Consider the following 140,527-nt stretch of genomic DNA (forward strand, 5'->3'; position numbering starts at 1 on the left):
CGCTTCTCCCTGTAGATTCACTGCTGTGTTCACAGAGAGTTGGACTCTGTAACAGCCTCCCCACCCCAAGACCCACCGCCAGGCCCCCAATTTCTCTCTCTCTCTCTCTCTCTCTCTCTCTACTCTACTCGCCATGGGCCTCAGCAATCCAAATGGGCTGACTACAGTGTAGATATTACCACATTGCTTCTCTGCTTAAAATCATTCCTTTGCAGCGTGAGGGTGACAAGCATTCTCTATGAAGTCAGAAAGGCCTGAGATTGTGTCTGGCCTGAATCACCATAGTCACTGAACCCTTCTGTTAAATGCACAAGCAAGAATATTGACCTTACAGGGTTGAGCAAAGGTTCTATGGAATAATACAGACAAAACACGAACACATAGCTTGGCACATGGTAAGCACCATATAAGTACTACATCATCATCATCATCACGTGTTTTATGGTTTCCCAGAGATAGTGCCTAATGAGCTAAGTTGAATGAAGAACCTGCAGAACCAAGAAGGGTAGAGGAGAGGGTCTTAGTCCATAGGCGCTGCTGTAATAAATACTGTAGAGACCCAGTGGCTTAAGCAACATTTATATCCCACAGTTCTGGAGGCTAGAAGTTTAAGAGCAAGGTGCCAGAAGATCTGGGTGATTGGTGCTCTTAGGGGGCTTCCTTGAGGCAATGGCATGTCCTTGTCAGGTGAAGGGGCCGGGCTCGCTGTAGCTGGCTCCTGGCTAAGATGGTGGAGCTGAGTCTCGGGTCAGGGCCAGAGTGCGGTCTGCGAGTGGAGTCAGAACTCAAACTACAGCTGGGATCAGTCCTCAGCCTGTGGCCAGCGCCCAGGATCACACTGGGGCCACCGTTGAGACTCAGCTTGAGGACAAGAGACAGATTTCTTGACGTGAAGTTTAAAGATTTCTGTGAGTATAACCAGTGGCTGAAGCTTGTGGGCCCCGGACTGTAACCATGCTATGGATGTGCTGAGGGCAGAAACATCGTTTCTCTTCATGAGAAATGCACCTTCCAGCCCACATGCAACATTAATGCAGACATTTCTAAAACAAGAGAACCAACATTCGTGATTTATCTTTCAAGCAGCACATCTGCCATAACCATCTGCCATATGATGCTCAAAAAGACCCTCCCCAGGCATACCCCTGACCCTCCTGACTCCACACAGGCAGAAGAAAAGCAAAAGTGAGCCTCCCTTGAATGTTCCCAAAGACCCAGTATTCGGGTTCTCTGAACCCAATACCCCTTAGCTGGTAAGAACAGGCCCAAGCAAAGATGTTGTGTGTGTTTCTTGTGGCCATGGTATGTAGATGGGAAAGCATTCATCTGGAGGAGAGGGGGAATGGAACATGGGCTGTCAGCAAAGTGGAGCCATGGGTCCGGGAGTCAGACCGAGCCTGAGGAGGAGGTGTTGGAACAGGACACAGGATGGGGCCAGTGTCCATGCCTGGGGTTCACCGTCCTCTTCACAGGTGACAGGACCCGTGGACACAGCTCTGGAGGGAAGCCCGTCCCCTGTCCCTCAGAGTAAGGAACGCATTGGTGGTCCTCCCCAGTGTGTGGCTCCGATGCCATGTCCTCCCTCCAAGCTTTTCTCTGTGGAGACGGCAGTCCCGCCCACATTGAGCCTTCCTCTCTATCCTTCCTCCCAAGCCTTGATTTCCCAGCTCTCCATAGACTCAACTCTCCCTCCCCACCCCCAATTCTTTTACTGAGGTGGTTCCGGAAGACAAATTCTTCCACAGCATTCAAAAAATAACTTACAGAAATCATCTTCCTTTAATAAAATCCACATCGAACGATACAATTTTTATTGTGCATGACAGAATAAGGAAGGTCCCAGCTCTCGCAGAGAAATGAATCTCTCCCACTCCAGCGCACTCTGAGCACACCACCTCCGCGGGCTGCCGTCACACACTGATTGCAAAGTCTAACTCGGCATGTAATTGGGCCGCGCCGGCCACTCACTCTGCTCCACGGAGTGCTCAACACAGACTCCTTCGGCCCGGCTCAGAAATAGGAGGGCAGGAAGAGCAAACTCCTGCTGCTCCTTCATTTTTTTTCAAATAATTAAACAGTTAGTGGCTAAACTGCATTGTAATTGATTGCGAAATTGCTTTTTTAATGAGATTTAGACACTTGAAAATAGCTTTTTTTCCTTCAATATGCCCAAAGTGAACTTGGCCATTTGGACCACAAATCGTCTCCCTGGCCTTCTCCGAGGCACGGATACCTCAGAGGTTAACAGGGAGGAGGGCTCCGCGCTGCCTGGGAAAGAGGCAGCTGAAGCCAGCAGTTCGGCCCGTCCCCCAGGAGCTTCTTCAGAGCACCTGCGAGCCCTTCCCCGCTCCACCCAAGGTGCTGGATCGCCGGGTTCCTTAGATTATGCTGGCTGCCCCCCTATTTTCTTATTTTTTAATATATTTTTATTGATTTCACAGAGGAAAGGAGAGGGAGAGAGAGATAGAATCATCAAGGACTAGAGAGAATCATTGATCGGCTGCCTCCTGCACGCCCCCTACTGGGGATCAAGCCTGCAACCTGGGCATGTACTCTGACAGGGAATCAAACCGTGACCTCCTGGTTCATAGGTTGACGCTCAACCACTGAGCAACACTGGCCAGGCTGTCCCCCTGGTTTTCTGGTTTGGATACTGAAGGCTGCTGTGAGAAACCAGCTCAGCCCACCTGACCATGTGCCTGGCACTCAGAGGGAAAAATGATGCCCACCCCTCCTGAGTGTGCCTGGCACGGGGACCCACCCGGCTGGCAGGACCCAGTCAAGCCTCAAGCTCCCCATGGGAGGGAGGTTCTCCTGTTGGGTTGATGAAGACAGGGAGGCTGATGTGCCTCTCCAGACCTCCTCAAAGCCAGAGCAGGAACAATGGCTCCTAGTGGCTGCAGCGCCCCCTGTCTGTAGCTGGAGTTTCATTGGAACACGGCCATGTCCATTCATTTACCTGTGGCCCGTGGCCTGTGGCCGTGTGTGCACTACGACGGCAGCGCTGAGTAGTTGCAACAGAGACCATGTGGCCCATGAAGCATTAAATATATACCTCCTGGTCCCCAACAGAACAAGTCTGCTCTGGAGAATCGCCAAACAGCATCACCTGGCTTTAGCAGTTGTGCAGCCACAGCCAATGAGTGACTAACCTGGGATCTGGAAAGCCCACGCCCTTGTCTCCAGGTGGGGCTGACCCTGTGGTGCATCTGCCCTCCCTTTTGTGACAGGCACTGGCTGAGGCTGGGACCAGCTTGGAGCCTCACTTGCCTGGCTCCTTTTCCCCTTCTCTTGCCTCCCTCGGGAGAAGAATAGGAGTTCAAACTAAAAATGCAGCTTTTTTAAAGATAAGACTTCAGCTCCTTTTCTGAGGCTTCTGGTTTTCAAACAGGTGCCCAAATCCCAGGCTAAAACCCACAATCCTACCGAGGAGCTGATACAAAGGAGCAGGAAGTTAGTGGAGCTTTATAAGGCAAGGACCATTGTATGTATTTACCATCGAATCCCCGAGCTCAGCACAGGGCCTGGCAGACAGGGAGGGGCCGAGACTTGCATGAATGAATGAACCCCTGGCTCATCAATACTTCTCACACTTGATCAGAAGAGGATACTGGGGGCCCAAGAGGTGAAGTGGGTCCCCCCCACATCACACAGTGACACAACCCCTGGCATTGTGGCCTGGAGGTCAAGGCTGATTCTGGAATCAGTGAGGGCCTGTTTCTTCTGGCCTGCGGCGCAGACTTGAGAACATAAAGACACTAAGGCCGATGTCTATCATTAAACTCATTTTTTTAAAAATGAATACCAACTTGCATCTTACCTAAAGGAAACTGATCAAAGGCATGTATGTATTTCAAATGCAAAGTAGTTTTCATTCTGTAAAGTTTCTGAAATGAAGTGCCCTGAGGCACGTCTCCCAAATGAGGTTGGATTTACACCGAACCAAGAGGCAGGGGCTGGGAGACAGTCTCTTATTATGCGACCTCTGGCAAGCCGCTTCCTGGCCCGGGAGTTTATTCTGAGTTGTTACACAGGGGGTGGGATCAGATGCTCCCTGGAGTCTTTTCCTACTCAAAGAAAAACGCTATAATCAATTATATCCGGGCACTAGGCCAACATTTTCACATTCTCTCGGTAACCCATTCTGTAAGCGTGAGGGGGAGGCAAAGGCATTTCGGATTTACTCAGAAACACTGGGAAAGCTGGGACAATGGCCCTCCAGGCAGCCTCTGGATTTGGGTGTCTAGTCAGAGAGAGCTGGGGATCTGGGGAGACGGGCTGGGTGCAGCTGAGACCCACAGGCAACTGTAGACCAGAGCATCTCAGACACTTCTCAGGTGCAGGTGCCCAGGAGCTGCTATGGCCAGCCTATCACTTTGCAAAGATGCTGACCCCCACAGCATCTCTCTCCCTTCATCTTCAGAAAGTGATCATTATTGTGATTATGAGCCATTAACGTAATAATAACGAGCTTGAAATGGAGCGCTACAGGCGGCAGGGAGGGAAGCAACGACCAGTTCCTCACCCAGCAGGCAGCAGGCTAGGCTCTGAGTACACCCTCTCCCCTCCCAGAGCCACCTGGCCGAGAGGGGAGAGGATGCAGGCCGGAGCGGGGCTGCTGGGAATTTCCAAGCCGGAGCCCGTGCGCTGGGAAGGAAGTGTCGGACAGAACTTCTCCGGGGTTTGCTCTGAATAGTAATGAGTGGCACGCCAAAGTCAAGATTCGTATTTCTTATTTTTCAAAAGCCGCATTGATGGGAGCCAGCTCATAATACAAACAGTGGTGATTGCAATCACTTGCTGTTCCCATGGCAACAGACAAGATTAAAAGGGCAAACAACGGAGCTGGAACTCGCTTCAGATTAAACTCTCCCGATTTTAATTGCCAGGCAGCACGCTCAGACATGGAGTCCCAGGCTCGCTGTTTCACAGAATGCAAACCCCCTTCTCCATGACTGAGGGGGGCCCTCCAGGCTGACCACCCTGGCCCTCATGCCTCCAGTCCAGGGCATGAAACACAACAAGAAGTCATCAGGGAGCTTCTTGAACACCTCCAGAGATGGGGGGCTCATCCCACCACTGGCTGCATATAGGGGCCATCTTAGCAGCCAGTGGATGAAGCCACAAAGACGTGGGTTCGGGCGGCTGAAACAAGAATGAAGACAATGGTGGGTAATAGCATGGATTTTTTTATATTTTTTTTATTGATTTCAGAGAGAAAGAGAGAGGGAGAGAGTGATAGAAACATCAATGATGAGAGAGGATCATTGATTGGCTGCCTCCTGCACGTCCCACACTGGGGATGGAGCCTGCAACCCAGCATGTGCCCTTGACCTGAATCGAACCTGAGACCTTTCTGTCCACAGGCCGATGCTGTATCCACTGAGCCAAACCAGCAAGGGCAATAGCATAGATTTTAATCAAAGCCAACACACATGGCGACATGGTTCTCAATGTCCACCCTCACCTGCCGAGGAGCTGCACCAACAGCCAGTGAACCCAACAACTGCCACGCATCACACGCTGGGCTCGTCACGACCTCATCTGACCTTGACCGCTGCTGCAGCAAGCATTATTATTATTCCTACTTTGCAGATAAGGAGGCCGCAGCTTGGGGAAATGAAGGCCAAGGTCACACAGCTAGAGTAGCAGAATCAAGACTGAAACGCAGACCCATCTGACCCCAGAGCCTATGCTTTTGCCACCACTTCACCCCTGGAGGAAGGACTCAGCTGGATTTGGAGACAGTTGCCCGGCGGGGGCAGGCAGTGGTGAGAAAGTGTGGACTCAGAGACAGCTGGGCCTGCGGAAGTCACTGGGCCTGGCTGCACTGCACGCTGTTCTCTGAGCCCCAGGGGCCTCCGGAGGGAGGAAGGCCAGTCCTGGGGCTGGGGCTCAGCTCGCCTCTCTGGCTTGGGCCTCCTTGGCAGGTGGCATTGCTCCTGCTGCGTTCCTTGGGTGTTTGTCTGTGGCTTCCAGGGCTCCAGCTTTGCCTGGCTCCAGCCCCCTTCTCCCCCAGGCCCTGAGTTCTCCCCTCACATGCTGCCCCACATTTGATCAGCCTGATTCAAAGTTATCTCCACAGGCCCAGGGAGAAGGGGATCTTTAGGAAAAAAATACTGAAATAAAACAACAATGAATTCACAAAGAAAATGACAATTAAATAAGCCCCCTGCGATAGCTGCTGTTGAGTCACAGATGAACCGGTGACAGGGCTGTGGGGAGAAGTAAGGTGGGGATGGGCATGCCAGGGGGGCGGGCATGGAGGCCCAGCTTCGGGCAGAGCAGTCAGGGAAGCGCTGGCTTTCAGGTAAGAGCCCTGACGGAGACGAGGGAGGAGCCACGTGGATATCTGGGGGAATCAGAAGCGAAGTGAGTGCAAAGTTTCTGTGCGGGGAGCACACGAGGACCAACAAGACTCGTGAGGCCAGAGTGGACTGAACCCCGGGTAGAGATCCACGTGGCACCGTGTGCATGGAAGAGCAACAGGATCGCACTTGCCTTAAAGGGACCACTCCAGCTGCTGTGCTGAACAGACCATCAGGGCACAATGGTGGAAGCCGAGAAACCAATTATGGAGCACCCAGGGGGGGGAGCTAATGGCCGCATGGCCCTGGTGGTGGCAGAAAGACGCGGTGAGAACAGATTCTGAGTATCTTCTCAGGTAGAGGTGACAGATGTGCTGAGATGGGCCGTGGAGTGTGAGAGAAGTGGGGCATCAGAAGGCCCCAGAGTCCTGGCCCTGAGCGGCTGGAAAGATGCAGCGGCTGGTAACTGGGATAAGGAAGGGTGCAGGCGAACGTGGCGGGGGCAGGTAAGACACGAAATTGTGTTTTAGACACGTTCCGGTTGAAAGCTGCTGGATATCCCAGAGGAGATGCTGAAAAGGTGATTGGATACGGAGGTCTGGAGTTCAAGGGAGGGGTCCGGCTAGAGATGGGAATGTGTCAGTCATCAGCACATGCCTGCCACTCGAAGCCATGGAGACAGGATGAGATCGGATGAAAGACAGTGAAAGGCAAAACTTAAGGATATGAAAGGGAGCATCATGCAGACTCAGCAGCTCGGCAGCGAACATCATGTATGCACAAATGACAACACAAACACAAAATACTGATTTAGCCAAAATGATGTTGGGAAGATTTAAATTTGATTTAAGAGTGTTAAAGCTTAAGATTCATAGTGGGAAATATACGGAAAACGTATGAAACCTATAAATCCAGACTTAGTAGTGGGAGAGGTTCCTGGTTCAGAGAGACTGAAAATTGCCCTTAAAGAAAGCACCACCACCCTTCCCCCCACTTTTCCCCCCACCGCCCGCCCCCTCCTTCCAGGGAGTGGCGCTGTCCTGACCCTGTCTGGCTGGACTCCAGGAGGAAGGGCCAGACGGGTCTAAGTTGGTAAGTGGCCCATTTCTGGAATGGCAACTGTGCGCGCAGTGACCACTCACCAAATGGGACCGTCCACGTGGCTACTGACACCAACCCACGCCGGCATGCTGTGTGTGGTCAGTAGCCCATATCATCCTTGAGCATGTGGTTTACATAGCTCCACGCCGACATGCTGTGTGTGGTCAGTAGCCGGTATCATTCTTGAGCATGTGGTTTACATAGCTCCACGCCGACATGCTGTGTGTGGTCAGTAGCCGGTATCATTCTTGAGCATGTGGTTTACATAGCTCCACGCCGACATGCTGTGTGTGGTCAGTAGCCCGTATCATCCTTGAGCATGTGGTTTACATAGCTCAAGTGGAATGGATGTTGGAACATGTGTTTAAAGGGGTGCTTGCATCTTAAACATGCTACTCCCTCTGTTACGTGCGATCGCCAGGACACTGTTCCTGGGAGATGGGCCGCTTTTCCTGCGGCTCTGTGCTTTCCCACGGCCGCCGCGCTTCCGCCAGCAAACACGTCCGCAGAAGGCCCGCAGCCCAGCGCTGTCTGATCTAAAGCGCTACTAGGCACGGGGCCCTCACGGCGATGAAAGGATGATGTGTGGTTTCCGGGCTTATTATTTTAAGCCTCCTAGTGGGTGGAATTTGTCTCCATTGCAGACGCAGACCTGTGACCTGCGGATCCACACTGATAATGAGCAGGTGATAGCTCGGCGCCTCCGTTGCTGTTTTCCACCTTCCTGTGTCTCTCTATCTAGTTTGTGGTTTCTTTGGTAATGTTACTTTTTCTTGACTTGAAACCAGGATGGGTTTTGCTCCTCCAGGTAGATGGTAATGCCGCTGCTGAAGGTTGCAGGAGTGGGGAAAACACATGGGGGGAAAGATGCGCCATTAAAGCAAGACTGCGTCTGAAACTGCAAACTGAAAGCTAATCTTCATGGACCTTTTGAAAATGTATTATTTTGGGGTTTTTTTTATTGATTTTTTAGAGAGAGGGGAAGGGAGAGAGAGAAAAAAAAAATCCATGTGAGATGTGTAGCATCAATCAGCTGCCTCCTGCACACCCCTACCAAGGATCTAGCCCCCAACCCAGGCGTGTGCCCTGACTGGGAATTGAACCAGCAAACTTCCGGTGCATGGATGACACTCATCCACCTGAGCCACACCAGCCAGGGCTTGAGTGAATGTATTTTTTAATTGTCATTTGAAAAAAGAATAAAATTGTTTGGGATAACACAGTGCAAGGGGGGGGGAAGCAAGTTGGGCAGTATTATCCTCATTCTAATTGGATGCATTTCCCTGTTTGAGATTTACATACAGAATTATCTCCGTTTTAGTGGGAAGAAATTCTAAATGATGGATTGGATTGCTGTTATGGAATTTTACTTTCCTTTTGGCTGTAAGAGGAAGCCCCACAAAATGTGAAGTGGGAGATGCAGGCATAAAGTCACCCTTACTAGCAACTGGAGCTCTTCTGCTCAGAATGCAGTGGAATTTACTGAGAAATACCACGTTGTGGTTGTGCTTCTGTTTCTTTATTTCAAATGTTCTGGGCGGTGCCAAAGATAAGCTGGAATTAATTTTTCACAATATCGAAGGACTGCCTGGAATTGCAGCTGAAAGGTAGCGTCATCAGCTGGTCACCCCTAACTTACCAAAACCAATGGTGCTGGTACCTCTTCATCCGAGGAGCGTGGTCCTCCCTTTGGAACGTGATTGGCTCTGCTGATCCAGTTCTTGGCAGTGTGGGTCGGAATACGTACATGGACTCCCCAGAGAGTGTCATCTCTTGAAGAGTTTGAAAGTCAGGAATCGCATAGATAAGGGACAAAATATTCTATGGGACACAACTGAGAAATGGAAGGATAAGAATGAATATAAAAATATAGGAAGGATGAGCCCCAGCCGGTTTGGCTCAGTGAATAGAGCTTCAGCCACAACTGAAGGGTTCCAGGTTCAATTCCGGTCCTTCACGTACCTTGATTGGGGGTTCAATCCCCAGAGCCCGTCAGATAACATGCGGGAGGCAACCAATCGATATCTTTCTCTCTCTCTCTCTCTCTCTCTCTCTCTCTCTCTCTCTCTCTCTCACTAAATCAATTATTAAAAAATACAGGAAGAATGAGAGAAAACGGCAAAGATGTCAAGTGAACTGCAGCAGCCCGGTTATATAGTCTCTGGAGAAAGTGGAACCAGACAAGAAAGCCATCGGCATGAAGCTCTGGCCCACCCCTCTGCCCTGTGGGGCCCTGGATGTCTCTTACCCCCAAGAGCTGCAGCAGAAGTGGGAGCTGAGCTGTCTTGAGCTCAGTGACGTTTGTCTCCGTCTGAAACCTTTTCTTGTATTTCTGCAATCTTTTCCCCTAAGACCATGACCTTTACACAGACTACTGGACTGTATTAATTCTCTGTGGCTCCTTTAACTCTCTGAGCCTCCGTTTCCACATCCATGGGATGGGAGAATAATACTTGGTATTAGCAGGGTAACTGCTGATCCCCTACTAACGAGGCAAACTCATTGGCTGGAAGGTCCAGTGTGTTTGCATCTTTCACTGTGTTTATTGTAGTCATTGACTTCATTGTCCTAATGGATAGGAGCCTCCTTTCCTCGTCACATCTGAAAACTGGGATAATAATCATCCCCACTGTATGCTGTGAGGGGAGAGCAGCTGGCACTGCTTCTGGTAGGTCCCCTTCTTTCAAAGGAGTCATCCCTCTACTTATCAATTATCCTCTCTCTCTCTCTCTCTCTCTCTCTCTCTCTCTCTCTCTCACACTCACACACACACACACACACACACACACACACACACACACGTCTTCATCCCTCCCACTTTCCTGGCTACGAACAAGCACAGACTTGCTGCATCCCACAGAGACCGTCCATGGCCAGCCCCCCCCCCCCGCCCCCCACTGTCTTCCTTGGTGAGCTTCTCTCTCCCATGGCCCCTCCCTCACTGCGTGGCATTCTGTCTCCTGCCTGAAACTGAGCTACAGGTCCCTCAGATGTCACCAGTGGCCTTGTAGTCCTCATCCTCCCTCACCTCTCCCCACGTCTGACTTGGCATGAGGCCGCCTTCTCTTCCGGGCCGGGGCATTAGGCTGAGCTAGCTCCCCACTGGATTACAGACTCCAGGAAGGTCAGGAAACAACCTGCCTCCCCCTCACCTCCATATGCTCAGAGCCTGAGCACCTAGAACATAGTGGGCTTTTTAAAAAAGATGTTTTTATTGATTTTTTTAGAGAGAGAAGTAGGGAGAGGGTAGAGAGAGAGAGACAGAGACAGAGAGAGAGGGAGAGAAAGATCAATCAGCAAGCTTGCAACCTGGGCATGTGCCCTGACCCGGAATTGAACCAGCGACCTCTCGGTGCATGGGATGATGCTCAACCAACTAACCACACCAGCCAGGGCCATAGTGAGCGTCTAATAATGCCTCATACGGACAGAGAAACAAATGAGCCCATTAATCAATCCCCACAGCCCATGGCTTGCCTGCTGAAGTGCCACTCCAGGTCCCTCAGGTGCCTGAGATGCAGATGAGGCCCACCCCCCCATATCCCCACTTTCTGGTGAGGAGAGCGGGGTGATCACCGAGTAGGCAACTCTCTGAGATCCCCATTGAGACCTCGCCGCCCTGTTGGCCCTAAGTCCTTGCAGTGAATGACTCACTCATGTGGGCAAGAATCACAGGACCTGCTCCGCTCTGCCATAGACCCTCCTCACCCCAGGGGAGCAGCCTGCCCGCTCTGTTCCCTACCTAGCAGGAGGGCAGGGGCTTGAGTTCACCAGGAGAGGACCTCGGCCTTCTCAGCCAGGTCACAGCCACTAAAGAGTGATGGGAAAGCAGGTTTGGATGGAAGGATGGAGGTCAGCACCCAAAGGCCCCACCCCAGGGCAGAACTGGCGTTCAGACCCTACCAGCCAAGAAGGGAAGCCTCCTGGCCTGAGGTCAGAGGGAGTCAGGTATTTGCTAACTGGTTCCAACCAGCACAGAAGTGGGTTCCCGAAAGTTGCAGTAAGACAGCAAGTCTGGGCTCCGAATCACACCCTCTGCCTGCAGGGGCTGCGTCTGGTTCCATCCCGAATCACCCAAATGCAAGTCCATGGGACTGCGAGGGACCCAGGCCTCAGGGTCATCAGGGACGATGGCGCTCACATCATGCAAGGGAAGCGTCTTGCTCCTTGAACGTGACTTTGACCCTGCAAGTCGTGATCCTGGCCTTCGAGTGTTCTGAAGCGCCTGACCCCTGTGGCCCCTTGCGTTCTGTGAGCGCCATCGCCCACACAGGTGAGTCACCAACCCTAGCAGATCCTTTCTGCGACTGGACTCCAGTCCCGGAAGCAGGGTCACCTCTCCGTGTGCCCCCACATCGTCAAATAAAGCCTTGGCCTTGCTGACCGGGACACCTGTGCTCTTCAGGCCATGCCGACTGTTCTGAAAACTCCTCCAAAGACCCCAGAAGACGGCATCTGCTGGAAACAGCTCAGGCTTGTTCCTGACTCGTGTTGCAGCTTAATGAACAGTCCTCCGTGGGTCCACAGTCCTCTGTGCTGGGCTCTCCCATCGTCACACTTACAGCTTCAGTGACACTTAGGCATCACCAGCGGGCAGGTAGGAAGGTGACCACGCAGGGCTTTTAGGGGCCAAGCCCAGAAGTGGCACACATCACGGCACCCCCATTCTACCGGCCAGAGCTCAGGCATAGGAACCCCTCTACCTGCAAGGGGAGCTAGAGAGCAGGCGGCTGTGAGCCCAGGGGTAAAAGGAAACGGTTTGAGTGGCCATCCATCGTCTCTGTCACAAGGGTCCTTCCCCGTGGTCACAGCTTTTCTTAAGCTGCTCCTAACTCTCCCCAGAAATAACCAAGTTCAGGTACTCACCTGCGTCGTGGAGGCTCCTCACAAAGCGAAGAAAGCATTGAGGGGGCGCCTGAGAAACCCCGCCACTGATCCCCACTGGCCCACGGGCCCCATCCCACAGCTTCCCTGGGAAGCTGGCGTCTGCGCGCTGCCAGACCTGGTTCCCACCGAGGGCAGCTGTTCTTCAATTAACCACAACCAGGCATGGCGGGGAGGAGCATCTGGCGAGACAGCTGATGGCCTCCCTGAATCAGAGGGAGCCTCCTTGCGGCTGCTGCCCCACTGCCAAGCCTCCCCTCCCGGGCCAACGGTGCCTTCCATGCTCCTTCCTGCGCTCTAGACCCGGGGCATGTGCAGGCCCTGGAGACGCGGCCGCAGAGAAGACTGGGCGGCCCCGAGGGGGCAGCCAGAGGGGAGACCCTGGGAAGAGAGAGGCGTTTCTAAAGACAAATGCAGCACTGTCAGCGGGAGGAATACGAAGTTTTGAGATCGGTGTCACTTTTCTTGGTTCCAAGTCCCCAAAGGGGTCCTGGGCAGTAGCTGTGAAAGAACGGAGACTGGTGTTGGCTGTTTGTGATACTTATTACGAAAAAGGGACAGGCGAGAAGGTCGCACTGCTCACATCGGCACAAAACACGCAGCAGGCTCCCCGAGGCGGGTATCCCTCACCCCCACACCGGCAGCAGCTGAAGGAGGCTGTGAAAATCCACTCTCACCTGGAGCCTGGGGGACAGCGGGGGGGGGGGGGGGGGGGGGGGGGGGGTTCTGCCAGACACAGAGATACCAGCACTCAGGCTTCAAAAGCAAATATAGGCCTGGGACTGCAGGGGGGCGGGTGCGGGGGGGCGCGGTGGCATGTGTATGGAGGGGACTCGGGTGACGGCATGCACAGTGATCGTAATCCCCAGAGCAGCCGTGTACTGAGCATTCACATCCGCCTGTCTAAGGCTGGACACGCAGTAACTAATTTAACCCTCCCAGCCACCCAGCTAGGTAACTTCCATCATAACCTCCTCTGTGCAAGTGAGGAAGTACAGCTCAGAGAGGTTCAGTAACCTGCACAACATCACACAGCTGGTGGCCCGTGGTCAGACTGGATTAGGAATCCACGCCTGCCCCATTGCAGAGCCCTTGCTCTTAGCCTGTATTCCATGCTGACCTCTGACCCTGGGGATGGCACGTGCCTCAGAGATGATCGCTGAGGGACCCCAGGAAGCCTCCTGGCAAATGGGTAGCAGCCATTGTCAGCTTTAATGTGGCCAAAACTGATGGCAGCAGTGGCCCCGTGTGACATGCAATAGGATGGCCAAGGGGACCACTGAGGAATGGCCCCCTGAAAATCACTACAATGTCACCTTCGGCCAGTGACACCTAACAGCTGGGACACCTGCGGGCGGGGCTCTCAGAGGCGTGGCAGCTGGGCCAGAGCTCTGCTCTGGGGTCAGAGTTTATTCTGGCCCAAATCCCAGTTCTGCCGAGACCTCACCAGGTAACCTAGGACGAGTCACTTAACCTCCCCAGCCCTCGGATCCCTCAAAGAAAAAACTGGATGGGCACAGGGAGAGTGGGAAGTCCTCTTTAAAATTGTTGAAGAGATTGCATTGCCTGGGCAGGTGTAGGAGCCCAGCTTAACAGGAAGCCATAGCACCCTCACTTTGGTACTTAGAGGAAGGTTTTTATAGGGCATTGTACAGAGATGGGGCAGGGAGAGCAAAACCCTAATAGTGCCCTACCCCCGACGCCTGACAGCCTGGGGCCAGTGCCACCCCAGGAAAAGGGGAAGGATGTGGGCCCCAGACCCTGACACAAACTGTGGGCAGCAGATTAATGGGGCTCCACAGCTGTCCACATCCTGGTCCCTGGAATCTGTTCATGTGTTACCTTAGGTGGCAAATGGGACTGCGAGTGTGACCTTGGGATGGGGAGAAGGTCGTGGATTGCCGGGTGGGCCCGGTGTGAGCACATGGGTCCTCATGGGAGGGAGGCGGGAGAACTGGGGGCGGGGTGAGGTCGGGAGCAGAGGCTGGGGGATACGGAGCCCAGGCCAGGAAGGCAGCGGCCTCGGGAGCTGGAAGAGGTAAGGAACGGATTCTCCCCTGGAGCCTCCCGCCGGAGCACGGCCTGCCGGCACCTCCACTTTCGTCCCGAGAGACTCCTCTCAGGCTCTGACCTCCAGGACTGGGAGGCAGCCAACTGGTGTTTCAAGTCCCCACATGTGTGGTGATTTCCTCCAGCAGCCGCAGGAACGAATACGGCGAGAGCCAGTGCAGGCGGCTGTGGGTCCCCCAGAAAGAAAGTTGAGGGCCTGGCCAGTGGCTCAGTTGGTTGGAGCATCGTCCCATATACCAAAAGGTTGCAGGTTTGATCCCTAGTCGGGGCCTGTGCAGAAGGCAACCGATTGATGTTTCTCTCTCACATCAATGTTTCTCTGTCTGTCCCCCACTCCAGCCTTCCTCTCCCTCTAAAATAAATTTAAAAAAAGGAAGGAAGGAAGGAAGGAAGGAAGGAAGGAAGGAAGGAAGGAAGGAAGGAAGGAAGGAAGGAAGGAAGGAAGGAAGGAGGACGGCGGGAGGGGGGGGGGGAGGGAGGGAAAGAGAGGAAACTGAGGGAACAAAACCCCAGCCTGCCTTCCCGCCAGCCCCCAGTGTCCTGGTGGGGCTTCCCCTGGAGGAACTCAGCTAGAAGCCCAGAGGCCCACGGCTGTGTCCACTCAGACCGATGTCCAAGGCAGAGCGCAGGGAGAGGAGGTGGCGAGCAGATCTAAAGACAGTGGGGTGACCTGGAGAAGCTCCGTGTGGGCTCACAGATGGCAGAAGTCAGGGGGCTCATGTGCGTCGGGAGAAGGAGCAGGACACCTACATTCCCGCTGGAAAATGAGGCCCCCTCCCCTCCCCCTCAGAACAGACCCCGGAAGACAGACTCACACCTGGGGCACGGAGGGTGGAAATCCTTCCGGAGCTTCCTGGGAGAGGTGGCCAGTCTGCAGGGGTGACCACCCAGACGCCACCACCCCTGGTCCTGTCTTACCCACCAGTCCCAGCCCCGGCCACCAGCTCTCCTGCCCCGCCATTCAGGGTGAGTTTCTGCTGATGAGAGAGCCACCCAGGCCCCAGGCGCCGGGCTGGCCAGCCTGCCTAGCCTGGCCCTGGCCCGCTGACACTGCCCAGCCTCAGATGTGCACATCCTCAGGCCCCGCCCTCGGAAACCACGTTCCCTATAGCCTGGCACCAGCAAACGGGCAACTGTGCCATTTGGGGGGAAGTCCCCCTTCCTCGAGGCACTTTCCTGCCATCCACTGGGAAGTTGTAGTAACTGCACATGCCTATGACAATGAGCCGACGGGGGACCCTGGAATCGTGCCCTGCCCAGCACCCACAGCTGGCCGTGGCAGCCCGTAGCCTTGGACAGAGCCCTCAGCACGGCTGGCATGACGTGATGGCAGGTGCCTGTTTGCTTTGTCGTCTGTCTCCAGCCGCCACGGACACGATCCCTGATGCCCCCGGCAAAGACCGCCAGGAACACGCTCTGGATGCGCACACTGGGCTGGCGGCCTGCTGCCTGGAGAGCACGCGGGAGGAACGTCCTGTCGGATCACAGTTATAAGGAGCTCAGGAATGTGTAGAGGCCCCGGGCCAGAGCGGGATGGGGGTGCGTGTGCATGCCAGGCCAGCACTGCCACCAACCACGTGTGACGACGGAGCCCTTGGACCGTGGCGCGTCCGGACCGGGCTGGGCTGGAAGTGTGGGGCGCAGAACACAGAGCATTTCATGAATGATGCTTACATTGGTTACAGGACAAAACAATAACAGTGTTCGCCCTGTTGGTGTGAAGTTAACGCCACCTATTTCTTTGCATTTTTTAATGGGGCTATTGGAAGTTGTTCAGTTACCTTTGCAGTTGGGGTTATGTTTCCGTGGGACTGCGCTCCTCCGAACCCCTCCTGCCTGGGCCCCCATGGGAGGCGGGTCCTCGGATGTGGCTCAAGGTCACTGTGCCTGAGGTCACGGTGAGCTGGCCTCTGCCTGCTGGCTGACCCAGCACCTCTTGGAGGGAGAACTTATGTTTTATAGCATCAGCAGGTTTGACTTATTATTAGGATACAAGCAGATCTTCAAATTCCTCACTTCTCCTTCTTTCCTTCATCTCCCTCTTATCTCCCTCTTCTTCCTGGCCGCCTCTTCGTCCTTCCTCCTCTTTTCCCCCCTCCCTCTCTCCTTTCTGCACATCTCCCTCCTTCCGCTCTCACTGAGCTGCTGGCTTCCCTATCTCTCACCACCAGGGAAAAGGCTGCGGTCGCCTGCTCCCCAATTCTGCTGCCTCCATGTCCCACCTGGAGAGAGCGCCCTACCCCTGTCGCTGGGTGTCTCTCTCCCAACTCCCCAAGGAGCTGACAGGCCTGACCTGAGGTTGCTCATGTCCCGCCTCGTGCCCACCAGCTGTGCCAGAGCGTGGCTCTCTCCCTCTTGTCCTTCCTACGGGGCTGGGAGGCGAGACTCAGGGCAGCCCCAGCCTGCAGGCGAGGAGGCTTCCAAGCCAGGAGCCTCGTCAGAAATGTGGGAGAAGATCAGAGTGTGGGTGGAAGTTTAAAAAGAGGGGGGATGCTGGAATGCCACCCAAGGGCAGAGAAAAAAGTGGACGGAGCAGAAAGGAAAAGTTGAGATGGAAACAGAGCTGCAAATGGCGAGTGGGCTGGCCAACCCGCTGTAGGAGGCAACAGTCCGCCCATGGCTCGCGGCTGTGACCTTGGGCGTGTCTCTTCTTATCTCTGAGCCTCAGTGTCTCCACCTGCAATAAGGCGCTGGACTAGATGATTTCTAAGGGCCCTGGCATGTGGAAGAATGGATGCTTGTGGAAAAGAAATTTACTGCCGTAGCCGGTTTGGCTCAGTGGATAGAGCGCCGGCCGGCGGACTGAAAGGTCCCGGGTTCGATTCCGGTCAAGGGCACATGCCTGGGTTGTGGGCTCAATCCCCAGTGGGGGGCATGCAGGAGGCAGCTGATCAATGATTCTCTCTCATCGTTGATGTTTCTCTCTCCCTCCCCCTTCCTCTCTGAAATCAATAAAAATATTTTTTTTAAAGAAATTGACCGTTCGTCCCATCTTCCGGAGCCCCGGGCACAGATCAGGCGTCATCCAGCTGCTGGGACACAGCAGGGAACAAGACAGATGCAGTCCTCTGCCCTCCAGATCGCCGCCCTGGGCGCCGGCTGCCAGCCCCCTGACTGCGCGGAGACGAATGCTCCCGGCGCCGTCAGGGATGTTTTTATTGGCGGCAGGAGGAAAGGCGAGTCCTCTGTTCATCAGATCCTCCTCGCACTAATGAGAACACCGGAAGCAATGGAGCGATCGTAATGAGGCCGTGGACGCTGCATGCTGGGAACGACCATAAATAAGAAAGGGGCTCAACCTAGCCTCTCCTTTCAAGCCGGAGAGCGGGGCGGGAGGGGGGGAGGCTGAGCAGGGAGCCGCCCCTCCCTAATAGCAGGTGCTCCGCGGGGGGCAGGATGGCCCTCACTCGTGGTCCCACTCAATTAAGGTGAAATTCAAGGCTGGCCTCAGGGACGAAACTTGACAAGCCCGGGAAAAGCAAGCGTCCAGATGTCGCACCAAGAGGACCCAAACCCGGACTGCGGCTTGTCATTCCCGGCACCTGCCATGTGAGGCCAGGATCCCGCACCTTCCAGAGAGGGTCCATCCCTGGGGGGGGGGGGGGAGGCCAGGAAGGCCCAGGTGGCCCCCATAGCCAGCCCTCTCCCTCCCCCCACCCCACCTGCTGCCAGGACGCCATCGGGGCGATGGCCCTGCAGGGGTGAAAGCGATGCCCGCGATGCCCTGTATCGTTCGGCTCATCCCCACGGCTGCCGCTTACTGGGCAGCAGACGCCCAGGTGGAAGGATCCTGAGCTTTGGATCCAAGCCGTGTGTGTCAATTATGGGCTCGGCCACTCACAGCGGCGTGACCCTGGCCTTTCCACCTCCCCTACCCCACCCCCAGGTGACCCTCTGCCAGGTGGCACACACACTGCCCACCAAGAAGTGGGCAGGGAGCACTGAAAAGGGGGTGCCTCCCGCAGAGCCCGCACAGTTGAAGGTTGGCTAAGTGCACCTGACTGAGGCTGCCTGGCCATGCCTCGTGGAGGAGGAGCAGGTGTTTGCCAGGGCCTCAACCTCCGGATGCACACCAAACCCTTAGATGTCACTCTGGGGGAGCCCCTCCCACAGCCGGGAACTGAGGCCGTGCCCCAGAAGGGCAGGAAAATGCTGACTCTAGTCCCCGTTTTCAGCATCGGGGCCTGAATTCAAACCCTGCCCGTGCCCGTGTCCATCAGCCTCTCTCCGCTTTCCTTCCCTCCCTCCAGCCTGGAGGGGAGCTGATAGCCACGCAGAGGGGTGGCTGTGAAGAGCTGATCGAGGTGCAGGTGGGACTGGGGCTCAGCAAGGAATAGGGAGCCCTCAGGGGCTCGCTGGGTGGGGACCACTGCCACGCCCAGGCCTGAGGGGCCCAGGGAGGCACAGCTGCTCCAGGGACAGAGAGAGACGTGAAGCTGCCCAACAGCAGTGACCACGGGTCACACAGCACAGCCCTGCAGAGCCTCAGCCCAGCCTCCCCCCGCTGTGCCTCCTGGTGCCAAGCCCAAATGGAGCCGGAGGGCCAGGGAGCCCGGGCATCACATGTGGCACCTCTCAGAGGACATGTGGCACCCCTCGGGACAGAGCAGTTCAGACGGACCTGGGGACAAAGGGAGACCACCTGGCTGCTAGGCTCTATCATGGCCCCCAGGTGCCACAGCCTCGTCTCCAAAGCCTGGGCATAGGTTCCTCCATGGCGACAGAGACTTTGCGCATGTGATTACGTGAAGGGTCTGGGACGGGGTGAGATCCGGATCAGCCAGGGCCCGTGCCATCGCAGGGTGCTTACCACAGGGAGGGGGCGGGTCGCAGACTCTCAGAGGGGATGTGAAGACGGGAGGGACTGGAAGATGCGGTGCTGCTGGCTTTGAGGGTGGAGAAGGGCCACCAGCCGCGGCATGCTGGTGGCCTCGCGGCGCTGGGAAAGGGAAGGAAGCTGGTTGCCGCCTGGAGCCTCCAGGAGGGACACAGCCCTACTGACCCAAGCGAGGACTGCGACCTCCAGAGCTGTCAGAGGGTAAAGCTGTGCTGTGTTAAGCCACTAAGTTTGTGTGATTTGCTAAGACACCTGCACAGTTCCCAAGGGCATCCTTCTGCCACCCAGCCCCCTCTCTGATCATGAGGTCTGTGTAAGCCCCAGCCAGACAGAGGTCAGAAGGATGGCGCCTGCCTGGGAGCAAATGCCTTTGTTAACCGGTGACAATCCTCAAACAAAGGTTACAGACATGCTCTGAGTTGCTCCCTAATATTTTTCTCCTGTGTGTGTGTGTGTGTGTGTGAGTGCGTGAGTATGTGTGTGTGTGTGTATGTCTGTGAGTGTGTGTGAGTTTGTGTGTGAGTGTGTGTATGTGTGTGCATGAGTGTGTGTGTGAGTGTGTGTATTTGAGTGTGTGTGAGTGTGTGTGCATGAGTGTGTGTGTGTGTGTGTCTGTGTGTGTGTGTGTGTGTGTGAGTGTGTGTCTGTGTGTGTGAGTGTGAGTGAGTGTGTGTGTGTGTGTGTGTGTGTGTGAGTGTGAGTGTGTGTGAGTGAGTGTGTGTGAGTGTGAGTGAGTGTCTCTGTGTGTGTGAGTGAGTGTGTGTGTATGTGTGTGTGTGTGAGTGTCTGTGTGAGTGTGTCTGTGTGAGTGTGTCTGTGTGAGTGTGTGTGTGTCTGTGTGTGTGTGTGTGTGTGTGTGTGTGTGTAATACATATGCCCATGTAAGGCCTGTCTGGAGAGGCATCACAGTGTAGAGCTAATACCCACTCTGAGTGCCCAGCCCAGAAGCCTGGAAACCTGGATGCTCATCCTGGGTCCACCCCAGCTTTCGGATAGATTCAGGAAGTTACTAACCTTCTCTGAGCCTCAGTTCTCCCGTCTGTACGAGGGATGGGACGGAGGCCCTAGTCTACTGGCATTCTGATCCATGGTTCTAACCGCCTCCTCTCCTGTCCCCAGCCAGGCCGACCCTGTGGGAGTGGGTGGTCAGGGCTCATGGAGAGCCACCACATCCAGAGTCCAAAGCCCTTTCAGGGAGCTCCCACGGACCCCCAGCTCCCGGCCCAGGGACCACAGCCTGCCTATTCTCTGCTGCCCCCTGCTGGCACTCAAAAAACAAAGGCTCCCAGCCAGATCCCTTGGAAGTGGCTGAAAGGGACCCTCAGGAGATGCCCCTGCAACCTCCTGCAGCCACCTGCCCAGACCTGGCCAGCCAGGACCTCCTGGAGGCTGCTGTCAGGGCCCACAGGAGGCCAGTGCAGCGGCTGGATGGAGGCTGCCTGCTGTGGGCCCTGGTCAGCTCCCCCGACTCCTGCATCCGCCTCCCTGCACTAGGAAAATGGGGTGAAATGAGGGGAAGTGGGGAATGAAATGACATGGCTTCTAAAAAGCAGTTCTCTTGTCCCGTTCTCTGCCTTTGGGTAATGGTAGCGATGTGAGGTGTCCCTGTTCTCTCTCTCTCTCCCTCTCTCTCTCACGAATTTACACAAGAGAAGCACACTAGTAAGTACGAAGCGTGCTGGACAAGGCGGAAATGACCAGCGAGAAGTCTGCTGACCAGGCTCGGAGAGGGCTGCCTCCGGGAAGCGCAGAGCCATTGTGGTTAAGAGGCTGCGTACACGGGAGGCAGGTCAGAGGCCGGGTTTCTCCGTGTCCACCACACAGACAGACGGGCAAAAGTACACTTACAGTTGCGAGTACAGGCAATAGGAATGCTGGGCCAGTGAGGCTTGGGGGGAACTACCGGGAAAGTCATGAACCAAAATGTGGCCTGATGGCAATCCACTGGGTGGCGTGTGAGAAGGAATTCCTAGGGCTTTTTCAATAGAAATGTCCCTAACGACTGCACAGGTGACACGAGTACCTGAGGAGGCTTTGAAACATGCCCCTCATTTGCTTGGGCTCACAAATGCCCCAGGGCATCGGGAGCTGAGGCTTGCCCACAGGGTGTGTTGGGCAGGACCAAGCAGGGCCCAGGGACACATTCAGGCATCAGTCCTACTGCGGGACCACAGATGAAGGGAGATCCATGCTGTCCCCAGAAAAGGGGACTACTCAATAGAGGCCGGGAAGTCTGCAGGCCATAGTTCCTGGTCCTCAGATAATGCCCCTTGCCAGCCTCCTTATCTCTTTCCGAGCCCTGGTTGAGCCTCTGGTGGCTCAGACACCATCCAGGCCTCTCTCACAGGGCAGTTAGGAGCAGGGGGCAGTCCTCTGCTGCCCCCTACTGGCCACTCCAAGCAAAGGCCCCAGGACACTCCTCTTCTGTCCCCTTCCTGTGGCCGCCTCTAGAGCCGCCCCTGGTTCTCTCTCAATACACCTGGACACCCCATTAGACACCGAACCTGAATCAACCACAGATTAACCCTCTCTCCTCCCTGGTGGGAGGGCTTAAACCTCAAATCCCCTGGTCCTGCAAAAGCCGGGAGAAGAGAAAAATCAAAACACTCCCCAGTTCAAATATCTGCTGCTACTTCTGATGCCAAGAATATCCTCCATCTGTGTCAGGGGTCATGGACTCGGACCCACAGGAAAGCAAATGCAGTCACGGCGCCACCGGGCCCTGTGGGGAAACAGCCTCGCTGGCCGTTCCATGGAGATGCCGTTTATCGATTTTCAAAGCTGAGAGTCCGCCTTTGGACGCAGCACGGAAGGTTGAGGTCTGGTTACAGGCAGAGCACAGATGCTAACAGCCCGGAGGATGGAAACGCAAAGGTCCATCCGACTTTCAGTGGGAGGACGTGGGAAATGGGCAAAGGGTCCCAGGGGCTGCACCCTCCACCTATACAGGGGTGGGCAAAAGTACACTTACAGTTGCGAGTACAGGAAGCACAGCTAATTCTTGTCTTGTTATTTATTGATTATTGTATTACTAGTGGCCCGGTGCACGAAATTAGTGCACGGCAGGGGGGAGGTCCCTCAGCCCAGCCTGCACCCTCTCCAATCAGGGACCACTTGGGGGATGTCTGACTGCTGGTTTAAACCAGCAGTCAGACATCCCTCTCCCAATCTGGGTCTGCTGGCTCCTAACCACTCACCTGCCTGCCTGCCTGATCGCTCCTAACTGCCTCTGCCTGCCTGCCTGATTGTCCCTAATATCTCTGCCTGTCTGTCTGATCACCCCTAACCTCTCTGCCTGCCTGCCTGATCGCCCCTAACTGCCTCTGCCTGCCTGCCTGATCGCCCCTAACTGCCTCTGCCTGCCTGCCTGATCGCCCCTAACTGCCCTCCCCTGCCTGCCTGGTTGCCTCCAGCTGCCCTCCCCTGCTGGCCTGATCTCACCCCCAATGGCCCTCCCCTGCCGACCTGATCTCGCCCCCAACTGCCCTCCCCTGCTGGCATGATCACCCCTAACTGCCTCTGCCTCAGCCGCCACCACCATGGCTTTGTCCGGAAGGAAGTCGGACATCCGGAAGATGGCTGGTCGACCCGGTCTAATTAGCATATTACCCTTTTATTAGTATAGGTGTGTCTGTATTGCTGCCATGTGAAGGACTGTAAACCTACTTTTGCCCACCCTTGTACAGAATAGAGTCAATGGACTTCAATAGAGAGTTCTGGAGGAAGCCAGTACAATTACAAAAGTAACCAAGCAAAGAACCAAAAATATCACTATCCAGAACTGGGAGAAGGGGGAGGAAGGGGTGAGAAAGCATCAATGCATTGAATTCTCACTTTTCAGTGACCTGGGGTAAAAGCACGCGTGGAGAAAGTGTGGCTTAAACATTACTTGGAGATAGAGAAAACTGCCAAAGGAATAAAATCCAGAGTCAAACCGTTGGTTCTGGGCTTAGAAATAAGAAACTTCACTCTTATTCATAAACCCTTTTGGGGCTTTTATTTTTACCAGGGGTATGTACTGAATGGATTTTTAAATTATAATTTTAAACTGTAAAATGTGACACCAAAACATTGGCCAACGGAACCAGAAATGCCAGGCCATCTGCTGGCTGCCCAGTACCCGGCTGTGCGGTGGGCACAGGGGTCAGCGTGGTGGGGGGTGCTCTGGTGGGAGTCAGAATGGGAGACACCCCCCGCCCCAGGAGGCACCCCCCCGCCCTAGCCCAGCATCTGCCGGCAGCGCAGCCGCTCCTCCTCCCGCTTCTCCTCCAGGCGGCTCTCCAGCAGCCTCAGCTCCCTGCGCACCGCCTTGCGCATGGCCGGCTCCAGCTCCAGCACCTTCTCCAGGTCTGCCTTGGCCTCTGCCTCATTCCACACCTCGGTGTGAGCCCGGGCCCGCACGTAGTAGGCCTTCACGATGCCTGCAGGGACGATAGAACCGGACCTGCCACCCAGGCCCAGGGGCAGCCCCACCCATTGGCCCTTGCCAGCTTACAACACCCTTAACCTTGACCAGGATCCTTAACTTCTCTCTACCTAAGCCCATGTCTCTGGCTGTAAAATGGGGGTGATAATGACTCCCCACCTGTGTGCAGACCCTTCCAGGGCCTCATAACTAACTTTATACTCATAAATTTCCATCATGTTTCTTATAGAGGCTCCCCAAACTGTGCACGCTGCAGGCCCTACCCCTGCACCTATCCTGGACGGCTGTGACACGGATGAATGGCGTGACCAAGGCAGAGGACTGAGTGCCTGGCGCACAGTAAGTGTCTGATTTGTTCCTAGGAGTTCAGACACCATCGGCACATACGCGCGGTGGTGCTGACATGCCTGTGCGCCCAGCACTGTGTTCACGTCACCGTGTGCTCTCTATTGAGGGCCCCTTCCTAAAAGCCTGTCGACGCTCCACACAATCACACGCGTGGGAGCCGCTTGTGCATCTGTCCTGGTGCACATTCACGTGAGACACCTGTGCAATGAGCTCTGCTCACCCATGCCCTGTGGCAGGCGTGCAGGCGGGGACTGCTGGGTGGTGACTGAAGAGCGCACGGAGGTCTGCAGCCCCGGCCGGCCCGCCCGCCCCGCACCCACCTGGGTGGTGCCGCAGGATGTCGCTGGTGTGCTCCAGCACCTCGTAGTACTCCGCCCTCTTCAGGAGGCACTGGCAGTAGTTGAGGGTGAGGGTGTTGATCATCTTCTCCAGCTTCAGCCACGGCGCCTCCCAGGGCTTCTCCTGCCCGTGGAGACAGGGCTGCCGTGAGCTGAGGCTGCTGCGTGACACCCCTCCCCGTGGCCCTGGCCCGGACAGGCCTGCTCCCCCAGTCCCAGTGGCATGGCGGGCAGCCCCCACCTTGGTCTGCAGGTTCCTCAGGCAGACGATGGCTTCCTGGTACTTGGCGGAGGCCTCCTCGTGGCGGCCCAGCTTGAAGAGCCGGTTTCCTTCTCCGTGAAGGATGGGCACTGCCTGCATCCTCTCGGCGTTGCTCAGGTTCCAGGTCTCCCTCTGGTACTCGCTGGGGGCCTCCACCTGCCCGAGAGCTGCAGGTGAGCCCGGTGGGGCCCCAGGGCCTGTGCCCTGGCAGGTAGGGACCCAGCTCACTTGCTGAAGCCAGCTCTGCACTGGCTACAGGGAGTTCCAGAGAAACTGTGCTTTCTGATCTCACACACACACACACACACACACACACACACACACACACACACACAGGGGGAGGAAGCCACGGCCCAGGGCCCACCCTCGCCGGCCCTTCCGTGTCATCAGGCACAGGCACCTGCTGGTCAACAACTTCACTTCCGACGTCCAGAAGCTGCCATAACACTCCCGCCGCTAGAACGGGACTGTATTGCCATCTGCTGGGAACTGTGGCCATGAAGGTACAACCGTGCAATGCCTGCTGAGCACCTCAGAAGCGCTGCCCTGTGCAGGGTGCACGCCGCGCCACTGTTCACACAGGCCCCGTGGGACACGGGTCTCATCTGTCTTCACGAGGGTCCCCGGGCTGAGCCTCGGCCTTGGCCATAAGCCGAGACCTCCAGGCCGTGGCCCTCTCCCACCTCCATAACCTGGGCTGTCAGTCACTCGGGAGAATCCGGTCTGAACCCGCAACCCGCAGGGACTGGGATGAGGCTAGAATCTAAACTTTTGAAGACAAACCTGGAAGCTGAGAACCAATAGAAGGAAAATGTCTCCAAGTGAAAACGGATGACATTTTTAAAAATGGGTGCCAAACGGGCTTTTCCAAATCAGCTTTTCCCTGGAAAAGTCCAAGTACCTTTTGGGGGGAGGGGGAGAGTGTTCAAAGTCTCCTGCGGTTTATGAACCCTTTCTGGGTGATGACCAGGGACCAGTGGGGTGGGGGTCCCAGGATGCCCACGACCCCATTGCTGTCTGATGCTGGGACAGCCCTCCACCATCCCCCCCACACACACACATCACCTCTAGAGCCCCACCTGCAGCAGCTCAATCACGAAGAGCAGAGGCTGCGGCTCCTTCTGCAGCTCGTCCAGGTCCTCGTAGCCCAGCGTGTGGTAGGCAAACATGTTGGCCAGCCCGCACGTGTGCACGTGCCACTCGGTGGGGTCCTTGCCCTCCGCCATCTGCCGCAAGCTCCGGGACAGGATGGGGTAGACGCCCGTGTGCTGGGGGAGAGACGGCGGATGGCATCGGGCTGTCTGCTCAGCCGGGCCTCAAACAGCCCACTCCCAGCCCCGCAGCAGCATCCCACCACCCTCCTACCCCTGCCCCAACACCCCCCCCCCAATAGCTGCGGTACCTGCCAGCCAAAGCACCCCATCTATTAGCTCCTTCCTTTCTTAAAATGACTCGGCAAAGGAGGCACCACTAGAACCCCCTTTGCAGATGAGGAAACTGGAGCCAGAAAGACGAAGTGACCTGCTTAAGGTCGCACAGCTAGGAAAGGTCCGAGCCGGGGCCCAAACCCAGCTCCAGAGGCCACGCCGTGGCCACCATGCCGCGCTGCCTCTGGCCGGCCCTTGTCGTCACGCTCACGACGTTCTCTCCCGAGGAGGCCCTGAGCCCACCAAGCCTGGGACTCGGGGAGGGGAGTGAGGAGAGCAGCGGAGGGCTCTGGGTCCCAGAGGGCCGGGCTGGCTTCCTGGCTGAGCTCAGATTAGCAGTGAGCCCGGGTCACCCGCCGAGCGCCAGGCCCCCAGGTTGCACGTGTCCAGCAGTAGGGCTGTTGCAGGGTTCAGTGCGATAATGCGGATATAGGTCCGGCTCACCACAGCCTCGGCCAGCCCGGGGAGCTGGGATTGCCACCCCTGAGGTAGAACAAGCCTGGGAAAGCCAGCCTCTTGGCCTCAGCGGGGCCTGTGCCATGCTGGGCCTCAGCTGGCCCCCTGGCGCTGGAAAGCCCCTCAGGATGGTCTCTGAGAGCCCCGCTCCTCGGGCTGGGTCCTGACAAGGCCCCTGTCAGGCTCCCCATGGCAGCTCCAGTAAAGACACACTATTGGGAAGTCACCAGCATGAGGATGAAGGTCACCCCCTCCCTCCCCCGCCAGCCGGGATCAGCCCCGAACGCCCCGGGCTTCTCTGTGAGAGAGGTGACCCAATGGCGATGGCGTGTAAGCCTTTGGGATTAGAGCTGGACCGGGGCGGGGGGGCGGGGGGGGGTGGGGGAGAGGCCCAGGATCAGCTTCCTACAGGGAGGCGGCGCTCCAGGCCCCGACACTGCAGCCCCAGCTCACAGGCCCCTGCTTCCAGCAAGTCAACTGCAAGCTATGGGCCCCAAGGTCAGGTGGCAGGTTGGCCATGACCTCAAAGACCTTGTCCCTCTGGACACCTGCTGCCCAGGCACTGCCATGGGCCCCAAGGTCAGGTGGCAGGTTGGCCATGACCTCAAAGACCTTGTCCCTCTGGACACCTGCTGCCCAGGCACTGCCAGGGCCTGGTCAGCACAGTGGCTGTGGGATGCCACTGGGAGTGGCATAAAGTCTCAGAAAGGAAGATAAAGGCCAGAGAAGGGGCAGAACTCCAGAATCCCACCCCCACCCAGGCAGCACCTCAGAGGGAGGAAGGAGGGAGGGGGTCCCGGCTCTGTGCCCCGACTCTGCAGCCAGGGTCTCAGGAGACTCTCTGGAGCCAGACTCCAGCCCTTGGCACTCACTCAGCCCTGGGGCTTTGCCGGTGGCCTGGATTCCCCACGCCACCGCCCCTCTCTGGGGCTCAAGGACAGAGCCGGCTTCCGCCTGAGGGGCTGTATCCACCCTGGTGGTTGTGCACGGCATACTCCCAGCCTCATTCAGCTCCCACACTGGTAAGCTTCACCCCTCATCTGGTGAGGACTTTTGTAGATTAGTTGCCAACATTTAAACACTGAGAGTGTACACGCTGATGAAGCTGTCTGGCTTGTCTCAAAAACTCAGGCTATCCACTTCACCCTGTCCAGCGGGAGCTGGGGGCAGGTGACCTCCAGTCAGCAGGGCTCCTGGCTCCTCATGGGACTTTAGTTTGCAACCGCTGGCCTCATAAGACGGCACCGGCAAAAATTCCCACAGAGGCCAGCATCCTCCCTAAGGAGCGGGGGCCAGGGGAGAATGGGGAGGGATGTATTTCAGGGCAGAAGCTCCCAGAACCCCTCTGGTTTAGGGGAACGAGGGAGGGAGGGAGAGAGGAAGGGAGGGAGGGAGGGAGGGAGGGAGGGAGGGAGGGAGGGAGGGAGGGAGGGAGGGAGGCCCCTGGCCTGGAGAGACTGTCCAAGCAAAGGGCTCTGCAGGGGCTGACAAGCAGCAGCTGCTAGGGGAGAACAGGCCTCTTAAGGTCTTTGTCAAATAGGCATGTGTGCCCCACTGATGGCTTAGTCTTTCCAAAGCTGAAAGATGAGGTGAAGAGATAGCCCATAAAAGAGAGGGGCCAACCAAATGAAGCCTGCCAAGCCGTTTCACACTTCCTGGCCAGGATGCTGCCTCTCGTCCCACTTCTAGACCTGGTGAACTCCTATTCATCCTTCAAGGCCCAGCTCAATGTCACCTTTTTTTTTTTTTTTTAATATACTTTATTGATTTTTTACAGAGAGGAAGGGAGAGGGATAGAGAGTTAGAAACATCGATGAGAGAGAGACATCAATCAGCTGCCCTGCACACTCCCCACTGGGGATGTGCCCGCAACCAAGGTACATGCCCTTGACCAGAATCGAATCCGGGACCCCTGAGTCCGCAGGCCGACGCTCTATCCACTGAGCCACACCAGCCAGGGCTCAATGTCACCTTCTTAACGAAGTTCCCCGGAACCCCAAAGCAGCCAGCTGCCCCTCTCCTGCGGCCCTAAAGCACGCTGCCCTTGCTGAGTTGTGCCATGGCACTGGCTGCCTGCCCTGCGTGTGCTTAGGTGTCTGCTCCTCCTCCAGAATTCAAGTTCCTTGAAGGCCAGGGACTTGGCCTGCTGTATTCCTAACACCCACATCCCGCCAGCCAGCCACGACAGGGGCTTGTTCTAAATCCATCTCCGACTTCCCAGGGGCAGGGAGTGCTGTTTTAGCCCCACCCTCCGGAAACCCAGCAGCCCTGAAACACACAGAGTGGGTGGGTGGGCCCTGCAGAAATCAGCCCGGGGTCTGGGCCAGCCTGGCCTACTTACGATGGTGTCACACCAGAACTCAGCCACCTCGCGGACCCGCATGGACGTCAGCAGGAGCTCCCAGACCTCCAGCTTGAACATGTTCCCGATGATCAGGTGCATGGGCTGCCCCGCCTGCTTGCTGTCGTCGATCACCGTCCGCTCCTCGTCGCATTTCATGGTGCGGAAATGAAAGGTCACCTGGTCCCCGAGAGAGTGGACCCTGGTCTAGACACACCTCCCGAGGCCCAGCAGGAGCCACCCCTCTGTCACCGACTCTCAGGGCTGTCCTCCGGGTCAGCTCCCCAGCTCCAGTCAGATGCCTCAGACCGCCCCCCCCCCCCCCGCCCCAAGCATCCCCACCCGCCTGCACTCCCCCGGGATGAGGGACCCCCTCCCCCCTAAATGACCCCCGTCCCACTCTTGACAGCTCTGTGGGTCAGGATGTCCTTCCTTAAATCAGCCCCAGGTCTGAGGCCACACACACAGCCCACCACCCAGGGAAGCCCACCAGAGACTTGTGGCCAAAAACACCACGATCCCTGAGAGCCCCTCCTTCTCACTCAACATCTGGGGCTCCAGGAAATTCCCAAAGCCCGCCCCCCATCCCATGCTGTAGTTTAATTTGCAGAGTACCCAAAATGCCCAGTGAACAGACACCAGTTCAGATGCCTCAGGGTTGACAATCCCGGGAAGGGCCTGCCCGGCCATTGTTGGCAAAGCTGAAACCTGTCTGCAGTGCCGGGCGGCCAGCAGGATGCAGATGCTGCCCTGGGGTGGGGGATAGGGGGGTGGGGGGGACGGGCCCCACTCACTCGAGATCCGGTGATGAAGTTTGGGAGCTCCCCCAGACCCCCGTGCAGGATGGTCTTCTTGACCCCTTCCACGTTCAGGAGCAGAGCGGCGTCCATGGCTCCGGGAGCTGTCCAGCCCAGGCTGAGATAATCTCGCCAAGGGAAGGCGCTCAGGCTAAGAGGAGGATTTGTCCTGTGGAGGCGGGGGGGGGGGGGGGGGGGGGGGTGCGAATTAGAGGAGTGGGGCGGGGTAGTGCCCCATGGTGGCTCCAGGCTGCTCCTCCGGGCCACTCCCCGGCTAACCCAGCCTTCTGCCCCATCCATCCACTCCCCGGCTAACCCAGCCTTCTGCCCCATCCATCCATCCATCCACTGCTCCTCTCGGGGATGGGAGCCCCGGCCTGACAGACATTATTGCATCAGCTTTGGTTTTGTCCCACGTCAAGCAGAGGGGAAGTGGGCTGGAGCCTTCTTAAAGAAGACAGCGTTGAGGGAGCCGGCAGCAGCGAGGACTCGGGCCACCGAAGGAGAGAAGGAGAGACTGACCCAAAGCCCCTCGCCCTGCCTGGTCCCTGGCGTTGGCCCTGGTCTCAGATTCTTAGTCTCTTTGAACCCCAGGCCGGGCTGTGGACTGTGTGGCCTCTGCTTTCCCTCTTTCCCATTTCTCCCTCCTCTTCTCCCCAAACTCTGTCCGCCCACAAGAGGAGGTGAATTGTGGAGGGAGAGGGTTGGCAGGTTTCTAGTTTGGGAGAACCCTAAAACGGGGTATGAAAAGCAGAGCAGGCTTGGATAAATTGGAGGAGCCCGCCCCAACCCCATTCCAGCCTCTCCTACAATGTCTGGCTGGGGGCAGCGGGGCTCCCCCCTCCTTTATGGGTGGGAATCCGCAGAGCTTATTCAGAGTGTTAGGGATCCCCTTTCTGGGCTAAAGTGGAAAATCATGTAAAGAGTTGGTGTTTGGCGCCACCTTGTGGCAGATTCAAATTTTTTTACCTGGTCTTGCCAAGGTCCTGAGGGTGATGAGGATTCTTTCCCGGCACCACAAAGCCTTTCTCTCCTGGCCCCCTGGCTGACGTGTTTCCTGGAGATGGAACAGAACCCTGCCACGGGGAGAGATGGGGATGCCGGTGGAGCCAGACAGAGCCGCATGCAAAGGGCTGACCTTTGTCTCCTATCCCTAACTCCATTTTCCCAGCTGAAACGGGAAAAGCACTCTTTCCTGCCTCCCTCTCCTGGAAGTGGAGAGGCCTCCCTTGAGCCGTGAATGGAACCCCGAAATCCAGCACCCCTGAAAGTCTCCCATAGCGGCTGGCATAGAAGAAGCCCAGCCTGGGCCAACTGAGGCAGCAAGTCAGACCCCTCCAAGATTCCTCTCTCCTCCCCTGCCCCCGCCAGTGTTCAGACCCCCACTTCCGGAGGGTCCAGTTCCGGTCCTCTCTGGGGGCAGGGACTCAGGGTGGGGGGCAGAGATCCTTCTCTCCTGTCCCATCCTTTCTTGGCCACACAGCAACCTAGAGCTGCCTGCGTGCATCGGAGGTAAGATGAACTCTTAGATGAAACACTACAAAGGAAAATAAAAGCGATCACCATAAAGTCCAGGGAGGGAGGGAGGGAGGGAGGACACAGAGCAGGGGTGGGATCCTGGCGAGGTTCTGAGTGACAGTTACATGAGTGTTTGCTTTCTAAGTATTCATCATACTAAGCCTCATGGTTTAAGCATGTTTCTGTTCCTGATATAATTCACACGGGTAGGAAAGGCTCTAATCATGTCTCATACCGAAACCTCTCCCACTGTTTCAATGGCTTCCCTGTATAGAAGGGTCAAAGGGCACACGCTGGGGTTGCAGAGTTACCGAGAGGAGGTAGACTCACAGATTGGGCCCCTGGGTGGCAGGGGTGGGAGGTGGGGAGGGCCTGAGGGAAGGGGGTGTTACAACTGATGCCAGTGGTTTCGGTTTCACTGCTGAGAAGAATGAGGTGCTCAGGCCTCAGCCTCCAGACAGACCCCCAGCCACCCTGTGGCCCCCAAACTAACCTCCTAATGGACTTCATTCAAATGCAACTCCAATAACCCCACTGCCCTCTTCCAACCCAGCCAAGGCTCCCCTCTGCCTCCGGACAAATTCTAACTCCTTTCCTGCCAAGGAGCCCTGCGCTCCTGGCTCTCACCACCCAGGCCCCTGTCCTCCTCTCACTCAGCCTCTCTGGTCCTGGGTCCTGGCAGTCTCCGGCCTCCCAGCATCCGCTCATCCCCTCCCTTTGTCCCCTAACTCCTTAGCTACAGCACCCCATGTATGCCCAGGGCAGCCTGCTCTGACCGCAGCTCAGATGTGGTCCCTGCCCCTTTCCCTCCCCTCGCCACCCCTTGCACTCCCCCCACCCCTGTGGGATTTTGCAGTTTAATGTCTGCTGCTTCCTGCAGGCTGACAGTCCCCGAGGACAAGGAAACTGGTGGAAGCTTTGCTGTTGGACAAGAAGCCCCCAGAAAGCCTCAGCCTAACCCCCGATTGGTTTTCCTCTTTACAGGGAGGAGCAGGAGCCCTGCACCCCCACCCCTCCACCTCCATTGGGGGCCCGCTCACCTCAGCACATGCTCCACCCCACGGCCCTGCCCCTGGCTCCACCACTTCACGAAAAGGCAGAAGGAGAGAGCCTTCTCATTCAGAAGCAAATGTTTCTTCCTGCCTTTCTCATTGCCATGGAAACTGCTCTTCCTTCACTTCTCCGGCCAGTTATGGTCCTGGGGAAAGGGGGGGGGGGGGCGGAACGCCCCAGGCAGGGAGGGCATTCACTCATTCCTTCCTGAGGCTCCATGAGACCACGTAACCAAAGGCTAAGAACTCAGATGTCGAGTCAGACACCCGTGCTTCAAGTTTCAGCTCTGACTCTGTTCCGCCCTGAGCAAGACACTGCACCATCGGAATCTCAGTGTTGTCATCTGTAATTGGGAATACAAATCGTATCTACTGCACAGAGTTGCCGTGAGGATTAAGGCGGAATAAAGAAATGCGCTAGGGGCTGGACCGCTCTAAGCTGTTGTATCGATGAACATGAAGAGCCAGGCATTGGGCGCTACTGACAGGCAATTAGCAAGACGATCCCATTTGAGATCCTTGTGTCGAAGTGTTTCACTTTCACTAGTCTTTCCCACACTTTCAGCTTAGTTTTCCTAAAAATAACAACTCCTGCTTTTCCCCCCTCATGTTTCATTGGTAAAGGACATGAATTAAATTCCCTGATTACAATGACAAATACTAGTGGCATAAGCAGGCTTGGGAGCAAATACTTCTGAGGCCGGGAAACAACTCAACCAAGGAACAAGGCGAGTGGACGAACTGGAGCAGTGACCGTTGTAAAATCACTGTGGTGAGCTGTCACCAGCCTTTTCAACAGTGAAACAGGTAAAATGTCGAAGGACAGCACAATGGCAAGTATTGCTTCAGGAAAAGTTTGTTTCAGTTGCAGGTGTGTGTGTGAGCTACATACTGTTCCCCTTGAACATGATATTCCCTGTGCAAGAAGACACACACACACACTCAAACACACACATTCTTTGCTTGGTTTGACTCATTCTCTAGGTCTCAGCTTTAAATGACATATTTTTGTCATAATTTTGTTTGATTAACTGATTGTTGATAACTTGATTCATTAATGTCCATCACACCCCAAATACTAGATGTGAGGTCCATTAAGGTAAGGATGCATCTGTTTCATTGACTTCGTGGCTCTTTATATATATATACTAGAGGCCCGGTGCATGAAAATTCATGCACTGGAGGGGGGTCCCTCAGCCCCACCTGCCTCCTCTCACAGTCCGGGAGCCCTCAGGGGTGGGAGATGACCTGGTGGTCAGGAGAAGGTAACAACCCCATCACACTTCTGCTGCTGCTACTGCCGGCAACGCAAGCCCTGGCCGGCCCGGGTTACCTGAGCCTCGGCCAGCCCTGGGCGCTGGGCAGCTGCCATCCAAGGCTTGCCTGCACCTCAGACTGGCCATGGGCATCTGGGAGGCTGAGGGGACTGGGTGCCGCCATCTTGTGGCTGTGGGTGCCACCATCTTTGAGGGTGTGGCAGTCAATTAGCATATTCCCTCCTTATTGGCTGTTGGCACCACCATCTTTGAAACAGTGTGAGGGTCAATTAGCATATTCCTTCTTTATTAGATAGGACTAGTGGCCTGGTACACAGATTCGTGCACATTGAAAGGAAATTAATTAGAAGAAAGAGCTTTATAACGAAAGCTTATGTGTGAGTCAACATTTATTTTTCAATTGCCAGTGCATGTCATATGTACCTGCCGGTTGGTCGGTTGGACAGTCGGACAGATGGACAGTCGGTCACTTAGCCTTTTATATATAGAGATATTTTTTACTTTTTTAAAATTGATTTTTAGAGAGAGGAAGAGAGAGGGAGAAACATTGATATGAGAGCAGAACATTGATTGACTGCCTCCTGCACACCACCTGCCAGGAATCAAGCCCACAACCCGGGCATGTGCTCTGACCTGGAATCAAACCAGCAACCTTTCAGTGCCTAGGAAAACGCCCAACCGACTGAGCCACACCGGCCAGGGTGGTGGCTCATTTTTAGCACGGTGTTCAATTGCTCAAACACCAGTAGGTGTTTGGAAAGACACGCGCGAGGGGACATGGGGACGGAGGAGGGGATGGGAGAGACAGGGTGATGTTTGTTGGGGGTTGGTTTGAGGTGCCTGCAGTGCCCAGGAGTTGGTATCCAGGAGGTGGTGAGATACTCCTGTCTGGGAGAGGTGCAGGCTGAGAAGAGGCAGTGTGGTGTGGTGTGGTGGTGAGGCGCATGGACCCTGGCCCCCAACTGGCAGAGCTTGTATCCTGGTCCCTGCTACAGACTAACTGAGGGACATTGGGAACCAGACTAACCTCTCTCTGTACCAGAGTCTGCTCATCTGGTCACAGGCTGCCAGGAGGGCCAAATGGGCTCATAATAGAAAGTGCTTGGAACACAGGGACTTAGTGCACAGTAAGTGCCCCATAGGTGTTCATGGTTCTCACCATTCCATTGCGGGGCGGAGGGGGGGGGGGGGGGCGGAGCGGAGAATAACTGAGGCCAGAGAAGTGGGTGTGATCACCCAGAGATGAAGGTGAGGCTAAGGACAGACCTTCAGGGAGCCCACCAGCAAGAGAGTGGCCACAGGGGTGAGGAGTGGGAGGGAGACCCGGTGAAGATGGCGGCTAGGAACCCCAGGGGTGGAGTGGTCAGTGCGGCTTTGAGGTCCTCTTTAAAGGGAGGGAGGAAGGGAGGAAGGGGGCTTTCTAAATGCCGTCTTTTCTTCGCTGGTTTGAATGCTAAGGGCAGGGAGGGAGGCATTCAGCTGGAGTGGGGGAAGGGGTCAGGGAGCTGGGGTGGAGGCGGAGCGGAGGTGCACGCCCATCCGTCCCCTTTCCAGGACCGGTTTTGGGGGCAGAATGTGGATGGCGAGTAGAGGGAACACAGGAGCGCAGAGGGTCGGGAGGGAAGTTTGAAACAAAACCTCCCCGGGAACTCTTGGTGACAAAACCCCTGGACCCTCCCGGCGGAACGGGAAAGGAGCCCGGGAGCCCGGGACCCGCCCTCGCCCCGCCCGGTAAGACCAGCCAGAACCCTCGGTGGTTGGAGGAGGGGCCGGCTGCCCCGGGCCAGGCGTCCGGGAGGCGGCGCCCGGGGCCTGGGCGGGACCTGGCGGCACAAAGGGGCAGATTCCCGCGGCACCCAGCCCGCGGGGGTCCTGAGGATGAAAGGGGACGGCCCGGCAAATCTGAAAGCTAGACTCACGGCCGCGAGAGCAAAGAGCCAATAGGATCCCCGGCGCGACAGCGAGGCGGGGACGGGGCCAATCAGCTGTGAGGACGGGCGGGGGGCGGATCCGCGCCGAGTTTCAAATCGGCCGGGGTGGGCGAGGTGCATCTGTGCTGCGCATCTCGCAGGCGTGGGAGCTTTGGGGTGAGTGTAGGCCGGGGCGTAGTGGGGCTTCTGTTCAGAAGAGACCAGAGGCGATGGGGTGAGGGGGGTGTCTAGTAAGGACAGGTATGCATGTGGGGCATCTGGGGGTTGCAGGGTGGAAATCGGGGGCTCTGGCCAGGGTCTGGGTGGGAGCTCGCTGGGTCAGGGCGGGTTGTAGGAGGCGCTGATCGGTCGCTGGGCCCCTTGTTGAGGCTCAAGGAGGACCGCTCCCGACTCTGCCTCACTCCCCGCCTGAGGCTGGGATGAAAAAACAGCTGTTTTAGACAGAGAGACCGCAGGAAATGCTGACCAGCCTTGTTCAGCCTCTGCCCTCTTCTGGGCATCGCTGACCACACCCTCCCCTTCAGGAAGCATACTCCTCCCTCCCCGCACCCACGGTTGTTCCCAGCCTGGGCCATCCACCGCACCCCATGGGCCTCCAACCCATCGCTTCCCTTGTACCCAGGTCTCTGTGGAGCCTGGGAATGGGATGGAGGATGCCTTGCTGACCTGCCTTTTGACCTCTTCCCAGGGTCTGGTGAACAGAACAGACAGATGGCCTCTCGGTGGCCGGGCATGGGCACCTCCATGCGCAGGAGATCTCTCCAGGACCACCAGCAGCTGGAGGAGAGCGATGTGCTGCAGCCTGCAGCTGGCCATCTGGAGGCCTCCAGCGGAGCCCTGGGCTCCCTCTGCAGACAGTTCCAAAGAAGGCTGCCCCTGAGAGCAGTCAGCCTCAACCTGGGGGCGGGCCCCTCCTGGAAACGCCTGGAAACCCCAGAGCTAGAGCAGCAGGGCCTCCAGGCTGCAGCTCGCTCAGCTAAGAGCGCCTTGGGTGCCGTGTCCCAGGTAATGCTGGCCATGTCCAGGTCAACTGCTGCCCTCAGGAGCCCCCAAGAATATAGACTCCATGAGACAGGAGCCCCCAAGAATATAGACTCCATGAGACAGGAGCCCCCAAGAATACAGAATAGACTCCATGAAGACAAGGACTTTGGTTGGTTTGTTGCTGTGTTCCCAGCCTAGTAGGTGCTCAACAAATTGTTGAGTGAGTGAATGAAAACGGTGTCATGGAGGAAACATCCTCACTATTCAAGATAGTAGAGCTGTTTTGTGATGGAAATTGTAAGCCAGTGGCTAATGATGGGAGGACACCAAAAACAAGCTTAGTCAGTGAAGGCTTCCCAGATGAGGTGATACCATGGAATTCACCCAGGAAAGGGGAAGAATGAGGAGCCTATGACAGGTGAAGTAGTGTGAGTCCAGACCCAGAGCAGAGGGAGGTCAAAAGCTGAAGAGAGAGAGCAAGGTGGGGCAATGAAAGGGGGCTCAGTGTGCCAAGGGTGTTTGGGCACTCCCAAGAGAGACTGGTAGTCTTGGGAACCAGTGGGAAGAATTTATTTACAGCAGGGTGGGCACCAGGTCTAATTAGCATATTAGAGCCTGTTCTTGAGCTATTTGGGGAGTTAGAATGGGGTTAGAAGCAGATTCTCCCATGAGGGGGGAAGGGGCGGGGGCTGAGGGCTTGGCCTTGCAGAGGAGTGAACAGCCTCAGAGCTGCTCAGAAGGTAGATTTGGGAGCTTAGGGGGCAAGAGGAGCTGTGTGGGCAGGAAGATGTCACTTAAGTTGGGTGGGAGGTGCCTGTGGACCTTCCAAGTGGATGTGTCTTCAAACCTAGAGTTGGGGAGGCATGGAGGTGTCACCTAGAAAGGACAGGGGCCATGGGGGTGAAAAGACCTCCAAGGAGAGAACTGGGGGCAGGAGGGGCCTCTCCTTAGTATCTGACTGGGAATCTGAAGCTATGGAACAAGGAAGATGTTTTGGGGACCCTTTGTAGAGAGATCTCTGAGCCAAATGTTAGTCCTTGTCTAGAAGAACCCTATGATTGTTTCATGCCCAGGGATCGGGGATGAAACCAGGTAGCCTGCCCAAGGTCACAGAACTCACCTAAGGTAACGCGGGTCTTGCTCTAACGACTCTGGACTCCGGTTGGCCAAGGCAAAGACGGTCTAGTGAGGAGGAGCCTTCCCAGCCGTCCCCCAGCGGAGTGAAAGGCCCAAGAGTTAGGGCTTGGCCCTGTGGGTGATGAGCAGCTGTGGGAGGGCACTGAGCAGTCGAGTGTCATGATCAGAACTGCCCGTGAGGAGGATCTCTGTGCGTCAGTGTGGCGGGTGGAACAGAGTAAGACCAGGAGCAGGGGGACACATTATCTCACAGTGTCCTGGGGGTCAGGCTTTGATCTTGAGTCTCTGCTTCAGTCTGTGTTCGAAGGAGGGCTTGGTCTTAGGCACCTGGAGGCTCTGTGAGCCAGAGTGGTTCTGCTGAAGACCACTCATACCTGGGGCTCTGAGCTGGGTCCCTGCAGTGGCATCACCCATATCCCTCACCCCTGAGACAAAGCTGCTTGTGTGTGCAGGACAGCTGGTAGGTGGAGGGGTCGGAGGTATGGCTTGGAGACCAGGGTGGCCCTTAGCTTATCTGTGCTCACGCTTCCATGTACCCACCAGAGAATCCAGGAGTCCTGCCAAAGTGGCACCAAGTGGCTGGTGGAAACCCAGGTGAAGGCCAGGAGGAAGAAGAGAGAGACACCGAAGGGCAGTAGCCCCCCAGCTCGCAGCCTGAGCCAGAGGAGCACCCGGCTTTCTGGAACCGGCCCTGCCCGCTCAACTCTGGGCCCCTGGGGGTCGGAGCGTCACCGCCGCTCCTCCCAGATGGGCCCACGTGCCCACCCTCTGCGGAGGTCCAGGAGGGAGGCCGCCTTCCGGAGCCCCTACTCCTCTACAGAGCCCCTCTGCTCCCCCAGGTAAGTGGGAGAGTGCCTGGCCCCAAAAACACTTAACGGCCCCTCCGGGGGGCTCCCTGGAGCCAGGGGCACCCTGAGCTGAGTCACATCCGTGTTCTGGCCAGCTCTGCACCCCACTAGCCAGGGACCTGGGGAAGTCTTCAAGGCCTTAGTTCCCCATCTATAAAAGGAAGGGGAGAGCTTAGCTCTGCCGGTATGACACCCCCAAGCCTCCTAGTGAGCCTACAAGCCAGTTTTCAAACCACCTGGAGACAGACTCAAGCAGGAAGCCACAGGGCTCACCTTTCTGCAAGATCTGCCCTTGGCCTTGACCCCATGAGCCTTGATCCATCTGTTCTCTGCCCGCTGCTCCAAGTTGCTCTGATGTCACTTCCTGGGGTGATGACCAGCCCCCACTGACCCCAGGCTGCAGTGCTGGTTTGGGGGGCAGGAAGGAGGCTCCTGCCACAGGTTTCCAACTAGTCACTGGTGCCCATGGCTTTTCCTTCTGTTCAGTGAATCAGACAGTGACCTCGAGCCTGTGGGGGCAGGAATCCAGCGCCTCCGGAAGCTGTCCCAGGAGCTGGACGAGGTCATTTCGGCTGAAGAGAGGTAAGCTGGCATCCATCCTCCCAAGCAAAATGGCTGGCAAGGTCCCCCTTTTTAGGCAGGCCTCTGGTTCTGGCTCTGGCCACTGTATGACCCTGGCCAGTCCCTCCCCTTCTCAGCCTCAGGCTCTTCATCTGCAACATGAGAGGACATAAAAGACCTAGATTGGGGCGGTAGTTAAGGATGCACCCTGGAGATTTGTGGCTTTCTGGGCCTCAGGCCACCAGACGTGCCCATCACCTGGAACTTCCCCAGGCTCCTGAAGACCTGCCCTGCCTCCAACACTCCCCATGGCTCCCTTATGCCCTGCCCACCCATGGAACTGGGGGAAGCTGCGTGGCTGCTTTGAGTTCCTGGTCTGTCTGCTCAGGACCCCGTCCAGAGGGCAGAGCCCAGGTCTGGAGCTGCCCTAACTTGGGGCCATTTGTACATGGCCATGATGGGCTCCTAGGTGGCCTTGCGAGCTTTGACTAGATGCCGACTGTCCCAAGTTCCCACCATGTTGCTGGGTCTGGTCTTGTCTAGTCCAGGCTGGGAGGGCCCTCGGTGCCTGCCGCACCCAATGGCATGTCTCTCCTGCTTCCCCATCTCTAGCGCTGACATGACGGTTTCTCTCCTTCGAGACTGATGGAGTGCCCTCCAGGTCATGCCCTCCTCCTGAGCATCTTTCCTCCCAAGCATCTTTCCCAGCGTGCTCTCCTTCCTCCTCTCCTCCTCCTCCTCCATGAGCACGTGTGCAGATTTGGAGGCGCATTAAAGGACTGAGTCTCCTGGAGAAACCCACAGAGCTAACGCCCAGCAGAGTGGGAAGTGTGCCGTCTTCCTCCCAGCTGGGACCTGAGCTGCTGACCTCACTGACTCACCACCGTCCAGCTTCTCATTCTGGGGGTAGGCTCTGGTGTCCTCCCCGCCCCCCCCCCCGCCCTCCTGAGGCGCAATGAGGGGCAAGAAGAGAGCTCTTTCTTGCAGGAAGTGGGCCATACCTGACCCCCACACCCCTACACGTGGGATGCATGCCTCCGTACCCTTGAGTTCCTAGAGGAAGCCCCCAGGAGTTGGCAGTGCCCCTGGGCCACTGCTGACAAGGACCTGATAGGCAAAGGCCCGGGTGGGGGCTGGTCAGGGGCCTCTGCTCTCTCTGCTGGGACCACAGAGACCGCCTGCCACAGCTCAGGAGGTGACTCCTTGCAGACCCGGCTGCTGGGTGCACAGCTCCCGGGCCTGTCCCAAAAGAAGGGATGGGAGACGTATCCAGGCTCTGAGACCCGGGGCCTATGGGTCCCTATTTATGTCCTCAGCACCGGGCACCGTGGATAGCAGCGAGGAGTAGCACTGCTCAGCAATGTCTGCCCTTTGTAAATTATTTAAGAAATCTGCTTTGTCATTTTATTAGAAAGAAATCGGGGCATAACTTCCCTCCATAATGTTGCTTTTGCATAATAAAGACTGACAGATTGAGGGAGTCTCAGAGGGAAGGCTGGGGGTGGGAGGGGTTAGCCAGGAAACTTATATGCATATGTGCTTAGCCCTTGGACACAGACAATAGTGTGGTGAGGGCCTGGGGGGGGGGGGGGGGGCGGGGAGAAGGGGATGAATGGGGGAAAGTGGGGGGACATCTGTAATACTTTCAACAATAAAGATAATTTTTTGAAGGAATGAAGAGGAGAGTTCAGCAATATAACCATGTACAAAATATACCAAAAATAGTGGTTTTCTCGATGTACCAGCAGTATGTCTATGGAAAATAATGAAATAAAGATTTTCTTTCATCATTAAAAAAAAAAAGACTTTCTGTATTTGACATCTCCTCTGTTACCCCCCACCACATGCCACTCTGGTCTGTCCTGGGGCCAGGCTTTGTTCCCCACTTCCCTCCACCCCAAGACAGCCAGGCCCCTCCTCGGGGAGAGCAGGAGTAACAAGACAGGTTTCTCAGCTTCATTCAGAGCAAAGCACATTTTAAAGGCAAATAAGGTTTTTATTTAAGTGACAACGTTTGAGAGTTAAAAACCAGCTCACATCAAAATCAAGACCCGTTGTAAAAATCTTTGAACTCCATAATGCTGTTTTTGTCTTGTTAGAAATCTGATAGTTTACATGTACTTTTCTCACAGATTTTGTACAAGGCAGCCATGAGGGATAGAAACCTTTTTACCCACAGATCCACCCACCACGGACAATACTGAGAGGTACACACGTAAGAACAGTCAGACGGCGAACAAGACCAGACAGGCTGCCACCACCGAGTAAACAAATAGAAAGGAGGGTGGGGTCCGCGGGTGGGGGTCCCCATGAGCAAGCCACCCTCCTGTCCTGCCCCTCTTTGGTGTCACCTGCCAATCCTTGTCCCCACGAGAGAGAGGTCCAACTGGTATTTACCCAACCACCCTCTTGGTTTCTCAGCAAAGAGAGCAGGACCCAGGCCAGGCCTCGATGCTTGGACTTGACCCTAAGTATCGTTTTTAAGAAAGTTCCCCCAAGCCCAGAGGCAGCAGAAGGAGGGAGGTGACTTCTTGTGGCAGATTAGGTCCCCAGAGCACTGGGCACCCACACCCCTGGGGTTCGGCGGAAAAGTTGGTTGTTTAAGGCGGGGTCAATTTCGAGACTCCTTCGCAGCCCAGGCACCCCTCCCGGGCCGGCTGCACCTGGGCTGGGTGGGAGTGTCCCCCGCAGAGCCACGCTACAGCTGCACTCTGCCTGGGGCCCAGCTTTCATTGAAAAAAATGGGTGCCACGTTTTGTCTGCAGGACACTTCTGGGCATGGGTCTGGGTCCAGAGTGGTAAAAGGAGACCCAAGCAGCCCACACTCTAGTGATGTCTGAATACTGGGGTGCAAATATGTTTGTTTTCTCTGGCCCAGTGTCCAGGCAGGAGGGCCGCTCATCCAAATGCATGAGAAGTCCCCCTTTTTTTCATATTTTGTGAAGCTCAAGGGAGGAGTCGAGCTCTTTAGAAAAAAAACCATGATGCCACACGAGCAGGCCCTGGCTGTGGATGCACCCTGAACCCCCAACAGGGCGAAGAGACAGGCAGGCCTAAGCTGTGGATGCACTCTGAACCCCCAACAGGGCGAAAGGACTGGCAGGCCCAGGCTGTGGATGCACTCTGAACCCCCAACAGGGCGAAGAGACAGGCAGGCCTAAGCTGTGGATGCACTCTGAACCCCCAACAGGGCGAAGGGACTGGCAGGCCCAGGCTGTGGATGCACTCTGAACCCCCAACAGGGTGAAAGGACTGGCAGGCCCAGGCTGTGGATGCACTCTGAACCCCCAACAGGGCGAAGGGAATGGCAGGCCCAGGCTGTGGATGCACTCTGAACCCCCAACAGGGCGAAGGGACAGGCAGGCGGCAGGTGGGCCCCCCAGCAGGACAGCCCCCCAACTGGGAGGAACAAACATGCCACGGAGAAACAGGGAGCTTTGGTCAGGCAGGGAAGTCCGCTCCCCAGCTCCGGTGGAGCCGGCTCACGGGAGCTGGAAGGATTCTCCAGGAAACAGCCAATGGGGCCACGGGACTACTTGGGGAGGGGCAGCGGCCCCTCCGGAGAACAACACGACTTGGCTGTTTGTTTTTCTCCAACAAAACTGGACGAACAAAATGGAACAAACCACTAGCAGAGAAAGTGCTTATTGGTTACAGTTGCTGTGAAAAGCAGAACTGAAACCTACGATGTCGGAGACTGGTCACTAGACAGAACCACACAGTCACACCCACTAACGCTGGGCGAGCGCCTGCTCACAGCGCTCACTGTACACCCTCACATCCCAGGCGTGAGGCTTCGGAGCCCCAATCAGAGCCCCAGAAAGAAAGGGGGGCCTTCCCGCTAGGTCCCACATCCCAGCTCCCACCCCCAAAATCAGAATCCTGCTCACATGGACTCAAATTCCCCAGTGTCGGGCATGCCTGCTCCCTCGGGCTCAGGCCTGGGGTTCTCAGGAAAGGCAGAGGGAATCGGACGGGGGAGAAGTATCTCACGCTAACTTTTTTATCATTTGAGAGTAATACATCAGTGGCTTCTGCAAAGAGGAGATGGGGTTTCAGAGAATCAGAATAAGTCTGCCCAAGTTGAATTCAGGGATATTTTGGAAGGGAAGGGAAGGGGAGGGGAGGGGAGGGCAGGGGAAGGGAGGGGAGGGCAGGGGAAGGGAGGGGAGGGCAGGGGAGGGGAAGGGAGAGGAAAGGAGGGGAAGGGAGGGGAGGAGAGGGGAGGGGAGGATTAGGGTTGAGGTGGCTAAGCCACCTGAGCTGGTGCCTCATGGACGCTGAGAAAGATGTCCAGTGAAGGAGGAATGGGAACTGCCAGGAGGCAGGACCAGAGAGGAAGCCTGGGGCGATCGCCCGTTCCCAGCAGAGTCGCTCGGCGCTGCTGAAATGCAGGTGCTGGACTGAAAGCGCAGAGAGCTGGCAGACAGGCAGGCTGGGGTGGCCGGAGCGGGCAGACTGGAGAAGACACATTTCTAGTCGAGAGAGCAGGGTTAGGGGCTGGGATCCCTGACCCCTCCAGCCCAGTCGGGTGCCCCGTTTGCCAGTGGTGCCAGCCGCCCCCACCGGCAGCGGCCGGCCATCGGGGAGGACACTGGCCACATGGGAACTGCAAGAGGTAGACATTGAGCAGAAGCGACACTGAGCTGACACAGGTGCCTGCTGTGTATGCAGCTGTCTGGGCGCTGGGGCGGCCTGGCCCGTGACACAGGGAACTAGACCGCCTCAGTGTCAGCGCGAGGGGCTCAGAGCCTGGCCCGCGCTGCAGGAGACCCATGCCCAGGCCAGGGGCTCAGCAGCACGAGGGGCCCCAGGAGAGCTAAGCCCCGCCAACCTCAGGGGGATGATCCAGGAGGAAGTTATGGGCACCAAACCAAGCTGAGTGGCAAAGGGGAGGAAGGAGAATACAACAGTTTGAGCCAAAACTACATGGACCCCCAGAACTCTGGGATCTCAGCTCTACACCTTCCAGGAGCCAAAAGGGAGGAATCAGACTGGGCGGCACCGGAGAGGAGGAGCCAGATCCATCCGTGCCCTCTGGGCAGTGTCCCTGCTCCTGGGACAGGGGGTGTGGGCATCAGTACAAAACAGCCTCTCCGTGGAGCAGGGACCCCTTCCCCCAGCCCCGTCTTTGAAGTGGTCGGGCAGTAGCTGCTCCCTCCCGCCCTCACCGAGTCCCTCTCTCCGATTGTGGGGACAGCATAGATCCCTGAGCCCTCTGAGGAGCTCTGGGCCTGGAAAGCCTCGGAGTCAAAACTCGACCCCATTCGATCTCAGCTGGGGAGATCCCGCAATTACCTAAGGAAGGCAGGGCCCAGAGAGGGCAAGCAGCTGGCTCAAGGGCTCACAGCCAGCCCAGCTAGGCCAGAGCCCAAGGCCGCAGCCTCTCAGGGGACGGCACCAGGTGGGACTCCAGAAAGAGGAACCACTGCCCTCTGGGGCCACAGGAGGGTGCTGAAGATACTGCGGACACAAGGCGGGACTGGAACAGCTGCAGGACAGACCGGCAGCGCCAGACCCCGCCCCCCAGGGCTGGGGACAGACACCTGAACACAGCTTGGCCCAGGGGGCATCCTCTCTCTCCCAGAAAGTGGGCGCTTGGCCGTAGGAGAGCCAGGCCCAAGGTGGTGACTCAGGATGTCAGGCACCAATGCCACTCGCCTCTCCACGGGACAGCCAAGAGGCCGCGGATCCCTGGTCTGGGGGCTTCTCCCTTCGGGACCTGCCTCGCATGACCTTGGAAGCCGGGAGAACCCAAAAAAATGGTCGACTTGGTCAAACGCTCCAGCTCCGGGCAGGCCTGCACCCGGTTACACAGACATCAACCCGGATTTGGGCTTGAAGCCACAGGCACCGGGGAGGCAGCAGTGGCTGCACTGAGACGGAGGATCTCACCCCCTTGCGGCCTAGGGAGCCCCCCAAGGCCGGGTAGGGCCCCTCCCCGCTGTGGTCGGACACGACTGGACAGACACGGGAGGGAAAAAGCAGGAAAAGGCCGGCGTCGTCCGGGAGAAGGCGGCAGCTCCCGTCCCCGCAGGCAGCCAGGTAGGGGCCCCCTGCGCCGCGCACAGCCCACCCTCAGGGCACCGACTCGAACTTGGGGGGCCCGCGCGCCCAGCTGAGCGCGGACAGGGGCCGCTCGTGGTCCTTGTCGGACTCGGGCTGGCTCTGGGCGCGCTCGGGCTTGGGGTTGGCGGGCGGGTCGGGCTGCTGTACGGACATGGTCCTGCGCAGGTGGTTGCGCTTGCGGAGGAAGTCGGGCTGCGCGTGGAGGCCGAAGCTGCCCTTGCGCAGCACCATCCGCGCGCTGTTGTTCTTCTTGGGGCGCGCGCGGTGGCTGGTCTCCAGGGCGGCCAGGTGGGCAGCGTAGCCCTCGCTCAGGAACTGCGGAGGGGACAGGAGTCAGGCCAGCGGGGCAGGCAGGCGCCTGGTCCTGCCCCCACGCCCCAGCGTCACCCCTTCTCTCCCTCCCATGGAGCCTCCAGCTTCTCCGTGGAACCTGCGGGAAACTGGACGCTCTTACCATTCAAGGCTCCCGCCCCGCTTTGGGCAGCTGAGCCCTCACGTCTATCTGTACCTGTGGGCCTTCCGGATCCTCTGGATTCTTGATGGGGGCGGAACTCCCATCCTTGTCACTTTCACTAAAATCCCAAACTGTCAGCCTCTCCCACCACCCACCTTCTAGCCCAGGGAATTTAGTCATGTTCTGGCCCCGACAGCGGCCCTCTGGCCACTCCTCTCCGCTGTGTGCTCAGCTTGCTGCGCCAACAGCAGCAGCACCTCAGGCCCCACCCCCGACTACAGACCAGAATCCGCGTTCAAACAACATCCCCATGGGACCACGAGTTTGAGGTCAGCACTGCTCTAGGGATCCCCACTCAGGGGTCCCTCCACCTTCACACTCAACATGCCCCGAAAGAGCATTGCCTTCCCCTCAATCTGCTCCTCCACCTGCTTCCCCCCAAGCCGGAAACAGGATGCCCTCCTTGCCTTTCCCTTCCTTCGTCCCACACATCTGAACCGCCATTACCAAATCCAGTCCCTCTTCCTAAACGGGCCTCTCAGACCCTCCGACCTCTCTCCCCTTCCACTGCGCTGCCACCTCCTCCCACCCACCTGCCACCTGCCGCCTCTGAATTGCAAACACTCCGCAGACCCAGAGCCTGGCAAGGCACACAGGCCATGCACGCACTGCCTCCCCAGCCCCTCTCCCGCTCCCCCCACGTCACACTCGGCCACGCTGGCACTGGCCGTCCCCAGAATACACACGTTCTCTGTCACCTCCGACCTTTGCTTTTGCTGCTGCCCCTGTCACAAACGCTCCTCCAACCGCAGGCCCTTCTAGGGCAATGCCTCACCCTTCTGAAAGCCAGCCTTGCTCCGAGGCCAGGGTACCTGTCCTTGTCTGGGGCCCCACCATCTGTGCTCCCCCTTCATTTGTTATGGCTCCTGCCACACTGCACTGTCACTGTCTGCACATGTGTCCATCTCCCTACTGGGCTGGATGACATGACGCCCGATTCCACCGGGGACTCTCCCCTGCTCCCAACACAGGGCCTGTCTGTTTCAAGGCAGGGGTCCAGCAGTATTTGCTGAATGAATGAATGAGTGAATGAATGAGTGAGTGAGTGAGCAGATGAAGGAATGAGCAAATAAGGGAATAACCACCTACTCCCCCTTACTCTTTCCCTGGCCCCCACTCCTCAACCCCCAGCCCCAGCCCAGCCTCCACCCACCTGGCATTGGGTTTGGTACTTCTTGGTGGGCCGGCCCACAATGAAGATCTGGGAGGGCGGCAGGCCCAGCACGCTGTAGACGGAGATGTCCTTCGTGGAGCCATAGGCAGCGCTGATTTTGATGAAGCACTGAAACACAGAGCAGCTCATGGAGGGAGAGGGAGGCCCAGTCACTCCCCACCCCCGCTTCCCCCCATCCCCGCCAAAGGATTTCTGGATCTCCATCCCCCAGGAAATTCCTGCTGGGGGCCCTTCTCTATGCACCAATAGAATCCAAGTCATGGGTCTGCCTTGAAGTGGCCTCCCTTCTCTGCACCCACCCTACACCCCTGGCCCACACCGTCAGCTGAGCTGCACTATTCATAGGTCATGTGACAATGGGACAAAGAGCTCCTTTGGGGACAAGGAAGTTGAGGGCCAGGTTCCCAGGTTTCCATATCACAGAGCCAGTCTTGTCTGTCCTCCAACCCCATGCCATCCCCACCGCACCTGACTGGAGGCGCCATTTGGCCACTGCCTGGTGCTGGTTGGTCTGATGTCCTCCCCAGAAGCCTCATCCATCAGAGGATGGCCCAGCTCCTCCTCATTCCAGCATCACTTCCAGATCCTCGCCCACCCCACCGGGATGAAACCCCACCTGCTCTGAGGTGCTCACCATCTCGCGGCTCCTCACTTTGAGCCCCCCATTGACGTCATCTTCTCTCCCATTCACCCTCCCCCCAAGTTCACTGGGGACTTTTGGTCCCAGCTTTTCTTCCTCCTAAGTCCCACCATCACTGGGATGACTTCCTGTCCACACGGATGACCCCCCACCGCCTGAACCTCTCAGCGTCTTGCCTTCTCTAAGGTCAATGACCAGCACCTCCAAGACTGGACCGGGAACAGCCCCCTCTGAACTCTGAACCTTCGCCTTCCCACACTGACGCCCCCTTTCCTCGATGTCTCTGACAGCCTCTGGCCTTTGCCCACCTGCGTTCTCTGCACGCCTCTCCTGCCTCACCCCTCCTAACCCTGCCGGGGCTCCCCATGGCTTCCCTGGGTTCTCTCTCCTCCACCTTGCATTCTCCAGGCCCTCATCCTACAAATACACACACACACACACACTCAGACACACACACACACTCACACATACACACACACACACACACACATACACACACTCTCTCATACACACACACACACTTACACACACACTCACACATACACACTCACACACACACTCACACACACACACTCACACATATACACACACACACTCATACATACACACACACACACACTCACACACACATTCACACATATACACACACACACTCACACATACACACACACTCATACATACACACACACACACTCACATATACACATACACACACTCACACATACACACACACACACACATACACACACACACATACACACACACACACACACACACACACCCCTCAGCCTGGACTTTCTCCACATCCACCTTCTCCGTTTCTACATGCTGGCTGCCGAGAACTTCTGCAAAAACACAGAACCCACAGCCCTGGCCCTGCATATTCTTTCTGCTCCCCTCCCCAAAACCTGCCGATTTTTACTTCCCTCCCCAGTCCTGGGTGTCAAACCAGAGAGGGCTTCCCCAGCCCACTGGCCCTCTCCGCATTAGCTGGTTCCCCCAACCTGCCTTTAGCCCAAAGGAAGGAGCAGTTTCTTTGCCCCTCCCTGTCCCACCTCCTGACTCGCCCCAGCTCACTCCCCGCAGCCTCAGTCCAGTGAGTCCACACCCACCCACACCACTGCCCCTCTGAGCCGAGACCCGCCTTCTCTGCTCCCACCCCACTGCTCTGCCCCCCTGACCTTCTGAGGTGCCCCTTCTTCCCTCAGGTCAGCAGTGTCCAGCCTTCATCATAAGGACATTTGTCCTTCACAAGGACACTCCCTCCTTCTAGAAACCTTCTCCTGCCCGATCCCAGGAAGCTCCTCCCTCCTGCCTCCTCGCATCTGGCGCCCCTGGTTCCTCTGCTGCTCCTCTTGCTGCCCTTGGGGGCTCATCACAACCCCTCTCACCCCCGCCCATGGCTTCATTGGCCTGCTCAGCTGGGACTGACGTAGCGCGTGTCCAATGGCCATTCCAGCCTCAAGGCGTCCACAAATAAGTTCATCTTCCCCCAGCCTGGTCCCCTTGCATTTCATTCATTTGCTCATTCATTCCGCTAACATCTATTGCGTGCCTACCCTGTGTCATCATTGCCCCATTTGCTGGAGATAAATTGGTGACAAAGCAGCCACAACTGTGCCTTCATGGAGATTACAGTCGGGTCAGATGAGTAGCACCTGGATTTCTCCTGGTTCCTCAAGAGAGATATCTGAGAGCTCCTCTCTCCCTCCACGAAACCATCACTGGGTCCTGGCAATTCTACCTCCCGGCTTGCCCATGCCTTTCTCTCCATCCCATGGCTACCACTAGACTCTGGTCTACCTGTCTCTCGTTTGGGCAACAGCTTCCTGACATCCCTGCCTCTTGCTGCTCCCACTAATCCGTTCTCCACAGAGCTGCCAGAGGGATCTTTCTCCAGCCCAAATTAAGACACTGCCACTTTAAGCTCTTCCATGGCTTTAAGTTCTTCCATAGTTTCCCATTGCCCTCAGCAGAGAGTTCATGGTCTGGGCCTGGCTTCTAAGGTTTTCAACACCTTGGGCAAGTCGGTGAGCCTCACCTTCCTCATCTGTCACTGGGGATAACAATACCTACCTGGAAGGGCTGTGAAAGGACCCACTGAGATCCACTCGAATGACCTTTGCCAACTGGCCATCCAACGTGCACAATGGGAGGTGGTGGGTAAAGGGATGAGGGCCCACGGGGTTGAGGGAGGAGAGTCCTAGGGGCCGCATCCCTGCCCAGGCCGCAGCCCCACCCCAGCTGGCCGCTCACCTCCTGCACGAGGTTGCGGAGGAAGATGGCCTTCTGCCGCAGCGGGTCGTGCACCAGCCCGTCCGAGAAGAAGATCATGCCCTGTGGGAAGTTGTGCTGGGACAGCCAGGAAACCACCCGCTGCTTCTGCATGTCCGGCCGCCCCGTGATGTAGAGGATCATGTAGCCCAGGTCTTGCCAGTGCCTGGTGAGAGGGCATTGCAGCATCCAGCCCCGCCCCAGTCCACCCTCTGCCCAGGGGTCTGCCCGCCTGCTGCCTTCCTGAGAAGACAGAGGGGCTGCTCCAAGGAGCACTAAGGAAAACCAGGGGGATCCCCAGATCCATCCTCCTAGTTGAGCCCCTGAGTCCTGGACATCTCTCTCGGATGCTCCACACGCACCGCGTGCTCACAGCCACTGGTCCCCCGACTCCGGGCCCTCTGCCCATGTCCCTTCTTTGTGGTGCTGCCTATGTCACTCGAGTTTCTGGAACCAGAGATAAGCGCCTTGGATTCCTGCCCTTTCCCTTTGCCGCCCTCCTTCCTCCTCCAATCGGGGAGCGGCCTTTCATTCTACCAGGTCCTTACTGCGTTCTCCCACCGCAATCCACTTCTCAGCCTTAGCTCAGGCCCCAGGTCTGCCGGGGCCACTACAGGAGCGTCCTGGCGGGGCCCTTTGCTCCACGCCCCCCCACACGCTTCAATCTAACCTGGGCCTGCAACCTTGGGCAGGTTCATTAACCCTGTGAAATGGAGATAATATTAGCACCTACCACGCAGGTCATGCTAAGGATGAAATAAATGCATTAATCCCAAATATCCCTGGCCTGCTGTGCTTCATACAGGTGCTGCACTATTATGCCCTGTACTGTTTCCATGGTGATGTTTGTAAATCACAGATCTAACTTTGCCTAAAGCCATTCCTGGCTCCCCAGTGCCCTGAGGTCATGAGCCCTCTCCTCACTAGTGGCCTCCATGCTGTGCCCTTGAGCCTGGCCTCCCCCAGTCACACGGAGCTGCTTGGCTGCCCGGGACCAGCCTTGCACTCTCCCGCTGCACACCCTCCCCTAGCAGCCTCGGGGTCCATCTCCTGGTGTTCCCATCCTCCCAGCTTTCCAGGCCCCTCCTCCAGAAGCCTTCCCAGCGTCCCAGGCAGAATCAGCGTCCCTTCTCTGTGCTCACACAGCACAGGGGGACGAGCGCTCCGCTGCCTCGCATGGCATCCTGGCTGGGAGACGTCAGCTAAGCGCAGACCTGTTTGGGAGCTGCTGGGGCACTAGCCACCCACTGGCTACTACAGATGGGGGTTTCCAGACCTGGCAGGTGACCGAGGAGATTGGGGAGGTTTTGTAACAATGCACGGGCCCCGGTGTCACCCCCAGAGAGTCTGGTTACACTGGCATGGGATCCAGTGATCTGTGATGAGAAAAAGCAGCTTCTGATGGGCAGCAAGGTTTGGGGAGCACCGAGTGGCCCCAGAAGCCCGCGGGAAAAAGGGGAGATCACCAGAAGGATCCCCAGAGAGGAAGGACCAACCACAGCCTCCCTTTCCCAGCTGTGGGATAATGACTGGGCGGGCTTTGGAGGAGATGTTCATGGGAATAAACGGCACAGCCTTATACGGGGGATGACATTGAGCCCGTCCGTGACCTGTTCCCACAGGGCATCATGAGTCAGCCGTCCCCTAGGAGCCCCCGAGCCAGGATAGTATTCTCTCCCCAAAGCGGTCACTGCGACTGGGGTGAGGCCGGACCGTCACTATCCCAACACCAAGGACTCCCAGGACCCGGGACCCGTTCCACTCTTGGGGTTCTGATCACTTGGAGTCCTGGATCAGTGTCTCACACCCGTGACTTGATTCCCCACGGACCGTGAGACTCCTCCTCCTCGGATCTCTCCTCATCAGTGCCCAGCACAGGGCCTGGCTTAGGAAAGGGAGGCGGGGGTGGAGGGAGGCAGGGAGGGCGGCAGGAACGAAAGTGGTGCCTCTTTTGCTTTTCTATTGTCAACACCCTCTGCACCCCTCTCAGCAACGCAATGGCCTTGCCCTGTCCTAATCTGGTCTCCAAAATCAAACCCTGACCTTGTCCCTCTTGCCCCCCATATGCTCTCTGCTCTTCCCTGTCCTTGTCACCTTGTGTCCTCCTCTTGGCCTGTCTAAATCAGTCAATTTTCTTTCTTTCTTTGCCTTTTTTCATTTGATAATATTTGTACAATGGCATGGATTGAAAAACATATATACGTCCATCCTTTAGGGGCTATCTCAAATGCCACCTCTCCCAGGAAGCCTACTCTGCTTTCTCCAACCAGCTGGAATAGATCCCATCTCTCAACTAGCCCTGTGGTTAGCTAGTCTCGAAAGATGGCCCCTCAGTGAGCACTGGTTCCCAGCATTCACATGTATGTGGGCCCATCCCCTTGAATCTGGGCGCATCCTGCGACTAGCTTATAACCAACAGAATGCAGTGGGAAGGACTCTGTGCCTTCCAAGGCTGGGTCAGAAGAAGGCTTGCAGCTTCCACCTGGATCTGGGACCGAGGGGGAGCCAGCCACCCTGTGCACCATCTGAATAGCCTGAGGCCTCCCAGGCTAGCCGAGGGCAGCAGCCATGGGGAGACACAGAGCCCCCAGGCAAGGAGCAGCATATGCAGTCAGCAGCCAGCCCCCCTGAACATCCGGCCCAAGGGAGCCTTCAGATGCCCCCAGCCCAGACCACCTTCTGACTGAAATTGCTAGAGACACCCCACATGAGAACCTTGCAAAAGAACCCAGACAGTCCGAAGAACCATGAGACAGAATCATAATTATTATTTTAAGCAGCTAAGTTTGGAGCCATTTGTTACACAGCAGGAGATCATCAGAACACACGGATTTATCCTGATTGGGGTCAGAATGTGAGAGACCAGGCCTGATTCCCTGCAGAGAAGGCTCAGATAGAGTTAGAGTAAGCGGAGGAAGGAGGGCAGGGCAGGCAGGGGGATCTGGGGTCTAGGACACGGCAGGAAGTATCTCAGGGATGCAGGTAAATTAACACTGGAGCCTGGCCCGGAGGCCAGTGGGATTCCTGGAGGAAACCAGAAAAAGCTTATCTGTCTCCCCCAGGTCTGCTGGCTCCTGCCCACGGGGGACATGTCCCTTGCAGGGAAGTAGCACTCACCGGACAACATCCACTGCCCCCGGCCGGACCTTGGGGTCACTTCCCATGATGGACACACTGGCTGCAAAGGACCCGTCGATGCTGAATACCACGCACTCCATGCCACGGGGCAGCACCGTGAGGTAGCTCGTCGCACAGGTCTGGTCGCCCCTGAAAAGTACCACTGGTGCTCAGCCATGTGCCCAGGTCAGGGGTTAGCTGTGGGCCACAGGTCAGCGTGCCACTGGGTCAGAGCTCAGTCTGGGTCCAGAAAATCTGATGATGACCTCGTCCATTTTCTCTCTCCCCACAGGCAGGGATGAGGCCCAAAACAGAGTACCCCGAGGGCCCCATCTTCCGGAGAGGCTCGGCTGGAAGGGCCAGGGCAGTGGTGCAGCCACCATGGGAGTGTGTCCTGGGTCTCACCTGACCACCATCTTCACGGGGTACACGCCAACCCCCAGGCGCCGGGGCCTCGGCACGCTGTACGTGATCCGGCCGCTGCTGTTGGTGATCTCCGTGTCCAGGTGCACCCAGCGGCCCGAGGACGGCTCTGCCATCACCAGGATGTCCACCTGCAGGCAGCAAGGGGGCCAGGGAACACACTGAAACTGGGGTGCTGCAGGCTTGGCTTGGGGGCTCGGCCAGGGAGCTCTCTGCCAAAACAGGACTCCGAGGCTTGGGGTCCTGCCTGATGTTTCCTGGTTCCTGCCACCCTCTCTCTCTCCCCACTGCAGCCACGACTGGCCCCTCAGATGCACCAAGTTCACCCCTGCTTCCTGGCTTGCCCCCCGCCCCTGACCTCCCCAGGCAGGGTGTCTCCCAGCTCGGCCTCCTAAAGCCCTCAGCCCACATGCCATGGGGTACCATGAGGCACCTGGTGCGCGTGTGGGCAGTCAAGGAGGGGATGCCCAGCCTCTGTACCTTCTCTCCCGTCAGAGCCACCATGTCCAGGGGCCCGTACATGAACCGTCCCACCAGGACCTGGGGGCCGTCTTCGGCGGCGATCACGTCGTTGGCCCGGTGGTTGGCAGTGACGTTCTGCAAGGACAGAAACCAGCTCAGCCTCTGCATAAGGGGCTGCCGCTTGCCTTTCCATGGCATTGTCCTCAGGACTGGCTGGAGGGACATGGACCTGCCAAAGCATGCCTTCCTATTAGCCCCCGTTAGAGCTCCCAAGACACGTTCACATGAGAAAACAGACCCTGACACCCTAACGCTGTCCCCCGTGAGCGCTGGGGTCCCCGGAGGAGAGCATTATCTGCTCCCATTGTCCCCGCGGCCCCGAGGAACTGCCAGTCCTCACAGCCTGGCATCCTCCTGGGTTCCTAGGCTGGAAACGGCCAGTCCGCTCCCTTCGCTTCTTCCTTCCACCTCTCTGCTCACGTCCCACAGCCATTTACCATCTGTCTTCTCTTAGTGAGGATGGACAAGAGCAGAGAGAATCGTGTGCCTGACCAGCTCCTCCGCCGATCCACGCGCGGCCACTCTGGTGGCCTTCCCTTGCTGAATCCCCATGCCACCCCCGCCCCAGAGGATCTGGAGCCACCCCGGACATCGCATCATTTCATCTGCAGTCATCCCAGCGTCCCACCCTTCTTCCCTCCCGGTGTCAGCTCATTCTGCAGCTCATTGGCCAGCACCCCCTCTCTCAGCCTGGCTTCAACACCGCAGTCACTCAGTCCGGCAGCCCTTCCCCTACAGAACTGCCCCCCTGGCATCTCTCCCCCACACCGTGTTCTCTCTCACCTGGGCTCTGCTAATGGCATCTTAATGAAACTCCATGTTCAAAAACAGACCCCCCGCAGGTCCGCCAGCTTTACAAAGCACAAATCTGTTAGCCCCAGGGCCCCCGGGTGAAGTCCAAACCATGAGCTCAGCGTTAAAGCCCTGCCTGGGCAGCCGCTCAGCCCTCTTTCCTGCTCCCCTTCCGAGCCCCTCTGTCCTTTCAGGCTGGGCTCTGCAGTGGCCTCTAGGCCTTGGCTCACACTGGGCCCCCCACCCTACATGCCATCGCTGGCCTCCTGCCCCCGGAGTCCAGCACATCCACCATGACCTGACTCAATGTTGTCCCCACCCAGAAACACTGTTTGGACACCCCCAAAAGGCCTCTACCTCCTCTCAGTTCCCAGGGAATTTTAATTCAGTTCAACAAACATTGGTAGCCACCTCGTCTGCATCGGTCCCTCGGCTGGGCTTGGTGGACACAAAGAGGAACCAGACATTAACCCTGCCCTGGGGACACTCCATCAAGTGCGGGACCCAGGCCCCCTCACAGGAACACGGGACGGGGAAGAGTTGGTTCATGGGAACAAACACATGGAAAGATGCTCGACCTTCCTAGGTAGTCATCAAGGAAATGCAAATCAAACCACAATGAGATACCATTTCATACCCACTAGGATGACCAGAGTCCAAGTGACAGATAATAACAAGTGTTGGTGAGGATGTGGGGGACTCAGAACCCTCGTACACGGCTGGGGGGTATGTAAAAGGATGGTGCTGTTTTAGACAAGTTTTGCAGTTCCTCAAATTATTAAACTAGAGTTACCCTTTGATCCAGCAATTCCACTCCTAGGTATATGCCCAGGAGAAATGAAAACATCTGTTCGCATAAAAACCTGCACACAAATAGTTACAGCAACATTATTCATAGTGGACAAAGGGTAAAAAGTGATTCATGGATAAACAAAAATGTGGTATATCCATGCAATGGAATATTATTCAGCCATAAAAAGGAATGAAGTACTGATGCATGGATGAACCTTGAAAACATTATGCTAGGCGAAAGAAACCAGACACAAAAGACAATGTATTGTATTATTCTGTTTATGTGAAATGTCCAGAATGGGCAAATCTATAGAGACAGAAAGATCACTGATTGCTTAGGGCTGGGGGATGATGGCGAAAGGGTGTTTCTTTTTGAAATAATGAAATGTCAGGTTGCATACACCTGCAAATACACTAAAACCTATTGAATTTTAAGTGGGTGAATAATACCTGAGTTATAGCTCAATAAACATGTCAAAACAGAAGAGTCAATTCATGGAGCACTGATCACCTTCTACCTGTTAGGACTCCTTGTGGGGTCTATGTCTGGATCTTCCCACCAGACTGGAAGTGTCCCCCATAGCAGTGGCTGTGTCTGTAAAGCCCTATTCTCCACTCACTCCCTAGAAGAGGGCCAGGGACACAGTGGGCACTGATTGCTTACTGAGTGAATAAATGAATGTGTACAGCAAACTCCTATTTATATCTCAGTGTCCTTTAAGGGTGACTCTTCATGGAAGTTGTGCATGTCCTGCCCGGCAATTCTCCTTTCTATCTCCTTCCTACGCTTTGCCTCCCTCTGTCATGGCAAATCTCTCTCCAGACCATACTTGGCGAGTCAGACTGTGAGCCCCATGATCATGGACGGGGCTCTTTCCAATTCACATCTACATCTCTAGAGGCCCTGCATATAGCAGTTGCTCCATAGTTGGCATCTCATTATCCGCAGTGCCCTGGACCCCCATTCTTCGGGTTCCCCTGGATTCAGGCCACCTGGAACCAACTCTCCCATCTTGCATACACCCCCAAGCCCCACCCCACCCCCACTGCAGCACCCTGAGCTCATCTAAGCATAAAGCCCAGCATGTGTGAGCGCTCAGCTCTCAGGGGCAAATCAAAGGCCTTACCTGCCATGTGGATGCCCCAGCCCCCAGGGCAGCCCCACTTCTCTGAGGTCACATCCCAACCAGGGCGTGACTCCAACCAGCACATACCCGCAGCTTGACCTGGGTCCTCTTACGAAGCCACTTCTCTCGGGGGTTAGTGGGGCTCAGGGTGGCAGGATCCAAGCCATCGCTCTCCTTGATGGTCACACTCTCATAGCGCATCACCTGATAGATGCCAAGCAGGGCTCCAGGTCAGGCCATCTCGACCCCTCCTCCTCCTTCCCAGAGTGTCAGGGCCCGTCAGCTTGTGGCCAGAAGGCCCACCCCCAAGCCTCCTCACCTCCCAGCTTGGAACCCTCAGGAGGCTGGAGACCCCAGGACCCATGTCCCTGCCCTTCTGTCCTGACTGCTGGGACCAGAGCACAGGCCCACAAATGCTCTCTGGCCTGGGAGCAGCTTCTACCCTCCACACCCCAACTTAACAGCTAGCTGTGTCTGTACCCATTCTCTGCCTTCCCTCCTGTTAGGTAGGTGACCCTCACCTAAGGTGGCTGAAGCTCTGATCCCAGCCCTGATCCCAGCCCCTCCTGCCACTCAAGGCCATTGCTCCCGCAGCATTCCCTCTCAATCCTATAAGGGACTGATCGGTTCCTCTCCACTGAACCATTCTCCTTTGCATACAAGTATGCTATAACCGTGCTCACCTTAAAGAAAGAAAAAACACTCTCTCTAGGACCCCTGGTGTCTCTCCAATGATCATCACATTTCTGCTCTCCCTTTCTCTGAGCTCTGTCTCCCCTCCCTACCTGCCTCCTCCCTCTGCCCACTCCAATCAGGCTTCTGTCCCCATTGCTCCACTGAAGCCATTCTCACCAAAGCCCCGCCCATGACTTCCATTCTGCCCCACTCAGAGGTCCTCTCTCATCCATCCTCTCTTGCTCGGCAGTGATTCTTCCTCTCTTCCTCTTGGAGCTGTAGGACTCAACCTTGAACTTCTCTATCTATGGAAAGTCCCTCAGTATCTGTGGTGTTGTGATTTATCATAAGAAATATATATTTGTTTTTTCACCTCCATTTATGGCGCAGAGCTTCTAAAATCCTTGTAATTTCCCCAAGTGATGAGAGCAACAAAGGTGTCTTTTATGTTAGTGAGGTGGCTTGTGGGGGGGCTGGTTGCTAGGGAAACCAACCTCGTGAATAGAGGGTTTGAACTTTCAGTCCCAACCCCTCACCTCCAGAGAGGAGAGAGGGGCTGGAGGTTGGATCAGCAGCCAGTGGCCAATGATTTCATCAATCGAGCCTAGTCATAAAGCCTCCATAGCAACCTCCACAAATAGGGTTCGAAGAGCTCCTGGCTTGGTGAGCACGTGGAGGTTTGGGCAGAGCAGCATCCCAGGGGAGGCAGGGAAGCTCCCGCCACTTCCCCACACCTTGCCCTAGGCGTCTCTTCCATCTGCCTGCCCCTGAGTTATATCCTTTTATAATAAAATGCTGATCTAGTAAGGAAAATGTCTCTGAGTTCTGTGAGCCACTCTAGCAAATTACAGTCATCAGACCCAAGGAAGGGAAATGGGGACCTCTGATCAGTCCATCAGAAGCCCAGGTGGCAGCCTGGGCTTGCGATTGGCGTCTGAGTGTGGGCCGGGGGGGGGGGGGGGTGTCAGTCTTGTGGGACTGAACCGTTACCCTGTGGGATCTGAGCTATTTCCAGGTAGGCAGTGTCAGAACTGAGTTAAATTGTGAGGCACCCGGCTGGTGTTGGAGAATTGCTTGGTGCGGGGAAGAAGCCACACTTTGGAATTGGTGTCAAAGTCAGAGCATTGAACCTGTCACCCTGTCATTGGCTTTAAATGCCATCCCGGCTCTGATCATCCACATTTTTATCTCTAAGCCTGACATCTTCCCAAGCTCCAGACTCTCTACTCCCCTTCCTTCTCCACATCTGACAGGCATCTCACCCTCCCAGGCCCAGAGACAAGACTCAGTTTCCCCGCCCCCGCCCCTGCCCTGCTCCTCCCCAACCGTAAGGAATGGCACTCCTGTGAATGTTCACGTGGAACAGGACCCGTAGGCTCCCCTCTCCCTTACAGCTCCGACGTCAGCGGGGCCTGTCACCCCAGCTCAAACCCTCAGCGCCTCCACCACCAGCACCTCAGCCCAAGCTGCCCTCGTGAAGTTGGGCTCCTGTGTTTGCCTCATGAAGGGGCTCATGCTTTCTCCCCACAAACGGCAGCCTTCCTCTTAAAAACACAAGTCAGTTGAAATCTCCCCCTTGTTCAAAACTCTGCAATGGCTCCTGATTGGACCCTGCATAGCATCAAACTCCTGACCTTGGCCATCTAGGCTGTGTGTGACCGGGGCCCACCCCCTACCTCCCACCTCCTCCCCCAGGCTCTCCCCACCCACTGGCCTCTGTGCCACCGACAGACCAGGACACTGAGACCCGCCGAGAGCAGGCCTTTAGTACTCCGCTCTCCAAGTTGAAACGTGGGTCCATTCTCCCATGTAGTTTCTACTGAACTTTCTAGAAAGTGCCAGGCCATCAGCCAGGAGCCAGTGCTCCTTATGAAGCCCATGGTCTGACTGTCGCCCTCCCACCTGGCTGAGTGCTGCAGGGCCAGCTCTTCTCCAGACACCGAAGGGCAGGACCCTGCGGCGGCCCTGAGGGGCGGCGTACCTGTCTCAGGATGAAGGCCACCACGTCCGTGGACTCCCAGTAGCTGGCGTGGAAGAGGTGGGGCAGCGCCACAGTGGGGAAGGCGGTGAGGACCTCCGGGCAGTACAGGGCGTAGTCGATGCGCTTGGCACCCCACCACTTGGCCGTGACTGAGGGGCCGAGAGGGAGGTGAGGACAGAGCAGACTGCCTGGGCCTTGACCCAGGGGGCAGTGTGGGACCCCATGCACAGGCGCAGTAGTGGACGTCCCACTCGGGGCGCAAGTGTGAGGCCGGCAGCCAGCTCACAGTGAGCTCTGGGACGTGGCTTCTCTCCCCACCTCCCACCCTCCCCTCCTCTAGGACACGTGCTGCAGGCTGGTCCCCAGGAGTGGGGACCCACAGAGGCGTCCACGGTCCCACCCCCGGGGCTGCCGGTCAGCAGGGTTCCCAGTGGGGAAACGGAATGTTGGGATCAGGGCTCTGGCTGAGGTCAGAGCTCAGTGTGTGCCAGGAGGGATCCTGGCTCATTCCACAGTCAGGGTCAAAGTTCTCTCTGAGGTCAGAGTTCAGTGTGATTTCAGTTACCCCTCCTCCCTGGCCTCGGCAGCTCTGGCGGTGGACCAGCAGCCACCCAGAGGTAGGTCCCTCTCCCTTGAACACAGGGAGACCCCCCAGATGACCCTCACTCACTGCAGGAGGCGCCGACGGGTGCCAGGCTGTCTGAGGACTCGGAGCTCTCGCTGTGCGAGCTGCCCTGGCTCATCCTCCGCCCTGGGCACTGGGACCTCGGGGCCTGAGAGGGCGAGGCGGGGGCGTCCACCATCGGCGGGCTTCCCTGGGAGCTGCCCTCCAGGAAGAGGGAGCTGTGGGTGTGCAGGGCATCCGCTGGAGGGAGAACTTCACAGTCAGGGCCGAGGAGCGTCTCAAACAGAGCCCCATGCTGTGCCGGCCCCACGCACGTGGGAGGCAGGCGGTCAGCAGTGACCACCCCGGCCCTGCTCTCTCACCCCAGACAGGCAACCTGCACCTCTCACCCCCAGAACCTGGCTGGGACGCCTTCCCCATAATACATAGTTGGGTTTCATGCCCTCTAAGTTGTGGGCACAAGTCAGGGTCCCAACTATCACTCCTCCCCTAATAGAGCTGCCGAGGGCGCCCCTGGGAGAGGACCCTCAAACACCAGCTGAGGTCACGGGTGACCCATAACCATGTGCTCTTGTCAAACCTCTGCCCTGAGCTACAGGGGACTCTGGCTGAGCCCACAAGTGCATGGGCACTGCAGCCTGGAGCTGGGGGGCTCTCTGGGCTTGGGCATGCCCTGACCGAAGAGGGACGCATTGGAGGGTGGGGGAGGGGGGTTTTAGAGTCTCTTCTGTCGGTGGAAGCTCCTGACGAAGCGGGACTTTGGAAATTGAGTTTTCATCAAAACGGGTTTGGGGGTGGTTTACATCCTGAATGAGCCACAGACACAGCCTTCCCCCCACAATCTGGCCACACCTCTGAACAGGCTCCGGGGAGTGGAGCCAAAGCCTGCATCTCCAAGCCCCTGACTGTCCATTACAGGCCTCCCCTTGGCCTCACTGGCCTCCCCCAAACCCACCTGCCCTTGCTTCTGCTCGACCTAGAAGATCCCCCAACACCCACCCCCCAGCTCTTCTCCAGCGATCCAAAAGCCTTGGTCAAAAGCCTCCTGTGCGTGAAGCCTGCTGGGATGAGATATCTCCTGCTCTGCACCCCCGAGTGCAGGCTGGGCACTGGGCAACAGCACTCAGCTGGACCCCGGGACTTCCAATGAGGTCTGACAGCGCGAGCATTATGCTGGCCCCGGCCCAGGAGCTTAGCCAGCAAGCTTGTCAGGGAGCAGAGCTTGGGTCTCTGAGCCCCAAGCTGCCTCCTACAGAGCAGGCGCTCACACAGGTGGGCTGCTTGGAGAGCAGGTGGGTCAGCTGTTTGCCTGTCCTGTGCCCCTAGAGCACACAGCCCCTGCTCAGCTGCGTCTAGTCACTCCATCAGCTGACAGCTTGGAGAGGTGGGACCAGAGACGGGGACCCTGGAGGGCGCCTGGCGGGGCCCAGCCTCTGGCTCAGCACTTGCTCTCACCCCCCAGGAGCCTACCGAGGAGGAGGGACTGTCCATCGCCCAGCGGGAACCTCTGGTAGCGGGGCACGCTGACGGGCGGCACCAGGTGGAACTTGGGCTCCAGCAGCGGCTCAAGCCGTGAGGCGGAGGGGTCTGCGCAGTGGAAGAAGCTGTAGACCTGGCTGCAGGCTGGACGCACCTGGAGTCCTGGGAGCAACACAGGGGAGCCCCTTGCTGGTCCCTGCTCACTCGGGCCTAGAAGGCTTCCCTGAGCGCAGCTTTGCGTAGCCTGCTCCTCTGCTCACGAAATGCATGGCTCCCTGCTACCACCAGCCTCAAAGCCACACGTTCAGTTTGGCATCAAGGCCTTGCCCATCGGTCCCACCTGGGAGCCCTGCTGTAGGCACCCAGACTGCGCCACGGTGGCCATCGGAAACTCCCCCAGCAGGCCTGCTTTCTCTGTGCCTTGGCTCCAGCTGCCCTCCTCCCAGCAGGCCCTTCTCCCTCTGTCTCCGCTGGCCAAACCCCTTTCAGTTCTTCCAGCTTTCACTTAGCGGCTACCTGACCTATGAAGCCGACCCAGGCTCTTTTCCTCAGGATCAGCTGCCCCTTCCTCCAGCCACACTCAACTCCTAGCCTGGTGGTAGTCCTTGGTTTGCCAGAGCCACAGTACCCTTCTCTCACAGACCAGCAGGTGTCTCCACTGAGGCCTCCTTCTCCTCCTTGTGTCTCCCTGTCGCTCTTAGGTCAGGGGACTGGACTGACCACATCCAGGGAGCCTTAGGGTTCCTTAGTGACATCAGGGCAGCCATGGGGTTCCCCTCCCTCTCCCCACTTCATGCAGAGCCCCTCCCTTTTTCTCTGTTCTGTATTGTAGGGCGTCAGAGAGCTTTGGGACAAAAGAAGTTTGAGAAGCCCTGGTGGGTTCATCTCCAAGGTGCCTCCAGCCTCTTGCATCCTCAGAATCAAGGCTTAACCACCTGCATGTGTATTTCAGAGGAACGAGGACGGCATTCAAGGCTGTGGGCACTGCGTGAGCAAAGGCACCGAGGCGGGCCTGGCTGCAGTGGGCCTGCCTGGGCACTGGGGAAGGAGAGGGTGGGTGCAACAGGGTAAACAGTGATGGCTTCTCTTCCCATAGAGCATGACAACGGAACAACAGGCCCACAGGTCAGCCCGGGGCATGTGACAAGGACAGTGAAATCCACCAGAGGCTACCTCACCTTTGCTCCATCTGGGAAACCACCCCATTCTTCCTCCTCTCCCCTCCCCCTCCTTCTTCTCTTCTCTGTCCACCTACCCCAACTCTGTGACCCACCCTCCCCCTGCCCCCAGTTTGAGGCCCCGACACAGTGGGCTAGTGACACAAAGGCATCTCAGCCCCAGGCTGTGCCACACCCACCGTCCAGCGCGGGCAGCACCGTCCTCCGCATGGCCAGGACCAGGCCGAGGGGCGAGCCGAAGAGGAAGAAGTCAGACACGTCAAAGTCCAAGCGGCCCAGGCTGACCGCAGGGGGCTCGGCCTCATCCTTCAGCATGCTCGAGTGGATGCTGGGGAGCGGGGGAGACAGAGGCAGCGGGTTAGGGAAGGGCCATGGAAGTGAAGCATTCACTTGGGCAGCTTGAAGTCTGGGTACGGAGAGCCCCGCCCTCCATCTCTGGGGCAGGGCCCAGAACCAGAGTCCACTCGCTGGACGCCATCAACACAAGCTGGCAACCTCTCAGCATTGGCCACCAAGGCCTGGCCAACATTTGGCTAAGGCCGGGGTCATCGGCCCACTTTTTCCGTCAAGGGCCAGATGGTAAATATTTTAGACTTTGAGGGCCATATGGTCTCCATCACATCTACTTAACTCCACCGTGTGGCATGCAAGCAGCCGCGGATGACACCTCAACAAATCCGCATGGCCAAGGAAACTTGACCCACTGCCACTGGCCGAGAACCTGAGACCACTAAGCATCCCACGCGCTGGCAGGCCTGCCCCTCGTGCCGGTTCTGTGATGGCCACGCTGCGAGTCCCTGCCCCCGCTACCAGAGAAGCCCAGCTGGCCACTACGCAGACCAGCTGGGCGGTGTCGGTCCTGCCAGATTAGGGCTCTCGTTTGTAACGCATGTTCCAGGCAACCCGCAGACACAGATGCACACAGCTCGGTCTCCCCTCCCCGCCAGCCTGCCGAGGAGGCAGAGCTTAAAGAGAAAACGGCAAGACCCAGAATTCCAATCCCTCGCATCCCAGGCCCCCGTTGCCCCCAAAGAGTACGAGTTGATGTTTAGCCACAGGCCCAGAGCAGGCTGCCCCGGAAGGGCAGGAAAACGGGGGCCCTCCCTGACCTTCCAGCTGGCAGCCTTGAGTTGAAGACAATCCCGTGGGATTATGTGATGGACGAATCAATCGACTGAACGCAGATTCGTGGGACATACTCCAGTTGGAAGAGAGAGGGAATTTTAGGAATCACAGTTGGAACAGCGTGTGGGCGAGGGTCCTGCCTGCCACACGCCTTTGCCTCTGGTGGTGTGAGCATCTCCCCGTGAGGACGATGCCTGGTGTTTAACAAGACGTATTTCATGGACAGCGTGGTCCCTAACCACACGCCAACTACTTAATTGCCAAAGAAACAGCCATCTGTCCCTGCACCAGAGGGAAAAGCGGGCTGCGTCGGACCAGCTACGGAAAGCCTCCAGCTTCTTGTCACTCCCCAAATGTGGGGTTTTCTTAAAGGGTTTTTCAAGGATGAGCCGGAAATGTGGAGATTTTTACCTCGCAGCCCGGACTTGAAACATAACTGCTTTTCTTTTAAAGAATCGTCTGTCAGAGGGGCTTTAAATAGCCAGAGATTTAACTATGCAGAGCCTCTGGCCTAATAATCCCTCCTTCAGGAATCCACGCAAACAAAATAGCCCTAATATGCACATGAATGTTGATGCACGGAGGTCGTCACCAGGGCGCTATTTATAATTTTGAAGAATTGGAAAAAGCCAAAGCGTCCAGTGACTGGGATTAGGTAAATGTGTCCGTTTACTCAATAAAATATTGTTAAGACTATCTACCAAGTATTTTCATTATTTTTTTAAAAATATTTTTATTGATTTCAGAGAGAAAGGGAGAGAGAGCTAGAAACATCAATGATGAGAGAGAGACTATTGACTGGAATTGAACCCAGGACCTTCAATCCGCAGGCCGACACTCTATCCACTGAGCCAAACCAGGTAGGGCTCTACCAAGTATTTTTAATTATATGGGGGAAAGATCACACTATAACCGTGGTCGACAAACTGCGGCTCGCGAGCCACATGTGGCTCTTTGGCCCCTTGAGTGTGGCTCTTCCACAAAATACCACGGCCTGGGCGAGTCTCTTTTGAAGAAGTGGCGTTAGAAGAAGTTTAAGTTTAAACAATTTGGCTCTCAAAAGAAATTTCAATCGTTGTACTGTTGATATTTGGCTCTGTTGACTAATGAGTTTGCCGACCACTCCACTATAAGGGTAGGTGTATGTGTGTGTTTTTTAAAGTAAAGCCAATTGCAAGGCATGTAAAATATATAAATACTGAAAGAAAATAACACCAAAGCATTAGTGGCTCCCTCTCGGTGCTGAGGTGATCTGTTTTCCAAATGCTGAGCTGGCCTCCTGCTACTTGTCACTGGGGTAAGAAAGGAGGAGGGAGCGACGGAGGAGAGAACTGAGGAGAAAGAGAAGAGGCGTTCCTTCCGAGGTGGCTCTATGCTCAATGCCCACGTGTCTCCTGAGTAACCTGCAGACAGTTCAGTTAGCCGGTGTCGATGACCATGACCCTTCTAGAAGGTTCAAGGGCAGGCGGCTCCATGGAGGCCCTGGCACCGACGAGGAAAGGGTGCTGTGTCCTGGGGGCTGGGGAACCCGTGCCGAGCCCAGCTCTCGTCCCTGGCTGTGTGGTCCCAGGAACCTTCCTGACTGGCTTCGCCTGCACTGCCTCGTCGGAGAAACAATCAGAACACACGCCTGGAGTCGCTCACAAAACACACTCACAATATAACTGTTCTTTCACCAGATTCTTAAAACCGCCAGGAAAGGAGGCTGGGCAGCATGTGCCATGTTGCAGAAGATGAACCTGAGGCTCGGGGATGTGAGGCTGGCTGTCCCCTCCCTCTGAAAGTTGGGGTGGTGGAGCAGAGACAGAGTCCAGGGCCCAGGTCTTAGCCCAGAGCCCATGGGGAGCAGCCTTGGGCTCAGGCTTGTCTCCGGGCCCCCCAGGAAAGACCTGGGACATGTGACTGGTCCTAAGCCACCCCTAGGATGCTAAGCCAAGGTGCTCTCTGCCCTGGATGCTTTGCCGGAAGGAAGATGGGACACAGGGAATGGTTACCTTGATAGGAAGGCATGATGCTGGGTGATGGCCTCGCAGTCATAGGTGGAGGAATCGCTCTGTTTCCGTGGCAACGGCCTCTTGGGCTCCTCATCCTCCAACACGCTGGAGATGTCAATGCTGCTTTTGCTGAGCCGCTTGCTGCTGGCCAGACTGCACTCCTCCTCCACCCCGGGGTTGTCCTGTGGGACCAAGGAGTGGGCAGGAGGGCACTGCAGTCACGGGGGGTTTGGGGGTCCTGCCTCCTTCCCAGGCACAAGGAACCCCTTTCTCCTAGACGTGAGAGGCAGTGTGTCTTCCAAAAGAAGCGTGAAAGCCACCATACGGTAGTGGTGGGAGTCTAGTCACAGGGCTGTCCCCTGCCCCCAGAGGGATTGGCGATTTAGTGGGACTCGGGGCAGCTACCTGGGGGCCCGACCCCAAATTAGCCCCCCTGGGCCTCAGTTTCCTCCCCTGTGATAGTAATCTCTTGCTACTCCTGTAAGATTGCGATACAATATATACTTCGTGACCTGGATTTCACGGTGCATGTGTCAAGGGTTATCAGTACTGCCCTCAGAGAGGCCCCTGCTCCCCAGGACAGACCCCTCCACCATTCCCCCGCTCCGGCCCGCACCTGGGTGCTGCTGACGCTCCCCTTCCGGCTGCTGCTGCCAGGGCTGTCGCCCGAGGGCCCCGCACTGTAGCAGATGGCATCAAAGGCCAGGAGGCCCCCCACACAGTCCCCGATGAGACACACCTGCAGGAGGCACAATTGGGACTACAGGCCTGGCCACTGCTGACCCCTCACCCCCACGCATCCAGAGCACCCGGATAACAAGGAGCCTGTCCCAGGAGGCCTGAGAGAGCTGCAATAGGGGAAGGGGTGCTCATTCAGGGGCCAGGGTCAGCTGAGGACAGGACCAGGCTAGGGTGTGGGGTCAGACTGGGGCCAGGGTCAGCTGAGAACAGGACCAGACTAGGGTGCGGGGTCAGACTGGGGCCAGGGTCAGCTGAGGACAGGACCAGGCTAGGGTGCGGGGTCAGACTGGGGTCAGGGTCAGCTGAGGACAGGATCAGGCTAGGGTGAGGGGTCAGACTGGGGTCAGGGTCAGCTGAGGACAGGACCAGGCTGGGGTGCGGGGTCAGACTGGGGCCAGGGTCAGCTGAGGACAGAACCAGGCTAGGGTGAGGGGTCAGACTGGGGCCAGGGTCAGCTGAGGACAGGACCAGGCTAGGGTGCGGGGTCAGACTGGGGTCAGGGTCAGCTGAGGACAGGACCAGGCTAGGGTGTGGGGTCAGACTGGGGCCAGGGTCAGCTGAGAACAGGACAGACTAGGGTGAGGGGTCAGACTGGGGTCAGGGTCAGCTGAGGACAGGACCAGGCTGGGGTGCGGGGTCAGACTGGGGCCAGGGTCAGCTGAGGACAGAACCAGACTAGGGTGAGGGGTCAGACTGGGGTCAGGGTCAGCTGAGGACAGGACCAGGCTGGGGTGCGGGGTCAGACTGGGGCCAAGGTCAGCTGAGGACAGAACCAGGTTAGGGTGCGGGGTCAGACTGGGGCCAGGGTCAGCTGAGAACAGGACCAGACTAGGGTGCGGGGTCAGACTGGGGCCAGGGTCAGCTGAGGACAGGACCAGGCTAGGGTGCGGGGTCAGACTGGGGCCAGGGTCACCTGAGGACAGAACCAGACTAGGGTGAGGGGTCAGACTGGGGCCAGGGTCAGCTGAGGACAGGACCAGGCTGGGGTGCGGGGTCAGACTGGGGCCAAGGTCAGCTGAGGACAGAACCAGGTTAGGGTGCGGGGTCAGACTGGGGCCAGGGTCAGCCTGAGGCTAGGGATCAGGCATGGGCCAGGGGTCAGCATGGGCTCACAATCAGAATTCAGATGTTGGCCTCACTCTTCCTATCTGTAAAATGGGGTCAAACCCAAAGATCTTAAAAGCCTTCTTGGATCTCAGACACCATGGCTCCTGAGCAGCCTGGTCTAGATCCTTCGGGCAGATTCAAGCCTCTTTCCGCGTGGGGCCAAGGCAGGGAAGTGGGCGCAGCTGTCCTACCTGCCCACTGAAGCCGATGCCATCCGGGGACTTGAGGAACTCTGCGTAGACCTGGTTGGCTTGCTCGATGACGGTGGCAACCGCATCCTGGTACTGTGGGGAGGAGATGGCCAACAGGGGCAGCACGGCCAGAGGGACGTGGTCCTGGCTGTTGCTGAGACAGCCCTCATCGTGGCTGCAGGGATTCAGGCTGCGGACAGGGGGCCAAGGTAAGCCCAGCCGGGGTCAGGCAGGGGGCGGGTTAGGGGCTTCGGACTGGGCAGGAGAGAGCACGTGCTGACCAGGAACGGGGCCCTCCACTCCAGGCTCCCCTGTGCCCACCCCGTGCCAGCCCGTGATGTGGGCCCTGGAGTCTCCTGCGACGGCATCTCTCTCTCCTGCCCTGTTCTGCATGGCACCAAGGAACCCCCATCAGGAAAGAAGCCACAGTGTGGATCTGGGCGGGGACTATCATCCTGGCAGGCTTCCTAGAGCAGGTGGGGTTTGAACTAGGTCTCCCGGAAGGCTTTAGGGAAAGTCGAAAGGAAGAGAGAGGGTTGCCAGGCATGTGGCAGCTTGGGGTGGGCACCTAGCTGTGTGCTCGATAGTGTGTCCATGGTCCAGCTGCCTACCCCTTCCCCAACCCCACCCCACCTGTCCTGCCTCTGTCCCCTGGGGCAATGAGCCCAGCTGGCCAGGAGGGGCCACATGGGGAGGAATTGCCCAACGGCTACCCAGCCCCTGCCCTTCCCTCATGGCCTACGCTCAGGCTGCCTGAGGTTGAAACCGGGGACAGGTGACAGGGTTCAGGGACCCTGGGCAGGTGACAGAGACCTCAGGGTGTGCCAGTCCAGCCTAACAACCATCCCTCATCTCCAAAGAACACAAATGAGAGGAAACAGGCCTCGATGGCAGCCGGGGAGATTTTAATTAGCTGAGAAAGAGCTCTCTCCCAGCAGTGATTAGGGCTGATGGATGGCCTGGCAAGGCGCTGCCTGGGGGAGACGGACACTCCCTCCCGCCGTCCCCTCGCTATCCCCTCCAGTGGCCAGGCCATCCATCTTACCGGCCATCAGGCCTGGGCTGGGTCACCCAGCTCTGGGGGTCAGATATCCTGGGGGCGCGGGTTTTGGGGGAATCCTGAGACTGATTATGAATGAGCCCAATTAACTCCGGCTGCTGGAGTGTGAAGGGAACGGAGCCACGTCAACCCAGCTCCCCAATCCTGCCACAGAGCAGACGCGGCCGATTAATCTGTGGAAGAAGCAGATTCCAGGGCCCTCCCTAGGGCTGAGGCCTCCCGCCCTGTGGTTTCACAAGAATCACACCGGGATTGGGGCCCTTAGCCGGGCTGGGGAACTATGGACCCCATCGCCTGCCTTCCTTCCTTCCTTCCTTCCTTCCTTCCTTCCTTCCTTCCTTCCTTCCTTCCTTCCTTCCTTCCCACTCTGATTGAGATCGGCCCTGCCCTGTCCTGGAGCACAGATCAATCCATCAGACAGGTCTCTGCCCCCGCTGCAGGCACCAACTTCCCTTTCTCTCAGAGACCAGAGGAGTGAGGCCTGCACGCCCTGCACAGGTGCTCCCCACCCTCAGGACGCTGGGCACAGCCTCCTCCCCTCCCAGCACTGCTGAGCCCTGTCCGGGCCACACCTGAGGGAGCGGCTGGGACGCCCTGCCCACCCTCCCCGAGCCCGAGCCCCACGTGGCGAAGGGCTCCTCTCTGTGAGGCCTCGGGTTCTAGCAGAGTTGACATGAAAGGCAGCGAGGGCAGGAGAGAGGTGCCCGGCCTCCCTTTCATCCCTAACTGCTCGAAGTTCTCGGCTGCCGGCCCCAGTGTGCCGCGTGCTCTATCAGACCTGTGCTCTGCAGGCGCCAGGCCTCTGTGCCCGTGTTAGCTGTGTTCCTACAGGGCAGGGACCGGGGAAGCAGAGCCCTCCGGTCCTGGGGCGGTGGGCAGGACCTCCCACAGGTCCCCGGGTCCTGGGGGGCCCCTGGTCTCCCTGTTAATCCCCTCCCCCGCAGGGACCGGGGCAGGTTTGGATGAGGAGCCAGGCCTGGTAAGCTTGCTGCCTTATCCCCGCCATCCGGGTTCTCTGATGGCTTCAGAAACACTGCCCTCCCCCGCCCCCTGTGCACCAATGGGAGATGCTTTCTCCCCTGTGAGGACGGCGGTGTGAGTCACAGCACACCCCCACCGCGTGCTTTCCAAGTGCCCCACGCTGCTGCGCCAGGTGCTCCGCATAGGCTGGCACACAGACGCCTCAGAAAAACTCTGGGGGGTGGTTATTCCCCAGAGCAGGGGTCCTCAAACCTTTTAAACAGGGGGCCAGTTCACTGTCCCTCAGACCGTTGGAGGGCCGGACTATAGTTTTAAAAAAAAAAAACTACGAACAAATTCCTATGCACACTGCACATATCTTATTTTGAAGTAAAAAAACAAAACAGCAAAAACACCCGCATGTGGCCCGCAGGCGGTAGTTTGAGGACGCCTGCCCCAGAGTATCCCCATTGTACAGACGAGGAAACGAGCAGGGAGAAGCTAAATGCCTTCCCCCAGCTCACACAGCTGGAACTCAAATCCGGGCTGACCGAAGAGCCCGCGCCCTTAACCATGTTGTGCTACTCTCACTGCACACCCCAAAGTCAGCTCCTCCGGGCGCCGCCCTGGCCCTCCTCCTGAGGGTCCTCAGTGCCCTGTGCCACTTCCGTTAGAGCACACACCCCTCCTGGGCTCTAAGGACGTGGCCTGGGAGCGAGGCTGCCTGGGGCTGACTCCTGGCTCCATTCGCTGGGTGACCCGGGGGGAAGTTGCTTTGCTTAACCTCTCAGTGCCTCAACTTCCTTGCCTGGGCCCACGAGACCAGGGCCTGTGAGCACAGGAAGTGGATCTGAGCTGCCAGCACCGCCCGGTCCCGGCAGAGGAGGACGCGGTGCACAGTGCTCGTTGCTGGGAACTCTGCTGACCACCTCCCACGTGATGCTCATGGTCAGTCAGGACCTGGCATCCCAGAGAGGCCTGGGCAGGTATGCCCCTGCCCACCAGTACCCACATGGCGGGGGGCAGTCCCCCCACTTAACCCCACCACCACTACCACCAGCGCCAGCCAGTCCCAACAAGCAGAAAGGGACTCACTTGGAGATCAGCGAGATGGCCTCGGAGCAGATGGCAGGACAGGGGACAAACTTGATGAGGATGTGCCCCAGGGCCGCAGGGAAGTGGGCGCGTGTGACCTTCTCCAGCACAGAGCTGAAAGTGTGGATGTCGGCTGCTTTGCAGGAGGGGTCCCCCGAGCCCGTGTCCAGGACGTTCCCCCCGTGCAACACGAGCAGGAGGACTTGCGTCTTGCAGGAGCGCTGTGAGAAGACTTCCTGGAAGGGACATTGGTGGGGACAGAGAGAGGCAGCAGGAGGACGGGGTGGGGGAGGGGTAACACAATGAATCACACACACACACACACACACACACACACACGGGGGGGGGCGGCGGGGGGGCTGCAGCCGGAGAACCGGGCACTGTGCCCAGCCTGCCTCAGCTCCACGTCGGGGACTTCTCCAGCCCCCATATGATGAGGGGCACAGGCTGCCAGGAGGGTCGGAAGGATCCCAGGAGGCCCTGCTTGTTCATATGAGAGCCAGAAGCCCAGAGCAGGAGGGGAGGCTGCCCAGGGTCACACAGCAAGCCAGGTGAGCCGGATGGAAACCGGGCAGCCTGTGCACCAGGGCTCTGCCTAACGTCCTGAGCACACAGGTGGGCCCAGACAGCCTCGGAAACCCCGCCTACCTCACTGTCTTCATGGATCTCAATGCTTCCTTGGGCCGGGAACTTCTGTCTTCTCAAGGAGACCCGGTACAGCTCTCCTGCGGGGGAACAGAGCAGAGCTCAGCTGGCGGGAGGCGTGAGCCCACAGGCCGTGGAGCGATAGCGTCGGAGCTAGGGCGTCACCCTGGCCAGCCCTGGCCTCCGAACCAAACACAACGTGAAACCCTTTCTCCTCCTATAAAGCGGAAGCCCAGCAGGATGAGGCCGCGTCACGGTGCTGTCCCGGGGCCCAGCAGGGCCACCCTAGAAAGGAACCACAGTGCCCTGCTGTCTTTCCTTCACTGATAGCAACACCGTAAGGGTCGTCTGATGGCTTCAACTTCCTGTATTAGACGGAAAGGTGGGCCGAGCATCCTTCTGAAAACAACCACAGCCTGGCCGGCGTGGCTCAGTGGTTGAGCGATGACCTATGAACCAGGGGGTCATGATTCAATTCCCAGTCAGGGCACATGCCCGGGTTGTGAGCTCCATTCCCAGTGTGGGGCATTCAGGAGGCAGCCAATCAATGATTCTCTCTCATCATTGATATTTCTCTCTCTCCCTCTCTGAAATCAATTTAAAAAATATATATTTATATATACATATATATATATTTATAATTTTTTTAAATGGACCACAGTTGCTGAATTTTAAAAAACTGAATGTGTTTGAAGCTGTCAGAGGCCTGAATTATGGGAACCCCGTGCAGGGAACATGGCTCCTCAGAGAAACAAGGCCAGCATTGGGGCCACACTCACAGTCACTCTTCCCCTCGAGCTGTGGGGGGAGCCAGCGCTGCCAGAAATGTTGTCCTTGCTCCCCTCAGTTGCCTGGCTCAACGCCCCCACCTTCAGGAAGTGCTTCTTGGCATCCAGCTCTCCCTGATCTCTCTTTCCTCCAACACAGACTACACTCATGGGCCAAATCTGGCTCATTGCCGGTGTTTGTAAATAAAGTTTTATTGGAACACAGCCATGCCCATTCATCTGTGTATTATCTGTGGCTGCTTATGTGCCACAGAGACTTTACAGCCCGCAAAGCCTAAAATATTTACTGTCTGGCCCTTTAAAAGAAAGTTTGCTGACCCCTGATCTAATGCCTCAATATCACTGCTTTGGACTCTCAGGTGCAGAGAGACCTCAAAGACATCCAGCAGCCCCCTCACTGCCTACAATGATGCTGCCATCACGGGAAAGGGAGGAGTCCTTCCTTCCATCCAGCTGACCTCGCTCCCCTTGAGACGGATACTACCTTCTCTGTGTGGCTGAGCCTCGCAGCTGGACTGTGGACCACTTGTTTGCCTTCAATGACAGGGAGCTCATCTCTTAAAGCAGCCGGTTCTAGGCAAGGATGGCCCTTTCCTTCTTCTCACTTTACCCCCACGCCTGCCGAGAGCCTGCTGCACCCTCCCAGGAAGCACATTTGGGGAGGGTCCTTCAAAGGGGCTTTGCAGGCAACCCTGCGGCAGGTGGGCTGGTGTGAGTGGGAGCCCCGGCCAACGTGTGCCTGTGTCATCATCTCCTCAGCCACTACTGGCCCCGGGGGAGGGTGCATCTGCCAGGAATCCCCCATGAGAAGCTTTGCTCAGCAGGGAAGTGCATTTTTGAAATCATCTGTCCTCCCAGACACAACCCTGGTCTAAGGGTAACTGCTTTATGAGTTCGGAGCTGCTGCCCACACAGACAGGAAATCATTTTGTAAATGATGGAGGGCTTTGGCGTGGAGGAGGGAGAGGAAAAACTTGTTCTGAGGCCTGGCTCTGCCCAGCACTTCCTAAGGCTCCTTCCAGGGGCTGCGACTCTCCTGCCTTATTTCTAACATCCTATGCCTTGCCCTGGTCCTGGCCAGAGCACACATGAGCCCTGCTCTCGGGACAGCATCAAAATGAATGGCAGCAGTAGATGGCTCTGTTTGACTGAGGACGTACGTCCCAGGCACTGAGTGCTGTACAGGGATCATCTCATTAGTCCCCACACGTAACCTCTGGGTTTTGGTCCTCTTGTTATTACCCCATTTCACAGATGAGAAAACTGAGGCTCAGACAACCTAAGTCACTCGCCCTTGGCCACACAACTGAGAAGACTGAGCGAGCTGGCGCATGAACCCCAGCTAAGAGTGCCCCACACTCAACAGAGGACAATGCTTGACAAAGTGTTCCCTCATCCATCTGACATCCACGGCTTCCGGGGGAGGCGGACACGGAACTCCTCACTCTGCAGAAGAAATAGGAGCACAAATCCAGAAGCGACACCCCGGGGACGGAAGCCCAGTCTGCCATGGGGGACCAGTTCACCAGCAGGAGAGGAAGAGGCCAGGAGGGAAGCCGAGTGTGGCTTTGTGTGTGCAGCCTCGTGTGCTGCTGAAGGGCAGGTGGCCCGGGAGAAGCCAGGTGAGTCCGTGGGTGTGGAGCCTGGGAGGGCCCTGATCTGGGGCTGGGAAGGACCCGTTGGAAACCATGGACTTGGGAGCCAGAACACCTGAGTTCAAATCTTGGCTCTTACCAGCTGTGTTATCTGCATCTGGAATATGGGGATGATAATAGTAGTGACCTCCTAGAATGGTGATGAGGATCAGCGAGTTCATGTACAGAAAGGGCTTAGAATGGGAACTGGAACACAGTAAATGCCATGTAAGTGATTATTATTGTTATCATTATCATTACTATTATCATCCAGGGTGCATTGGGGGGCTTAGGACAGCTGATAAGATGGGGCCAACCCTGGCTGGTATGGCTCAGTTGGTTGAGCGTTGTCCCATGCACTGAGAGGTTGCTGGCTCAATTCCAGGTCAGGGCACATGCCCAGGTTTGGGCTCAATCCCCAGTAGGGGTGTGTAGGAGGCAGCTAATCCATGTTTCTCTCATCAGTGTTTTTTCTCTCCCCCCTCCCTCTCCCTTCCTCTCTCTCTAAAAGCAATAAAAGCATATTAAAAAAAAAAAAAAAAGATGGGGCCAGAGGCTGATAGGGACATTGCCGCCTCCGCACTCCCCTGCCTGTCCCCAGGTCCTCCCTGAGCCTTGGCAGGCTCCGGGCCTCGCTGGGCTGGGTGCCTACTTGCACCGGGGAGCCTGCGTGCAGTGTGATTACAGGATAAATACTGTGATTGCCACAAATGACCACAGCGAGGCTATAAATAAGTCGCAGGGAAGACATGAGGGTCCTGCCATCTCGCGGGCACCGTGCCCCCGTGAGGTGGGGGCTGCATCCTGCACCCTCACTGATTACACAGACGGGGGAGCACCCACATCCTTGATCGGCCTGGCTCACTGCTGCGAAGCCCAGCTCCTTTGGGGCCCACGCGATGTTCCGGGCATCAAATCGGTGGACAAGTGCTGTATCCCGGCCGCAAACTCTGCCGAGGCACTTCCTGGCTGGGTGGGGATGGGAGGCCGGCAGGTGGTCCCAGCCCATCAGATCTTGGCTCTGGCCCCTAGAGAGTCGACTGCCAGGACCAGAGAGGTACGTCCCCGTCTTCGCAGAAGCCTCGGCAGACAAGCAGGAAGGCCGCCCAGGGCCCCCAGCCTGTTCCTCGCCCACAAGGGCTCTCTCTGCTCTTCCAAGAACCAGACATCCCACCACCGTCACTGCGGCCAGTGGCTCTGACTCACCCACAAGACATCACTCCTTCCCTGCGCCTGCCCTTGCTTGCCCTGAGCCCTCCGCCTGGTAAGCCCTGCCTCCCTTTGCAGACCACGAAGTCTCACCTGTCCTCAGAACCCTGCTCAGCTGTCACCGCCTCCGGAAAGCCTTCTCCGCTCTCCCTCAGCAGAGGTGGTTGCCCAGGGCATGGGGAGCGGGGCCAGGCTCCTTGCTGTGAGGTCACCTGTCTATTTCCCCCTCAGCCCGTGGCCCCGAGACAGGGTGCAGCAGCTGCCAGGGCTCAGAGTGGCGTTTCTGTGAAAACTCATCACAAGGGAGGATCCAGGGCGCACACAGCCTGTGAGGCAGCTCTGGGCTGTCGAGCCCCAGGAGAAATTTGGTTCAGGGCAACATCGGCCACGGGGAAGATGTTTCTTAAAAGCCCCCAGGGAAACCGTACTGGGAGCCGCTGGGAATTCTGGAACAGCCCCGCCCGGGCTTGTGGTGCCGCATCTAAGGGCTTCCCCAGAGCCTCTGGTGACAAGATCCGCTGGCCGGGGTCCTGGGCGGTGGGAGCCACATGCCGGTGGTGGCCACGTCCTGTTCATGTCTGTCTGCTTGTTCCTACTCAGGCTGGTCCCTGCGTGCCCAGATATGGGCTGTGGGGGGGAGGGGGGAGGGGGGAGGGGCACAGCTGTTTTGTGACAACATTTTGTGACAGCTTTGAGGCGGGCCAGCTACCACCACGCTTGCTTCCAGCACCCCTGCCAGTCCTGGTGCCAGGACCGGTGGCCCACCCAGCTCACCACGGCTCCCCCTGCCAGCTAAGGAATAGAGGCTGTTTTTGCTTAATCACTACCTTGGAAAGGCACAAACAGTGATCATCCCTTCTAACTACTGATGTGCCATTACTGCTCCTGAGACAGCAGCCAAGGTCGTCACCCACGCACCCAGCACCCTAAGCACAGTCGCCCGGCTTGGCCCAGTCCCACTGTCTCCATTCTCTCCTGCCACCTGCGGCTGGGACCCGGGAGGGGTGGATGCTGGGGTGCCCCCTAGCTAAAACAGACCACTCCATTCACCCTCCATTCTGCCAGCCCCTGCAGCACCCCATTTCCATTAGTCACCCCTGGGGTCAACTGAGTGGAGCTGGGCCCAGCTTGGGACCGTGGGGCATGTCCTGAGATGCATGGACAAAGCACCTGAGCCTCTGTGGGCGCGTGGAAGCACAGGCCCTGGCCTAAACCATCTTGTGTTTGAACCCAATGGCTTTGCTCTCCTGCTCGGTGTGGGTGCAAGAGATATACACTGGGTGGCCAGATTATTATGATCTCTGAACGCATAATAATCTGGACACTCAGTGTATATCCTATATAATAAAAGGCTAATATGCAAATTGTCCCCTCAACCAGGAGTTTGACCAGCAGGCAGGCCAGCCAACCGCCCATGTCCCCTCCCTCTGGCCAGGCTGGCCGGACCCCACCCATGCACGAATTCATGCACCAGGCCTCAAATACAAACACACAAACACACACACACACACACACACACACACACACACACTGAGTGGCCAGATTATTATGTGTTCAGAGATCATAATAGTCTGGCCACTCAGAGTATATACCTGGGAAGACCTGGGAGGTGCAGAGCCTCGTGCAGCAGCAAGCAGGCGGCTCAGAGCCCCCAGGTAAGCCACATGGAGAGGGACACACACTGGAGGAGACAGGCCATGGAAAGAGTCGGGCGGTGGGAAGTGAATGCCCTAGTCAGAGGGTGACCTTGGACGCCCTCTCCACACCATGGCAGAACGAGGGGTGCCGAGTCAGGCAGTCAGAGATTCTGAGCCCAAGCCTGAGGACACGCTGCCCCGCGTGAGTTCAAGCCTCCGTGCCCAGCAGAATTCCCCCCTAGAACCCCGACAACACCGGCAGGTGCGATTGGTGAGTGGCTCTGAGGGACTATGAGGAAGGAAGAGGAACCAGGGAGCTGCAGGTGGCAAAGGTCACCTGGATTTCAAAGCGATTGATTCCAACTAGGGAGCTTGGTGTCGATTCCCGGACGAGTCCTGGTGCGAATTAAGAAACACGTGTTTGGGGGGCCCTTAGCAAAGGAAGGAGCAAGCTCTGATAGGTTCGCCTGCACCGTTCCTTGTCAACCCCACTTCCTTGCTTGCTGAGGAGGGTCACTGGCCTGGGAACTTAAGGGAACACCTAGGGCTTGGGGCATCTGGGGGGCGGGTGGGGGGGCGACAGGAGCAGAATGACAAACTGGAAGGGAGCGCGCAGCTCTCAGGACAGCTTGGAGTGTGGGTGAATGAATGGGGCCGGCACAGGAAGCCTCGACGCCAGGCCTCCCGGCTCTGCCTGCTGTGAATGGCACAGCACGAAGCGGGAAAAGAAGGGACCCTCCCCTGAGGATTCTTAAACCTTTAAAAACAGGGGAATCTTTTATCCCAGGAAATTTTCTTTAGGAGCCCAATCTGCAAAACAGATGGAAGTGGACCAGCTCTGGCGGAAGCAGGTTGGGGGGCCCAGAGCCTCACTTTCCTGCTCCACTCACCCCTGCCCCTCAGCGGCCCCTGGGGCTCCACAGAACACAACTAAAAAGCCACCACCTGTTCACCAGCCCAACTCCAGGCCGCCCTCCTCCACAGGGCCCCGCACCCCCACCCTGTGAAAAACAGCAAACTAGGTGGGAGGTGGTGGATGGGGCTGTGTTTTCGGAGGAAACACGCCAAATGTTCATAAATGGTTTTCTCTAAATGATAGGACAATGGGTGATATTTTTTAACGTCCTACTTCTCTCTATTTTCCAGTTTTTCTCCAGTGAGCCCATGTTTTTTTTAGTTTAAAATTATTCCTGAACGTTTCTATTGAATAGACAATACAAGCATGTGTCACATGGATGATAAGAACATTTTAAGCAAGCCACAGCCCCTCCTTTACTAAATGTAAACACTGCAAACAAAATAAAATGTCCTGCCCTCTCAGAGCTGACAGGCTAATGAGGGAATAGAACAAGGAAAAGAAATGCTTGTGCAAGGAACCAATAAACATGAAACACACTGAATGAATTACCATCCTGTGTCTGGGTTAAAAAAACAACTCGAGTCCTAGCTGGTGTGGCTCAGTGGATAGAGCATCGGCCTGCAGACTGAAGGGTCCCGGGTCCGATTCCAGTCAAGGGTACATGCCTGGGTTGTGGGCTGGATCCCCAGTAGGGAGTGTGCAGGAGGCAGCTAATCAATGGTTCTCTCTCATCATTGATGTTTCTATCTCTCCCTCCCCTCTCCTTTCCTCTCTGAAATCAATAAAAAATGTTAAAAAAAAAAAAAAAAAAAAAAAACCCTCAAGCCCTGGCTGGTGTGGCTCAGTTGGTTAGGCACTGAAAGGTTTCAGGCTTGATTCCTGGTCAGGGCGCATGCCTGGGTTGTGGGCTGGATCCCCAGTAGGGGGTGTGCAGGAGGCAGCCAATCAATGTTGGGCTCTCACGTGGATGTTTCTCTCTCTCTCTCTCTCTCTCTCTCTCTCTCTCTCTCTCTCTCTCTCCTCCTCTCCCTCCCTCCCTTTTCCTTCCTCTCTCTCTTAAAAAAAAACAAAAAAACTTGACATCACTTGCTGGTTTCTACTCTATTGATTATTGCCCAAATTTGTGTCAGGGCTGAAAATACCAAGATGAATCAGATACAGCAGTGACTTCAAGGATCTAGCAAGTGCCTGGGGGTCACATGATCAGGGTCAAGTCACATGACAAAGACCTAGATCACATAGTCACACCTGGCCACATGACCAAAGGCTGCAAACAGCCTGAGCCAGGATAATAGGACCTCCAGAGGTACCTCTGAGGCTGCATGCACTGGAGACTTTAGCTCACCATGAGGAGGGACATCCCTGCTGTGCCCTGCACCTCAGGCCACTTTGACAGCATGTCTGCAGACCAGTAACTGGGCAGGAAAGGGTGGGGGGGGGCCCGCCTGGAGGAGCGCAGGCTCTAGGGGACCTGGCGGCTGCCCGTAAATCTCTGCAGAGCCTTGCCTGGGTCCCAGGAGCACTGGGCAGAGCCAGGATGAAAGGGGGTGTGGCGGTCTCTGGAGAGTTCCAAGCTTCAACACAACCTAGGAATGTTTAACCGTTCAGGAATGGCCCGCGCCGGCCTGAAGAAGGAGGGAGTTCTCCGTCACCAGGTTACACAAGCAAGTTATGTAAGTGACCGCCTAGCAGGGATGCCAGGGCAGGAATTTCCAACCAGGCTTGGGGGCCTCGAGGCTGAGGCCCCTCCTCGGACTCCGTGACCCTTTCAGTGTCAGAACCCAATCCGGTCAGCCTGGCTTCACCTGGCTAATGAGGCCCAAACCCCAGAGGGCCAACTAGCCCCCCACAGAGACCCTAGCCCAGACCATGGCCTGACCCTTCCCAGGGTTTGAGTCCAGATCCTGCCTCTGGAACACCTGCTGGCCACCCCAAGTGAGCATGGGGATAGCTCCAGGGAGCAGCTCCTCTTGGAACCCAGTCCAGATCAGGAATGTCACCATCTCAAACCAGGCCCAGGGAAGCTTCCAGATATTCAATCACAGGAGAACCCCCTTAGCGTGCTGCAACGTGACACTAGGAGGGCATGGCGCCGACTCTCCTGTAATGAACGCGGTCCTCTTAAGATCTGTCCCGCGTGGCTAATCGTCATCCAGGGTCTCAGGCAATCTTCCCACTCATCCTGAGAAGTCAGGGTGCTCTCCCCATTTTACAGATGAGAACATGGAGGCTCAGAGAGGGTACGTGAATTATCTCTATATGCATGTGAAGGGATAGGGATTGGAACCAGGTCACTAGGCCAGGACTCCTTCATCCTCCTGCAGCGATGTCGCACAAAGATGAGGGATAGGAAAGCGGTGTTCTCGTCACTCATTCAAATGCCGCCACACCACAGCCTGCCCAGCAGAGTGGTCCCTGGAAGGAAGGACCCTGTCAGCCCCCGCCCCCCGCTGCCTCTGCTCCAACCCACACATTCCGTCTCACCCCGGCAATCCCCGCACAATGAATGTGGGTTCCAGGAAAAGGACTGGGGATGGCCCTTGAACCTACAAAAAGGTGCACTCAGCCTTAGACCTCGAAACCAGAGGAGCGCTCATTACTCCACAGCGCCTTTTCTCACCTCTCAGACTCGCAGTTGCCAACCCCCTGCTGCCCAGGGTGTGGGAGAGCAGCGCTCACTCATTGCTGGTGAAGGGAGAACCAGTCCCACCTCCGTGGGGGTCAATGTGCCGGTGTCGTTCAAAGTGCCCAATGCCCTTGGCCCACCAGGTCCAAGTCCATGTGCATCATGACACATGCACAACACTAACCATCGCCGACTATTTATGATATAGATGAAAGACAGAAAGCAGCCCCCTGTGCCCGCCACGTGGGGACTGGCGAAACAAATCACACTGAAATACGGCAAAGCCCCGCCTCTAAATGTGTTGAGATAATAAAATAATCCCAATGCATATGTATTATCTGAGGAAAGCAAGGTGCAGAGTGGGGTGCACTGGGTGCTCCCATCTGTGAGGGTTATATGTAAAAATATGGATCAATGAATATTTATGGAGATGTTCCTGCTTGCAGAGGATATTTCTGGAATGGTCTGTAGGAAACTCGTCATAACCTTTGCTTCCGGGAAGAGGAACTGGGTGAGCTGGGGGACGGGAGAAGGAGGCCTACTCGTCACCTTTTGTTCCTGTAGAATTTTATACCATGTGTGTTACCTACGCAAAAGGCAGATTAAAACTCAGAATTCTCTCAACGCGCGCCATAGCAGGGTGGTTTGCCCTGAGATGTTACTGTCTGCTTCCTCCCGGCTCTGGCCGCTCTGCCTCTGGGGAGGTTTGTGGCTGAGCTCCATGCGCTTTGTTTCCAAAAGTACCTTTGTTCCCAGAAAGAAAGGGTTTGAGGAAACAGATGCTCTCAGGCTGCAAGTCCCACCCCACCCCAGGCTGAGAGGAGGACAGAGACGAATGTGGGGTGCCCTCCCAACATGGGGTACCCTCACCACTCCAGGGGGATGGACAACAACTCCAGGGGGCCTGGCCCCCCTCGGCCCCAGGAGCTGCAGACCAGGACGAAGGGACTGGCAGGCTGGGGAGGGCGCACACCCTCACGCCCCCTCACCCCCCTACATGGCCCCTGCCGGGCGGGGAGACACCTGGGGCTTTGAGAGGCCCCTGGAATCACAGAGGGGGAGTTTCCCCAGCACAGCTGGATGGATATGCAGGGTGAACATTATAAATCGGTGTCTAGAAAAATGAAGGGAAAGCTTGTTCTTTCCTGTGTAAGTCTGTGGGCTGTGCCGGGTGGTCTCCATTTGCCCCCATCCCACCCTCCAGCTCCCAGCCCAGCCAGGGCCTGAGGCGGAGACTCTGGCTTTGGGCTGGGCGTGGCCAGGGGAAGGCGCCCAGAGGAGAACTGGGGAGTGAGGCTCCCTCCCTGCCAGGTCACCAGAGGCCGGTCCCTCTACTGAAATGGGGGCGAGGGGGTCCTCTTTGCTCTATTTTATTCCCAGAGGCTATCCAGGTGCTGGCACACTAAAGCTACTCATTTTCAAACAAATGAATAAATGAACAAATAATGTGTTTCCAGTTTGCACCCCTGTAGTGTCAGAAGCTGTACACACCCCAGCAGAGCACAGACACCACAGGGCAGACTCACACAGACACACAGGTATCTGTGTATAAATGAATGCACCAATGCATTGACGTACACGCAGTGCACACACGCCAATGCATGGGCACACAGGGCACACAGGTGCCTACACACTACAGCAGGCCATGCCAAGCACAGACATACGCACACACACACGCAAGAAAAGTGCTCCCAAGGCGGATGTCTGCCATCCTGAGCTCATTAAAGCTGGCTAAATATAGCTCGTCTGCAGCTGTGCTCAGCAAGCTGCCCACACAGGCCAGAAAAAGACACCAGTTACCAGGCAGAGGAGTGGGGAGGCCAGCTGTGGGCAAGGGGCTCTGTGTGCCACGCCCATGTGGGCAGCTAGGGGGCCCCAGGACTGAGGGGGTGCAGGAGCATTCAGAGCTCTGGTCACTGACCCCTGGCTGTGGGCATGAGGTCAGACCACATCCCCACGATGGGGTAGATGATGCTGAACACCCCCATTTTCTCTCTACGTCCCTTTGTGGCAACCATGCAGGTTCGTCTGACAGTGAATCTGGTGAAGGAGCCAAGCTCAGTCAGGACACAGCCTGGGACAAACCAGGCTCCATCGGTGGCTAGGGCAGCAGTGGGTGGGGAGGAAGACGAAGGTCAGTCTGGAACCATTGAGACCCCATCAGGACCAGTGTGGGGTCTTGGTCTGGAGACAGAGAGAGGTTGGAGTCCCACTGGGCACCCCACTCTAATGAGCAGGCGTGGCCATGGGCAGACCCTCCCGCACCTGGGGCAGCCGCTGGCTGCCGCCACTCCCGCCTCCGATGCCAGGCACTGGCCCCGGGAAAGCCATTGGACAACCACGAGTGTGGGTCACATGTGTCAGGTCCTACCAGAGGGCCCCACAGTAAGTCCTCCCGTCCTGGAATCTCCCCCATCAGGTGGGGGTGAGATAGAAGGAGCCCCTCCAATTCGTACTTTCCTGTGCACATCTTGCACCCCAAGGTGTTTGGGGGTGGAGTGAAGCTGGTGCTTGAGGTGGAGTGAAGCTGGCACCTGCATGACACAGGGGACAAGGGGGCACTTCCCCAGAGACCTGGGGTGACCGTGGAAAGAAGAAATTGCAGGAAAATGGGAGCTCAGACCAGACATGGCACCAAGCTCTGGAGGTGGAGGAGTGAGGAGACCGGGTTCGAGCACCTTCCTCAGAAGGTTGTTCATTTACCCTGAATCTTTGTCTTCCCTTTGTGACATGCTTGTAATGACCATAGCCTTTCCCAGCTCCCAGGTCATCGTGGAGATCAGAGACCAGCCAGGACAGCGCCCTGCACTCTGTAGAGCTACTGAGATGGGAAGGGGGAGAGGGAGGTGGCCACGTGTCCCCCGGGAGAGCCAGGGTCCTCCCTGGAGATGGGCCTGGTGAGCAGAGGAAGGAGTTACTGCTCTACTGAGCCAACAGCCCTGCCCTCAGCCTCTTCTGAGTTGATGGCAGGAACCAGCAGGGAGGGGAGGCCCAGTTTCTGATCTGGGCAGTGGTGAATGGGGCAGAGAAGGCAGGGACCCACAGTGCTGGGTCCCAAGGAATCGCTCTGGGACCCCAGTCCTTCCTACACTCTGCTGCCAAGGGGGCTGGTTGGGTCCCCTCCACGGGGATGGATGGGATGCTCAAGCTTCCCAATTGGCCTAGGAGAAAACTGTGCTTAAGAGTCTCCACGCTCCTTCTAGAAGCCAGTGTGGACAGGAACGGGGAGAGCTGATGGGATAGTGAACAGGTGGGTCAAGTAGGGGTGAGGCTCATCCTTGGCTGGCGAGGAGTCGCAGGAGGGTGGCAGGGGCCATGAGGACAGATCTGCCTCCTGTGAAGGTCTCTCTGACACTCTGGAGGGAGGACTGGAGTGGGAGAGACTGGAGGCAGGGAGGCAGCAGAGGGAGGCTGGACCGGCCTGAGAGAGAGAAGATGGTGGCCTCAGCTAGAGGAGGGACGGGGGACAGAGAGAGGTAGAGGCGCGGAGAGATCTGCTGGAGGTAGAATGGATGCTCTCAGGGGTCTGATCTCGCTCTGGAAGGTGACAGAGATGGAAAAGTCTAGTAGGGCCCCATGTTTCTAGCTGGGGTTTGTGAAAAATGGCACCATTTCCTTTGGATGGAGGCTCGGGAATGAGGTTCGAGGAGCAGATGCTTAGTGCCCTGAGAGCTCGCACCCAGCACCGTGGCGGCCGGGCTGGAAGCACTCTGTCAGTGTCCGCTGTGCCGTGGAGTGGCGTGGACAGGGCTGGACAGAAAGACATGCAGACCACGGGAACCAGGAGACAAAGAGGCAGCAACAGAAAGCCAGAGCAGCTAAGAGACTCCACGTACAGGGGGCGCCAGAGGCGGGACGGAAGGCGGGCCACAGGCAGGAGCTGAGGCTGCACAGCAAGTCAGTGGGAGGGACCCAGGTCTCCGGACCACCACCCTGGCTCTCTCTCTCCTTTGCCCCTACCCAGCCCCACACACAATGGCTCCCAGGACTTCTCATGCCTGGTTCCAAATAAGAAGCACAGCAACTGCATGATGAAGGCTGGGGCCGCCTGGTAGCCACGAAGGAGAGAGGATTCTAGGACATTCCCCCGGCCAAGGCCAGGGCAGATGGCCCGGGGCAGATGGCCCGGGGCAGGCCTCTTTCCCTGCACTCACACTTCCTGTGGCAGGTGCAGGAGGGCTCCCTGGCACTCAGAATCACGAGGAAACACTCAACCAGTAACGACTGAGACAGCCACAGGACCAGCAGAGTGTCAAAGAGACAGCTCCGTGAGGTGTTGAGCTCCATCCCCACATCTGTGCCAGGCATTGCCAAGGCTCAGCCAAAAGCCCATACTAAGTGAGAACCATTAAGCGCTTCTGTCGCTGTCATAGTTAGCTAGCTAATATTCATAATAGGAAGAAAGCAACGGGGAAGCCAGACATCATCAGCATGGTCATCTGGGCAGCTTCACCAGGAAGCTGCAACGTCACGCTCCCCAGGGAACCACCGCCAGTCCCTTCCCTGCAGACCACTGGGGGAAGGGGTCAAACAGAGGGGGAAATGGGCACATGGGCCATGAAGTCAGGGGGAAGTAGGGAAGGTGCTTGCCTGTCAGTCTAACCTGGGAAGAAAGATCATTGGCTAGGAGGATGGACCCCAATGCAAGCCCCTGAGAATTTGGGAATACCTAATCCCCAGACAAAGGAATTCTCTCTCTCTCTCTCTCTCTTCTCTCTCTCTCTCTCTCTTATTCTCTCTTGCTTCTCTCCTGCTTCCTTGCACTCTCTTGCTCTGTGACCTGCACTCACCCGCGCACTAGCCCATCACGTGGCCTTAGCAACCACATGGCCCATAGCCCTGTGGGCTCCACGCCCAACGCACTGCTGCTGGGAACACAAGCTAAGCTAGCCAGATGCTAGACTGGACTGTGCTGTACCGTGGAGCGGGAACTCTGGGCAGTGGCTTTAATCCTTGCCCTGCTGAAGACACGGCTGGACTTTGTCCAAGGCAAGACCGAGGGAGATGGGACCTTGGAGGGGAACCCCTTTCATCTTACATCATCGATAAAGCTTTCCACGACATCTCATCCTCCCGTGGGAGCCTCAGGAAATGCAAGAGCTCCACTTCTACCAGTTACAGGAGGGGACACAGAAGGCACCCCGCCAATAACACTTCCTCTGTGAGAGGTGCAGATCTTGGCACCCACATGTATTATCTCCACCCCCTCAGCAAATCTAGGAAGTAGCCATTATGGTCTTCTTTCCACAACTGAGTAAACTGAGGCTCAGAGATGTTAGATAACTTGTCCAAAGTGGCACAGCGAGCAAATGAAGGAACTGGGCCTCAGCCCCAAGGTCAATCCCATTAAAGCCCAGATGTTAGGATTTAAGGCCATAGGATTTAACCCAGCCCCAGATCTTCTGGTTCCTGGTCCAGGGCAATTTGTGGCACTTCCCACCTTGTTTTTAGTGAGGTTTTGAAAACCCAGTGGAAATTACAATAATATACATGGATGTGACTATAAATGGCAAATCACATTGTAAACATCAGGCATTGCTGTAATTCTGTTTTTATTAAGGGTCGCGGACTTTTATTTTGCCAATTTTTGGATTCAAAATGAACAAATCACCGTCGATTACCTCCATCATTTTATAAAAGAGAAAGTATTTGAATGCACAAATTTGTAGGCAGGATGCAATTGTGGAATAAAAAACAGCCCTCCCAATTGAATGGAAAAACATATAACAGTGTTGCTGTTTTTTCACTGTCAAAATAGGTTTGTCCTGGGTATCACTGACTTCAGCGAGCATTTCAGCTCCGGAATTCTTTCATCACCTACTGTTATTCTCCACTAAATAAGAATATCCCAGCTCCAGCTGGTTTGGCTCAGTGGATAGAGCATCGGCCTGCAGACTGAAGGGTCTGGGTTCGATTCCCGTCAAGGGCACATGCCCGGGTTGCGGGCCTGGTCCCCAGTAGGGGACATGCAGGAGGCAGCCGATCAATGAGTCTCTTTCATCATTGATGTTTCTCTCTCTCTCCCTTCCTCTCTGAAACCAATAAAAATATGTTTAAAAAAATAATATCCTTAAGCAGCATAATCCTGACCACAATCTATACTTACGGTGAAAAAGTAAACTTATACACACATGTTTCTGAGCCAGTTCTAGAAGACACCAAACATCTGGTCGATGCGATTGGCGTTGTGGTTTGGCTGTGGTTTCTGGGCCTAGAGGCCCAGAAGGAATGATCTGGGCCCTTTTCCTCTCTCAGGTTCCCAGCATCCCCATATTAATCATGTTCTTTTCATTTTACGTTGTTTAGACATCTCGGGGGTGCCAATTCCTGGACACAGTAAACTGGCCTTCGCCTGTCATATGCAAACCAATCGATCCACCTCCTTTATCTAACTCTCACACCACGCCCATAGTTCCCTGCCCTAAATCCCCCAGGGCCAGGTAGCAGGCTAGAGACTAGCCCTGGAGGCCGGAGCCTCAGACACTTTTGGAATGCAGTTTCCTCTGCCCTGCCTTCCTTCCCTCAGAAAATACAAGAGGTTCCACACAGGCTTCCCCCTCCTCCTGCCTCCAGATCAAACCTCTGTCTGCTTCCCCCGTGGCCCTGCATGGCGTGGCGTGGCATGGCGTGGCATGGCCCCTCCACTTGCGAACTGTAAATAATAAGGTTTTTCATGGCATTGATCTCTCTGATTTGTCACTCAGTCGCCTCTATAAGTTAAAATCCCGGGGTACATTTTAACACCGCTCCCCTCACACAGGAAAGAGAAAGTGACCCCTCCCTGCACTGCCCTCCCCTCCCCACCCCCCAAGTGTCCTGTGGCCTGCGTCTGGGGTGCCCCTGACAGACGCTATGCCTCCCAGCCCTGAGGGCTCTGTCTTGCATCTCCACTGCATGTTAGACCACAGCAAGCTCCTCGGGAAGCCTGCGCACCTCCTCGAGCTGGAGCCAGGCCCTGGGAAGCTGGCATTGCAGGTACCCGACCTGCACTGGGACGGAAGAGGTTGGAGGGAGGCCTCACGGAAGGCTTGCGCCTGCGGAAGGGGTGGGCAGAGCGGGCTGAGCCCCCCGGAAGAAAAGCAGAGTTTACCACCCCAAAATATGGCTTTTGAGATATTATTTTAAGCTGGTTATTTTTAAGAAACAAAAGACTCAGAAAAAGTCTTTACCTCCCCCTCACCTGACTAAAGGAATTGGGTAGAGAACCTGCCCACAGGAAGAGGGCTGTCACCCAGCACAATCTGAACTAAGTGTGGGACAGGGAGGAGCCGGCACAGTCCCCTCTGTGGCCCACTGGGCCCAGCAAACATTCCTCATCTACCTGTGAATTGCCTACCTGTCGTTTGAAGTCCCAGACCCCTGCCTCCATCTCCTCAGTCCAATGTGTCCTTAGGGAACCCCTATGAGTACATATGTAATCAACTTGGTCATTTTCTTTCTGTTAATCTGTCTCATGTCCATTTCATCATTAGTCCAGCTACAAGAACTTAGAAGGGTAGAAGGGAAATTATTTTTCCTCCCCACACCCCCAAAGCTGCAACCACAGATCAAAATAGCAGGAGAGAGAAGCAAGGGAAGTTCTGAGCATACGTCCTCCTCCCAAACACACGCAGGCTCCTCTCCCTGCCCCCAGCCTCGTGGGGAAACTCAGTACCGCTCAGAACAAAGACGTGTGGCTCAGACAGGGCCCACCAAGGTCACCCCACACCTCCAGGCACTATGTCCTGAGGTCACTTTGTCAGCAAATTGCCATCTTTACCAAGTCTTTCCTGGTCGAATCCGGAGAAAACACAGGCAGAAGGCAGCCTGGAGGAGCCTGCACGCTAAGGAGGAGGACAAGGCCTCGGGAGGCCCGGGCCCTGCAGGCATCGCTCTGAGGGATGGGAGGCACCGCTCACGCCCTGGCATAACCCTCACAGGACACCATGTCACCGTCTGGGGTTCCCGGTAGTTGTGTCACCCGAAGGAGACGGTATCAAAGGCTCAGGGAGCCTTGCTCCCCATTCCCGTCCTCCTCTCTCTCCCACATGCAAACCACGCACGAGGCTTTCCCAGGTCCCATCTGCTCTGCTGGGCTCAGCCTCCCAGCCCCAGCCTCGGGCTGTCCCTCTGGCTCTGAAGCCCAGCTGCCCAGTGTGTGTGTGGGTGTGGGTGGGGGGGTGGAACTCAGAACCTAGGGCTCAGCTCATGGGGCAGAGAGTGGTCCCAGGCCCTCTGATCCTGCCCACAGGCACGGTGATCAAGGCCCTACCACCTCCTGGGCTGTGAGTGGACAAGAGAGGCCCCAGGCCCGTGGAGCTTGGACCCATCCAAGGAAAGGAAAGATGGGGGCGGGGGGGGGGGGGGGGTGACTCACTCTGCTTCTCCTGCAGGACGCTGGATGTGCAGGGCGCGCTCCCTTCTCCTGCAGAAAAAGAAAGAACCATGAGCAGGCCTCCCCGTCACTGCTGGCCAGACACTGGGAGGTCACTATGGCTGCTTCTGCCCCTCCACTCAATGTCCCCCTCCTGAGCTGGGGGTGGGCAGGCATCTCTCCCAGCCCCTCAGGCCCTGCCCCACCCTGTCCCACTTAGCTCTGGGTTCTTCATGCAAGACAAAGCATGCCCATCATTGCCTGGGGACAAGGGGGCAGGCGGGAGTGGGGGTGGGGAGAATGGCCGCCTTCCTCCTGGGCCTTCTTCTCTGGCACTTCCTCTCTCCCCACCTCCATACAGCTGCTGCTGCCCTGGCGCTGCCCCCTATACACTTACTTACCTGCAGACCACTGCCAAGTCTGCCTCTAGTCCAGCCCCCTCTTCTAACTGTTTGATCCAGATCTCCTGCTCCTCCTGGACATCAGCTCTGGATGCTTCTGGGCCGCACACCCTCACCACGCCACCGCGAGGGTCCCGGTGCTGCCTCAGCCCAAGGCCCCACCTCAGCGAAGGCACCGTTTCCTCCCCCGGCTGGGTGTTGGCCACAACCCTTTCCCTCTTTTGTCCCCACATTCAGTCAGTCACGGGGGGTGTGGGGTCTGCCTCCTAATCTCCTCCACACGCCATCCCCCTTCGAGAGACGTCGACTCCACGATGGGAGGCATTTCCGTGTTTTTCACGGCGGGGTAGGGGGTGGGGGTCCGTGTTGTTCACGGGGGGTGCCCCAGGCCTAGAACAGTGCTTCTCAATATTTGTCAAATGAATAAGTGAATGAAACAAGCCCCTCTCCTCCGACACACAGACGCATGCTACCCAAATACAGAACTCCATCCTGGCTTCTCAGAATAGCTCCTTCCTTTTAATGCAGAGCGCTTTTTTCTATAATTGCAAAGTAATACAAGCTTCTTACTGGACATTTGGAAAACACTAACAAACCTTAATAAGGAAAAGGTTCCTCACAATCCCATCACTGGCAGAAAACCACTGACCCCATTTATGTCATTCCTTCCTGTGTGTCCCATCAGATTAGCTCTGTATTTCCAATAAATAGGTCAATGGCTGGCTCATGGAAGGCATCGTACATGATAAAGAAGCACAAAATACACCTTCCGTACTTCAAGTTGAAGCATAAATAGCCCCCAAACCTTTAAAACATCATTCCAATGGCTACAGAATCAGCTATTGAGATGATATATCGTGGTTGACTTTGACATTATCCCATTGGTGGAAAGTGTCTAAATTGCACCATTGTAATTGCTGCTGCAATGAACATCTTTGGGATAGGAGCTCTTTCAGCATTTTCTGTGATTTCCTTAACGTACATCCACCGAGCCCTGGCTGGTGTCGCTACGTGGTTAGAGCATCAGCCCGTGCGCTGGAGGGTCTCGGGTTCGATTCCCAGTCAAGGGCATGTACTTGGGTTGCAAGTTCAATCCCCAACTCTTAGTCGGGGCGAGTGTGGGAGGCAACGAGTTGATGTGTCTCTCTCACATCAATGTTTCTCTCTCCCCCTCCTTCCCTTCCACTCTCTCTAAAAATCAATGGGAAAAAATATTTTCAGATGAGAATTACCAACAACAACAAAAAAGACATCCACTGAAGGAGACTTCTGGGTCAAAGGACAGGAACCTTAAGGCCCTGATGTCACCGCCCGCTTGCTTTCCCGTGAGGCGCACCTTCTGATTTGCACACCCACCTGCCGCAGAAGGCACCTGCTGTCCTCAGCAGATACCTCCCTGGCCCTGGCATTGGTCTGTTGACTTTCTCTGCCTCTGGCTTCTCCAGATTCATCTTTCTAGAGCTGGCACTCCGGTGGCATCCCATCATCAAATTCCGAGCCTGGCAAGCAAGGCCCTCCATACAGCTGCCCTGTCCCCAGGCCCGGGTCCCGCCGCCCCTCCTGCTCACCCTGCACCAGCCGGGTCACACAGCCTGCACACCTTTACCTGTTCTTCCTCCCACTTCCCTCTTTCAGACTCACAGTGGCCTGCGGGGAGGTGAGAATCCACCCTGCGGCCATCTCTTCCATGAGGTTTCAACTCTTCCCCAGAAACCTCCATTTTCAGGACCTCTGTCCTCACAGGTCAGCTCTGGGTCCCAAGGGTCAGCGAAGGCCCCTTCCCTTCCCTCTCAAATGCCCTCAACGCCCCCCCTTTCCCTCACCCTCCCCATCTGCCTTGGAAACCTCAGAAAGGGACCTAAGCCCAAACCCCCAGGAGCAGTAAAGCTCCCTATATCCACAGGGAGGCTGGAATCTGAGAAGTGGAGGCCTCACACCACGCCCCTCTGAGAGCCACGCCCCTCTGAGAGCTCAGCAAGTCAGCAGCTCTGTCTGAGCCCCCAAGGCTCTGCAGGCAGGAGGAGCCCCTTGGCGCCAGGAGTCCCAGCCTTTCTCAGCTGACCTGTGTGTTTGGGGCCTTGAATATTCCCACCTGTCCAGAGGAAGGTTGCCCTCTACCACCCTGAAGCCCCCCCTTCCACCCCCCCACCCCCACCCCCCGCCCCCGTTCCTCTGCCTTTTCTTCTCAGGTGAGGTGTCCTGGGCCTGGGGGATGGCACAGCAATGGCTGGACTGGGACATGGATAAGCAATGTAGAGGCCTCACCTCCAGCCTGAACCCAAGCTCAGATCTAGAGTTCAGATCCTGGGGCCTGATAAGGCTGTCTCTTCTGAACTTGACTATGAGTTCCCCTAAAAATGTACCGTATTTTCCGGTGTATAAGACGACTGGGCGTATAGAAGATTTTCCTAGGTTAAAAAGTCGTCTTATACGCCGGAAAATATGGTATCTGCAGCTTCCCAAGGACCCCAGGTCTCCGAGGAAGGAGTCAGAAGGGCGTGGTTGAAGTGTTCGTGTGCGGGATTCACCTGGGTATGTACCCGGGCGGAGGAAGAATGTTAGAAGGGAGGTAAGAGCCAGTCCAGGAGCGAGGGCGCAGTCGTGTAAGCAGGAGAGGCTGTCCTTGGGCCAGCAGGTGCTTTACGGCTTCCCTGTGCCCCGTGGCCCCCACCATTAGACCACTGTGACCCCACGGCTGCAGAGAAGAGGCCCCCTTCACAGACAAGGACACTGAGGCTCAGAAGGATAAAGTCACTTACTCAATGTTTAGATCTAGTCCCTTTGATACCCCAGTTCTGCTGAGGGCTCTTCCCGTGACCTCACCTGTGCCCCTGTTTGATGGGGGTCAGGAGCGCTTTCTCCAGCCAGGGCTTGCTGGGATGGCCCGGGCAATGCTTCCTGAAGCAGGGAGTCATCAAGGCAAACAAGGCTGCTACGAGTCAGGGGCTGAGCAGTGGGGGTCAGGGGGTTTGGAAAAGAGGGGTGTGCACAGGGTACTGGTGAGAAGTGTCCTGAGGCCTTGACTGACCCATGTTTCCTCAGGCTTAGTCTCTCCTGCTGTAAAGCCTGAGCCGGGCATCTGAGTGGCAGGGGCTGCTGAGGCCACCAACCTGGGCACGAAGGAGCTTGTATTAACAAGGTGAGTGTGGAACCAGCACAGCAGGAAACTGACCTCCCTGCCCAGGCCAGCCCCTGCCCCAGCCCAGCCCCAGCCCCTGCCCCAGCCCCAGCCCCAGTCCTAGCCCCTGCCCCAGCCCCAGCCCCTGCCCCAGCCCCAGCCCTAGCCCCTGCCCCAGCCCCAGCCCCAGCCCCAGCCCCAGCCCCAGCCCCAGCCCCAGCCCAGCCCTAGCCCCTGCCCCAGCCCCTGCCCCAGCCCCAGCCCCTGCCCCAGCCCCAGCCCAGCCCTAGCCCCTGCCCCAGCCCCAGCCCCAGTCCTAGCCCCTGCCCCAGCCCCAGTCCTAGCCCCTGCCCCAGCCCCAGCCCCTGCCCCAGCCCCAGCCCTAGCCCCTGCCCCAGCCCCAGCCCCAGCCCCAGCCCCAGCCCCAGCCCCAGCCCAGCCCTAGCCCCTGCCCCAGCCCCTGCCCCAGCCCCAGCCCCTGCCCCAGCCCCAGCCCAGCCCTAGCCCCTGCCCCAGCCCCAGCCCCAGTCCTAGCCCCTTCCTCAGCCCCAGCCCCAGCCCCAGCCCCAGCCCCAGCCCCAGCCCCAGCCCAGCCCTAGCCCCTGCCCCTGCCCCAGCCCCTGCCCCAGCCCCAGCCCAGCCCTAGCCCCTGCCCCTGCCCCAGCCCCTGCCCCAGCCCCAGCCCCAGTCCTAGCCCCTGCCCCTGCCCCTGCCCCAGCCCCAGCCCCAGTCCCAGCCCCTGCCCCAGCCCCAGCCCCAGCCCCTGCCCCAGCCCCAGCCCCTGCCCCAGTTCCAGTCCCAGACCCAGCCCCTGCCCCAGTCCTAGTTCCAGCCCTAGCCCCTGCCACAGCCCCAGCACCAGCCCAGGCTCCAGCTCCCTCCAGCCACCAGCGAGTGAGCGGAGGAGTCAGCCACAAAGCCAGCTTCCAGATTAGCAGGCTCCCAGGACGAGGGTGATTAATCAAATGTGCAGCTGGCTAAATGAGACCCCACTTGGCCTGCAGCTTTCCAGGGCCCTGGGCCCCACAGCCCCGCCTCAGCTGGAGCTTTCTTCACAGGTGGAAGCTGCCAGTTCAGCTACACAGAAAGGGCTGGGAACTGGGGGCAGGGCCCTGGTCGCCTGCCCCAGGCTCAGCCCCGCTTATCCTGCCTGTCCCAACCCCACCGTCCTGCACGTGGGAGCCACATCACCTGCTCCAATGGCTCCCTGAGCGGTTTTATGTTTCCTCTTCCCAGGCCCTTCCGCCAAACCCAGCAGCCCAAGAGCAAGAGAATGGACTGTGTGGCTAAGATCAGAAGACTTTCACCAAACGCCGAAACAGGGGCGTCCTCCTAACTCTAAGGGGAGGGTTGGGTGCCGCTGGGGGGGTTCAGACAGATGGGCCTGGGGGAGAAGACACTGGGAACCGCCCCCTCCTGATACTCCCGAACATGCAGGCAGCCTCCACGGAGCAGGGATGGGAGCAACTGAACCCCAACCAGGCTTTGGCCCAGCCTGGTAACTCGGCCCAGGGAGCAGGGCTGACTCATATGCTCCCTCCCTGCTCAGAGTGTTCCCAACACTGAGCCTCTGCTGAGTTGCAAGGTCAAGGTTCACGCTCATTACCTCTCACCTGGGCCATCACAACGCCCGCAGCACTCATGCCCTGGCCCCTGCTAGGATCTTCTACACTGGCTTCCGGAATGATCTTTCTAAAACAAATGGCTCCTCAGCCCCCTGCTTACACTGCTCCGTGAGTCCCCAGGGGTGCTCCTGAGAAAAACCTTCTGCTCGCCTGACATTCAAGGCCTGACCCCCAGCTCTCCTGCTCCACCTCTTCTCCCTGACCTCCCAGCCCTTACACCACCCCCCAGCCCAACACCCTACACCCCAACTTCAGTCAAGATGAACTCTGCATGGTTCCCCAAATCCCCCTGCCTTCTCATACCTCCCCGCACATCCCTGCACCTGCTGTTCCCTCCGCCTGCTGCGCCCTCGTGGGTCGGCCCAGAGCCCAGACAGGCTTCCTTAACTCCTCCTGGCTCAGCGCGAGCCCACGTCCTCTTCCATCCTCTGTCCTTTGCTTCTACTCTCGTTAGAGCAATTTGCTTCCTGGACTGTAACTGCCCCACCCCAAGTGTGGGAGTTGGTCGATTCTGAGTCTATTTCTAAGTCATCCATGTGCCCCAACGTTGATGGGCACAGAGTCTGACAGAGTGAGGAGCAGTGCGCGTGCACTGAACGCGTAAGTGGGCAGAGAATGCACGAATGCATGTGAGCCCCTCACCACTCAGGCTCGGAAAGAGAGGCAAAGCACACCCCAGAGAGACCCAACTGTGAGCAGACCGGTCAGTGCTGCGCGGACAGCCGCCTAACCCATGCTGGACCCCAAGGAGCCGGTCTGGGAGCAGCTGCGCTATCAGGGAGGCTCCCGGAGGAGGTGCATGGGATTGCAAGAGCTAGAGATGAACTCGGGAGAAAAGCAGGTGAAGGCAGGAGACGGACTAGCTCACGTGGGCTTGAGGGTCAGCAAGCAGCCCCCGGGCATTTGGCTGGAACACAGGGTGAACGAAGAGGAGGAGAGGTGTGGCCCGGAAGTCGTGAATACCAGAATCAGATCGGACAGTATCCCTCCTGGTAGCCGCTCCAGGGCTGCTTGATTCTTGTAGTGATGGCGACCTTACTGTCCCCGGACAATTATAATGACTCAAAGAAAGAGGGGTTAGGATGGCCTTCCACACCGGGCTGGGGAGTTCGACGTCATTCTATAGGCAATAAAGGCCTGCCAACTCCACAGCAGAATGACATTACCGGGTTTCTACGTTAGAAGCATCCAGTAGGGTTGGATAGAGATGGTAAACGTGATCCAGCCTTTTTCTCCTGCTCCAAAGCCCTAGCAAATGACATTACAGATTTCCTATGAATTCATCTTTAGCATCACTGTAAAATAACAAGGGGTGTCCTCAGCAGGCCAGAAATCGTAAGGCATCGCTCCAAGGCAGAAGGCAGAGAGATATGATGGAGGGAGGGAGGGACTGGCTACATAATTTGCAGTGGCCATAAAAAACAAAAATGCGGGGCCCTTGTTAAAAACGATTTAAAATTTTAAGATGGCAACAGCAGAGCATAAACGCCAGTGTGAGACCCTGTGAAGTATGGAGCCTTTGTGACTGCCGAGGTCAAATGCCCAACTCGGGAGACAGGAAACCACAGCACAATCCCACGAAGGAAGGCCTGTGGCAGAGTGGGGTCGCTGGAAGATAACAGCAGGCCCATAGGTGGGAAATACAGGAGCCTCCTGCTCTTGCCACTGTCAGGGCTTCCATGGTAGAGGAGCCAGGTCTGCAGTCCTTCCCCCAACCCTTGCTTGTTCCCAGCAGGGCCATTTGTCCCCAGGGGTGAGCAGGGATGAATGTGTGAGGGACAGGATGCCCTGGAAGGCTGAACAAATCAGAAGCAAATGGGTCCTCTCACCCAGCAGCATTTTCTACCCGCCCCCACCCCCAACAATTAGAGGCCAGCAGGGTACAGTAAACAGACAGATAAGAGGGACCCCCAAATACAAAGTGGAGTACACGTGCAAATACTGCTGAGTATGAAAGGAAAACCAACAATGTGGAAGGATGAGATCCAACTCAAGGGCAGAAGGCAGGGCCTGTGGAGAAATGGATCCGTGGATTCCTTGAACCAACCTAGTGTCATAATAATGAATGGTGGCCAAATTTTAGCCAGCACCAGAATCACCTAAAGGGATAGCTGATACACAGACGCTGGGCCCCACTCACGGAGTTTCTAATTCAGTAAAGCTGGGATGGGGCTCCAAGCTTTACATTTCCGACACGTTTCTAAGTGACGCTAATGCTGTTGGTCCAGGGACCACTCTTTGAGAACCAAGTATCTAGACGCATGGGCATAAATCAGAGTCAGGGGGTGAATGGCAGGCAAACACAGCTCTCTGGAAGCTGAAGTCAGAGCAAATGTTCGTGGACACCTAGGCAGTGACTGCTTCCTTCCTCTCAATGGAAATGGGGCTCAATGACACTGTTCAAAAACAAAAAGAGCCCTGATTGTACTAATACATAGTCCCATAAGTGACAGCTCATAGGCTGTTAGCATAAATTATTCTGGAAGAGATATGTAAACCCAGAGCATAAAAGATTAGTGACCTGGCAAAGGCCAAGTGGAATTTATCCCAGGAATGCAAGGTTGTTCAAAATCAATCAATGCAATGCATCATATTAATAGACTAAATGACAAAAACCACGTGATCATCTCAACAGATGCAGAAAAAAAGCATTTGGCAAAATCCAACACTCTTTCATGATAAAAGCACTCAATGAACTCGTAATAATAAGAGGGAACGTCCTCAACCAGATAGAGGATAACGAGAAAAACCCACCGCTAAGAGTATTTAATGGTGAAAGACTGAAAACATTCCCCCTAAGATCAGGAATAAGACAAGATGTTGGCTCTCCCCATTTCTATTCAATATTATACCAAAGGATCTAGCCCGGAAAACGAGGTAAACAAAGGAAATAAAAGGCACCCAGATTGGAAGAAGTCAAACCACCTCTATTTGGAGATGACATCATCTTATATACAGAAAATCCTAAGGAATCCCCTCCAAAAAAAATCTAATAAGTGAGTTCAGCAAGGGTTCAGGATACAAAATCAATGTACAAAAATCAACTGTAGCTTGGCCAATATGGCTCAGTGGTTGAGCATTGACCCGTGAACCAGGAGGTCAAGATTCGATTACCGGTCAGGGCACATGCCCAGGTTGTGGGCTCAATCCCCAGTGGGGAGTGTGCAGGAAGTAGCCAATCGATGACGTTTCTCTCTCATGGATGTTTCTTTCTCTCTATTCCTCTCTCTCTCTCTAAAAATTAATTTAAAAAACGTATTTACAAAAACAAATAAACAAAAACCCTCCACAGAAGAGCTGACCAGAAGAACGGGAGCAGTGGGGGAAGAGAAATTTGATGAGCAGTTTGTCAGGTTAGAATGGAGGAATAGCCGAAACCAGTTTGGCTCAGTGGATAGAGCATCGGCCTGCGGAATCAAGGGTCCCAGGTTCGATTCCGGTCAAGGGCATGTACCTTGGTTGGGGGCACATCCCCAGTAGGGGGTGTGCAAGAGGCAGCTGATCGATGTTTCTCTCTCATCGATGTTTCTAACTCTCTATCCCTATCTCTTCCTCTCTGTAAAAAATCAATAAAATATATTTATAAGAAAAAAAAAAAAAAAAGAGAAAAAAGAAAAAAAAACAGTGGGAAAAAAAAAAAAGAATGAATGGAGGAATAGTTCCAGAACCTAGCAAGGATTAAGACATAAGAAGAGAAAGAGCAAGCTGAGACATGATCCCAGTGTCTGTCTAACATAAAATTTGGAGCGAGAAAACATAAAGAAACACTTGAAGAAATAAAAAGAAAACATCACAGCAATGAAGAAATAGCATAGTAAGCACAGGCATGACATGCTACAAAGCCTCACCCACAAGCATTGTCTGTGACTCCAAAAAAAGAATAAATATTTTAAAACATAAAGCTTCAAGGAGAGAAAAAATCAGTTTACCCACAAATTTGCCTCAGACTTCTCACCAACAACACTAAATGCAAGGAGGCCGTGAGGAATATCTTTAAAGGTGGTTGGGAACATGATTATGAACACACGCAAATTCATATTCAAATGAGAATGCAAAATATAGACATGTTTAGAAATGCAAGGACTAGAGGTTGAGCTTCCACATAGGCACCAGGAGGTCACAGGATCCATTCCTGGTCAGGGCACATGCCCTGACTGCAGGCTTAATCCCCAGCAGGGGGCATGCAGGAGGCAGCCGGTTGGTTTTGATATTTTTCTCTCTCCCTCTACGTTCCTCTCTTTCTAAAATCAATCTATACTAATAAAAGGGTAATATGCTAATTAGACCAGGTCAACTGGACATCTTCTGGATGTCCGACTTCCTTCTGGAGAAAGCCACAGTGGTGGGGGCCTAGGCAGAGGCAGTTAGGAGTGATCAGGCCAGTGCGGGGGAGCAAGCAGTTAGGGGCGAGATCAAGCTGGCAGGGGAGGGAAGTTGGGGGTGATCAGGCTGGCAGGGGAGGGAAGTTGGGGGTGATCAGGCAGGCAGGCAGGCAGAGTGATTAGGGGTAATCAGGCAGGCAGGCGAGCCATTAGGAGCCAGCCATCCCGGATTGCAAGAGGGATGTCCAACTGCCAGTTTAGGCCCGATCCGCAGGCAGGATAGGGCCTAAACTGGCAGTTGGACATCCCCAGAAAGGTCCCAGATTGTGAGAGGGTGCAGGCCAGGCTGAGGGACGCCCCCCCCTCCACTGTGCACGACTTTCATGCACCGGGTCTCTAGTTTAAAAATAAAAGAAATGCAAGGACTTGTAAAGTTTCTATCACGGTTCCTATCTGAGGTGATATTCTAGTGAAAAGAGGAAGTAAATTCAAGAGAAAATCATGAAGAAGCAGCAGTGAGACCTATACAATAAAGAGGGTGAATGTTACAGAATGTAAGTCATACCTTACTGTGCTTAACTGAAGGAAGAGCAGGAGGAGGAGGAGGAGGAGGAGGAGGGGATAACAGCATTATAGTCAGGATCAAACAAGAAAACCTGCTATCATTCCTATTACTCAGCATCTATCTGGAGATCCTGTGCAATGCAATTTAAAAATATATATTATATTCATGTGAAAAGCTCTCCAAGATCGACTATGAAGTGAAAAGTGAAAATTAAGTGGCAGCAATAACACATGATATGATCTATCTCTATAGAGATACCCTCCACATTGATAAAGTCTGCAGTGAGGTCTGTGATGGAAAGAAGTAGATAAGGGAGACTTTGGTTTTCTTTGTGCTTTTTTATTTACAATGAAAATGTATTCAAGAAATAAGGTGATTATTTGTTCACCAATGTTCATAGAAGCATTATTCACAACTAGAGGCCCGATGCACAAAGATTCGTGCAAGGATGGGCCTTCCTTCCCCTGGCTGCCAGCACCGCCTTCACTCTGGCCAGAGCCACCTTTTCGCTCCGGCCCAGAGCCGCCTTTCCACCTTCCCACGCTGCCCAGAGGCCCGAAGCAGCTGGGGTGGTGCGGAACGCCTGCATCGTCGCGATGACGTAAGCGTCCTGCCCCACCCCCAGCCACTCAGTGCCTTCATATGCAAATTAACTCACCATCTTTATTGGGTTAATTTGCATAGTCACTCCTGATTGGCTGGCGGGTGTCACGAAGTTACGGTCAATTTTCATCTTACTCTTTTATTAGTGTTGATAGCTAAAGGTGGAAACATGTCCACCAACAGGTGACGGAGTAAACAAATTATGGTAGAAACATACAATGGGATATTATTCAGCCTTAAAAAGGAAAGAAATTCTGACACATGCTACAAGGATGAACTTTAAGGACATGATGCTAAGTGAAACAAACCAGACATAAAAAGACAAACACTGCATGATGGCACTTACATGAGGTCCCCAGGGTAGTAAAATTCATAGAGCCAGATTGCAGAATGGTGGAACCAAGGGCGGGGTGGAGGGGGGGTGGGAATAGGGAATGGAGAGCTCATGTTTAATGGATACAGGGTTTCAGTTTGGGATGATGAAAAAGTTCTGGACAGGAACGGTTTATAGTTGCACAACTATATGAATATACTTAATGCCACTACACTGTACACTTGAAAATGTTAAAATGGTTTTATATTGTGTATATTTTACCCGATTAAAAAATGATAAATAAAAATAATGATGCATGCCATTATAAAAATCCTACCTAATAAAATGGTAATATGTAAATTACCATCACTCCGCTACGCCCACGATTGGGCCAGAGGGAGGCGCAGGGGGCGGGACTCGGGGTGGCCGGGGTAGCTGATTGGGCCAGCAGGACGCTGAGCTCACGCCGCCACTGAGCTCAGCGTCTGCGCCATGGCTGTGCTGTGGAACAGAAGGGGCCTCTGGGGCAGCGAGCTCATGTCCCGCCGCGGACCATCAAAAGCGGGGGAGCTGGGTGCCTGTCTGCTCTGGCACCAGGCCTTTCAGAAGCCTCCGCCGAGCCGGAGGCTTCTGAAAAGCCTGGTGCACCAGCGGACAGGCACCCAGCTCCACCGCGATCGAAAGCGAAAGCATGTAGGGGACCCTACACGTGCATGATTCAATCATGCACTGGGCCTCTAGTAGTAATAATAATAAATAAAGTGAACTGAACTGATGCTGAAGGATCCCCTTCATTAAAAACATATAGACTGGGCAATATATTACCAAAAAATGTCAATATATAACCAAGCTCAGAATAAAGAATGGATCGTACAGAAGTGCCAGAAACAACAAGGGAGCTACAATGCAGAGATGAAAGCAGAAGCCAGCCTGGAGGAGGCCCACGGAAAACTCAGATGGACAGAGGCTCCGGGACTAGAGGCTGAAAACCGCACGGTCAACTCCACACACTAGGCCTCAGCCTGTGGGAGCTGGTGAGGCACTGAAGTGAGCCCTGTGCACAGTAGGGATGGTGGCAGGGCTGCTCCATCCATAAAGGCACTTAGAAACACAGCACTCCTTAGGGGGAGCAGCACAGAAACCATTCACAGAGAGCGAAACAGAAAAAAGTCACACGTGAGTAATGAAGACCCTCAGCTTCTGCCACCTGTGGGCGTGGGGTCTAAATCTGCACCGCTCACCAGCATGGAAACGCGGAACTGTAAGTTGAGCATGCAAAATGTCCAAGACTGGGGAGACACTCCGGCCCAGCAGCGACACACGACCACGTTTCAGGGAAGGAAACTTGAAGGAGGCAGGAGTAGAGCTCTATCTGTGCCACCTGTTTTGATATCAGCCTTTCCCATGGAGTGCTTGCAGGCTTTCCTCTCCCCGCAAGAGCCTCGGAGCCTCTCCTAAGGCCCCCGCTTCAGCCTGTTTCATTGCATAGTTTTCCTCTCTGCTGTGAGCTCCTAAGAGAGTGGCAATGCCAGCCTGCTCCTGTTTATTTCCTCCACTTCTCGCACAGGGTCGAGCCCGTTGTGGCTCCATAAATGACTGTTGAAATGAATGAAATTAATGTGTGTGTTCTGTCGTGTTGTGGGAATTCACATTAGGAGTCTCCTGGGGAATGAGGCTCAGGAGCTGGAAACACGGCTGGTTCCCTCTTCCTCTCCTCCTCTTCTCTCTCGCCCTCCTGCTCCCCATCTGTGCTGGGAGGAGACAGCATCAATTCTCAACTCAATAAAGCACTGCCCCTAATTCAGCCTCTCTTGAGTACCGTGAAGCGTCAGTTAGCATGGTACCTGAGCACCATCTTTCACTCTTCTCCCCGCTTCCAGCATTCATTCCTGGCCTGTTATTAAATGCACTTTGCAAGTATTAGCTCATTTAATCCTCACAGCTTTGGTACTAGCCCCACTCTGCAGATGAAGAAGCTGAGGCTCAGAGAGGTGCTGTGACTTTCCCTGGTCACAAAGCCACAGACCGGCAGGGCCAAGGTTCAAACCCCAGACCTCTTACATTCCAAAGCTGCAGCTGCCGCCTCTCCCACCAATCTCCCTCTGCTTCCTTCTCTCCTGCCCTCCCAGTCACACTGCCTCTCGCTCACCCACTCCTTAGCTCACACTGTGTCTGAGTCACACATTTTTTGGCAGGCAAGTGAGGCTGGTGGTGGGACATGGGTGACCAGATGGGTGGCGAGTACAAGTCTGGGTTTGTCTTTTTGTAGCTACCAAGCATTGTCCTGGGGAAGCAACTGGAACCCATGACCTCTTGTGGCCCCTTGCAGGGTCCCCAAGGTGAAGGAAAGAGCAGACGAGGGTCCATCTGCAAATGTGTGCCTATGAAGACCGGGAAACTGGCCCTGGACTGGCCTTGACGATCAGACTCAGAGCCTGCCTTCCTATGAATGTGCCAGTGGCCGAGGGGTTTCATGGCCTCAGTCCTATTTGGGAGGTGAAGCCCTGGTCTGGAAATCAAGAGACTAGAGATCTGAGTGTGATGCTGCCACCAACTTGGAGGACCTTGGGCAAGACAGAGCTTCCCTGAGCCTTGGGTTTCTTCACTTGTCTAATGGAACCATCATCCCAGGCCTGTCCATTTCTCAGGATGGGCCCTTTGCCACGGGAGGGCTCAAAACCGAGGAGGCAGGATGGGGATGAGGAAAGGAGCAGAGGCTGCAGGCAGGACAGCCAGCACCGAGACGGCCAGCATCAAGATGAGTTTTTCTCTTGGGCTGGGCCAGCGCATCTCACCAAACAGCTCCTGATAGGATGGCCTTCCCAGGCAAGCAGCGCTGACCCAGACCGTGACTGAGGCATTACAGGACCAGGAGAGGAAGAAAAGAGGAGATGAGGAAGAGGGGAAATAGAAGGAGTGATATAGGGGGTGGGGAGGAAGGAGAGAAAGAACTGGCCTTAGGATGACAAATATGGAGGTTAGCACCTACATCTGGGATAGGTGGGAGCCTCACACCAGTCCCACCTTAATCATATACAGCTCCTCTCTGAGCCTCGGTTTCCCCATATGTCATCTCAGATGTTATGACCTCCTCTGCTACATCCTCCACTTGCCTTTCAAAGCCTGGCTCCATAGCTTCATTGTCAGGAACCCTTCCTTGAGCCGCCCTCTCCTGCCTCCTTCCTAAATCCCTGCCTCTCACCTCTGGGCCCAACAACCTTCCACTTAAGCCCGACTCCCTCAGGTCTTGACTTATACTGTGAGACACATCACAAGCCAAGGGCCTCAGTTGAGTCACCTTTGGTCCCTCCTATAAGCACTTTACACACAGTAGATTTTTAACAAACATTCTGTTAGTGACACAATGTGGTCTAATGGACAGATGGATGGATGCCTAAAAGGATATGGCTGCTTTGTCTGCTGATTAATCTTCTGGTCAAAACTCCTCTCCATAAAAAGCCTCCTGGATTAATTCCCAGCCACAACTCTGTCTTCAACAACTCAGCCAAAAACTTAAGGCTCCTGCCTCCTGCCCCTCTGGCCTGCTCCTTCTCAAAGGCCCCTCTAGGTGCTACCCTACTTTACCAAACAGATTCCAGCACCACAGGCCTGGCCTGGCTGTGCAAAGAGCTGGGACCCTGCCACCTGCCTTAGTTACCCATTCTCCTGGGGACAAAGGATGCTCTGTGAAAGACCTGGAACTTGTCTGCCACAGAAAACCCCAAAAAAGTCTCCATGAGGGTTCCTGCAGGTCACAGAATTCAGGGCTCACAGGCTCAGAGAGGGGAGGCGCCCAGACAGATAGAAGACCCCAGTCCTAGCACTTCGACCCACCCTGCAATGTACATATGTACACACCCTGGTCATGAGAGAAGCAGAATCTCACCTTGATGCTCCTCCAGTTTTCCCATGGTCTCCATCTGCTCCACCAGGTCATTTGAATTCCACTGGCTCATCCCGATGAGAATGGCATTCTTCCCCTCAGCCACCTCCTCTGTGGAAGGAGCAAAGATGGGCATGAGCAGGGAGGGCAGGGTATAGGTAGTCCTGACAGTAGCTTATATCTGAGGGAGTACTTATGTCTTCCTTTGACTTGAAGTGTCTGTAGTTATGACAGGTACAAGACATTCAGGAATTTTTCATCGAAAGAAAGTCATGAGAGAGGCTGAAAACTCACAGAAGGTCCCATTTCTAGCCCTAAGAGAGAGATTTCTTGAAAGGAAGTGTGCTTGGGGATGGAGGGGGTCCTTGCCACCGCTAGCAGTTTTTCTTTGGGTTAAGTACCTTGCCTTTTGAGCTTCAGTTTTTCCATCAGTAACATGGGACAGGAAGTGTCTCACTCACAGAAATGTTGTGAGGACTAAACGAGATAATGGGTGTAAAGGTCTTGGTACATAGAAGGTGGTCATAAGCGAGAGATATCACGGTTATTTCTTCACATGAGAAGTGAATTGCGACCTGGATTTGAGTGGGGCAGGGGTAGCTCTAGAGTAACTGGAAGAGCAGAAGACTTCTGCTCTAAGTGAGCCTTGAGCTGTGTGGAACCCTTAGCCCACGTCGTAACTTTATGAACTTATTAATGCCTTCATTCCCCATCCCTACTCCTCCCCTCAACCCTGTCTGTATCCTTGCTCTTTCCCAGTCTGAGCTTGGTGATTACTCTGAGAGAAATTGATGGGGCCCCATTACCTAACCACGCTGAATACAGGTCCCTGGGTCCCACACATCTGGTGTAGTCCCTCATCCCAGAAAGGGGCATTTCCTCAAGAACAAACCCACAGAAGTGGCCCCCCTCTCTCTTTGAAGGGCCTTCCTGGTAAAGAGCTTTGTGTCCTCCCTTGTAGAATAGACATTAAAGAGTGGTGAGGAGAATCCTCAAGCTCATGATAACCAAAAATAAAGGGACGAGACCCGTTTCACTGCCAAAGAACTTTACAGAGCAGGTGGGACCAATATGGTGGATCGGAAGCTTGGGCGCTGTCCAGAGTTCTGAATTCCCCTAGAACTCACTAATCCAGGACTCATGTCTGGCTGGGGTCTGGATGATGATGACTGTGATGATGGTGGTGGTGGTGGTGGTGGTGGTGATAATGATGATTCCTGAGTTACTTGATTTATTTGATTGCTTTAACAACACATCAAATCCTTACTATGCACTAAGATTATTATAGGTGCTTTTAAGATATAATTCACTTAATTTTCATAAAATGCTAAAAAGGCACGATTATTATTATCTCCAGTTCAGGCATGGAGTATTTCAGGAATTTGCCCAATGTCACTGTCTAAAGCCAGAATTGAAACCTAGATATACTACTTCAAGACTCCTTAAATCTGCCCAGCCAGTGTGGCTCAGTAGTTGAGCACTGACCCATGCACCAAGAGGTTGGTGGTTCAATTCTAGGTCAGGGCACATGCCCAGGTTATGGGCCTGATCCCCAGCGGGGGGCATCCTGGAGGCAACCAATTGATGCCTCTCTCTTATTGATGTTTCTATCACTCTCTCTCTTTCTCTCTAAAATCAATAAAATCATTTTTTAAGAGTCCTATAATCTTGTCCTCCCAATGGCCTGCTATGGGCCTCCTATATTGGCTTCCCAACACTCCAGCCAAGCACCACTCACACCCAGACAATTTATTCAGTGTGGTGTGTTCCATCTGGGCACCAGTGTACACCTCTTAGCAGCACCGTGCTCTGGGCAGAGCCCTGACCAGGTCCCAGTCCAGAGAGCGCTACAAGTGAGCCTGTTCTTTGCATACATCCCTCAGCTCTTCCTGTGGTTTTTTTCCCTTGAATGAGAATAACAACTCTAGTTTTACAACTCTGTCTAGCAAGATGCCATGAGGACAACGACATACTAAATTTGCAAAAGCTACACAAGCCAAAATGCTGTGAACAAACATCAGGTAGTATTACTCTGGGGGAAGCAGGACACCAAGGGGTAAGAGCTCAGTTCAGTGTTATGTTGACTCTTTCCAATCCTGCTAGATATATGACCTTTGACAATAACGTAGCTTTCTGAGCCTTAGTTTTCTCATCTATAAAATGACATCCCAGTCATGCCTATGTCACAGGATTGTTGTGAGGCTTAAATGAGACAATGAAGGTTGCAGTGTTTACACAATAACAGCACAGCAGTGGGTATCAGCACATGAAGATGATGGTCCATCATCACCTCCACCCCAGAGGTTGTGGTATATGCCCCAACATTCCCCACATATGCTGTGTTCTACCCCTGTGACCCCGCCCCACACCCAGATGGGGTAATCAGCCTGTAGCCCACTGAGAGTGCCTCTGTCTCCTGGCTCTCTGTTGCCCACTTGTCCATTCAAGCATTCCTGCTGCAATGAGTGGACTTCTGAGCACCTACTGTGTGCAGTGTGACATGACATGACCTCTACCCTATTTTATGAAAAAAAAAAAAAGAGTAAATAACTCTGGTGCAGGAAGATGAGTATGCTGGGGGTCCTGGTCCAGTGCCCGGTATGCAACAGGTGCTCAACAGGTGCTTACACATCCTAGCTCTCGTTTTTCCTACAATGTGTAAGCCCTATTCCTGGGGTGTGTATGAGGCTATCAGAACCAGAGGGTCCTCCCAGGCTCTGAGGTCGGAGCATGCCCACTTCTGCACTATCCTCGGCCTCTTTCCTCTCTTCCTACTTTTGTGCATGACCCTCCTCCATCTTTCCCTTTTGGTCTTTTGTCTGTCTTTCTAGTAGATGTGTCTTCCTCGCCAACTCCCACCGTGTTCCTCTATGCTGGGCGTCTGGCCCTGTCCCACTCAGATCGGATCTTGCCAGATCCTTCCATTGATCTCTGTCCCTCTGGGTCCTTGCATTTCTCTGTGCCTCTCGGGCTCCCAGTGTCCTCAGCCCCATCTGTCCCTCTCTCTGGGTGGACCTCAATCAGGCTCCACACTCTTTGCTCTTCCTCTCTCTTTATCCCAGCATCTGTCTCTCTCTTCTCTCTGGGAAGATGTCTCTGTCTTGATCGCTCTCACTCTCTGGGTCCTGCCCCTCAGGATCTCTCTGCCCATGCAGGTCTGTCGTGCTTTCTCTGGTCTTCTCTCTCTCCTTCTGAGTCACTGTCTCTCTTTCAACCCTCTCTGGTTCTCTGGTGTGTGTGTCTGTGTGTGTGTGTGTGTGTGTGTGTGTGTGTGTGTGTGTGTGTGTCCCTCTCTCTAACCCTTTCTGGGTCTCTCTCTCTCTCTCTCTCTCTCTCTCTCTCTCTCTCTCTCTCTCTCTGCTTTCTCATCCTTTCCCTCACTTCCTTACGCTCCCTGCTCCTCCACCACATCCCTGTCTCTCCAGCTGCTCCCCACCCTCCCTTCTCTGTCCCCTGCTCTCAACACTCAGCCTTCAGATTCTCACTATGTTCCCTGAGAGGCAGTGAGAACACACACACACACACACACACACACACACACACACACACACACACACACGACTGCTCCTTTCGGAGTCATTCAGGCAAATCAGAGCTCCAGGTCTCCGCTCTACTTCCCCTCACCGTGGTACGTGCCTCCGCATCAGGGCCCACAGAGGCCACAAATGGCTTCTCTGGATAAATGTCCTGGTTATTGATTTTGCTTTTCGACTTCTGGTGAGTGTTCCCTGCACACTAATTCTCATCCCCGGTGGCCTCCGGTGTGGACACAGTTTTTTCATCTATGTCGCTCCAGCTGAGCCCAGTCCCTGCCCAGACTAGGTGTCAGGCTGAATCCCATCCAGAGGCACCACAACCCGGCCTGGACCCCAGACTGACTCCAACCCTGGCCAAAGTCTGGGTACACCCATTTAAGCACAACCTCGGGTGCCATAAGGAAAGCCTTTCCTCCTCCCAGGCCTGTTTCTGCTGGATCCAGGGGCCTTCAGAGCAGGCAATCTCCTTGCCCCACACCAGGAAGAGGTCACGTCTGGCTCGTGGGGCGAGGGCGTGTCACCTTCTGCAGTTGGTCCGTCCAACACCGAGCATCACCCTTTGCATCAGGCCCATGATGCCAGCTTTTCCGAGGACCTGGATGTGCATTGCTCTGGGCCTCCGGGAGACAAGACTGCTACCCCGCCCTGGAGCTGTTTGACACCGGCCATCCCCTCGTCCACATCCATCACCACTACTCTCTCTTCACTGCAGTTGAAAGGACCCAAATTCTGCCACCGTGAAGCTGAAGCTGCCTTTCGGAATATTGATTTTAAACTGTTAAGCAAAACTCAGACAGAACCTTTGGCCCACCCCCCTTTCCTGCCCGAGAGATTCAGACAGACAAACCTGCTTCAGGAAGGAGAGTTTAGGGCAGGCGTCCTCAAACTACGGCCCGCGGGCCACATGCGGGTGTTTTTGCCGTTTTGTTTGTTTACTTCAAAATAAGATATGTGTAGTGTGCATAGGAATTTGTTCATAGTTTTTTTTTTATTTTTTTTTTTATTATTATTATTATTTAAATATATTTTATTGATTTTTTACAGAGAGGAAGGGAGAGGGATAGAGAGCTAGAAACATCGATGAGAGAGAAACATCGATCAGCTGCCTCCTGCACACCCCCCACTGGGGATGTACCCGCAATCAAGGTACATGCCCTTGACCGGAATCGAACCTGGGACCCTTGAGTCCGCAGGCCGACGCTCTATCCACTGAGCCAAACCGGTCTCGGCCATAGTTTTTTTTTTAAACTATAGTCCGGCCCTCCAACGGTCTGAGGGACAGTGAACTGGCCCCCTGTTTAAAAAGTTTGAGGACCCCTGGTTTAGGGTGTCATCTTAGCCTAACTTGCATTAAGTATGGTAAACAGGGGGCCTGTTAGCTAGATACCCCGTGTCCCATTATCTCTGAGTCATTTAGCAAGGATGTGCCTGCCATGTGCATTCCATCCTCCTTCCACTCCCTGCAAATGGCCCATCCTGCTTCTGAGATCTAATACCCTGTCCCCCGCTCCTCCAACCTTCTCCTTTGTCCAAAAATGTCTTATATGCCCATTGTTGCCTCTCTGTCTTTGGAATTTTCATGGGATTATCTTGCCCATGTAAACTCCTCATGCACATGTCCTGAGGCTACTGGGTCGAGCCTGCTCTCCCGCCCCCTCCTGGGGCAGCGGGCTGACAGCACTAAGTGGGCACCCCCCTGCTCACTCTTGGCACACGCGCCTTTCTGCTCATTCTTCCGGTAAAAGCTTTGCGCTGGCTGTTCCCACTGTCCAGAACACTGTTCCCCCAGATACTCACATGGTTCATTTCTTGTTATTTAGCTCTCAGCTCAAGGCCATATTTGAAGGCTTCTTACCACCAACCAGTCACTGTGTCACATTCCCTTATGTTGTATTGAAGGGAGTTCCCCCATTTTTTAAACAGTATTACTGAGGTGTAGTGACATTTAATCAAGTATACACATTTAAAATGTACAATTTGAGGGAGAACCTCCCTATTATTTACTAGTTGGGATGCTGCCTAATTCAAATGAAAAGTAGAATGTGCAACTTGATAATTTTTGACATGTGGACACACCTGTGAAACCGTCACCCCAATGGAGACAGTGAATATGTATCCATCACCCTCAGTTTTCTCCTGTCCCTTTTTAGCCCTCCTTCCTGCCCCAGGCAACCACTGATCTGCTCCTGTCACTACAGAGTTGTTTGCATTTTCTAGAGTTTTATATAAATGGAATCATACAATATGTACTCTTTCTCCATCTGACTCCTTTTACTCAGCTTGCTTATATTTGAGATTCACCCACGTGGTGCGTGTATCCGTGGTTCATTCCCTCTTACAGCCGAGTAGCATTTCATTGCATGAACATTTATCTCTTCGCCCCCTGATGTACATTTGAGTTGCTTTTGGTTCAGAGCTTTAACAAATAAAGCTGCTATAAACACTCATGGACATGTCCCAGGTGAAAGATGCATTAGGAGTTGATCCCCTAGGATTGGAAGGGCCGGCTCGTGTGGCAGTTAACTTTGATTGACTTTTTAAGAAGCTGCAGTCCACTTTCTAAAATGGTTGCACCATTGTCCACTCCCATCAGCAGAGTTTGAAAGTTCCGGTTCCTCCGTATCCTGTTCAGTTTTTTTTTTTTTTTTTTAATATATTTTTATTGATTTCAGAGAGGGGGAGAGAGACAGAAACATCAATGATGAGAAAGAATCATTGACCTGCTGCCTCCTGCACGCCCCCTGTTGGGGATCGAACCTACAACCTGAGGAATGTGTCCTGACTGGGAATCAAACCATGACCTCCTGGTTCATAGGTCAATGCTCAGCCACTGAGCTACACTAGCTGGGCCTGATCAGTTGTTTTAATGAGCTGTCATAATAGGTGTGTAGTGGTATCTCATGGTTTTAATTGCATTTGATGACTAATGATGTTGCGCATATTTTAATTTTTTGTCATTCATGCATATTTTTGGTGAGGTGTCTGTTCCTTTATGTTATTTTATTTATGCTAATTATCAATATAATTTACATGCTTGTATACTGTCTTACCACCACTGCCCGTCAACACTGCAGTGCAGGCTCCAGAAGGGCTGAGACAGGACCTACTTGCCCCTGGGTCCCCAACACCTGGAATCCTGCCTGGTGCTTGATGGGCAGATACTCAGTAAACTTGAAAGAGTGGATGAATGAGTCTGATTTCTGGCTCCTGTCCGCTCTGACTCTGTGTGAGCCTGAGCAGGTTGCCCAATTCTCTGGCCCGTTTCCCAGCCTGAAAAATGGGATAGGCTGTCAAATTCAAAACCCCGAGGGCCCCCAGCTATAACATGGCCTAGGTTTCAGGCACATCCCCTCACTCTGCCCTCCAACCTTGGTGGACCAGGCCATGGCTCCCCAGATGTCCTTTCACTGTATGGATAGGACAGGGAGTGGCAGCTGGTCTGGTCTGGAGCCTGGACCCCATCAGCCACCCTGCAGCATCCAATCAGGGGCATCGGCCACCCCCAGCCCCAGGCCTGCTGCCTTGGCCTAAGGAGCCGGCATGCTGCCCCAGGGTTGTATAGACCCAGAGGGCTCCACACCCCTGCTTGACTAAGCCCAATCCCTCCTGTGCCTTTCATATACCACCAGAGCCCCAGGCCCAAGAGCCTCCCCTCTGCTACTAGACCATGAGCCGTGAGGGTCTCTCATCCCACCTGGTAACCCAGCACTGGGCCAAGGGCTGGAGCTTAAGGAAGAAAGGAAGGGAAAAGCCCATATTTCAGGAATAAGTCAAAGAAAAAGGCCTGACCTGGCCACTCAACTCCTGGGTTCCAGCCCCTTCATCCCCACCCTGGTGTGTATCTTGGGAGGTCCCTTCCATGGTCAGGCCTCAGTTTCCCCATCATGCACTGAGGAGGAGGACATGGTGTCCCAAAGGCCTATTCAGTACTGACAACTGCCAGTATAGTCCCACTGGAGTGGGAACGCCGAGGCAGCAGGGTGCAGGGCCTGCACAGGTGAGGACAGAGACCACCCCCAGGTCAGGGTCAGGGCTCAGCCTGGCTGGAGAAAGGAGGCCAGGGAGGTGGCCCTTCAAGGAATGCCCAGGAAGCTGGACACCCATGGCCTGGCCCGTATGCCGAGAGAGCGGGCCAGGTGGGGCCTGGACCAGCTCCTGGAGCAGAGAAGAAGGATGGCTTCACCCCCTACTGCCCTGAGCCGAGGAAACATGCAGAGGCCTTGTCCAGGGAGGCCACACGGAGCAGACAGGAAGTGGGGAGGTGGCAAGTCAGAACTAAAGAGGATTCCCTGGCCTGTGGAGCAGCTCCTGTGGCTGAGGGCTAGGGATGCTCTGCAAGGGCGAGGGGGGAGGGAGCAGAGACACGAAGCTGGTGGGGAGTGCCAAGAGGTGGGGAACCGGCAAAGAGACAAAGAGTCTGGAGTTCTGGGGCAGTGAAGAGAAGGAAACACGGAGTGGAGAGCGCGAAGGAAGAGATGAAGATGGAGGGCCTCCAATGAGAGAGGGGTGACAGATGAGGCCAATTTGGGAACCACAGACTAAGCAGTGAGGTCCTGGGAGGGGAGGACGGGGAGCTGAAGGAGGCAGCGGTCAGCAGGGAGGAGAGCAGACGCGTCCACAGCTGCTCGCAGGGGAAGCAGGTGAGCAGGGCCCCGAGGGATGAAGGTGACGCCTCTGCAGCAAGCCATCCTTGTCATCTGGGAATACAAGCCCTGAGGCACTCCAAAAATACTTCAAATAAACGTGCCACAACCATCAAAATATTGAAGCCATTGTTGTCACACTGCGGCTTAGTTGCTATGGAGGAACTCGGCTCCCATGGGAGACAGGAAATGAGCCCCAAATGGGCTGGTTGAGGGTTGGCATCAGGGAGAGGGTTCTCTGCCCAGAGCCCAGCATGAGGGAGGCTGGAGCCAGACAGCATCCCACCACCCAGCTGTGCTTCCCGAAAATCACCTGGACTGGGTATTCTCCGTTTCCGGAGGCACAGAGCTAACAGGGAAACTGAGGCCCAGAGAAGGGAAAAGACTTGCCCAAGATCACAAACGAGGTAATGGCATGGGTAAGCCCATGTCCCGAGTGTGCTGCTCTGGGCCCAGATGTCTTCCCAGCACAATGTGCTTCTCCTTCAAGACCCCATTTTGCCAGGCATTTCACAGTTGGCTCTGTCTCCGAAGGAAGTTAACCCCCCAGGTATGGCGACTTCCCACAGTGGGCCAAGCCAGCCAGGTGAGAAGTGGGGACCCTCCTGGGCCAGAGAAGAGGCCCTTGTTCATTTCGCCCACTCGCACACAGCACCGGTGAGCACACCTGCGAGGGTCCTCTCTCCTGAATTCCAGACAATGCCGCCTCCTGCTGGTCCTTACGCCTGCCCTCCAAGCCTTTGCTCGGGCCGATCCCTCCGCCTGAAGTGTCACCCCATTCGGTGCCCGCTTATCCAGTTTCTACAAGGCTGCTTATTCTTCCATCCCCGCTTACAGAATGCCCCCGGCTATGTCCTGTGTGCTGGCCGTGCACTCAGCCCTGGGTACACACCTGACATCCTGCCCGCCATCATCTCTCCTCTGAACGGCCGCAACAGGCTTCTAACAGGCCCCTACCTCCATCGCCGTTCCCCTGCCATCCCTGGGCTAACCCTATAAGCCACTTACTGGATCTCAGGCAGCGTCATCTCTCCTCTTCCCCTGGCTCGCTGCCTCCCTGCCACGAGGACCCCCTTCAGTTCCTAGAAGGCCCCATCTTTCCTGCTTCAGCCCCATCATACCTACTGTGTCCTGGCTCGAGGCTCCTTGTCTCACTGCTCACCTGGCCTCCTCCTTCCCTCGGTTCTGCAGAGAGGATGTTAACGACCCCCCAGCCCTAACTGAGTTAGCTGCTCCTGTCATCACTCTGAATTAACAGCTGGTACTTTCTCCTCAGTGGCATTAGTCCCCGTTCTGATTGCGTTTCCCTTTGTGAAACTGTCCAATGTTTGCCTCTCCCACTGGACTGTAAGCTTGATGGGGGCATGACCATGCCTATGAGTTTCCCACAGTATGGGGAGCACCTGGCACAGCTCCTGGGATATCCGAGGGACTCAGCAAGCATCTCGAAGAGTGAGTGAGTGAGTGAGTGAGTGAGCAAATGCTGAGCCCCAGCCCTCGGGGGCCCCCAGACTGGGTGAGTATGAAGAGTGGAACTGAGTGTCTGAGTGGGGAGAGATACGAACCCCCAACAGAGATTCCTCCTTGGGGCTTCCAGAAAGATCAGCCACCAATGATGGGAGGACGCGGTTCACTCACCTCTTGCATCAAAGAATTCATCATCCGAGCTCTCCACTGAGTCGCTGAGGACATTTCGAAGGTGCCAGGGGGCACCGCCGCCCGGGGTGGGGCCACCTGCCAAAGGGAACACACCTGTTAACCAAGCCTGAGGCCAGCGTGAAGGAGGTAAACCAGGACGGCCCTGGACCAAGGGCCCGTTGGCGTCCTGCATGTCCCTGCCCTCTCCTCGCGGGTGCTCAGACCTCACAGAGCCCTCCCACCGCCGTGGTTCCAGGTCAGCCCATACCTTTCTGAGCTAGCGCAGCGGGGCGGCAACAAGTGTGCCCATCTTCTATGCCCTAAAACGGAGCCGGAGGCAGTTAGGAGAGGGTCAGGGTGACCGTGCATCAGGAAGCATAAGGTAACTTTCCCCGCGTTAACAAACGCTCTCCGCTGCTTAAGACAACAATGGCTGGTTTCTCACTCACACACACTGGTTGGAAGGGGCTTGTTCATGGTGGTCACCTGGTGATGCCATCGTCCCAAAAGGAGACCCCAAAGCCTGCTGAAGCCGGAGAGGAGAGCTCACGAAGTCACCCCCAGTCGTAGATGCTCCTTCCCGCAGGAGGCGCAGTGCTGCGCGCATTTCATTGGCCGAAGCCAGTCACGTGGCCACGCCCAACTTCAGGAGAGGGAGGAGGGAGAAGCGGACCCCTGGTGAGCACCAGTCACACCCACCACACACACCTGTGCAGACCAGGCCAGGGCTGCAGCCTCGGGAGAGACATCCCCGCACTAATGAAGGGGCCTGAGCTTGAGCTCTGCCCCATCTCTGTCATGTGCAAGCCTGTCTCTTTCCAGACGGCAGCCTCGGTTTCCCCATCTATAGAAAACTGACAACAATCCTAAACTCGAACCATCAGAAACAGTGCATGTTTATAGCCTGTATCTCAGGAGGCTCCGTCATGGCAATTGCTATTGTTCTTAATATCTACAGAGGCCAGGGCATGGGCGGAGGGGTTCTCTGAGCAGGGAGGAGCAAGGGCACACAGAGAATGTGGCCCCTTCCCTGAACTCTGCCCCAATCCCCTCCTGCCCCTGAACCAGGGAGGGGAAAGCGAGCGACAGAGCTGGAGACAGAAGCCTCTCTCCCGCCCCCATTGTCTGCCCCCTCCACAGGCACTTGGGGACTCACATGCAACCAGCTGGTGCCCAGCACATCCGCGAACCTCTCCGAATGCTCTCTTGACACGTGAAATACTGGGGATTGCAGATGGATTAAAATCTAATTGCAAAAAGTAAAGCCATAAACGTGTTGGAAGGAAATTGACCTGGTAATTTTCCTGAGGAAATCATTAGAGAAGTACACAAAGACGGAAGTACGCAGTTGATCGTCTCAGCGTTCTGGTAACAACAAAAAACTGGCAGAAATGCCGGAGGGGACTGGACGTCCGTTCAAATGCCGTCATAGGAGAGTTCTTTGCAACTCTTCGAAAAATAAAGTCGCCCCTTAGGTATCGACATGGAAAGATGCCCACGGGGTCTGGTTAGGAGAAAAAGATTGCAGGCAGATCCCAGAACCGTGGGTTCCTTTGGGCCTCGCTTTTGAAAGACACACTCCTATCTGCACATCGAGGAGCCGAGCAGCATGTTCGTTAAGAGCTCGGGCCCTGAGGTTGAAGGGGCCTGGATTCAGGCTCAGGCCTTGCCTCTTGGAAACTGTGATGTCAGGTAAGACCCTTCATCTCTCTGGGCCTCAGTGTCCTCAGCTATAAAGGGAGGCTAGCTCCTACCTGCCTCATGAGCCTGTGGTAAAGATTAACTAACAGGCCTCGAAGTGCTTAGCTCAGGGCCTAGCATACAGCAAGTGTTCTCAACAATAATTACTGTATAAACATACTTACAGATGCATTCACATGTCTGGAGGACATGCACCAAAAATGTCAATAGAGATTATCTCTACTGAGTAGAATTTGATTAGAAGAGGCAGGGGAAACTCTGTTTTTACACTGCACATGTAATTTTATATGATTATTGATTTTATGAATTCATCTTATGTTATCAATTCTAATATGTACATTTTTCACACTTTATCATCTTTAAAATTGGGGTGCATCTTACATGATGGTGTGTCATAATTGAGTTGGCATTGTTTATTGTTTCTCAGGGATCTTATAACTGGTGCATCTTATAATTGACTAGAGGACCAGTGCATGAAATTCATGCACAGGGTGTGTGTGTGTGTGTGTGTGTCCTTCAGCCCAGCCTGCACCCTCTCCAATCTGGGAACCCTTGAGGGATGTCTGACTGCCCGCTTAGGCCCAATCCCAGTACGGGCAGTTGGACATCCCTCTCATAATCTAGGACTGCTGGCTCCCAACAGCTTGCCTGCCTGCCTGATTGCCCCAAACCACTTCTGCCTGCCAGCCTGATCGATGCCTAACTGCTCCCCTGCCGGCCCGATTGCCCCTAATTGCCCTCCCCTGCCGGCCTGGTCACCCCCAACTGCTCTCCCCTGCAGGCCTGGTCCCCCCCAACTGGCCTCCCCTGCAGGCCTGGGTCCCCCCCAACTGTCCTCCCCTGCAGGCCTGACCCTCCCCCCCAACTGGCCTCCCCTGCAGGCCTGGTCCTTCCCAACTGCCCTCCCCTGCAGGCCATCTTGTGTCCACATGGGGGCAGCCATCTTGTATGTTGGAGTGATGGTCAATTTGCATATTACCTCTTCATTATATAGGATTGTATCTTAGATGCAATGAAAAACATTGAAACCCCCAGGCACACAGCATATATCTTCCCTGAGGCTTCAGCCCTGGCCACCAAGTGCACATGTCCTCTCTCCAGAGAGACCTGGGCTTCTGTATCAGCAAAGCCCCTGCCTCGGTTTCCTCATATGTACAATGAAATCCTTGACAGAGACAGTCCCTTGAAATTTTTCAGCTCTGACTGATGTTTGACGAGCCCATCTGGCACCATAAACAAGTGAGAGGTGGGCATCCCATCTCCCAACCACCTCTCCCGCCACAGCTACAGTTCACATTACGATGAAGTCCTTGGAGAACCTACTGCAGCTTCCGCTCACCACGCCCTGTCGCCCTGCAGCATGCCAGCACTGTTCCCTGCCCTGAGCCCAGATCTCAGAACATAAACTGTTCCTGAAGCAAGAGGCCAGCCCAGGTCAGCCCAGGGCCTCGGCCCTCCTGCCTGGCCCTCCTGCCCCACCCACTGCAAGCTGCCAAAACCGCACCAGCTTGAACTCCATGGCTTGGAGCCAGGCAAAAGCATGTTCTGAGACACAGAAAAGGCAGAAGCCACAGGAAACACTGACCAGGAGTCACCTCTGGGTGCAAAGCTGGGCCTTCCCCACACTCCCCATGAGGACCCTCTAAGCTTTTGGTTCTCACCCACCAGTGTGGACAGCTTGACAGGCTGGTCAGCAACTTCCTACCCCTGGGCCCTGGATTTGCTGGAAGGGAGTTTGAGAATCCAGATGCACCATAACCGAGTATTTCTAATGTGGATATGGGACTGTTTCCCAAACGAACGTGGAAGAGGTCTGAGCTAGTGCAATTAGACAAGAACAAGAAATAATAAGTATACGTATATTGAAATAGAAAATAAAACTGCCTTTATTCTCAGGTGGCATGATAGTCTACATAGAAGATAAAAAAATCTACAACATCTATTTTAAAACCCCACTAAAACTAATCTTTGAGTATAGCAAGATCCCAAGATGCAAGATTGATAGGCAAAAGTCAGTTTCACTCCTATATCCCCAATGAACCATTAGAATTTGAAATTTAAAAACCAACACCATTTACAATAGCACACAAAAATCAACAAAGTGAAAAGGAGTGTGAGATATAAATCAAATGTACGTGCAGGATTCTGTGACTCAAAAAATACAATCACTTAAATGTAACTTCTTTCTGAATTTACATTTATATGTTTTCTCAAGCAACAGATACTAAAGGTATAAAAGCTATCACACATTCTTTAACACACAAATATCCCTTGCTGTCCACATCTGCTCCATTCCTACGAATCTGGAGGATCAGGACAGTCCCATTATCCTCACCTACTTGGTTCCTGAGTGCTGGGTGGAGAGCAGCAAGAGCTGAAGTGGTGACAGGTTCATCTGAAGGCTCATCTGAGTCTATTTGGTCCCTGAGTTTGAAGAGCGAGGGTTTAGGGAGAAGTTCCTGGCTATGGTGACCCTCATTACCTGTACAGTACACACTCCACCCACGAACAAAGAGGAGGACATTCCTGCCAACCTCCCCCTCATGAACAGCATGTGCGAGACAGAGCCTGAGGGAGACAGGAGAGAAAGCTCTCCCCCCACCGCATCCATCTCTTCAGGCCATTGTCCCAGGTCACTGCAACACTGGGGCCTGGGTGCTGAGCTGGCCACCATGGGCGTCCCAGCGGGAGAACCGGGCAGGTGGAGGCTGCAGGCAGGCCAGTTCAGCTCAGTCTGAAAGAGATGTTTGCCCGGCTAGCGGTTGACAAAGAGGGAAGGGTTTTGGGGTGTCAAAGGAATCTGCCCATCACGCAGGCGCTGTGTTAGGTTTGGGGAATATTAGGGATAAAGTGGGGCCCTCACAAAGCATACATTCTGCAGGGGGGGGGGGCGGTGCTGGGGGAGGCAGACCTGGAGAAGGGAACCGCGAGGATAATTTCAGCAGTAGAAAGTGCTATGAAGAAGAGAAAACCTCTCCCTTCCTGTCTCCACCATGTCCTCCCTCCTCAAGCCTAAAGGGTAGGCCGGTGTGAACACGTGGGTCTGTACATCTGGGTGAGAAAGTCCAGGGCAGTCAGCCCCAGGCATCAAAACAACACTCACCTATTTGAGTTACAAATGCTGGACTAACACTGTGTCTCCTTTCCAGTGACCAGTCACCTGATTGTTGACTCTTTTTTGTGCTCAAAATCTGTATGTGAATTTCTTTTTTCAAAAGCACATTTTATCTTGTTTACTGCCATCCTCCTTGTTTTCAAAAGGCACTGGTTTTTATGTTATTTATTTATTTGTTGTTGTTAATCCTCACCCAAGGATATTTTTCCCACTGATTTTTTTTTTTTTAAGAGTGGAAGGGAGGGGCAAAGAGGGTGAGAGAGAGAGAGAGAAACGTCGATGTGAAAGATGTGAGAGACATGGATGGGTCGCTTCCCACATGAGCCAGGCATCAAACCTGCAACTAGGCACGTGCCCTTGACCGAGAATCAAACCCGCAACCTTCCATGCGTGGGCTGATGCCCTAACCACTGGGCACACCGGCCAGGGTAAAACGCACTGGTTTTTAAACATATCCTATAAGTTTCTTTAAATGTGCTACCAGTCCCTCCCTCCTCTCAGGCAGGGGCTGCCCGAAACCACCTCTGGAAAGTGGGTGCCTGGGGGCACCTCAGCTGCCTGCCCTTGTGTAGAGAAGAGCCTGGGCAAAGGGATGCTGCCAGGAAGCAGCCGGGCCCTGGCTTCTGGGCGGGAGATGCTCCCTCCAGCTCTCCCTCCGGCTCTCCCTCCAGCTCTCCCTCCAGCTTGCAGATTTTTTCACAAACGGCAAAGGTCGCATTTCAAAAAAAGAAAAACAGCGATGGACAGAACATCTTGGGAGGAGTGTGAGGGGGAGACCTTTCTGAGAAGTGTCAGAGGAGTGGAGGCTTGAATGAGAAGGAGCCAGACGTACTAAGTGCTAGTGTGTGTGTGTGTGTGTGTGTGTGTGTGTGTGTGTGCGCGCGCGCACGCATGCTCCTGCACACACGTACGGGCTGGACAGGCAGGGGCGTGCATGAGAGCCTTCGGGAAGGAGGAACTGCAGGGCAGCGCTGCACAGGAGCTTGGCACTCCGAGGGGCTGGAGGCTGTGATGGAGAGGCAGGCAGACAGAAGAGGAGGTGGGAGCGGAAATGGCGCCAGAGGGTGGCCTGTTGTGGATGGGAGCTCAGAACAGGCAGCTGTTAAGGTTCCAAGCCTCACCCAGCGTCTATCCCCCACACACTTCAGGAGGAAGAAACACAGATGCCCCAGAGGGTCAGGAAGTCTCCCGCGGGGCAGGGCTCGGACAAGGTCAGGTGTGCTAAAGGCCACACACAGTCTTGACCGTCAGGAAAGGTGGGCACCGTGATTCCAACACAGAGAGGGTGAAGGCCAGAAGCTCGGTCCCCTGAGCAGCTCCCTGCCCTGCACCTCTCTGCAGAGCCTGCGTCCAATACGTGGTCCCAAGAGGAACAGGGCCAAGAAGTGATTTTGGCAAAAGAGTGAATTAATAAAGATGGTCTGATGAGGACATCTACTCCACTAGCTGCTTCACAGGTATGACCCGTCCTAACCAAGCCCTGTGGAGTAGCTAGCACGACTCCCCAGCTTACAGCTAAGGGAAGGAAGCCTCGGAGATGGGAAGGAAGTCCTTTGCTCAAGGTCGTAAGGCTAGGAAGTGATGGAGGCAGGATTTGAACCCAGGTCCATCAGGCTCCAGGGTCTGTGCTCAGGACCACATGCTGGGTGCTGGGTGTCAGTGCTCAGGGCAGGTCCCAGGTATCCTTCTCTCTCTTGGCCAAAATAACTCTCCCACCTGCTGCTGGCCAGCTTGGCAAGGGGCTGGAGGCCCCTGGCTGTTCTCGGGGCCCTAGCCCTGGGGGTCAGCTGTCCCAGTTCTAGAACCATCTGCCTACCAGGTCTGCAAATCCGTGTCTGGGTATCCTTGCATCTGTGTGAAAATCTAGATGTGTGTCCACATTCCTTGGCAAGTATCGTAGCAGGATAGTAAGAAGCTAGGAAAATCCCTGGGCAGGTGGAATGGGAAACTGAGGCAAGAAAATCAAACAAGGCCAAGCAGTTTGGGTGGCTTGCAGCCAGCTTGTGAGTTGTAAGACCTTATCTTCCCCAACCAAGGACACTGAGAGCAAGTGGTTTATACCTCTCCTCCCTACCCAGAGGATACAAAGCTTAAACACCCTGGCCTGGAAAATAGAGAACAAAGGCCCAATTAGTGCCGTGTGTGCCCGCTAAACCCAAGGACAGATGAGTTGGGGAACAAATAACAAAAACCTCATTAATGCCAGACAGACCTAAGATAACAGTAAAACAGACCAAACAGTAATGCAAAACTCCCCTATATACTCATTTTAATGCATCAACATATTAAGAAATGCACCTGGAAAGCTACTGAAACCCTTCCCTAAGATTCTCACCTGCTGGAAAAAGAAGGAGGAGGAGGAGGAAGAGGGAGGAGGAGGAGGAAGGGGAGGAGGAGAAGGAGGAGGAGGAAGGAGGAGGAGGAAGAAGGAGGTAAGAGGAAGGAGGAAGGAGGAGAAGGAGGAGGAGGAGGAAGGAGGAGGTAAGAGAAAGAAGGAGGAGAAGGAGGAGGAGGATGAAGGAGGAGGAGGAGGAAGGAGGAGGAGGAGGCCCTCAGGACAGAAACTCAATGAAGGCTCATTCTAGAGCATGCCCAAACCCCTTCCAAGCATGAATTTTTTTTATTTCTAAGGGACCCCAGGAAACTTGCAGCCAGGGGAGCGCTGGGCAGTGGCACCTTGACCCAGGCTCACCCTGATCCTGTCTCCAAGGCCCCTGTTCCTCTGACTTCCCAGTGAGCTAGCAGCAGCCCGGCAGTGGCTCACTTCTTTCCTGTCACGTTTCTAGGGAGACAAAGCACCCGCCTAGGCTCTCCCCCGTTGGTTCTTCTACCCTAAGCCCTTCCTTTGTTTCCCTGTCCCAGCTTTGATAAACATACTCTCCACCCATCTGCGCTCATGTTGTGAAATCTTTCCTGCACAAAGTCAAGGACGCACACACTGCAGGCCGGCCTGAGGCAGACCTGCTCCGGGTTGGCCCCTGTCCAATAACAGTGTGAGCGTCCTCAACTAGCTACACCCCCTTCCAAAGCCCATCCCTGAGACACATCCATTTACTCTCTCCCTTATGCCCCTCTCTTTTACACACACACACACACACACACACACACACACACACACTCATACACACAATCAGCTCCCAGCCATAGATGAAAATTTAGCAGAAAAGTGAGAACATGGGCTTTGGAGCAACACAAACCTGGGTTCAATGCTACCACTTACAAGTGTATGACCTGAAGCAAATTAAGCTCTCTGAGCCTCACTTTTCTCATCTGTAAAATGGGTATCGTAATCTTACCTCACAGTTAGGAGAATTAAGATCATCCATTAGCATGCCCAGCACTGCCTGGCACTCGGGAGATGGGGGCCTCATGGGCTGCAGGGCTTCCAGCAGCCTCCGGGGTCCTCCCCAAGGCTACAGAGTTCCTTCTGCATCTTCAAAGGCTCAGCCTACACCCTCCCGCACACTGTCCTTCTGTCCCACCTTCACGCCCACACTTATTGAAAACTCTAAATCAGGATAAAAGAGAAAGGGGCCTATCCCAACCCTGCCCCAGCAATCCAGAGAGAAACAAGGATGCTTCACCACCCACGATGCCTGGATCTCCCCACAGAGCTCCAAGCTGGGCCAACCCCTCCTCTCCTGGTCTGTCTACCCACTGCCTGCAGGTCCAGTGCGGTCCTGTCACAGGCCTAGGTCTCCCCAGAATGGGTGCAGCCAGAGGCCCTGACTCAGATCGTCCGCTGCACATACCCATCTTCCCCACTTCAACCCCGGTTCTCGGGGACACGGGAATAGGCAGACGGACAGATGGACAGAGCCTGCTGTGCATGCTCTGCCCTATACCAGGACCCCGAGCCCCAGCCTGAGGGCCAGCACCCCACCAGAAGGAAGCCCCACCTGCCCTCAGGAGCCGGGTCTGAGGGGAACACTCTTTCACGGTGAGAAAAGCCAGGGAGTGAGGGATGTGGGTGTGGCCAGCTCTTCCTGGGCCAGACCTTGGACTGGATGGTGCCGAGAGGAAGGAGTTGGGGACAGAGCTGAACTGGATCCGTCCCCGTCCCTGGGGTGCAGCCTTGGGCCCAGCCCTGTACCACCCTGCATGGAGCACAGGACGCACAGTGCAGCCTGAGCCCTGGGCTGAATGCCACCCCCCCCCCCGCCCCCGCCCACCCTGGGTCTAGATGGCACTTCCCTGAGGCACCCCCCCTGCAGGCTGGGGGCCAGGAGGCCTTCCTGGAGGAGGGGTGAGCTGAGCCTCAAGGGAGGGTGAGCAGGGTTGGCCAGGCTGGGGCAGGAGGGAGGGAGGACAGACACAGGTCAAAGCAACCAGGCCACTTCCAGGAGAAGCTGGATCTAGAACTTTCTCCTCCAGAGTAAGGTCCGGCTCATCAGAACAGGGAGGGGACATGGTGTCTGCTGTGACAGCCACAGCCCTGAGGTGCCAATCCCCAGACCTCCAGGGAGCCACAGGCGCCTCTGAATGGGTCAAGGTTGGGTGCCCACGCTGGGCCTGCCTCCCGTGACTGTGGCCACAGCATGCCCAGCCCTGGGAGGCTGCACCTGAAACCAGGGCCTGGCCCGCTGGTGGGGTCCAAGCAGACTGTGCCTCAGGGGAGGTCAGGGGTGAGGGAAAGTGCTCGGCTGCTCGGATGCATCTCATCCAGGGGGCCCCCATCTCTCTCTCTGTGTCACACACACACACACACACACACACACACACACACAGCCACACACACACACAGAGCCACACACATACACACACACAGCCACACACACACACAGCCTCACACATACACACACACAGCCTCACATACACACACAGCCTCACACATACACACACACAGCCTCACACACACACAGCCTCACATACACACACAGCCTCACACATACACACATACAACCTCACACACACACACACGCACACACACACACAGCCACACACACACACAGCCACGCACACACATACACACAGAGCCACACACATACACACACACAGCCACACACACACACAGCCTCACACATACACACACACAGCCTCACACACACACAGCCTCACATACACACACAGCCTCACACATACACACATACAACCACACACACACACACACACACACACACACACACACACACACAGCCTCACAAGGCACATCTAGGTGACACTTCCCTGCTCTCTGTCCTGGTCCGGGGGTCCCACATGCAGGATGTAGAGTGTGAGATGCGTAGTCTGCTGAGGCCCTCCTCTCTGCCCTCCTCTGGGAGCCTGGCCTTCCTGCTCTCACATGAACCACCGCCCCCCTCCCACTCCCACTTGGGGCCGGTTCAAATCCCAGCTCGGCCACTTATCAGCTGATGATCTTGGTAAGTGTCACTGTCCACCACTCCGTGCCTCAGTTTCCTCCTCTGTGAAATGGGAGTAATAACAGCACTTACACAGGGTTGCTATGAGCATGAAGTGACTGAGTACTTGGGAAAGGTCTAGCATAATGCCTGGCGCTCAGTGCTCAGAGGGGTTTGTTAAATGACATAATCGTGCTTACCCACAGGCCTTTCTCTGTGGAGTCTCCCAAGGGTGAGCCCCTCTCCTCCGGAGGCCCTGGAATGGGAGCCCCGAGGGCAAAACAGGAGCTGCCTTCTCTCGCTGAAGCTGCCCTGATGCCCATGAGGTGCGCCTGCTGCCTGGCTGGTCCCCTCCCCCAGCACAGCTTCCTGGGGCTGAGTCTCACCTGCCCCCCAAACCTTGAGCTACATCCCAAAACATCCTTTGTCTGTGCTCACCAGAGCACCTATCCCCAGATTGGGTCCAGGCCTGCCTGCCCCATTGAACTGTGGGTTTCCTCCTGGCAGGTAAGAACCGCTCCAGGCCCCAGCTTCTCCCGGTCCAGGGACGGGCGCAGAGCGAGCTGCTGTTATGCCAGCATGGCCCAGCACGGGCCAGACCTCAGGAGGCCTCCCAGGGAAGTGTCCCATAGAGCAGGTCCCCAGGCCCCCTCTCGGGGTCAGGATGAGTGTGGGAACCAGACCCATCCAGGGCCAACCAGCCCATGCTGAGGGGCTGTGGGGCCACCCAGGGAGGGAGGAGAGGCCCGGAGATGCTGCTTCTAGAAAAAGGCATTATTGAAGGAAACCAGTGCTGGTTGGGGGTTGGTTGCTATAGAAACACGTCCTAACTATCTCCCAAACTGCTGTATGCGCCACTGATGAGCTTGTGCTAGGCTGTTTCAGGGGACATGCCAGGAGTCCCAGGAGGGCCTGTCTGCTGGGGTTCCCAGCCCCTGGAGCCCAGATCCTGAAGGGCCCGGAAGGAATCCAGCTTCTGGGGCAACCAGGCAGCTCCATCGGCCCCTCGGTGGACTCAGGACTGAGGCTGAGTCTCTGGACTGCAGAATTATCCTGAGATTGGCCACAGCCCCAACCTTGAGCTGGCCACAGATCAAGTCACAGGCATGATCCCCGGACAAGCTGAGACCCAGCTGCAGATCAGGCCACAACCCCAATCTCAAACCAAGCTAGGAAGTGAATCAGACCCAGCCGCAGATTCGCAGCCCACCAAGCAATGACTCCAGCCCGACCCTGGCCTTAAACTGCACGAGGCGCCATCAAGGGGCCTAGCCGATCACTTCAAGGATGTTTTCAGGGCCAGCACTAAATCCCGCACAGCACTTCCCACCACTGCCAGGGATCTGCGTGGCCTTCACTTACTGTCTCCACAACAGCCCAAGTGAGGTCAGTACAGAAGGGCCATGATCCCTGTTCGCAGATGAGAAAAGGGAAGCTGGGAGCAGGAAGCTGACCTGCCCACTGTCGGGCTCTTGTTCCCGGGGTGGGCTGAGGGGGATGAGAATCCGGCCCCCCAGCAGCACACAGTTGGCCAAGTCAGTTGCCTCGGAAAAGATGTGCTTTTTGAAGACCTGCTGGTATCTCATAAATATGGCATTTAAATACCCATTAATTACCTTATTGAGGAACTAATTAGTGATTAATAGCTTTGGCTATCTATTGTACTTTCATTTGCTCTGCCAACTCGGCTCCCAACAGTTCTGAGTTACTTGGAACAAGTCTCCCAAGCCCCAGATGTCCCCTCTCTGTCCCTCCAGACTCTTGCTCCAGAAGGGAGACACTTTCTCCTCCCTCTAAAGGGAGCTCCCACAGCATCTGCCACCGATGGCTCTGCCACCTGCAGGCTCCTCAGGAGGGCAGCTGGGGGCAGGGAGGGGGCCCCAAAAGAGGGGACAGAGAGCCCCACTCAGCATCCACAGGAAGGCACTCCTTCCAATCAACCCGGGACACCTTTGGGGAGTGGGGAGGGAGGCTAGGGACCCAGGCACCCAACCAGGGTATGTGGGGGCCTGGTTGGGGTCCCAGATTCCATGGAGGATGCTCGGGGCGCTTTCAGAGACCCCCACCTCAGTGAGTGAGCCAGCTCTCTGGTAAGGGCACCGAAGGCTACCGTGAGCCTGAAGCAAGCCGCCCTCCCCCAGCCAGGACCTAGGTGGCTCCCAGTGGGCCATTCCTACCACCTGCCACTCCAGGCTGCTATTAAGCAAAGATGGGGCCTCGGCTGCCTCTATCCCCAGGCTCTCCAGTTGGTGCCAAATCCCAGCACGGGGAATTGAGAATTGCCAGCCGGGAGGGACCCCAGAGGCGGGGCTGCATAATGCTCTCATGGCTGCTTCACTGTACAAGAAGGAAACAAACAGGCAGCCAGGGATAAACACCACCCCCACCCCCCCACCCCCCACTGGGCAGTAACAGGAGAGCCGAAAATAGCTTTTTTACCACCGGGGATGATTCCAGGGTTGCTCAGCTGGGACCAGCCTCAGGGGAGGCAGGAGGCGGGAAGTGGGGGTGGGGAGAGAGAAGGAAGCCCCAGGAGGAGCCAGTCCAGAAAAGGTCAGAGGTGTGCGAGTGATGGGCGGCCCAGACGCTCCGCGCCTCCCAAAGACAGACTCCCGAGAGCTCCCAGCTCGGTGCGCACACCTAGGTCTCGCCGGAGGAGTCAGGAGCGCAGGGCGGGATGTGCTCAGCAAACACGGGGCGCCGAGCAAACAGGGCATCCGCGGCAGCCGCTCAGAAGAGGTCTCTCCTCCGCCAGAACTCAGCGCCCCTCCCAGACCCAGCCTGGCGCGTTTCTATTTTTGCTTTCAACCCTTGTTTGGCATCCCCAGCTAACAGTCGGCTACTTCCCCTCCCTCCAGAATAACGGGTCATCCGGGAAGGAGAAGCGCCTCCTCGCTGGCCTCCCCGCCCCAGGTCTGCAAATAAACAGGCTGCCCCTCACAGAAGGTGATGCCCAGACCCCCGGCGCACCTTCCCCTGGCAGAGCGCCATCTGCGCCCTCGCCTGCTCCTCGGCCCTGGAGAAGAACCTCACCGAGACGCCTAGAGAGACCGCGTGCCACCCAAGAACTCTGGTTTCCAGATGCAAAGGCACCTGCTCCCTGCCTACCCTGCCCACACACATTGACCTCGCCCCCCACGGCCACAATTCACCAGCAGCGAATTCACCCCGGGTCCTGAATTCTCCCCACAGACAGGCCTGAGCCCCAGCCCCTACATGCCACCCAAGTCTTGAACCAAGCCCGGATGTGGCCACACAGGCTCTCTGCCTGGCCCCAGCCTGAGCCAGGGCCCTATTCCCAAGAGAACCTCACAAATGCAGCCCCGGAGAGAGCCCGGAGGAAGCAGGGTGGGGCCCCGCTGCAGGGACCAGCGCCCACCCGGAGCCACTGACAGGCAGCAGGCTCCCCACTCACCCACCCCTCCACACATGACCTCCACGGGGGCTGGTGGCCACGCAGCTGCGCAGGCCTTCGCAGGCAAAGGGCGCTGGAGGTGGCGTTACCTCCGGAGTGACTCACTAAGGCTCCCATTCCTTTGTGAAAGGGGGTGCAATTTAGCATTTTCTTTCTCCTTAAAAAAAAAAAAAAGAATTTTAGAAGCAAGAGTGTAGAGAGATTTGAGAGAGTGGGTGGGGAGCTCAGATCTCATTTGGTTTCTACACTCACTTATTACACATTGTCTCCTGCCCCCTCCTACCCCTAGCCCTTCCCCTGGAGGCTCTGACACCCCTTCCATGTGGCTCCTTCGGGAGATTTGGTGATGGGCAGGGGCCTGGGCCCAGGAGGCAGGTGCTCTCTATGTCCAAGCCTTCAGCCCCGAATTGTTCCCCATCTCCCACCACCGTTCTGGGAGGGTCTTGTGGGGCTAGAGAGAGGAGGTGAGTCCCCTGGAGGCACAGTAAAGCCAGCAGGGAGGGAAGCCAAAAGAGAGGGAACAGTATATCAGAGCCAGAGCTGACTTAAAGCTCATTCAGACTCCCCAACTCTTTCCCTTCCCTCCCCCTTTACAGATGAGAAAGCTGAGGCCCAGAGGAGCAGTTCAAGGTCAACCAGTGACAGAGCGGGGTCTCTTCTCTGTTGCACAATTTACTTGTTAGAAATGCTGACCCCAAGAGTAGAAGAGACCTAAGTGCTGATTCCCGCTCTGCCTCTAACTTTGTGTGTGATTCCAGACCCAGACACTTAACCCTTCTGGGCCTCAGTTTTCTGATCCATAAAATGGGAATAACATCTGCCCTACCTTAAAGAGCTGCTGTTGATCCATTGGACAGGAGAGCACGTTGAGGACTGCTGCCAAAAAAAGATCCATATTGTTCTCAGGATGCTAATTCCTGTCCTGGTCCTCCCTCTCACAAGCCCGGATCCCAGAGAATTCCTTGGAGGTAGTTCGGCCCTACCAGGAAGTTCCTAGTCCTCAGAGCCTCACTGGTCTCTGGGAGGTCACACTCTTGGTCCTTGAAGACCCCAGAGAAGGACACTTTGCCTTTCTGGCCTCGGTCTCCCACCCTGCACGGTGACCAGGGGGACTGGAAGGCCTCCCAGCCTCTTCCAGCCATGAACTGTCACAGTAGACTAAGGTAGGGGAGAAAACACCACACCTTCTGGCCAGTACCACACAGACACAGCCCCAACCAGGGGGTCTAGCCCTGTCCTCATTCTCTGTTTCCTCCACCGGATTCCCAACCCCCAGGCAGGCCGCAAGGGCCTTCATTCCATAGGGACAGGGGATTCTGGGCTCAGGGCCACATGCTTGAGGTGGGGCTGCTGTTGGAGCTGCGCTGTCCTTGACTCATGCAATCACACCACAGCCAGGGCTGAGGCCACAAAGGGTCTCAAGCTGGGGCCTGTTGTGGCCTGCGGGTCTGCAGGGACAGGTGACTCAGCCAGGAACAGACCTGCCCAGCTCCAGCACCCCCAGGTCTGCAGGGACAAAGGCTTCCTGGAGGCAGATTGTAGAGAGGCCCTGAGTCGGGACAAATGGCATCCAATGTGGCCTCAGCCTTCCCCCTGGCACCTGAGCAGGTGAACGTATAATCTTGCAGAGCATGATGCCCTTCCCAAGATGCATCCCAAAGCAATCCTGACACCCTGGGCCTGAGAGTCCTGCCTCCGTCCCCTGGCACCTGCCCAGCGTCCTGAGCAGCCCAGTGCTGGTCCCTTTCCCAGCTTCCAGGCACCCCCTCCTCTGAGACACTGGGCCACTCCCCCTCCCCCAAACCAAGGTGCAGGGGGCCCAGGAGGAGCTCTGGCTTCGGGTGGTGAGAGGGCAGCTGACTCAGCGGAGCAAGGTCCAAACTGAGACCCCGGAAAGGCAGGTTTTAGGCCCAGCTCTGCCACCACCTTCCTCTGTGGCCTCAGTGTCCCCCTGTTGACAAGGGTTTGGAAAATGGGCATCTGGACGCATCCTCCAGCTGTGCCACTGTAGGATCAGTATTTTTTTTTTTTTACTGGAATTACTGGGTTCCAAATACTCCAGCCCACTGGCTCCTCCCCTCAGAACAGAGGCCAGCACCTAGGAGCAAACTGGTTCCTCCAGCCTGGAAGGCCCAGCCCTGCAGCCCCAGCCTGGCCTCTCCCCACGGTCCTGTCCCAGCTTGAGAGGTTCCAAGACCCTCTTGGCTGCCCCCTCTATTCCTGCTTGGCCAGGGGCCTCCCACTTACTCTGCCCCTGGGCTGGCAGATACCCTGCCAGCCTGCTGGGGTGTAGAGGGAGGGCCCCAGGGGCATAGAGAGGAAGGGAGGGGCAGCGAGGCTGGCAGGAAGCAGAACAAACCTTTCCCAGCCTGGGAGAGCCTCTCCCCGCCCTCCCAGAAGCCCTCAGGTAGCAGCCAAAGGGACCTGTGGAAACACCCAAATCTCACTGCATTGCTTCTGTCTTCGATGCTCCCCAGAGTTCCTTCCAGCCATCTGCACCCCTGTAGGAACCCACCAGCCCAGCCAGACAGATTTCGGCACCCTGGGGCATCTCCGGCCCACGCATGCCATTCCCACCGGCAGCAGTGCCTCCACACTTAACCTCTGTCCCATTCCAACCTCCTAGCCTTTGTTCAAGTCCCACCTGGAAGCCTGCCCCTCGTCACCTTCCTGTCCAAACTCTGCTAGTCTTTGAGGCCCAACTCCTAAGAAATCCAGCCTCTCCATCCCAGGCCACATGGGCCTCCTCTGTGTCTGCACTGCACTGAGGCCTGCCCATCGGGACCTCTTACTGCAAGTCACCATTTCCTAAATGGACCTGCTAGATCCTTCCCCTCCCCTGACCCCAGCTCCCTACAGCAGCCTTTCATCCCTAAGGTGGGCCTCTCTCCCCCTTTGTCCCAAACCCAGAGCAGAGCACTGTCAGGGCAAGGGCTCCCCTTTCTTCCCTTTTCCTCTCAAGACTGAGCGGGCACCATAATGATCCTGGTCCGTGTGACTGAAATCCCCCCAGAGGTTGGGAGCTAGAAATAGCCCGTTTGGGATTCACCCTCCACGACTGATCCAGTCCTGTCTGGGACCTGATTCTCTTGTCCCCGGGACCTCCAGGCACGTGGCAGTGCTTTCACTGCCCCCCTTCAGCTCGAGTCTGGCACAGGTGACACGGTCATGGCTGGCAGCTCAGGTGGTGCCCGCTGCGAGTCTGAGGATGCCACTCACCAGACTACCTTGCGATGACCCTGGGGCCCAAACCCCTACTTCTTCCCTCAGTCGGTGGTCCCTGGCCGGTTTTTAGAGGCAACACCTCACAAAGCATGAAGGTTCCCCTCACTCACAGGCCAGGTGCCCACAGCCTCCGCCCCTGGCCTTCAGCCTCCCTTGGTTCTCATGGCATCTGTCCCCAGAGTGAAGGCCTGACCACTTCTGACCATCCCTCTGTCCCTGCGAGGAAGATGGTCCTGAATAGCCATCCCTCTCTGTGTTACATCCCTTCCTTGGCCTCAGTTTCTCTCGCCGTAAAGTGAGGGACTTGAGCTCCTGTCTCCAAGGACTCGCTCTGTCCTAACGCTCACCAGTCTCTTCTCAGGGACTCTGCCAGTGGGGGAGATGTCACCCCCGTACACCCATGGCTGCGTGCTGTTCTCAATTCAGTGGGTTTAGGAGCCTAAAGAAGAGGGGCATTTGCAAAATGCAAAGTGGCCTGGAAGAGCTGAGGAAAGGAGTAATCCTATTTGGCTGGGGTCAAGCCCACAAGGCTGCTATGGGTGGCAGCTGCGCATGGACAGTTCGATCCACAGAGGAGGGGAGTTTGTGCTGCCCCGAGGGAAAGGGCCAAGCGTGAAATTGCAGCACAAGAGACAAACTGCTTGGTGCTCAGAGCAGGGCCATTTTTCCCACCTGTCACTGGAACAAATTCCCACGGACTCTCAGCCGAGGGACCAAAGGACCCGCAGGCCAAGGCAGAGGGACTGAGACAGCACCCCCATTCCAGGAGGGGTGACCTATCCGGACACCGATGGAGAAATCCCACCACTTAGACACTTAGAGCCCTGAGAGTCCCACAGAGCTGGTCTTAGTCGGGCTCTGCGCAGACCCTCTGGGCCACCTTCGTTCAGCCATTTCTCTGAGTGTCTATTTCCAGATGTTTTTGAGAGGGGAGGGTAACATTTCCTGTTACACCACCCGGTGCATAGGACAAGCACTACCTACTAACAGCTATTGTGATGGCAGTGCCCAGGCAGGTGATCTGTGCCCAGGGGTGGGCACTTACGTGCACACACATGCCCACATAGAGCAGAGGCGGTAGGCAGACACACACCCTGTCTTGTGCCCTTTGGGAGGAGTGAAGTTGGGTAAGGACCCAGCTCAGTGGGGGAAGGAGAGAGAGAACCTTTTCCAGCCCCAGTGGTGTCATCTCACTGTGCCTCCCCCAGGGGGGAGGAGGGAGGGAAGTGAGAAAGGGGGTGTTTAAATGTGTTCCCTTCTTGCTGTGTCTCACACAACCTGCCCCACCCCAACAGGACTCCTGGGGGACAGAATGGGAATCTATTCTCAGGCAGCTAAATCATACACCCCGGTGGTATTCAGGGGAGATGTGAACCCAGTCCAGGGTCTGGGGCAGCATTTGCGGGGTGCAGTGGATTTACACACAGCCCGGTGGTATGCACGCTGAGTATGTATACACATGAATTCACACATTCATGCATTCCATCACTTTCATCACTTACGGGTAGAGTGGTGGTGGGGTTTGTGCCAGGCCAATGCCTAGTCCCAGGGGATGGCATGGCACCTGCCAACGTCACAGGTTGGGTATGAGTTCATGGCAGATCTATTCACACATGCCAGCCTCACCAGCCAGCCCTGCTGAGACCCGGCTTGCTGCCGGCACGCACGTACGGCCAGCCCTTTGGGCTTTCTTCGACCTGAGCCTCCCAGGGCACCAGCGGGGAGTGTGCAAACAGGGGCAGAGTCTGGTCCTCATCCCATCCCCAGTGCCAGCCCAGGACCTGGCACACAGCAGATGTTGGTGAATGAACGTCTGGCTGAATGAGTGAACGAATGACTAACGCCCACTTCCCCACACCGCAGGCTACACTGCTTGAGTTGGAGGGAGGGCAGCGCCCCGCAGGACCCCAGAAGAGGTCGCACCTTCAGACCTGCGCACCTGAGGCTCGGCCTCCCCGGGTCCCGTGGGGGGAGGGGGCGGGACGGTCACTAGGATGCGGCGTGGGGCAACCCTCCTTGCCAAGAAGAAACCCTGGTCTCCTGCCTGAGCTGGGGGCGGGGGACTGTCGCGTCCTGGATATAGCGAGTGGCAGGACGTGGGGGGCGCCCCGGTTTGGGGAGCATGGGAAGGAGCGGCGGCCGCGGGACAGCCCCTCGGCCCCCGCGCCCGGGCCGGCCGGGTCTCCAGAAGGTGGTAAGGGCGCCCACAGCCTGGCTGGACAGGGCGCAGCAGCCCTGGCCCTTCACAGCGGGGCCGTGGCGAGGGGGACGTGGTGTCCCACGAGGTGACTGTGGGCACAGGAAGGACGCGGGGCGCGCCGAGCCCCTTCTGCACGCGCCGGGGTCTGGCCTCGCCGCCGCCCCCTGCGCCCTCGGGAACCAACGCCCACCTGCGCGAGCGGTTCACCTGGACCCGCAGCCCCCCCTCGGGCCGCGCGGGTCCCTCCCCCGAGCCACGGCCCTGCCCTCCGGCGCCCGCCCGCCCTCACCTGCACGGCCCGCCTTGGCCATGTCCCGGGCGGCGGGCTCCGCTGAGCTGCCCGGCTCCTCGCGGTTCCCGGGCTGGGCCCCCGGCTCCGAGCCGCCTCCGGCCCGAGTGGACTCCGAGCGCCGCGCCCCGCGCCCCCACCCCGCGCGCTCCGCTGCCGCCACCGCAGCCGCCGCCTCCCCGCTCCCTCCCGCTCCCTTAAAGGCGCCGAGCGGCCGCCGCGCCGGCCCCCCGCCGCCGGGGAGGGACTAACGAGCAAGGCGCCCTACCCGCCCCCGCGGGCCCGCACCCGCCCGGCCGCGGCCGCCGCTCCAGCCCGCTCCGCTCCGGTCGCAGCGCGCGGCCACCCAGCCCCGGGCGGGTGCAGAGACGCGCAGAGACCGCGCGAGAGACACGAGATACTGCGGACCAGACAGAGACGGGGACGGGGACGGGGAGGCAGGGGCGCTGAGACACAGCGCTGGAGACACCTCCCTGGGGCCGAGCCACGGCGGGGAGAGGAATTCAGAGAAAAAATTCAGAGACTAGAAACACAGAGCCTGGCACCGGAGAGTGACTGAGGCAGCAGAGATGAGGAGAAAGGAAGGAAGAAGGGGCACAGGGCGGCTCCCACGAAGCCAAGAAGGAGGTGGCTCCAGAGATCAGAGACAAGGGAGGGACCTTCAGCAGCCCCCTCCAGAACTCTGGTCCTCTCTAGGGTCCGACCTAGTCTCAGAGGGGGAGAGGCTTCTACGCCCTTAACTGTAAAGGAACACGCACAACACACGCAAATCCCCGAGCGACCCCACCCAGGCGGGAGCAGAGCTTGCGGAGGCCAGTAGCCCAGCTGTGAGCAGTACCCCCTCCACCCCCCGCACCTGGGGTGCAGGCGTTTTGGTGAACAGGCCATGGTGGAGGCCGGGGAGATTTGGGTTGTGGCTTCTGCAGCCGGGGATCCACCGTCCTGCCCCAACAGGGGTTAGGAGGTGGCCAGCTGTTCTGGTGGGACCTGGGTGGTAGCCAGGGGAGGCCCCAGGGGAAAGAAGTCTCCTCCCTGGTCAAGGCCAGACCAGGTCCGTGGGCCCAACAGATGTCTGACCAGCCTTCGGCAGCTCCCAACATCCCCCAGGCCGGATGCCCGGCTCCCTGCTGCTGGAAAGGGATAGGGAGTAGCTACTCTCCAAATGGTTTTCCTCTGCACCGAGCAGATGCCCTCCCCCTCCTTCTAAGGAATGGGTGAAAGCCCAGTGACAACCTGCAGCCAGTCACCCCACCCACCCTGCCCCATCCCCAACCTGCCAGGGAAAAGGTCCATCAGATAACTCCATCCTTGAGCTAGCCAGGGGTTCCATCAGCCCCCCTGTGGAAACTGGGTACCCGTGGGGCAAAAAGGAGCCTCAATGGGCATTTAGTCCAGCACCCCCTCTAGGACTCTGACTCCACCCACAGAATCCCCACCCAGAGCTCTTCCATCTTTGGGTGGTGCTGACTGTGAGGATGCTTTCCCTCGTTTGAGTCCAGTTCTGTGTCTTTCATGACCCACCTGTGAGTCCTTCTGAGGCCTCACGCCGCAAATCCACAGCTCCCCGGGGCCCTGTCCCAAAGCCCTCGTGTGGCTTCACCAGCCACCCTGGTGGGCAGAGATGGTCCCGGTTGTAGCACTGAAAGTCCCACATCCCGGGAACCCCTTCAGTCCCAAGGACTCTGGATCCCAGAACCAGACGGCAGTGCTGCCTCCAGCAGACAGAATGTCAGAAGCTCCGAGGTTGGGAGCCAGAGCTGCTCTCCAGTGTGAGCCAGGGGTGAGGAGCGATGGGAACAGCCATGGATATCTATTGGACAGGCAGGGTGCTCAGGTGCTCTCTGAGGTCGACTATATCACCCCCAGTTTACATGTAAGGAAATGGACGCTGAGGAGGTTTGGTGGCCATGGTCACGCTGGATTCGATTTCAGGCCTGTGCTCTGTACTGCCCTCACCCTTCCCTGCAGGTAGGGCACAGTAAGAGGCCTGGCCGCTTGGATAACGTCCAGGTTTGGCCACCTGGTCTGTGGGTGTGAGTGGTCACAGAGGAGCAATATACCTGATTCCCAGGCGACACACCTGGGTCTGAGCAGCTCCCCTGAGTCCTTGGCTCACGGCAGCAATAGTGACCACCGTCTGGCAGGGGCCCTCTGCGCACGTGTGTGTGTGTGTGTGTGTGTGTGTGTGTGTGTGTGTGTGTGAACACATCCTGCTCAGGGAAGATGCACCTTGAGGTGGGCACTGAGACCCCTCCCCCACCCCTGCCCCACGGAGCCCAGTCACCACAAACCCTGGGGAGAGGGTGGGTGGAGCAGTTGAGGGAGGTGCCGAGTTGATGGGAATTGTAGAAATCACCCAGCCAGAACCCCCTCCACACCCTCATTTCTCAGATGGGAAGACAGCGGGCCAGAGGTGGAGGGGACTTGCCACATGAAATCCACGCGGCCTCAGCTCACCTCGGCACTCGAGTATTCATTCAATGAGGTAGCAGCTGGCCACTCCGGAGGCAGAGGCGGAACAGATGTGGTCAAGCGAAAGTCTGATGAGGTCCCATTGAGCAGGTTCTGCAAGGTGTCCCAAGCATCTTTTCAAAACACTGAGGATACACGCACGCAGATGCCGTCTGGATTTCCCGGCCACCCCCGTGGCGTGGAGAGGGGACGCAGTGTGTGTCAGTGTGTTTCATCAGGACAACGGACTTCCAGGCTGGATCCACGGCTTCCCCTCTGTCACCCACCACCACCCTAGCCCCGTTTGACATGCAGTCCCATTGTGTGGATCTAGGGTCTGACAGGGAATGGAGGCCCCCCCCCTTCCCACCCCCACTCAAGGCAGCTCCCGGATGTGCTGGCTGTTAGCAGCTGCCCAGGAAGGCTGGCCCTGCCTTCAGACAGAGCAAACACTTCAGGACTCGAGGCCATTAGATCAACCGGTGGGAGTTCACTTCCTGCTTCAGCAGAATCGCCCTTAATTGAAGAAAAGAATAACTAGCAATTTGGAGATGCTGACCTCGGCTGCCTGCAGGAGGGGAGCAGGAGCCAGCAGCTCTGTGAGGAGAGTGACGGCATCCGGGCTCCAGACCACACGCTTTCCCTGGGACCTGCTGCCCCGGCCTTTCCTCGGACCACAGTCTGTTGTGTCGCTGCCTCCGGAGTGGCCAGCTGCTCCCAGGCCCCAGCCAAGCATTACGGCTCAGAGAACTGGAGCAGAAACGTGCAGAGGCCTGAGCTGCACAGATGTGGACAGAGCTCCAGGCAGGTGGTGGGAGTTGGCTGCGAGGACTCCCCAAGGCGACAGGGCCCAGGCCAGGGCCTCCATCCTGGACAGGCGGTATCCAAGCACTTGGGAAGGTACGTGACAGTCTTCAGGAGCCAACGTGGCCCGTGGGAAGGCAGTCAGGCCAGGCTACGCTCCCTTCCTTTTTGGACACATTACGACCGGTGGAGTTCGGTATTGCCCTGTCCGCTGGGCCTGGCAGGGCTGCTGCCCAGCTCTCCGGTAGTGAGCTTTTGAGCAGCATGGGACTCAGGAGCGGGACAAGGGCCGGTCAAGGGACTTAATCCTGTCCACCGCTCAGCAAAGGATGGCAGAGCTGCCGAACCTGGAAGGAGGCCTGGGACCAGCTCAAGCACTTCAGCAAGGGTGAGGTCCCAGTGAGGTCCCACTGCCTCTGCCAGTGTCACCTGTTCCCTCTCACCCGAGCCCCTGGAGACGTCTTTCCTCCCTGCAGGGCCTCCTGGCCCGCCCTGTACCCTTCTTGGCTCCCTCCTCACTGCTTCCCACACTTTAAAGTCCCTCGGATGGGGTCCACCTCCAATCACAAAAGTGGCCCCAGAAACAGATGCTCTTCTTTGGAGCCTTCCAGAATAGCTCGGAGCACGGCTGGTGTGTTCTCACCACCGCCTTCTTGTCCCAGGCGGCCCCCAGCAGGCGGCCCCCAGTTCTGCCCTCCGGCCAGGACGCTGGGGAGAATGAGCCCTTTCATCAGCACTGCTGGTTCTCCTCCTCCTTGCTGGCAACAGGTGGCTTACCTAGTCTGTGCTTCGACCTTCAACCAAAAGCAGGGTTAGGACCCTGCCTGTCTCCATCCCCGCGCCCTCGCTCCCCTCACAGCAGATGCAATAGAGGAGCCCTGGGTCCTGTCACCAAGGGTCTCATCTGCGGTCTCCCACAGAGGCAGGAAGATTCCCTTAAGATCAACAAATGACCCCCAAGGAGATCCCCAGACCCCCATGTGTAAGGACCCCCAGCCAAGACAGACGCCCACCCAGCAGACCAAGCTGAATGCTCTACTTGACACAGACTGCGTCCCCTCTCCACGCCACGGGGGTGGCCGGGAAATCCAGACGGCATCTGCGTGCGTGTATCCTCAGTGTTTTGAAAAGATGCTTGGGACACCTTGCAGAACCTGCTCAATGGGACCTCATCAGACTTTCGCTTGACCACATCTGTTCCGCCTCTGCCTCCGGAGTGGCCAGCTGCTACCTCATTGAATGAATACTCGAGTGCCGAGATGAGCTGAGGCCGCGTGGATTTCATGTCAGCAATTGCTCTTTAGCTCACTTCTCCATCTCACCCAGAGGGATTTTGGAGAGAGGGTCTGGAGAGAGGCTGAGCCAGAGGTTTTTCAAGAAAAAGGGTGGTTGAGTGGAGGCAGAGAGATGTAGCAGCTTTGCTAAAGGGGCTTGCGGGGAGGGACCGTGGGGACCCCGCTGGTTAAAGACAGAGGCCATCCGATAGTTCCCACTGGGTAAGGGAGATGGGACCCCTCCTCCCCTGCCCACAACAGGCAGCAACAATTTGCCTCCTCCTCCAGCTTCAGCTTCAGCTTCAGCCCTGGAGCTGTGTTTTGCGTTTGTTTGATGTCCCTACTGCTGAGATTGGCCCCAAGCAAGCTCAGTTGTCTTCCAGTTATACTTAGACCAAACGCGAATTAGAAACTAGGTGAACACCTAAACTGTGTTGCAAAGGTGGCCCTGGCCGGCTGCCACGCCCATCAGCCAGGTGCCGGGAGGAGCTCCGCCCCCAGGCTCCCCTTCCTGCCCCGCCCCCCAGCATTGTTTATTTATGACCAATTCCAGAACTCAGAAAACCAAACACAGTTGTAGAGGATGAGGCGCTAGAAAAGCACCAGGTGGGCAGGGAAGGTGGCCTGTGGCTCCGGACTAGTGATGCAGCAGTGTGGACAAGGGCAGGAAGTCGGAACCAGTTAGGTAAGCAGATTACGCAGCAGACAACGGCTTTATCTGCACCGAGGATACAATCTACACCTGTTGTGGCTCCCGTACCCCTTGCCTCAGGCACGGCCTCCCCTCAGGCTCCTCCTGCTCAGGCACGGGCCTTGCTCTAGACGCCAGCAAGCTCCCAGCTCCAGCCAGGCTGGCCGAGAACACGGGAACTTGGGATGCAGCGTGGGAGGTCCTGAGGACCATCCAGACCTAAACCTTCTTTGTTTATTTTGTTTCAACCCGAGATGCACAGAATGGCATCGGTGTTCCTGTCCTGCTCCCCGGCTCCCGGCCTCTCCCACCAATCTGAGCACTTAGTATGATGACACCTCATCTCTTTTTCCTCTTAACGGCCCCCTTGGTTCACAGCCCCTCGCAGCTACAAATGCTGCTGCAACACACATCCCCGTGGGAGAGAGTCTCTGGGGCCCATGCACAGCAAGGGATGGCGGAGCTGCCGAACCTGCCCCTTTCCCTAGAGACCGCGTGGCCAAATGGCTCTCCAGAGAGATTGTGCTGCCAGTGCCTTCGGTGACGGATGGTAAGACGGAGGCCCCAGCAGGGCAGCGACTGTGCCCTAGTTTAGAACCTGTGTTCCGACTTCCAGCCAGGGGTCTGTTTGCTCAGAACATTCCGTCGCCTCTCCCTCTCCCGGCTCCTGCAGCCTCCCACGGAGTCAGCCCTGCAGCTGCAGCCCTGATCCGGAACCGGCCTGTGATACAAACTGTCTGTCTCCTGCGTGTCCCAGTACAATGGTACCCACCACGCACCTTCCCAGGAGGCAGTAGACAGCAGAGAAGGTGGGAGGTCCGAGCTGAAGTCGGGGTGGGAAGGCCTCCCGCACAACCACAGGAATGAGCCTTGCAGCCCCACTGCCCATGTGCGATGAAAGTTCGGCCACAGCCCCTGCCCCCCCCCCCCCGCCCCCACCCCTGCTCAGCTCTGTCCTTGTGGATACGGATCTCACGGTGTATTAGTCTTGATTCCCCACAGAGGAGCCCACGGCTCAGGGCTCAGGGAGCTGCAGAATAAATGCCGAGACAGAGTCACTGGGGGGAGGAGACCCCTAAGGAAGGCTCATGCTGTCCATCCTCCTGCCTCCAGACTTTGCTAAAACCTTGTCACCTCTAAACAGAGAGGCTAGCTGGGAAGCTCTTCCTCGTGGCTGCCCTAGTCTCCCCGACAGTAAGTAGACAATAATAGTAATGACAACCAGTCATAGATATTTGCTGGGTGACTACTTTGAAGTGCTTTGCATGTGTTACCTCATTTAATACTTACAGCAGCAACACGAGGGAGGTGTTATGAGCATTTTGCAGGTAAGGAAACTGAGGATCAGAGACTCTAGGTATCTTTCTTTAGGTCACACAGCCAATAAGTGTTGAAGCAAAAGTATGCTAACCCAAGCCTTATTTTTTATTTTATTTTATTTTATTTTGGTTAGTCCTCATCTGAGGGTATTTTTTCCATTGACTTTTAGGGAGAGTGGAAAAGAGAGGGAAAGAGAGAGAGAAACATCCATGTGAGAGAAACACATCGACTGGTTGCCTCCTGCAGGAGCCCTGACCAGAGCCTGGGCTGGGGAGGAGCCTGCAACCAGGGTATGTGCCCTTGACTGGAATCGAACCCAGGGACCCTTTGGTCCACAGGCCGGACGCTCTACCCGCTGGGCCAGACCGGCTAGGGCTAACCCACGCTTCTGATGCACACGATCCTGCCTTAACCCCCAGAGGCAATAAGACAAGAAAAGACAAGACACAGGAAACCCAGAAGTGAGGCTCTACCACTCCCTCCAGATGCAGCCTGGAGCGATTCACCGCCCGCTCGGACTCTGCGCTGCCGCTCCTGCACTAGACTCCCAGTGGCCCAAATTCTTTTGCAGCTTGGCTGCGACCCGGGTTCCCAAAGCCCCGTGTGGGTGCCCTGGCAGGTAGAGAAGCGGAGTCCGCAGGATCCTCCAGGGCACAGATGCTGTGCCTTGGCCCAGGGGCGGCCTCCAGGGCCTATCACTGCCTCCCTCCTCCTCCTCCTCGGCTGACAACCCAACACCCCCAGGCAGCTCTCCCGCACTGCTCGGCTATGTATTCATATTGGAATTTGAATGCTTCTCATCAGAATAACTAAAAGGCTGAATTTTACAAGGGTTTTGAAAGTGGATTGACTTCACTTATTAAAGATATACTAGATTATTGCTAAGCGTAAGGACACTCTGGGGACTCCAGGCTTCGCCGCCTTTCAGGAGAGAGACATCCCTTTCCGAGCCGCTCCCGGTAAACCTCGGTGGGAGACATTTCACCAGGCAGGCGCCAATTAAATTACCTGCTCATCGCGGTTCGTCAAGAACACATCCTGGCCCAGAAGGGCTGCGGGTGATTGAAGAGGCAGCTCTAGACATCCCCTCTGGTCATTTTATGTGAGTCCATTTCCAAAGGATTGAAGGACAGGATTCCTGGACGCCTGGGCTTTCAGTGTGGGAAGGGAGGAACAGGCGCACGGGTGCAGCGCTAAGAAGGTGATGGACAGGGATGCTGGGCAGGGGGCCTGAGCTGTCTTTGTTTCCAGATTCAGAGTGCCTGGGCAGTGACTCCTAAGTGGGTGGGGGCCTCCTTATGCCAATGAGGAAGTTAAAGGATCAGAAGTGTGTATAGACTCGGGACCTGTCGGAGTCGGCAGGATGGAGCTTCAGCTCCCTGGGCTCAGCACCTCTCTGTACAGAGAGGGAAGCGGGGCCCCAAGTACTGGGATCAAAAACAGGGTGTTGGTGGCACAGAATATGCTGCGTGGGCATCTCCAGGCTCCTTACAGCCTCCCAGGCAGGAAAGGCTGACTGGCTTGTGGCAAAGAGTCTCCTCTACTCTTTTCCTTGTCCTCTCCACCCCTTGCTGCCTGGAGAAGCAGTGATGTGTTGCTGGGGCCAGGGCAGCATTCGCTTGCAGAAATAAAACAAGATGTGCGTGCAACAAGGACGCTTCCTGGGGTAACAGGCTCAGACTTGGACTCTATTCAGCAAAAGGGAATTTCGTGGCAGGTGATCGGGGTCTCAGGGACTCCACGGAGG

General features: G+C 56.1%; 3 protein-coding genes across 3 annotated transcripts; 1 reads left to right on the plus strand and 2 right to left on the minus strand.

The window, feature by feature from the left end:
- Positions 1-23,418: 23,418 nt before the first annotated feature.
- On the minus strand, positions 23,419-29,688 carry AIPL1 (aryl hydrocarbon receptor interacting protein like 1). The gene is made up of 6 exons (XM_008156739.3): positions 29,593-29,688; positions 28,799-28,978; positions 25,654-25,842; positions 24,554-24,730; positions 24,295-24,436; positions 23,419-23,621 (listed from the first exon to the last, which is right to left on the minus strand). The coding sequence occupies exons 1-6, from the start codon at positions 29,686-29,688 to the stop codon at positions 23,419-23,421; spliced, it is 987 nt and encodes a 328-aa protein (XP_008154961.2).
- Positions 29,689-36,084: 6,396 nt separating this feature from the next.
- PIMREG (PICALM interacting mitotic regulator) lies at positions 36,085-39,549 on the plus strand. Its single transcript, XM_008156740.3, has 4 exons — positions 36,085-36,378; positions 38,038-38,333; positions 38,829-38,924; positions 39,516-39,549. Exons 1-4 carry the CDS (start codon positions 36,085-36,087, stop codon positions 39,547-39,549), a joined length of 720 nt encoding a protein of 239 aa, XP_008154962.2.
- A 5,432-nt stretch (positions 39,550-44,981) lies between these two features.
- PITPNM3 (PITPNM family member 3) lies at positions 44,982-113,458 on the minus strand. Its single transcript, XM_054709254.1, has 20 exons — positions 113,443-113,458; positions 112,957-113,052; positions 103,143-103,250; positions 88,313-88,360; positions 71,207-71,283; positions 70,559-70,794; positions 67,444-67,633; positions 66,021-66,143; positions 65,405-65,586; positions 62,465-62,613; positions 61,099-61,269; positions 59,674-59,868; positions 59,004-59,152; positions 56,435-56,551; positions 53,595-53,711; positions 53,097-53,245; positions 52,692-52,841; positions 49,557-49,740; positions 46,640-46,768; positions 44,982-45,287 (listed from the first exon to the last, which is right to left on the minus strand). The coding sequence occupies exons 1-20, from the start codon at positions 113,453-113,455 to the stop codon at positions 44,982-44,984; spliced, it is 2,889 nt and encodes a 962-aa protein (XP_054565229.1). The 5' UTR covers positions 113,456-113,458.
- Positions 113,459-140,527: the final 27,069 nt, after the last annotated feature.

This window comes from Eptesicus fuscus, chromosome 20, assembly GCF_027574615.1.
Source record: "Eptesicus fuscus isolate TK198812 chromosome 20, DD_ASM_mEF_20220401, whole genome shotgun sequence".
Taxonomy (NCBI): Eukaryota; Metazoa; Chordata; class Mammalia; order Chiroptera; family Vespertilionidae; genus Eptesicus; species Eptesicus fuscus.

What these genes read in the sequence shown, in the direction of transcription:
- AIPL1 (XM_008156739.3), bottom strand. Translation starts at nt 29,688, where the DNA reads ATGGACGCCGCTCTGCTCCTGAACGTGGAAGGGGTCAAGAAGACCATC. An exon ending in ACTTCATCACCGGATCTCGA is followed by an intron (nt 28,979 to 29,592) that starts GTGAGTGGGGCC and finishes CTCGGGGACCAG; the next exon opens with GTGACCTTTCATTTCCGCAC. An exon ending in CATCCTGCGGCACCACCCAG is followed by an intron (nt 23,622 to 24,294) that starts GTGGGTGCGGGG and finishes TCGTCCCTGCAG; the next exon opens with GCATCGTGAAGGCCTACTAC.
- PITPNM3 (XM_054709254.1), bottom strand. An exon ending in GGTGCTGCCCGCGCTGGACG is followed by an intron (nt 61,270 to 62,464) that starts GTGGGTGTGGCA and finishes TGTTGCTCCCAG; the next exon opens with GACTCCAGGTGCGTCCAGCC. An exon ending in CCCGTGAAGATGGTGGTCAG is followed by an intron (nt 52,842 to 53,096) that starts GTGAGACCCAGG and finishes GGTACTTTTCAG; the next exon opens with GGGCGACCAGACCTGTGCGA.
- PIMREG (XM_008156740.3), top strand. Translation starts at nt 36,085, where the DNA reads ATGGCCTCTCGGTGGCCGGGCATGGGCACCTCCATGCGCAGGAGATCT. An exon ending in GAGCCCCTCTGCTCCCCCAG is followed by an intron (nt 38,334 to 38,828) that starts GTAAGTGGGAGA and finishes CCTTCTGTTCAG; the next exon opens with TGAATCAGACAGTGACCTCG. An exon ending in GTCATTTCGGCTGAAGAGAG is followed by an intron (nt 38,925 to 39,515) that starts GTAAGCTGGCAT and finishes CCCCATCTCTAG; the next exon opens with CGCTGACATGACGGTTTCTC.